The sequence below is a fragment of the Mytilus edulis genome, chromosome 1, assembly GCF_963676685.1.
Source record: "Mytilus edulis chromosome 1, xbMytEdul2.2, whole genome shotgun sequence".
NCBI lineage: Eukaryota > Metazoa > Mollusca > Bivalvia > Mytilida > Mytilidae > Mytilus > Mytilus edulis.
In genome coordinates, this window is record NC_092344.1 from 55,837,454 (window position 1) to 55,968,358 (window position 130,905).

Consider the following 130,905-nt stretch of genomic DNA (forward strand, 5'->3'; position numbering starts at 1 on the left):
TCACTTGCAATAGCATAATCAACTGTACTGAACCCAGTATTACACATATAAGTAAAATATCCCAGGGAATCTCCCAAAAAACGACCATTAAGTATACGAAGCCTTGAGGACGAACATAATTCAAGTAATTTATTCCCCAATGTATTCAAAGTGCTATCTTGGTTTACTCTTCTGATATCAATATCAGTTATATAGCTATCTGGAAGAAGGTCAATACCATCAAAATTATTTATTTCATCTGAGTCATTTTCTATGTAATCTGCTTTCATTGCAGTCCCAGAATTAAAATCCCCTATTAAACATCTTTTCAATGTTTGAAAAAAGAAATGTCAGCCATGTAGTTTAGAGGAATAATAAATAACTGAAGAAGGCCAATGGCCGAAACGTCTGAACAATTGGTTTATTTATACAATTATAATAACAGATTCAACAATTAATTTCAAAACATCTTATCCTTCTTTTTTATGGGTTGTTCATTGCATTTATTCTTGTATTCTGATACATGGATGACTATCTCACGGACATATAACCAATTAATAACATTTCATTTTGTGGTACAAAGGAATTAACAATTTGTAGGTTTAAAAGAAAGAAAAAGGATTCTTTAGGGACACTTAAACTCACAAGTCGAAAACCGAAACTGCAAAAGACATGACAAAAAAGAAAAAAAGAAAATGTCCAAGACAAATAACAGTATACAAAACACAACATAGAAATGCAAAGATTGAGCGACACAAACCAGTATAGCGATTGTCATTGTAAACTTATAGTTGTCAACGGAAATTACCATTGTTAACTTATAGTTTTCAACGGAAATTATCATTGGATACTTATAGTTGTCAAAGGAAATAAGGTAAATTATTTACTAAAATGATAACTATATGAGTATTGAATATTGAACTATGACAAAAAGTATATTTAATCAATATGATAGAAAAAGCTATTTATCACTCGTGATCACTGGCTCGATCTGAGTTTTCGGGAATCTGCAAACTGATACCAAGTTGGGCCAAACGCAACTGTTCTTTGGACTGTTCCAGCTGAAGGTGTTGGCGGTCAACATATAGCTTAATATATTTTTTCTACGTGAAGTCTTTCCTTTTCAATATTCAGCGATCCTTTCTCTATTTGAATCAGCTGCTTAGAATTACTATCTTCCATGGTCGATATTTCTGGTAGGCGTAGTTCTATTACTAACACCGCTGATTGATCGTTCTGAAATAGAAAGTTAAACATTAAGTGAATTCATAATGACACTCTTTTGAGTCGACAAAATGCTAGAAAAGAATAAATTAACGTTAATGTCTGTGTGTTGGTGAGTGCGCGCGCGTGTGTGTAACGTTGTGGTCTATATACACCCACATCTCTTATTTTTCAGTGGGTTATCAAATACATGTAGTTGAATCCAAAACAGATGGTTATTAGATATATTTCAAATATTGAAAAAGACAATGATTCAAAACGGGAAGAATAAATGTATATCAAGCTAAAATTCGATTAATTGATGATCATAATCAGTGGCAAACATTACAAGCATATCACGATTGGAAAAAGTGCAAAGACAGGCATGTCGAACCAATCATGTCGTCACCTCCTCCCCCTTTTTCGCTCGGTTTTATCCAAGAACTATAACTTATAAGCAAATAAACAAATTACCTGATTCATCTGCTGAAGAGTAGGAGCTTCTTCTTGAAGATGAACATGACGGCATCGACAAATCTATCGACGTTTCTGTGAAAGAGGCTGTATCTATTCCATCTATAGGCGTGTCTCCAATAATTCCTACCACCTGATCTTCCATTGAGAAAATGTCTTCTGGGGGAGGACCTCCGCCTGTCTTTCTTGCCTCACGTCTATTGTGTGACACTTTCTTTTTTGCGTTGCTCATGTATGTTGTCCATTTCTTTCGAATTTCTTTAACTGTTCTTTGGTGGTGGGTATTTGAAGAATTCATCTTTGTACAGATACCATCCCATGTCTTCTTCTTAATGTTATTTGTCGCAGCATTTGTCAGCTTGCTGAATAGTATTCCCTTATGATTTTTCAACTTCGGCCAGCATAATTTGAATTTCGATTTCGGAAAAATTTGGAGATCTTGATTCAGTATACGAATTAAAATCGAGTGGACCTAAGTACAAAACTAGTTTAAATAGTTAAATTGCAGCACGAGCCTCTAAAAAGTTTTGAGACAATCAATTTGATCGTTTATTCTCTCATTTTAACAGTTTATATTATGTTTTTATTAGTATATATTAAAACCTTTATTTTGTGTATATTTTTTTTTCACAACAGATGAGACCACCCCACCCCCCCCCCCCCCCCCCCCCCCTCAAACAATATATAAAGAAATGCTTAAAATCTATTTGATTTCATTCACTACATATTGTATTGATTAAATAAATAAGTTAGGAAGGAAGGTCTTAGGACCATCGTAGTTAGGACTATCCTAAGATAGCTTTGTTTTACATCCTAAGACATGTCTCAGACACGTCCTAAGCTAAGACCATCCTAAACAATGTCCTAAGACATATCTCAGGACATATCTTAGGATACTTTCATTGACACGGCCCCAGGATAGTATAAGAAAGTTATCAAAAGTCTTAAAACTTTAACCTCAGCTAGAGTCAATTTATTGTCTGTCAGAAAAACTAAGTCCATTTATAAGTAAAATACGGAAAAATGGAATTTTTTTTTAATTTACTTCTGAATACTTACTTATGATCATAAACAAGCTTCTGTCCAAGTTTGGTACAAATCCAGGATAGTTTAAGAAAGTTATTCAAATTTTAAAAACTTTAACCACAGAGTGAATGTAATGTTTCTTGGCAGAAAAACTAAGTTCATTTATAAGTGAAATGCGGAAAAACGGAATTTCATTTTTAAAAATTTACATCTGGATACTTCATAAACAAGCTTCTGTACAAGTTTGTTACTCCTCCAGGATAGTTTAAGAAAGTTTTTAAAATTTCAAAAACTGAGAGAGAATATTTGTGGACGCCGCCGACGGCAGAATGTAGGATCGCTATGTCTCGCTTTTTCGACGAAAGTCGAAGGCTTGACCAAATAGTGTTCCTTACAAGTGCTGTGCATACAAGGACTTAAGAACATATATACATGAGTCATACATGTACTTTAATCCAAATTAATGGACCCTTACCAACCACAAGGAGCATGAAACAGATCCGAAAAAAAATCTGTCATAAAATGAGTAGCAAGACAAGATCTACAAATTAGTCATTTAGGTTAGATAGCCAACGCTTACATTTTTTCATTTAAAAAAAACTGACCTAAACCAGTTTTGTAATATTGTTTTTTTTTCAAATCATCACAGTGTATATTGTGTAAACGGTTAGGTTTAAAATGATTGATTGTCGGTTGCTAAACGTTCAAACAGTGGCAATTATTTCATGCATGTTAAGGACCAAATTGTGTTTTAAGAGTCAGCGGAGGGTCAATTATAAATTAAATCTTTTTTGATTTGAGGAGTACCAAGATGTTTAACCTTGATTATTTTATCTGCCGAGCTTTCATTCAGCGTACGGGTACGATTTATCTTTTAGCGCACGGATTTAAGACTGGTCTCGATAATGAATCACACGACCTGCTCTTTACTCTTTTTTAATCCGTCGAAATTCTATTCGTTTGTTGTTTATTAAACCAGATAAATATAGACGTGCTTACATGAATAGTCAGATAAATATGGTCTATACGTATATATTTTTTTTAACGTGTTTTCATTGCAAAGTTAAAATGTCATCTGAAACCCATCTACTGTAGACTATATTTTTTATACATGAATAAGGCCGATAGTTTTCTCGTTTGAATTGTTTTACATTGTCATTTCGGGGCCTTTTATAGCTTACTATGCGGTATAGGCTTTGCTCATTGTTGAAGGCCGTACGGTGACCTATAGTTGTTTATTTCTGTATCATTTTGGAATCTTGTGGAGAGTTGTCTCATTGGCAATCATACCACATCTTCTTTTTATAAATATAGCCTCCTCTTTATAATAATCAATAACCACGCTGACAGTGGCCTTTAGTAAAAAGACATAACACCAATAGAAGACTGGGAGAATAGATGGCAAATGAGCTCGAACGCAAATAAACTATGATACATAGTAGTAACAATAATACAGAAGAAACAAAAGAAAAATAGATACGCAGTTACAAACTTAACGGAAATACTGAAAAGACAATATTGATACCAGCAAATACTTAGGCGTAACCATCAGCAACAAACAATTATGGGATAGACACATTGACAACATTGCAAGCAAAAGAAATAAAACATTTGGATTTATTTGTAAATTACATGTTGTTCCTAAAACATCCTTTGTGGTAAACTCTGTCTTATTTTTAAATATTAATGGGAAGACCTCAAAATTACACCATTAGAACAGTTTTTTTACAATTGTTCGCGCTAAATTCAAAACGATTGAAGCCATAATACAAATATGAAAGGCAAATCCAAAAATTCCGATTTCTGACATCTGAAGAGTTTTATTTAATGGATATTGGTAAAGCCTTTGGATTTTAGTATTGAATGGTTCACACTATAAAAGGTTGCTTTGTCTTTGTAATCACTCCCGCATATGTTCTGCAGAGCATGTGTGACAGTAGCAGAGGTTAAACCCGATGATAAAAACACGTGTCGAATAGTTGACCGTGAAAAGAAGCGGTTTGGGTTTTTCTGGATGTAGCGAGATTTAATTCCATCGTTGAAAATCTTACACACTCTAGATATATAGATAATTTTGTATGCTTATTTGCTGTGAATTCATTTATTTTTCGTAAGTATGAATTTTCGTGCATTCAGAAAATCTTGCACTTTCGTGGATATTTGATTTCGTTGTTTTGTAAGTCCGTATTCAACCAAGTTGCAAATTTGGGATTTGCTGAACATTTTAACATCAATTCTCTGTAAAAATCGACCAAATATGAAAAATTTTGGCCAGATTATTTTTTTTCGATTACTTTTTTTTAAGTTGAAATGGTCCAAACTAACAGTCAAATTGAAAAAAAATAAATAAAAAAATCTGTATAGATTGGTTGCCATGGAAACAACGTGACATCATATGCATATATAAGTATAGCAAGGAGAAATGGCTAACATCTCATTTTATGGTAAAAATGAGATAAAGCATAACATTTTTTGTTATTTTCATTGGTATAAGAGACCATTTCAATCATTTAAACTGCTAACTGACACATTTTTCGAATAAAAACAGTTTTTTGATACATAAGGTGGTCCGCTTAACACAAAAATCGGCATGATTTTTGCCGATTTTTGGCATTTTTTACACCTGATTTCTTGTTCACCTGGACAAATGAAAAACCAAAAAAAAAAAGGTATCCAACGAATAATAATGAATTCACAGTATACAGGATGAGAGTTTTTTTTTACCATCACAAGAAAATCTTGTTTTAATCAAAATTGTATCGAATGGCGGCCTAAGAGATTTCAAACTAGCTAGAAACACCGATGAGTAACGACTATAGCAAAACCTCGCCAAGTAAAGAGCGCTTTGTGTTTTAATAAGAATTAAGAGGACAATTTAATATATAACAAGAAACAAATGCATAAGAAAACATTGCTACACGCCTAAACACAACAAGTGTCTCGCCTCTATTAAATAAACAAATGAGATAAGGCTAATCCGATGAAGGTATAGGGACTAAGCTCATTATAATTTCCAAAACAAAATATTTATGGCTTTAAGTTTGAAATATATATAGTTATAACAGGTTGCATACTTTCGTAGCGCAATAATACTTAAAAATCTAGACAACATTTGTTAATCACTTCTCGTTTTACAATCCATACATGCATTTAATATATGATCGAAAAATATTTTAAATCCTTTTAAAAATTGATTTTAAAGCGATTTAAAAGCACACAAATGCATAGATAATTCTGTTGAAATCTTTTGGTTGATAATATCGGTATAAGTAGATTCGGTCGAGAGGTTATGAATGACGAATTAATCCATTTTCTGTCAATATTGATATTTAATTGGGGTCGAGGAGCATCAAGTCATTTATTCTAGCTCACGACTTTGAATAAAGAAAATGGTCATAAGATTTAATATGATACAGTTGTATTTAAAACTTGACGGTGCGTTGTTGGTATATTCACATTAAATCACACATGGTAATATATAAAACCTCCGCCTTACATGTATTAGGTCTACATGTACATGCAAGGCATCATGTCTTAAAATTTCCATATTGTTTAATCCATAAAATAATTACTATTATATACTATTGCTAGGCATCATGTCTTTAAATTTCAATATTGTTTACTCCATAAAATAATAACTTTTGTAGTTACGAACATTCCTTGAAAGACGGATGACCGCTAAGCTTAGTTTCAAATCCCAGAAGGGTCCTTCCGCTGATTTCTGGTAAAGGGTTATTTCCCCGCGATACTCTGGAAGTAGTGTTTCCGTCTCTTGTCCTTACTAACATGTTATATGGAGGTTTCTTAGTAACATCCACAAATGTTGGGTGTTTTTCTGAGACGACCTGTGACCTCACATATGATGTAGGTAACATAACCTCCGTGTTCGACCTCATCGGACCAAGTGTCTCCTTAAGTGAATTAACACTGCGAATAGCGTAACTTCCTCTCTTCGAACTACTAAGCACTTGTATTGCGTGAATATGTTTCATGGCTTTCTTTTCAATCTCCCTTTCTACAAATGATGTCGATTTGTTTTTCTTCATTTTCATATTCCTATATCCAGAAAACGTGTCTGTGTTTTGAGTACGTAGTCCAAAATCATTATAGAAAGATTTTGAGGGTTCAAGAAGCACTATCCTTTCACTGTCAATTGGTGGTAGCATTCCGTTTTCAGATTCGCTCGATTTGTCAATATCAGCTTCAAGTGATTCTGATGGAGGAATGTCAATAGAATCAAATACTTTTCTGCCAGATAGTAGCAATGAAGCTGGCCACTTTTTCATTTGTCTCGGTGATCCGTCATTCAGCCTTGTCCGTTTATATATTTTAGATTCTTTTGCTTGTTCATATCCAATTTTAAGATCTGGTTTCGCGCTTCTGTTTTCGTGTAAAGTGAGCAACAGATTTCCATTAATGACTGTATCCCGAATATTTGGCAGCTTCTCAAAACTTCCGTTTCCTTTTCGTTTAATCATTGTCTGAAGTTAATTACAAAATCCGGTCTTGACCATTTTTTCACATTATAAGAAGTTCGTTTACATGGTGTCGCTCACTGCTTTTAATCGCGTTTCAATGTACGAAATGAATTTCATTTAAATCCGATACAATATTTAATAATCAGTCCTTTTTAAACAGGCTTAAGGTAAATTGTATTTGCATGTAACACTTTTAATGAAAACTAATTCCCATACCTATAAATGGCTACGTATCTCCCGAGATTTATAATATTAACACGTCTGCTTTTGACATCCACTTCTTTGTGAATTGATGGGGTCATTGCGGTTGTTAATTAAAGTTTAAAATATTTATATTCCAATAATGTTTTTAACTCTTCTGAATCTACAAAGTCATTATGACTAGCATGGACCTTGATAGGTAGCTACGCTGGTCCTACCATTGTTTCGCATAACAATACCGTCGGCTTGATATTGTAAGATATGTAGGTCTGATTTTAACAAAACCATCAATTACGCCTATGTATAGTCAATATTTGATATTAAAATCAGAAATCTACAAAAGTGCATTGTTCTATTGTAAATTGGTTTACCGAGCTCAAGACAAAGTGTTTGCTTTATAAAACCATTAACTTTCATAAAATATTTGTCCGAAATTGATTGTAAAATCTATATTGACATATATCATTCAAGTATCTTATTACATATTCAACATTAAAATTTGATGTGAACCTTTAACACGCATTCTAAATTTAATTTATACGTTATTCTTTACAAAGTACACGCATGCAGTTTTATTATCCATTGAAATTGCCAATAATGTTTATTTAATTGTAAAACTTTTTTTATAATATAAAAAATAGAACAATTGACAACCAATACATGCGTGTTATGATCGCTCATTTTATGTGTTCTTACAAAAATCATTACATATGTATAATATATAACCGCAAGAAAAGGTTAAGTGAAGCTTGAGTCCTGAGAACACAAAGGAAAACATAAATAATAGATGATTTTGTTCTTAAAAATAAACGCAGTCGTACGGAATTTCATTAACTTATTCAGTCGTTTCCTCGCCACAGTTCGGCCATTCAGCTGGCACTTCCTGGTAGGCTGGTTTAACCGTTAACTTAACGTTTGTGGGGGATGAGGGGGATTAATTACAGATCTTAGATTTCGTCTCAGTCTAAAATATGGGAACATACTTACTGTGTATTGTTGACATGCTATTAATATGCAGTTATTGTTCAAATTGGTGCCGTTAGTTTTCTCGTTTGAATTGTTCTACATTTGTCGACTCATTTCGGGGCCTTTTATGCCTGACTATGCGGTATGGGCTTTGCTCATTCTTGAAGGCCGTGCAGTGATCTTTAGTTGTTAATTTTTGTGTAATTTTGGTCGACTTTAGTCGAAAAAGCGAGACTAAGCGCTCCTACATTCCGTTGTCGTCGGCGGCGTCCACAAATATTCACTCTGTGGTTAAAGTTTTTGAAATTTTAATAACTTTCTTAAACTACATGTATACTGAATTTCTACCAAACTTGGACAGAAGCTTGTTTATGATCATAAGAAAGTATCCAGAAGTAAATTTTGTAAAAGTAAAATTTCTTTTTTTCCGTATTTTACTTATAAATGGACTTAGTTTTTCTGCGAGGAAACATTATATTCACTCTGTGGTTAAAGTTTTTTAAATTTTAATAACTTTCATAAACTATCCTTGATTCGTTCCAAACTTGGACAGAAGCTTGTTTATGATCATAAGATAGTATCAAGAAGAAAATTTTGTAAAAATGAATTTCCACTTTTCCGTATTTTACTTATAAATGGACTTTTTTTTTTGCCAGAAACAAAACATTCAAGTTTTTAAAATTTTTATAATGTTCTTAAACTATCCTGGATTTCTACCAAACTTAGACAAAAGCTTGTTTCTGATCATAAGATATTATTCAGAAGTAAATTTTGTAAAAAAAAAATCACCTTTTCCGTATTTTACTTATATGGACTTAGTTTTTCTTCCAGTTAACATTACATACAGTCTGCAGTTAAAGTTTATAAAACATTTATTAGATTCATAAACTATCCTGGATTTTTTTTACCAAACTTGGAAGCTTCTTTCAATCAAAAGACAGTATCGAGAGGGAAATTTTTATTGATTTTTTTCCTCATTTTTGTTGAGTCTGCGATTAACAGCAAAAGTAGGCGAGACACTGGGTTCCGTGGAACCCTTACGGATTTTTTTTGTATATATTGTGTTCTTTCTTTTCAGTGAATTTGATTGTGCTGAGTTTGTTACCGTTTAAACACGACTAAAGCACACAGATGAAATAAAACGGCATTTTCATATAAGGTTATGTTATACCTGCCGATAAATTCAAATCAGTACAAAATATACCCCTTTTCAGTAATCAGAATAACAATGATATTTTTTGTGCAATGAATAAATAAAAGGCATTCATTTTCATCTAATGTCTAATTGGTTTCCTTTCGATTCAATTGTGTCGACAAATTATATTGGTATAGGTATTATGATGGAGACACATTGTGCCATTGTGGCATATTTGTTACATTACTGCTATGAATCTTAATACCTAGTCCCATTACTTTTTTAATCCTGTAGAAGACAAATAAGTGCATTTAGCATTCATTTTGGTTATCCATCTATCAATAAAATATTTCTTAAAACATTATCTACCAATCAGAAGAGCATGCAAAGACTTAAGTGCTATACAGAAACCTCTCCCCAGACGGGTGGTTCAATGGAAGTAATATTGAAATACTTCCATGGTGGTACCAAGGGTTTGTATAGTAAGAACAATACAAATCCTTTATGGTTCTAATGACGTATATGTATGTACTGAATTTCCCCTATTACAGCGAACATTAATACAAGTGTTAATACAATACTTCAATTTCTGGAATCTTTGAAATGTAATGATTAGTTAGGATATTTATGGCCTTGTTGTTAAAAACCAACTCTAATGAATTTCTTTAAAAGTGTCAGGAATATTGTCAAACTATCCATCACTAGAGGGGAAAACGCATAGTCTTCAGCAGATCTCCTTCTTCTTACTTCAGATTTTGGTATACTGGAAGATAGATAGTTCAGAAGACTGGTTATAAAACTCACAATATTCTTTCTTATAAAACTGGTAGAATCTTACTGGATCGTTCTTTTACATGATCACAATTTTTAGATTCTCTTGGGGAATGTTTGACTTCTGTACAAGCGAACAAGCAACAATGCTGTAACAGTTGTTGTTTGATGTAAGAACTGAGAAACTTAGTTATCAAAGTATGTTCATGTTGGCTATAGTTACAGCCGATTTCAATGAGTGTAAAGGTAATATATTTTGGTTAGCTTGCTTGATAGCTGAACCGTAAAGTCATTGTTAGGTAACGTATACTACCCTCCTTTTGAAGTAGCCTAGTTCTTCAGACAAATCATAGATTGGTTATCTGTCTGACTGGCCTAGTCTTAAAGGAGGGTATAAAAAAGAAGATGTGGTATGATTGCCAATGAGACAACTTTCCACAAGAGACCAAAATGACACAGACATTAACAACTATAGGTCATCGTACGGCCTTCGACAATGAGCAAAGCCCATACCGCATAGTCAGCTATAAAAGGCCCCGATATGACAATGTAAAACAATTCAAACGAGAAAACTAACGGCCTAATTTCATAAAAAAAAAAAATGAACGAAAAACAAATATGTAACACATAAACAAACGACAACCACTGAATTACAGGCTCCTGGTTTTGAACAGGGACATATATAAATAATGTGGCGGGGTTAAACATGTTTGCGGGATCCCAACCCTCCCCCTAACCTAGGACAGTAGTTTGCCTAACCGAACAATTCACGGTTCAGCTATAAAGCAAGCTAATCAAAGATATTACCTTTGCCAACACTGTAAGATCTTCTAAAAACATATCGTAGATAGAGGAATATGTTTCAAAGTGGTTGGATTCCTTAATTAAACATGTTAAATAAGGAATTTCTTTGTATGTTTGTAATCGGTTGATTTTATACTTCAAATATTTCTGTTCTTTTTATTACTGCTCACATAACGGTCTAGAAAATTGTTGTGTCTTTACTTTGATACATAAGATATTCAAGTATATTTAAACAGAAAGTAATAACTGGTCGATATTCTTTTGGGTTTTCCTTTACATTTCACAATGTCACAGAATAATGCATATTTATAGACAAACTAGGAAGTTTAAACCTCTAATAGAAATGACGGTACAGAATGTAAGTATAAGATATATTTAAATTTTTCTGCGTTGAACTATTGTTTTACATGCAGTTATATGTAAGATAATATAAGATAAGATAAATCTTATTTCCAATAGAGGACTCATTATATAGGCAAAGTCAGTACATTGATTTTTTTTATACCAAACAAAAATATACAACACGTCGAAGCTAAGTTAATGTATGTGAATATCCAATTAGTTTAAGTTCCTACGACAAAAAAAAGTTGTTTCCTGTTCATTTCATCCTTAGAATATTAATTCTGGTGTCCATATAAATCGTATATTTTTTTTTATTGTAATAGACTACCTAATCGAAATGAAGGTTTGAGGTTTTACTGTGCATTGCATGAGTATCGACTGGAATTAAAGTATAGACTTTGTCTTTATTATAATTCCTACTTTTTATTAACTAGAAATGCTTTGATTTTGGACGAGCATATTCAGACTCAGAGTATTCAGAGAACTTGAACCTGAGAAAAAAACTACATTTATTGTTTTAAAATCTATTATTAGAACATCTTACGAGTGTTTTATAAGGAATATGACAGTTGTTATCCATTTTTGTACGGTATTTTTGTTTTACTTTTCACATTTATAAATTTTGTTTCTTTTTCCAGTAATGAAGTTAGCGCAAACATGTAGATTCCAAGTAAATCAGTACAAACAGACAAATCACCAGTTACTGACTGAGGTTAGAGGTTAAAAGAAACTTATAGGAGTCGAAATTGAATAAACTCATACAAAGAAGGAAATATGAGTACACAAAACAGACGAGAGATAGGCAAAATAAAACTCGGACTCAAGAAGGCTTTCCGAAATAAACGTATTGGCGTTGTACGACTAGAAATAAAAGCTTGTCTCATATTAGACGATAGATTAGTGTATATAGAATGGAACAGTAAAGGTTTATTCCAACATAGAGCCGATGGATCATTTATAGACACCATGACCGTTAAAAATGAGCCATTTGATCTTACGCCAATCGATGGAAACAGAGTCGCCGTTACTTATCCATTTACAAATCATTTCCAGATAATTGATATTTCAGTGAAGGAATTCCAAGATATTGAATTTCAAAAGTTTTGTTACGGTATAAAATGGTATAAAGAAAGACTGTACATTTGCGTGGATGGAGGAGGGATATTAGTAGCAACACTTAACGGAGAAATAGAGAACAAGATACCAGTTGATATTCAAATATCTACCCGCCTTGATATTGAGGAGGATAAAATTTATTATGCAAGGACTAACATTAACACAATCTACTGTTGTGACTTTTCTGGAAATGAGTTATGGACATTCAGTGATGAACACTATCGAATGCCTCTTGGCATAAGATTAAACGGCAAGGGTTGCCTCTATATCACGTGGTACGAATCAAACAATGTCATGGTTTTGTCGTGTGACGGGAAAGAGCACAAGGAATTAAAAGGAAAAACAGATGGCATCGAGCATCCGAGGTGTCTTTACTACGATAAACAACGTGATCTATTACTTGTATGCAATGACTTTAGTGATGAATCTCTGTTATTTAACGTCTTATGAACTTATCAAATGTGCTTGAAAATATTTCCTTTGACTTTGTACAAGGATCCCCATAACTTAATAGTTATAGTGCTTTTTTCACGTTTCTCGGTACAATTTCACAATTAGAAAGGCAGCAAAGTATTCGAAACAAAAATGCGTGTGTTTTTTTTTATTTTTGCGTTTTCTTCATTCCCAATTAAACCTTTTTGCCGAATAATGAAAGCTATAGGTTACAGTTAAAAAGTTCAAATACTGACTCGAAGAAAACTGAGAAACAGATCCCTTGTTGTATATTTCTGCATCATTACAAGAAATAAAGAGAAAAGTTATTAGAACTTTATTACTTTCTCCCCACGTAAGCGCATATCTAGGAGTACGCAAAACCGGTGTACGCAAAGTATTGTTTTTGTTTAGCTCGACGCATTTACTGAGCAATCGACTAATCTATAGTGACTCCGGTCTCTCCCGAGATTTAGGTACAGAGTCGGTTAGTTGTGACGAATAAATACTGAGCTGTGTAACAGTAGGGTGACATGTCTGAATTTTTGTGGACTGTCTTCTCGTTACGACCTTGCTCAGTCTTCGTAATGTTATTCAGCTTTGTGATGTCACAAAGCTGAATTACGGAGGTCGTATAGACAGAGAGAAACTACAGCACGTGTTATATGCAAATCAGCAAAAGCCAAATGATCTTTTGATTGTGCATATTCGAAAAGTAAAAAACACATCTTATGAAATAAACAATATCAAAAATGCATATATATTTATTGTTATATCATTTACAATTCTAACTAGGAAATCATTCAGTTCAGTTCAGTTTCTATAACATCTTCTTCGGACATCAACATTAACTCTTCATTTTACTTGCTTACAATGGCCAGACTTCGTATCCACTTCGATGGATAAGGCAGGTCTTGAACTCCAGGAACCCATGATTTTGTGGAAGTATCAAAACATTCGACTGATCTCAAAATTCTGTTAGACTGTGTGGATGCACCTCCAATTATGTATATAAGGTCACCTACAAACATATAATAGGCATGCGTCAATCTTATTCCACAGTTTCGTAAACCAGTGAACTTGCTGGTAAAGAAGAACATTTTACTCTCAACAACAATCCTAAAAACCCTATTTCGCGTATCAAACATAAACTAAAAGAACTAGCCAAGGAATTTGTTTTTGTTCCGGCTGATAAAGCTGCTAATAATATCATTATTGTTTGTCGTAAATTTTATATTGAGGTTCTACAAAAGGGAATCACGAATTCACCAACATTCCAACTGACTTCATTTTCAGAAAACGAAATCTGTAACAAACACAAACTTTTAGCTACTTCTTTACAAGCACAACCAAATACAATGAAAGTCCCAACTATATACTGGCCTCCAAAGCTACACAAAAAACCTAACAAATATAGATTTATTTCATCTTCAAGCCATTGTTACACTACTAAATTGTCTATTGTACTTACTAGTACACTTGGTACAATTAAAAAACCTGATAATAAATTGTTCAAATAAGGCCTTTGAAATAGTGGAATTAATTACTTTTGGAGTGTCAAAAACTCGTTGGAAGTACTTGATAAATTGCATGCATATATTGGTTATTTTGAATCTGTTCAAAGTTTTGATTTTTCTATCCTATATACCACTTTGCCTTTTCTTATTAAGAAAAAATTCACATCCTTTATTAAATGGGCATTTAAAAAGTCAGAATGCGAGTACATATGTTCAAACTCTTTTAGGTCGTTTTTTAGTAGCAATAAACAAAAGAACTATGGACATGCTTTGATACTATATATGCGCTTGAATTTTACTTGATAACATATTTGTTCGCTTTGGAGACTCTGTATATCGTCAAGTTATTGGAATTATATAAATCAAAACATAAAGGTTATTTCTGATTAATCTTTTGAATTATTTTATAATTAAAGGCGTTAAGAAACCTTTGGTGACCCCACACTTTAAATGCCTATCGTAGGTACGTCGTGAACAGTGGTCGCTACAGACAAACGTTCACAAACATTCATGTTAATTGTCCCAGTCAATGGATGAATTTAATGTGTCAATCAATGGCCACAGCCACACTGTTTTGAATTTCATTCTATTGTCATTTTATTTATTTACTTTTGTTACATCTTCTGACATCGGACTCGAACTTCTCTTGAACTGAATTTTAATGTGCGTATTGGTATGCGTTTACTTTTCTACATTGGCTAGAGGTATAGGGGGAGGGTTGAGATCTCATAAACATGTTTAACCCCGCCGCAATTTTGCGCCTGTCCCAAGTCAGGATCCTCTGCATGGCCTTTGTTAGTCTTGTATGATTTTTAATTTTAGTTTCTTGTGTATAATTCCGAGTTTAGTATGACGTCCATTATCACTGTACTAGTATACATTTTTTAAGGGGCCAGCTGAATGACACCTACGGGTGCGGGAGTTTCTCGCTACATTGAAGACCCATTGGTGGCCTTCGGCTGTTGTCTGCTCTATGGTCGGGTTGTTGTCGCTTTGACACATTCCCCATTTCCTTTCTCAATTTTATGGTTTATTAAATCATTACATTTCCCAACATTGGAGAGAAGATTAACGGAACTCAGCTAGTTTATCATGAACTTCTAGTTAAGGTTTTAAACTTATTAGTACATAAAAAGTTAATTAAATAAATTGTAAATAGAAATACAGAACATAATTTTGAACTAAAAACCAAACCGAAAACAAAAAACAAAAACAAAAACAAAAGACCATGCACAAAAAAACAAATACATTCTTTCGAATAAAGCCTCGTCCAATTACCCTTCGTGTAGCATCAAAGTCGACTAGATTTTGAATTAAGCCGCGTATATCACTCTCCATCTACTCCTTTTCTCTGCTGTGGTTGTGGTAAATATACAGACATGCTTAGAAAAATATATATGATATGGCCCAGGACAAAGAGCTTTATTTTTTACAGAAACAAAAGTATGAACAATACGCAACACTTGATTTGTTTATTTTTTTTTTACATGAGAATGCTCCTAAATACTGTATGCTGAATTTCAAAACTCCCGGTATGAAAACTGCTTCTATATACATGAAAACGTTAATATGGGTATACACTTTTTATTTATACTTGAATAGTGATAAATATTGATATGAAATTTTTGTTGTTGTAAAAAGCCGAGAGAAAAAACGACATATTTGCGTACAATGCCCATGCAAGTGATTTAAAGAAATACCCGAGATTCATATAGTTCTACTTTATAAGTACTAATAAATCTTCTAGTTTCACAAATGCATAGTACAATATTAGACATATATATATAGCATGTTTTATAGCATGTAATGGGCGGATACATCAGTTCAAGGTTTAAACAGATCACTATTATATTACCGCTATAGAAATTAATAAACATATAAAGTGACTCCTCCTCTCCTTCAAAATATTCGATCGTAAGACTTTTTGTATACCTTGACGAGTATTTTCAATAACTCAATTAGGCTCATAAAAGTAAAGCTTTTGTCATAATATACTTTCCAGCCATTTAAACAAGAACTGGATATTATTAAAATTTTCAATATTAAATCGACTATGTCAATGATGCGTGACAACAATTACAGAAAATCGAAATATTATGTCGTGCACGGCAACAGTAATGATTTATAGATATAAGTAAAAAATGTCAAATAACAGGACCCTAGCATTAAACAAATACGCTAGAAAATTGAGACGGAAACGAAATGGGATGCTGGTAAGTTGATCATGTTTTTATTTGGCTTGTTTGTTTCAATAGCAATCGATTTCTTATCTTTGTTATTGTCTTTTTAATGATGAACTTAATTGTTTATCATGAACGTCAATAATTCAGTCTATATCATATTGTTAGAAAATGTTTAGTTCACCTGGTTGTTGTTACTGTCTTCCGTAAATTGCATAGGGAATAACTATAATTACATACTAGTATATATGCATCAAAATGTAAAATAACTGGTTCTGTTACACATGTATGGGTTAGAAAGGTAGAGTGGATTAGGGCTGGGAAACCATCTTCACCAAATATATTTTTTTTATGACAAAAAATCGTTGTAGGCACTCGTTTATGCATTCGAAACCATATAATGATGTTTCTAATACTTTCTTTTGTACTACAATGTACTTAACTTTGGACGAAAAAGAGATGGACGGTTGTGTTACCCTTGTAAATTTATGATTATTCAAGAACTAAACTCGCGTGTAAGTAGCCAATTTCATACCTAAAATCAAGATTTATATTGTGAGTGGTATGTTTTTAAATCACTTGCTTACATGTTGAACACACCTGAACTCTAATCCCACATTAGTACACCCAAGTTATATTTCGTAAAACAATAATGCTCTATTTTACTGTTGAGAAATTTTAAGACTTACCAACGGCAGCAACAGCAGCATCATGTCTGGATACTACCATATCAGAGCAAAATTCCCAGACATCATGTTCTTTGTTGTATACATCGATACTAGAGACACTGCTGATCACAGAGTCCATGCTTGTATAAGATCGAGTGGCTCCACCACAAAGATACATTACTCCGTTTATAGTGACAATATTACCATGACAACGGGGAAACCTAAGATTGTTGTGTACGGTCCATCTGAAATCAAAATTGAATGCAATATTGACAGTATGAAAACCTTATAAGACTGAGTTTTGTGAATAAACCATCTGAATTAAAAACAGAATCTCCGCAATCAAACTGAAAAAAAAATAGTACGATTTCAAACATTATTGCAATCTTTTAGTAAACATTCCATAGTATTTTTTCTACTTCTTTCAAATATGATTAAAAAAAGAAGTTCGGTATATTTCAAAAAGACAGCAACCAAACACTAAAAATAAACATAAGAAATCCATTAATTATTTTAACCTACATGTTTTTTCTGGGATCGAAGCTTTCTACTGTATCAAGAACAGGCATTCCAGACTTTCTGCTGATATTTTCTCCATATCCTCCAGTTACAAACATTTGACCACCAAGGTTTCCAACTGCGGCACCCAGCCTAGCTGTTGACATTGACTTGACAAAGAACCAGTTATCGGTCATGGGATTATAACATTCTACTGTATTCAATACACTAAAATAAAAATAAAAATGCAATACAATTTAGTTAGCTCAGCAGTTTATTAAAAGTTCTTTTTATAAATTTATGAACTCAACAGAAATTTTCCGACACTCAAAAGCCTTTCAGTATATTACTGGTGAACTTATGATATGTTGTTAGAGATGTTTTCCCAAAATCTCGTTAATTCCCATTAAAAATGTTTATATGAAAATTAAATACATCTACGGTAGCCCGAACATAGGCACATTACAAAAGCAATTTCTTTGAATAAGATAACCATGTTGCATTCATATCCAGTCCGAGTATAGATTTACTATGAACAGATGTTGCAGACACAATCTGTTAGAAACACAAAATCCCCAAAAGGATAAAACAGAATAACCACATGAACACCCTTCCCCCTTTTAACTCGATCAAAATGTTAAATTAATAGACACATTTTAATACCAGCATTTTTACAACAAAACAAACTCACAAGTAAAGAATAATTGACAACCCCTAATATAAATGTACAGTACCTGTTATCGCCATCCTGTCCACCAATGGCGTACACCATTCCACACAGAGAGCACAATGAGTGGTACATCCTAGCTGTATTCATGGGCATGATTTTAATCCAGGCATTGCATTTGATGTCGTATACAAAAGAATCAGTTGATGGTATTGGGTTTTTTATGTGCATTCTTGGATCAATTCCACCTATCATAAAAAAATAAATGAACGTGTGAATAAAAATTGTCTCCCAAGTAACTCGACCTTTTATATAAAAACTTGCTGTACGGTACGAGTTTTGCTCAATGTTGTGGACCATGTGGTATTCTGTTGATTATAACATCATCGTCCTTGGTTTTCTGTTGGAAAACTTTGTAAATTAGTCGAACCTCTACGTCATATTGGCCTCTGATGGTATGCTGCCTGATGGGGTCTTCTTAATTTTATTTTAAAAATGTTGGGACTTTGTTTGTAAAGTCAAAGGGAATGCATATAGAACATATACGAAGTTATAGTAAAAACAGATTGGTCTGAAATACTTAATTCGTATAAAGAGTAAGGAGACATTCTACAAGTGTAAATAATACAATATTGCAGCAATTACCATGCTTAGCGATGACAAATGAAAAAGAGAGTGGAAATCCATTGCTGTACATTATATTTTTCCGCATAGATTTGGCTTTCATGTTCATTGCAAAACAATGCTAAATGGACTTATTCATTTCCAATTTTATACCATTTAATTCCTGAATTTGTTGAGAAGTATATACGAATTTTCCTGTTGTCTTGGGTAAGATAATTTCTTTTTTCAATTTAAAAAAAAAGGACAGAATAGTCATTTCCAACATCCCTCGCACCCCTTCTTTACATCGAAACTGGTTTTCCGGTTGGTGTCATTTCAATTTTCCTAATAAAGCAAAGAAGATTGGGCACGAAATGTTGAAAATATAATCGGATATTTAGATGGACAAAGGTAAAATTGCTAACAATAGCAATGCTACTACATATTAGTTTATTCTATACTAACCTGTTACGTATATCTTTCCATTCAATATTGTTACAGCATAATGAAGACGAGGCTCTGGTAACTCAGAGTAATGTTTCCATGCATTGTTACTCTTATCGTATCTTTCAATACCCTTAGCTAAAAAATAATAATAATTCAATAGCAACTCTACAGTTGTGTCCCCATCCCAAAAGAAAAAGACGATAGCTTGAAACTCGCTTTTGAGTCCTTCTTAAAAAGAAGATATCAAACTCATTTTTATACAAAATAGTCACTGATTGGCTAGAAACAAAAGATATACGAAAACGTGTACACATGCACAAGATATCATATAAAACTCTGCTGAAAATGAAACCATAGCTTTTTAAGGGAAGTTTTTTTTAAAGGAAATGGCTGAATATCGTTCCATATGCATGTATATAGTATACATTACTGAACAATAACAGTTTTCATATTTTCAAATGAAAATCGATAGCAATTTAATTTTTATGACAAAAGGAACTATAAAACTTACCAGAAGGTATAAAAAATAATGAAAAAATACATGTTTAAAATTTATGTACATTTATATCATTTTTGGTAAAAAAAAATTATAATACCTGAAACGGCTGCTCTGCTTGATGCTGGGTTAAATCCTCCAATCACAATGACATCTTGTAATGGTTGCTGTGTATCGCCTGCCGGCTCAGAACTTTGGTAACGTGGTGTCATAATTGGCGACTGTACCTCTACGTCTACTTTCCGTGAATAGCCAGCACTCTGTTTTTTAGGGGTCTCCATAGGTGCTACTGACTGAAAAATGATGAAATAAATTAAAAATTAAAAATAGACAAGTATGATTAAGGTTGTGATGCTATCTTCAATGGTTTCGTTTCTTGCATAGAATTTTTTCTTCAACAAGGTACAAGGTTGCAACATCGAGCTTCTATTAAAAAATAAGAACAAAACCTGCATTAATCTTCCACACAACATTCACACATCGCCACAAAGTTTTGGGTTGCTTTTACAAATACTTGTTTAGTTCTAACTAAAATAAAAGTTAAGTAAGTTTTAGAACGAGCTACAGAATTTTAAATATACACAATATTCTAGTAAGATTGCAAATTAGCGAAACAAAATTTTCCAGTTGAACTTACCTGATGTATTTCTTGTTTCTGTACAGGCCGACTGATAACTAATGGTTGGTGCATGGTAGCTATACGTTGTTTTGGGACCGCAAAATTGTATGGGTCTTCTTTACATAACATCTTGGCAGTTGCAATCCTGTAAATTAAATTTTATTTATTAATTTCCAGTTATTATGTGATTTGTTCAAAGATTTATATGATAAGGTTGCAACTCATCCAGGCAATGCTGACCTTAGACAGTATGGTCTAAAATAATATGTGGTATTATAATTGTCTATAAGACGAATTTCTGTATTTGATAAGCTTTTGGCCCTTTTTGTGTTTGTGTGTCCATCAGGTTTTAATGTTTGATGTTTGGCTTTCGAAAATTTTGTTCTCGAGCGACCGACCATATTTTTTTCTAAAACCGTTGCGCAAACGGAAATTAATATAAATGCACTAGTGACAGCAATATTTCGAGAGAAAAAAATAGTTTGTTTATATCAAATAATTGTCTTTTGTTTCCATAAATTATCCGATACGAAAAAGTGTCAACGTGAACAAAACTTTAATCGTGATGACACTATTTGTAAACAGAGGTTCATGAAGAATTAAACTATACATACCAAAGGGCTTCCAGTAACATCATCTTGCATTGGTTATCTCCTTTTAATATATCTGTTCTTTCGTTACAGTGGAAGATTTCTATCGGGGTCATAAAAGCAAAGCGCACGCAGTGCATCAGCCTTATAAGGTACTGCTTTCTGTGCATTATATTATGTGCAATCCAGCGTATAGCTGCTCCAAAAACATCTAATTCTGTGGTTATGTTTAGATTATCACTGCTCAGAATAGTGACTAATGTTTCAAAGTCTATTTCCAGAAACACTCCTTCGTGTCTGAATGTATTAAACTGCTCGCAAACAGCGACCATCACCCTTTCATATAATGGTCCGAATATTTTTTCTTTCATCAAGATGGAGAGTGCCTCTGCCAATGGAAGGCATTCTAAATGATCAATGACACGGGTTTTCACCATTGGGATTCGTAGACTTTCTGCCATCGTCATCAAATCACCCACGACATCTGGATAGACATCTAATATTCCGGTGTAAATGTATTTGAGTAAGATTTCGAACGCAATTGGTTTAATGCCTTTTAGTCGGACAGTAAGTGGTACACGCTGTTTCTCGCCTCTGCTGTAAAAAATATCGGCGAAGTAGTCGCTGTAACATGCAAGACATATGCGATGTGCCGCATACTTTACAGTACCGATGTGAACGGTTACATCGCATATTCTTTCATTGGCCTGCAGATGGCGGACGTAATCTCCAAGATGTGCAAAATGCGAAACTTGTTGGGCGGGTATATTCTTTAATCTACCTAATGCTTCTTCCACTTCATTTGGTATAGGAGCCATAACTTCTGGTTTCGATACAGAAATTAAATTCTTAATTTCATTCGTATTCCTTACAGGATGAAGAACATTCCTGCTATCGGTATAGATTAAAGATGTTGCGTGCTGCTCAATACCAAGTTTCATCGGATTTGGACTTGCATATTTTTCTGAAGAGCAATACATTTTACAATTAATTTAACACAACATTAAATAAGAAGAATTTACAAAATGATATGCCGTTTATATATATGTTAGCATAGAAAATATTAATTCAGGCAAATATGACCAGTCATTTTAGTTGACTTCACATGAAATATAAGTCTTATAAACGTAGAAAGATAACCATGCAAGGCTACAAGAGATACACTCGGCAAAATTACTAGTCACTGTATAGTCCTGGACTAGAATTAACAGTCATACCTTTGTATATATGCATTCTTAAGCTTGCTTAAATGATGTGTTTTTGGTGTGCTTTCTACTATAAAGGATATATTTTGTTCATATATCTCTTCAATGCAATTTTTTTAATGTGTCCGATGAAGGTAAATCCGGGAAAGCGTTACGGGTACTTTGAGAGGCAGAGACATTTGATTCATAAACCAAAGATTTTCGGATTGAATGTTGGTCGACATACGTTTTTTTCCACCTGACCACCAAGTATGTTCATGGATTTGGGTCTAGGTTTACGGTGTTCCATGTTGTAAAGTAGAAAGTTATACACGTTATTACGGAAATAGGAACCTTTTAACGCATTATTTCGGACTCTTGCTTAAATTTATTCAGCAATAATCACATTGGATAATTTAGAAATATCCGTGGCCTTCCTATCTGCAACAATATAACTTAATAGGGAAATGCGGTATATCATTGCCAAATTATACAACTATATGCATAGAAGATAAAAGGACAAGGATGGTTTTATGCGCAACATCAAGTCATCTTGATGTCTTCAATGCTGAGCAAAACCAATATCGTATGTTTTTAAGCTTTAACTTTTTCATTCTATATGATGCTGACAAGGCATATTTGCACAGATGACAGAAAGACATGTTCACACATACATTGTAATAAGTTATATCCCAAACCACAATTTTTCAGGGAATAAATGACGAGGATAAGAATATATTGATTATCATCAGTCGACACATATTAATAATAATAATATATAATAATAAATTCTTTATTTAAAGAGGGTAACTCAATTAGAAATAGTCTAATTTTCATTGAGGCCCTCAAACAAAATACATGCATACAGTTAACATTCATACATTCATACATTAAATTACAATATATATTACTAGTATATACACAATTCAATCATTGAAATATACTTTAGGGTAATAAATGACAATATTTGATATAGTTTTGTTAGAGGAAAACAAATTATTTGACTTGCATATAATTTTCAAGAAAATGATTATAACTATGTTTCTTGAATAATTCCACATTAGGACATTTTTTTATTTCGAGTGGTAAATTATTCCATACTTTGGTTGCAGAATAATGAAAAGATTTTTTTATAAAAATTTGTATTTGGTCTTGGAACAAAAAGATCATTATTAGAGACAGATCGTAAGTTGTGGCGTTGCACATCATCAATATTTAGTATTGCTAAGTAATCAGGTGTTAGCCCATTTACAATTTTATACATTAGAATTGATTGTTGGTATTTTATTCTTTTATCAAAGATAGCCATTTTAAAGAAGAAAACATGAAATTAGATGGAATAGAAATATCGCATTCCAGTATAATTCTTGCTACTCTTTTTTGAAGTTTTATGATTCTATCTGAATCTTTTTGTAATAAATTTCCCCAAACTGAACTACAATAGTCTATATATGGTAGAATATATGCATTATAAAATAGTTGCCTTGTGTGTATTGGCAAATATACTTTAATTTTATATAAAAGTGATACTTTAGATGAGATAATTTTACATATACGATCAACATGATCTTCCCAGCTTAAATTTTCATCAATGTCTATTCCAAGTAATTTGAAAGAATGGACATTCTCAATACATATTTCGTTGACGGTAATACATAATTCTGATAGTTGTTTAAGTTTTTGTTTTGAACCCAATTTCATACACTTAGTTTTTTGTGCATTGATTTTCATACTGTTATTGTTACACCAAGATTGTATAGCATTTAAATCATTTTGCAATATGCTGTTTATTTTTTCAATGTTTTTATCATGAAAATGCAATGTTGAATCATCAGCATATAAATCCATATTGGATTGTTTAACATGAAGTGGTTAATCATTTATATATATCAAAAATAACAGCGGACCTAAAATAGAACCTTGAGGCACTCCATACTTTACAAACGATTTATCAGATTTAATGTTAGCGTATTGGACTTCTTGTTGTCTGTCAGACAAATATGATTTTATCCAATCTATTATATGTTTTCCGATATGATAAAATTTTAACTTTTCTAAAAGTATGGCATGGTTAATAAGGTCAAAAGCCTTACTGAAATCTAAAAACACTGTACCAACTATTTCTCCATTATCTAAATATTTTAACCATTCGTCAATTAGTTTAGTTAGCGCTGTTTGGCAGGAATGACCTTGTCTGAAACCTGACTGGGCGATATGTAACAATTTTTTATTGTTAAGGAATTCATATAACTGTGTACATACATGTCTTTCGAAAATTTTAGATATGGTATTCAAAATAGAAATTGGACGATAATTTGAGGGAATATCTCTTGGTCCTCCTTTATGTATAGCAGTTACTCTTGCAAGTTTTAATTTTTTCGGAAAACGATTTGAAGTTATACTTTTGTTTATTAAAAAAGTTAATGATGGGGATATTATTTCTGCACTTAGCTTTAAAAATTTGGGACCTATTCCATCTAAACCTGCGGATTTATTAATATTAAGATGTTTAGTTGAGAACACACCTCTCCAATGGAAATGAGTTTTAAATGAAAATTTTCAGTTTTCTTTAATTTTTCACTAGTAAAATTTTGTAGTATAGAAAAATCCATATCTGAAGTTTTATTTCCAATAAGTTTTTCAGCTACGGATGAAAAATGAACATTAAGAGTATTTACAATATCTTGGTTGTTATAAACCGTTCGATTTTCATACTGCATTTTAGGAGGAAAAATATTATCCTCTTTTGGATTTAACTCTTTAATATGATTCCAAAGTTCTTTACTATTTTTGGAACTAGTTATGGCGTTTTGGTAATATTCCTTTTTTGCATTAAATATTAACGACGTTGTTTTATTACGCCACTTTTTAAAGTTTACCCAATCTTTTTTTGAATGATACATATTCCTATATTGAATGGAGTTTTTAATTTCTTCATTAAACCATTCGGCTTGTTTAAATGTTTTTACTCTTTTAGTTTTCATTGGTGCATGCTTGTTAATAACTTGATTAAAAAGTTCATACCATTTGTCGACAGCAATATCAATATCATCTTCCATTTCAACAATATGAAAAGGGGTTTGATGTAAGTCTGTACAAAAGGCATCTTCATTAAATTTTTTGAAACACATATATACTTTATTTCGATATGATTTTCCTTTTTTATCTTCATATTGATTTTTCTATTTAAGCATACAGGATAGTGGTCACTTAAAGCATATGAAGGTACATGACAATGGACAATATTTTCAGGATTAGTAGTGTAAATATGATCAATTAGAGTTTCAGATTTGTCACAAATACGTGTTGCAGTGCAAATTTGTTGTTGAAGATTAAAATTGTTTATGAAATTGATCCATTTTTTATTCTCAATTTTTATCAAGTCAATATTAAAGTCCCCCATTAAAATTATCTCTTTGTTTTCTGAAAGAGCTGCATTATTAATTTCAAATATTTGAAAGTGAAATACATTGTATTACTACACTGGTTTTGTCTTGTTTTTAAACTTCATTTAAATTATTTGGCAAAATGAACAGATTGAATGATTGAAGGCTGAGTTTATGAAATGAAATTGAAACTTACCACTATTGGTTCTATGAAACATACCACCTTCGGTACTATTAAACATACCACCATCAGTCATTTGTCCAATATGGTTTTCTGGTCCCATCTTGGCATTATGGGAGTGTTTGATATCAAAACTCTCTGTGTTGTCATCTGCCATCTTAAGTGTAAGTGGCGCTGCGATGGCCGCACTAGTTGTCATCTTTTTTGCAGGCCTAGGACTTTCAAGCTTTACTTTTTGTTGATTTGCTGATTGGTTAGTCTCAATGGAATCTTTACTTGTTTGCTCTGTAATTTCCACATCCATGTTTTCTAGATTATTGAATCCTTCTCCTTGTTCTTCAAATGTATCGTTTTGTTCCTCCTCATACTGCTGATATGCTGACATTAGACCGAGATCTTCTAATGTATATTCACCTCCGGTCAAAGCATTGATTTCTGAAACAAGCTGCCTGTCTATGTCAGACGATGTTGTAGATGCAATATTTTCAACAGGTCGCTCCCCATCTGCGATCTCTGTCTTATGCTTATCTTCCCAATCTGCTTGCGGATCTAGATCATGCAATGAACTAAAATCATGCAAAGAGTTCTTGGAAATGTAAGAATCAAAATTGAAGCGCGGCATTTTTGCTCCTGTTTGCTGCTCTCTTCGAACAGAAGCAATAATGTGACGTTGACGTTGTCAATAGAAACCTTCTGTTCTATTGTTCGCTGTAGGTACTGTTCTTGGCAGTGCAGAAACGTTCCGTTTGTTTGCTGATTAAAGATGTCTAAATGTTTGACGATAGATGTGTCCTAAACCTTTGGGGACAATGCACTTCCAAACTTCAATACAAAAACTGGGAGTTACGGCCGGGTTTTGTTTTTCGATAAAAAAAAAAAATACATTGGAAATAACGAATGTATATGCCTTATTTTAAATATGCTACCAGAATTAGGGGAAAGTTTTTAACAATTTTTTTCTTTGTTGAGGAAACATAAAACTTTTATAGAACTGGTTCAAATTTTATCAAAAATACTGAAATATCCTAACTTTAATCTTGAAATATCAGTTTTTTTAAGTTTCTGGTGTATATTACAGGATACTTGGTAAAATATTCTTTAAGGAAAAAAGTAGTTTGCAACCTGCACACGGAAGGGATACTCTTAGAAAAAGATACCCCGTCTACAATAATACTTTCTCTTTTACTTTTTTCTGTTAACCATCCAGTCAAGGCCGTTAAAAAAACAGCAGTTTATGTATGAAAACAAAAATCATAGAACACTTGAATGTTGAATATGTCTTATTTCAATTTTAAGACAGATTAAAAAAAAAGCACAAACAGTCTTTTGGCGAAAGACCCGATGAAACTAAATGGTTTGTTTTATCCGTTCAGTGAGTAATCCGCATATGATAACAGTTTATTCGCGTTATGCTTTGTGCGAAGTGTAAAGGATTGTTAACGGTGTAGCTCCCAAGATATGACACAGGGGCGGATACAGCCAAAAGGGGTCCCCAACCCAGGATAAAGGGGGATACCAACTATATGTTCCCATTATAATGCATTGATCGTTAGAATAGTAGGGTTCCAACCTACGAACCCCCCTTCCCGGAATCGCCACTGTGACATCGAGTTGAATAGTTTTTAATTATATTCTTAAATACTTCGTGCTTGGAAAAAAAGTAGCAGATATCCGTTTTCAAAATTTAGTCAAATGTTCTCAGCAGTGAAACGGTACTAACGACATAATCCTAACCTTTTTAAAGTATTTTCTTCTAAGGTGATTTGCTGCAGTAAACATTACTTTCGAATCTTTATTTCACGTAACAAAGGCTCGTCCTAATGAATGAAATGTTCCGTAGAGCGCAGCTGGAAACGATAGTAGAGGTCGAAGCATGGGCAGTTGATGCAAGTATGGACAATACATTGAAGCTTGAAACAGCTTTGCATTTCGACTTTGACTAAATATTTTACACAGCTTATGAAATATTCCAATGATCGATTTTGCATGTAGAGCAATTAGTACCAACAAGACTTAATTCAACCTTTAAGTGAATTACAAAGACTAAACAATTGCAGATGAAACCAATTCTGAAAAGTCACGACACTACGTTAATATATTTCCATGTTGAAAGTGTTTTTTTTTTCTCTCAATAAAATCTCTATCAATTATGAGTATGTCTCAAGTTAATGTTCCAATGACAGTTCTCTTGTTTCTAATATTGCATATCGTTTAACGTAATCGAGTTATACTTGTCACTGGACTTTGGAGATAATATATGTATCTATTGTTATTACTTAGCAATAAAGTCTAAAGAAAAAAATAAGGGTATTCCAAATTTCCTAAATTATGATAACTGAAAGGTTAATAGATATAACAAGATGTGGTATGACTGAGTGCAAATGATACAACTCTCCATCCAAGTCATAATTTGTAAAAGAAAACCAGCAAGCTTAGTTAAACCAATATTCATGCAGTTAAACCATCACAAAACGATATGATACAATTGAAATAAACATTTTTATTAAACAAAGATATAAAGCAGGATGTAAGCTACTGTGGTTTTTGATAAACGGATATCTTATTTATGTTAAAACCTAGCAATCGCTTTCAAAACAATGATCTCTTTTCTTTGCATCTCCATTTGGTTCCAATTATCAGTGTTTTAGATGAGAAAAGATACAAAAAAGACAAGTAAAAATTTGCACAGTCAATTGTATTTATGCTCGACATTTCATTCAAGAAAACAGCCTTTTTTCAAGTGTTCAAATTCAAATATATTCACGCACCTAGGGACAAATAAACATGTTCATAAATCAGGCTGTTAGTTTTCTTGTTTGAAATGTTTTACATTTGTCATTTTGGGGCCTTTTAAAGCAAACTATAAGGTATGGGTTTTGCTCATTGTTGAAGACCATACAGCGACCTATAACAGTTGTTAATTTCATTGGCAATCATATAGTAACCATATCTTCTTATTTTTATACGGACTATAATTGCCATTGTTTTCACTTGTATAAATGAAGAGCAATTCTTAGTGGGATATCATCCAGAAACCCACTTAAATTAATTTTTTTTTAGCAACATTGACATTGACCTACGGCCTGTTGACCCTAAAAATCATTTGCTTCTTTACCTTCCTTCTGTATAAGTTTAATTTCTATCAAACAAGGTAAATAAAGTAAAAAATAAATAAAAATCTTTCTGTTGCAAGTTACCTCGACTTTGACCCAAAAAATGAATAGGCTTCTTCCCCTTTCCCATACTTTCCAATTGTATAAAGTTCATCACAATCAATCAAGGAGAAACTCAAGTTGAACCATTTCAGTAACAGTGAGACACAAAAATCAATCAGACGTTCCTTCTTTCCAATATCTTCCATCTGTACAAGTTTCAAGCAATAGAAACTTCAGTTGCAATTTGGAGTTCATTTCCCCTTTTTAGCTCACCTGGCCCACAGGGCCAAGTGAGCTTTTCCCATCACTTGGTGTCCGTCGTTGTCCGTCGTTAGTTTTTACAAAAATCTTCTCCTCTGAAACTACTGGGCCAAATTAAACCAAACTTGGCCACAATCATCATTGGGGTATCTAGTATAAAAATGTGTGGTGTGACCCGGCCAACCAACCAAGATGGCTGCCATGGCTAAAAATAGAACATAAGGGGTAAAATGTAGATTTTGGCTTATAGCTCTGAAACCAAAACATTTAGAGCAAATCTGACAGGGGCTAAATTGTTTATCAGGTCAAGATCTATCTGCTCTAAAAATTTTAGACAAACAGACAAACCATTGTTGGGTTGCTGCCCCAGAATTAGTAATTTTAAGGAAATTTTGCAGTTTTTGGTTATTATCTTGAATATTATCCTAGATAAAGATAAACTGTAAACAGCAATAATGTTCAGCAAAGTAAGATCTACAAATAAGTCAAATGACCAAAATTGTCAATTGACCCCTTTAGGAGTTATTGCCCTTTATATTCATTTTCTAACAATTTTCATAAATTTTTGTAAATTTTTAGAAAATATTTTCCACTGTAATTACTTGGCCAAGTTTATTATAGATAGAGATAATTGTAGCAACAAGAATGTTCAGTAAAGTTAAATCTACAAACACATCACAATCACCAAAACACAATTTTGTCATGAATTTATCTGTCTCTAGTATTGTTTAATATGCACATAGACCAAGGTGAGCGACACAGGCTCTTGATAGCCTCTAGTTAAAATTGTTTAGTAACAGTCACCTTGACTTTGACCATAAAAACAGTACACTTCTTCTTGTCTCCATTGTTGAAGATACACAATTCCAAATTTACAGTATTTTGCCAAATAAATTATTGAAGCCAACTAAATATGAAAATAGCATAAAGTAACAGTAAATTCTGAATTCATATTTTATTCTAATTTTGTATACAAAACATTAACAGATACAATATATAAAACAATGAGTATACACTATTCTAACGGATTCTAACCATGCAAACAAAATAATTTTACACTTATTTTACTTATAATAATATACGTGAGAACCTAGTATCGAAGATGACTTGGGGCAAAATATATAATAATTGTTAAGGGTTTCCCTTCTTCCCATTTTTTTACCCCTCAAATTGTCTACCTTTATTTTTTAGGCTTTTTTTCATATTTTGGTAATGAATTGTGAAAAAATTGCCAGTGGTCCCCATATACTCCAGGTAACACATTTGAGCAAAATAAAAAATCCTTACAAGATGTCCCCTTTTTTTTAAAGTAGGAAACTATAAACACGAGCACTTTTGTTTTGGCCTTCTGCACAGATCTATATATAATTACAATGAATACATTTTCACTTGTAGACCAATACAAACATGTAATATGACATAATTAACTCATTCAAATGAGCAAGAAAAATCAAAGATTATCAAAATTAGGGCATAGGTTAAAAATATACATGTAAGCATAACTAAAGCACTTTCATGATATATATGACAAAAAAATGTCATTTGGTGAAATGAAAAAAAAATATGAAGCAAAAAATTGTTGTCATTCACATATATATATAATTATGCCATCTAATTTTCCCAGATTCTTTCATGATATTTTGACAAACAATAAATATTATGTTCATAAGCAATGATAAGTTTTACTGATTAAAACATGTCTGAGTGCTAAAAAAAATAAATAATAAAATTGACATGATTGACAAATATTATTCAACACCAAAAAGCCTTAGTGAGCATGCAATGGCAATGATCCACCTTGTTATGCAATGGTCAGTGGATTTAAGATTTATCAAAATGAAAAGGCCACTTCTGATACTGCACCTCTATGTATTATGTGAAATATAATAACATTTCTCTAACCAAAATAACACAGGTATAGACAGATTACAAAACTTCATAAAGGCAATGCCACATATTATGCAATTACAAAATACATTTAATAAGTTACCTTTGCCAAATTGTAGGTACATTTTTAATTAAAATAATGAATATAAATTCTATACATTATATATATATATATATACATGTGTATATAGATCTCAAAATATATTAAAAATATGATTACATTTACAAATGAATTAATGCATTTTTTGTAAACATAGACCACAAAAATTCTGATGGATTTTTAAAGTGGATTGTTAAAAAAAATCTTAAGTTCACCTGAACTGTAGAGTCCACAAAAATCTAATTTAAATGAAACCATCCAAATTGGTCGCTATATTGAGCAGTCATCTACAACAAATCATAAATAAGTCCACATGTTGAGAAAAAAAGAAACAAATGACAAAGTTTTGATTATTTATATCAATTTATATTAAATTATATGCATATATATTTCCAAATGCAGTAAACCTCAGGGGCGGATCCAGCCGTTTTAAAAAGGGGGGGTTCCTAACCCAGGACAAAGGGGGGTTCCAACTATATGTCCCCATTCAAATGCATTGATCGTCCAAAAAAAAGGGGGGTTCCAACCGCCGGAACCCCCCCTCTGGATCCACGCCTGAACCTGATCAAGCTTTATGACAATCCAGAGAATTTGAGATTTCCCCACAGGGTGTAATTTTTGCAAAAGTTAAGTTTGGCCTAAATGTTTACCTATCAAAAAGTGTTCACACAGCATGTAGTTGGTAATAGGTATACTGATCATGATTGGACCATGTCAGAAATTGTTAGATGCTCCTTCTAAGGCAAAAAACAATCTGAGAGAAAAAATCCATGTAGTAACATGTACATGGTATGACCAGATATTATATATTTGTCCTTATGACAGATCTTATAAATGAAACTCATAAGGTAGACCAAGGTGTAATTTTATGATAAATTTGAACTTTTATTCTGTGAATACCAAACAAGACTAAATGAACAATTGGCACAGCAATTACTGCTACACCAACGACCACACCAGTTGTAATTGCCGGCTGTCTCCAATCCAATACATGTGGGTATATAGGACTGCGATTACCGGCAGCAAAAAATATGCCAGTAAATGTGATATAAATCAGGCCATAAATTATCGCATATACTGCATGTAATAATCTAACTGGTACTGCACTGATAAGAAGATCTACAACAACTATAACAGAATTTATGCCATGTAGCTGTAAGTTGATAATGTCAATACCTTTACTATGATCAAATTGCGGCCATAAAAATGCAAAAAACATAAATGTCACCATGACAGAAGCTGTGGTAGCAATGGTATAAAAAATCCATGTCAGTTTAAAGTACCATGGTAAGGAATACAATTTAACAATAGCATCTTCCGTCTCTTCTGAATCACGATCTTCATCCCAAAAAGTTGGGGTCAAGGTCAATTCATTGAACAAGGCACGATGTCCTTCAGCATGGGGTCTAGAGAGCATGTTTGAAGTCCTAAACTTGATACAGTAATGAAGCAGAGCAAACAAAAAATGCAGAGTTAAATATAAACAAAGCATTAGGTAGGTCCAGTTTGTCAGATAGACTGGAAAGGAATATTCAATTAACATGCGACTGCTGCTATTTGTCAATGTTGAAGTATTTTGCCATCTCATAGACTCCATCATTGTACCAGTTTCAATTATCCAGTAATCTGCATAAGCTGCAAGTGCTAGTCGATACAAGAGGTAAACCAAGGGAGGCAATCGCCACTGAAATAGTAAATAAACATTAAGTTACAAAAATGTACATTAAAGCAGAGTTTCCATATACACGTGCATTTTAAATATGCATGTCTTGCATAATTTATAAATACAATATTACTTTACCTGTTTAACAGGAAAGATGGCATACATTTGTAGATATTTGAATTAGAAGAATGTGGTTTCAAATAAATAGGGTCGCTGACAACAATGAACTTCTTTTCATATAAATGTACATGAAATGAAATGTATGAGCTTTCTATTCTGTGGATTTTTTATGTACATAGGTACAAACTTTCTTGGTTTAATGGCAATTTGTATTGTGATACAATATTGTGAATATTTGTCGACTTCATGGTTCAGGGTACAAACTTTCTTGATTTAATGGCAATTTGTATTGTAATACAATATTGTGAATATTTGTCGACTTCATGGTTCAGGGTACAAACTTTCTTGGTTTAATGGCAATTTGTATTGTGATACAATATTGTGAATATTTGACTTTATGGTTCAGGGTACAAACTTTCTTGGTTTAATGGCAATTTGTATTGTGATACAATATTGTGAATATTGTGAATATTTGACTTCATGGTTCAGGGTACAAACTTTCTTGGTTTAATGGCAATTTGTATTGTGATACAATATTGTGAATATTGTGAATATTTGACTTCATGGTTCAGGGTACAACCTTTCTTGGTTTAATGGCAATTTGTATTGTGATACAATATTACGAATATTTGACTTCATGGTTTAGGGTACAAACTTTCTTGGTTTGATTGCAATTTGTATTGTGATACAATATTGTGAATATTGTGAATATTTGACTTCATGGTTCAGGGTACAAACTATCTTGGTTTAATGGCAATTTGTATTGTGATACAATATTACGAATATTTGACTTCATGGTTCAGGGTACAAACTATCTTGGTTTAATGGCAATTTGTATTGTGATACAATATTACGAATATTTGACTTCATGGTTTAGGGTACAAACTTTCTTGGTTTGATTGCAATTTGTATTGTGATACAATATTGTGAATATTGTGAATATTTGACTTCATGGTTCAGGGTACAAACTATCTTGGTTTAATGGCAATTTGTATTGTGATACAATATTACGAATATTTGACTTCATGGTTCAGGGTACAAACTATCTTGGTTTAATGGCAATTTGTATTGTGATACAATATTGTGAATATTTGACTTCATGGTTTAGGGTACAAACTATCTTGGTTTAATGGCAATTTGTATTGTGATACAATATTGTGAATATTTGACTTCATGGTTTAGGGTACAAACTATCTTGGTTTAATGGCAATTTGTATTGTGATACAATATTACGAATATTTGACTTTATGGTTCAGGGTACAAACTTTCTTGGTTTAATGGCAATTTGTATTGTGATACAATATTGTGAACATTGTGAATATTTGACTTCATGGTTCAGGGTACAAACTTTCTTGGTTTAATGGCAATTTGTATTGTGATACAATATTGTGAATATTGTGAATATTTGACTTCATGGTTCAGGGTACAAACTTTCTTGGTTTAATGGCAATTTGTATTGTGATACAATATTGTGAATATTGTGAATATTTGACTTCATGGTTCAGGGTACAAACTATCTTGGTTTAATGGCAATTTGTATTGTGATACAATATTACGAATATTTGACTTCATGGTTCAGGGTACAAACTATCTTGGTTTAATGGCAATTTGTATTGTGATACAATATTGTGAACATTGTGAATATTTGACTTCATGGTTCAGGGTACAAACTTTCTTGGTTTGATGGTTATTTGTATTGTGATACAATATTGTGAATATTTGACTTCATGGTTCAGGGTACAAACTTTCTTGGTTTAATGGCAATTTGTATTGTGATACAATATTGTGAATATTGTGAATATTTGACTTCATGGTTCAGGGTACAAACTTTCTTGGTTTGATGGCAATTTGTATTGTGATACAATATTGTGAATATTTGACTTCATGCTTTTGCAGACAAACCTATAAAAACATGAAAACAGTTACTTTGACACTCAATTTTATCCAATGATAATGAAGTCTCAGTAGAACAAAAATGTTCTTGTTTATAAATACATGTACTTGGTAGTTACATTAACTTGAAGTTTTCATGTTGTGGCCAAACCAGATTTTGGGGTGAACAGTAAATTTTCCAAAAAATATGGAGGCCTGTGAGATGACTAAATCAGTTTGAAATTGGTATGAATGAATACTGTTACATGTAATGCAGTACAAGCAGGGAAAATATAATTAATCAATCAAAAATAATTTTGACAGATGCTGAAAGACATCGTGCCTTGTTCAATGAATTGACCTAGCCGGCCTCTACCCCAACTTTTTGGGATGAAGATCCTGATTCAGAAGAGACGGAAGATGCTATTGTTAAATTGTATTCCTTTAAAATTGAAATTGTATGATAAGATCTATATCTGTCAAAATTATTTTTGATTGATTAATTATATTTTCCCTGCTTGTACTGCATTACATGTAATAGTATTCATTCATACCAATTTTACACTGATTAAGTCATCTCACAGGCCTCCATATTTTTTGGAAATAATTTTAATGCTCACCCCAAAAACCGGTTTGGCCACAACATTTAAATTTCAAGTTTATTTACAATTTTCACAGTGTGTATATGTATTATATGTTAAGTAATGTTCAAATGAACATACATGTATGTTTCCATAGTTTAGGACTTTATTCATTTTAGGTTGAACAAAGTACACAGATGCCCCACTCGCACTATCAATTTCCATGTTCAGTTAACCATGAAATTGGGGTAAAAAATCGTATTTGGCATTAAAATTAGAAAGATCTTATCATAGGGAATATAAAAAAAAAAATTCAAGTTGATTGGACTTCAACTTCATCAAATACTACCTTGACCAAAAACTTTAACCTGAAACTCTCACTATCATTTTCTTTTTCTAAGGTCAGTGGACCGTGAAATAGGGGTAAACAAACTTATTTGACATAAAATTAGAATGATGATATCATAGGAAAAATGTGTACTAAGTTTCAAATTGATTGGACTTTAATGATCAATTTCATCAAAAACTACCTTGACCAAAACCTTGAAGTGGGACAGACATGACAGACGGAAGAATGGACAAACGGACCAGAAAACAATAATTTAACATAATGCCCCTCTACTATCGTAGGACATAAAGGTGGCGCAGAAAAATACAGGCAAAGTTAAGATGTTTCTGTAGTGTCCTATATTTTGACTTAAGTGGAACCTTAACTGAAACTGAAAGACGAAAACTGTAATAAACTAATGAATAAGAAAACAGAGTTTATCTTGAAATTCAAATTCATTAAGATTTTACCCTTTATCATAAGCATAAGTGAGTGGAGTTGGTATACACGAGTATTCAAGTTGACAGAAAGTAGGGCGATGTGGTGGAATATTGGGGCGAAATTGAAGTGGGTCGAGATGTCTTGCTTCCCTGGCTATAACATAAAGTGATTTAGATAATGTCATCTTATGAAATGCATTCAAATTTACGGAAATAGTTGTATAAATCAACGTGCATATAATTTACCTGAGAATATACAAATCTACCAGGATGAACATCCCCAAACCCTAATTTCTTAAAACAAAATTCTGCTTTCAAGATTTTTAGAACCATTTTTACTATTTATTATCTCCCCTGATACTTCTACTCTCTACTTTCATGTTTGAGATTTATATTTATATAGAGCTTCAAGTATTTGATTTTTTTTTCGATATTAATTAAAATAAATATTTTAAAATCGAAATATTAAGAACAAAGGAAAATATTTGTGTTTAGAGACTATGTTCTCCAACAAAAACAAAGATGGCGACCCCATAGTTACGGAAGTTGTGTAGAAAATTGGGTTCAGCTGCAACTAATAATTTGGCCTATTCTCTTAGAAATGTTTATCGATTGCAACGACATCATGTGCAGATGGGGAAACATAAAAAGATAAAACATGAACAGAACCATTTTTTCCCGAAGATAAGCAACGCAAGCAGAAAACTAGCTGCGAGAAGATTGGAAAGCTTAGATACGGGAGGGGTGCCACATTTTATGTTACACACAAAAACAAGTGGTAGAGAACCGCTTGCCCCAATCCCTACAAATCAATCATTAAGCATTAATGACAGCAGAGGAGAATCTGTGACTGCTAATGATTCAGTGATCAAGCGTCCAATCGTGCAACAATCATCAAATCAAAGAGATAAAATATTCAAGGACAAAACTGATTCAATTTCAAATCCTGATTCTAACACTATGTCTGGGAAAGCAGATGTTAATTTAGATGATAATGTGTTCACCTTTAAGCCGAAAGTCAGCATTGCTAGTGCCAAAATTGTAGAAAATCTTGGCACAGATTTCATGGCTAGACAGCAGCAACACTTAGAAAGACAGAGACGTAATGTGAGTTTCTCTTTTTTGGACATTTATTACTTGAAAATGTCTTGTGATGTGTTACTTATTACAAGATAAGAGAGTGGGTTGTACAGGTGCTATATGTAATCCTCTCTATGGCCATTTATGCTTGCTAGACACGACAACCACATTTAAAATACATTTACGTTCATATGATGGACGGCCATACTGCAATATGGTCTATGCCACGCAAAGACGTAATGTCCATACTCATACCATTAAGTGTAACTATGCTCTATATAGAGCATGATTTATCAGACTCAAACGATTGACCCGTTTGCCACGAGGCAGTGTCCCAACCAACTGAACTAAGGTCAGTCACCAAAAGTGCTTGAGTCTGGTAGCAAAGAATGTGACTGTCATGAAAATTATGCTCTCTGGTTGCAATGTGCTCAACTAAATACTAGCTTGGGTATGCAAATATGAGAGTAATAATGATATAATGACTCCTTATAATGCCTGAGGTTGGGGAAGCACATACCTGTCAACTGACCCGTATTCTGCGGGTGTGACCCGAGATTTTCACAATTCTGAGGGATCTTGAAATAACCCGGGAATTCCGAAAATGACCCGATTTCACCCGTATTTCTTAGCCTTGAGATTGATTTCATAAGTAATATTCCTTTGAAATACCGGCAAATTCGTAATTCTTCCATGAACAGGAAGTTCATCTAGCTATGTAAACTGTCAAATAAAGTGACCCATTAAGTGCATGGCTTCACTTGACAGCTTTGGTGTCAAACACACTATTCATTAACACCAATTACCTTAGATTTAGGTCGTAAATAATTGTTTGTTTGGTTTACAAACATATTTCAACTAGAGAGTTACTTCCCCTTATTTGTCACCATTCAAAATTATTCCTTATATTTACGTTTAATGTGTGAAAAAGATTAAATCATGAAAATATAAAATTCAAATACATATTTAGAAATAACTCTCCATTATTTTTATACCTTTATACAATTTTTTTTTTAAAATTGAAAATTATTTTTTACAATTCAATTCAATTCAATTCAATTCAATTCAATTTCAATTCAATATTTTATTGGAAAGAGCACAATAGAGGCGTGATCCAAATACAGACAATTATAATATTAAAACAACATATAAATGAAATAAAGATTCATGTAACAAGTCATGAGCCAATTCTATGTATACAAATACATTATAGACTGTCTGATATTGATACCATAGACTTATATTTCAGTATTATTATAGATTTTCGTATATTTACTTAAAACACACAATACAAGATATTTATATATATATATGTATATGCACAAACTACTGTAAAAGATTATTATCTGATGAAACGGTATGGTGGTCTCTCAAATCTTACATTTATACTTTCTCTAACTGTATTACTATATTTTATCATAGTCTAATTTCCTTTTCAACTGGTTGACGGTATATTTTAAGACTACATAGCCAGTTGTCTCAAACATTTTAAAATTTTATTTGAAAAATAAATTGTAGTATTTGATGATGACAAAAAGTAAAGAACATAAGACTGTGTTACACAAATTCATAAAAATCTTTAAAAGTGCAATGAAATAATTATTAATAGGATTTAAATGACTTAACCAAGTGAACATGCATTGATGTTTTGGTATCTTTGATATACATTATAAGAAAATGTACCATAAATACTGAAATTCAGCTCGAAAAAGTTCGTACGCGTTATGACCTGAGATTTGATTCTTCAATGCAGGTCATGACCTGCATTTTCATCGTCACAGGTTGACAGGTATGGAAGCATGACAGGACATCTGACATTAAGTACATGTGGTAGATGTCAATCGTAAATGAAGCACATTTATTTAATATGATATATACATGTATATTAAATGTAAAATTGAGAACGGAAATAGGGTGTATTCCAAGTGAACATAATAAATACTAAATGTAAAACATCATGATACATTTACCATGTTTACTAGCTCACAATATTAATTTATAAAAAGTAAAATAACAAAAAGATGGAACTCAGAGGAAAACTTTAAACAGAAAGTCTCTTACATAAGTAAATGGTGAAATCAAAAGCTCAAACACATCAAACTAATTGATAATAACTGTCATATTCCTGACTTGGTACAACATTTTCTAGTTTAAAAAATTGTAGCTACATTGTAGCTAAACCTCTCAATCATATGACAGTCAAATAAAATCCCATTATATTGAAAATCTATTTGTGAAAAAAAACTATGAAAATATAAATAATTGACAAAGTACAAAAAAATGTAGTTATATTATTCTTCTTCAGTATGCATGTCATTTTGGTATAACTTTTGTAAAACTGTAATTTCTTTATTAGAATGTATCTTCATCATTGATAGCATTTACGTAATTATAGTTATAATTTTAATATGATCAAACTATTTTTGCAGTTGGAACAAGCAAACTCTATACCAACTTCACATTCAACTGGTCGTCTTTCTCCAGTAAACAAATCGATAAGGAAGCTAAAGAAGAATAAAGAGGTAAAAATTATTGTTTAAAATGAGAAAAGAAAGGGATTCTTGATGCATAAGAAATAATGAGGTTTATCTGGCTTACAAATTCACCAGGAATGGATAAATGTTATGTTAACATGTTACCAATAGAAATCACAATTTTTATACCTTCTGATTAAAAGCTATTCCACATACTACTCCTCTGAAACTACTGGTATTTATAATTTCAACTAACTTAGACTTATGACCTGTAGAACATCTTGTTTAAGTTCTTCTTGAAACTCACTTTTGGAAGCCTGAATATGATTTTAAAATTTCAACTGAATATGAGTTATTTCTCTCGCTGGGAAGTATTTTGTTATAAAAACTGATTTGCTGCAGATAACATGGCAAAGGAGCAATGATGAGAGGTAAATTATCTCGGATTCCTATGTATTAAATTTTTTAATTGTATTTTAACTTTGCAGCAGAAATATATACATGTATAGAAAATAAATGTAATTGTGAACTTTTCCAGAATGAAGAAAATGAAGTTTTAAACTCAACCTCAGAAACAAGTATAGAAAATGAAAACACAGAAAAAGTAAAAGAGGAAGAATCTGAAGGTGACAACAACATGCCTTTCATGTTGAATCGTACTAAAACCACTGTTTCTCCTAACCTTCAACGTTTACTAAATGGTGAGTTGTCTCCCATTACTAACTAAAACTGCTAACTTGAAACATGCATGTCATTTCTTGCTGAAAAAAAATTGCAATTTTTAAAAAGTATTCATAACTTAATGTGATGTGAAAAATTAATACATTTTGTACATATTACATTTATATCAAATATTTTTTTGTCCTAACTGTTACAAAAAGGTGTACTCTTTATGTAATTGATTGCTATGTTAAAGGCTAACAACCTGAAACTCACAATATGGTACTTGCCTAATTACATTGTACATAAATCTTAGTTGTTAACAAATCTGATTAATGAGAAAGTTATAATACCAATTTTCCAGCTGATCATAAGAGTTCATCTTTTGGCCTGGTTGATGGTAAAATACCAATCTAAATGTTGAATAAGCAAGCTACACGAAACGTGCCTCTGGCACCTAAATTATAATCCTGGTACCTTTGATAACTATTGTATTCCTTTAAGTGTAAAATTAATCTTGAGTCATGTTACTGGTACATAGAGCATATTTATAAATGCACAAGATATAGGTATGAATATTTTATAGCTCCACCTAAAAAGTCCTTTAGCAAGTCAAGGTCTAGGAGTAAGTACAAATTGCACAACAAATTAAATTACTGCCGATATGACAAATTTGTAATCAATTGTACTGTTAAATAATAGTCCAGTCCTAACTGGTAAATTAACCATATTGTTAGTTATTCTTTTTATAAAATATTATAGCTTTTTAGATAGGTGCTTTTTGTATTAAACAATTACATGTAAATAGAATTTAAATGATATTTCTTGCAGGCAGAAAGAGAAATTTGCACTTTAATAGGGTACTGTGGATTGATTTATTTTCATTGGTACACATTTTTGTTAATTGAGAATAATTGTATTTTCATGTCCTGATCATGACGGATGAATATAAGATTTCATGGTTTTACAGCTTTTGTACACAGACTTTTTGGATAAGTCTGTGTACATATATATACGTAGAAGCCTCAAGAAAATATGTTCATCCTTGAACATTTGTGGTTGCTCTATACCCACAAAATTTGGTATGCAATGAATAGTAATGAATCCACAGTATAAACCATTATTAGTTATCATCAAATTTGTATAATTTTTAGAATAGAAAGTCCCCTTTGTTATTTGAACCAATGATGAAGAAAAACAAACAAACAAACGAACAGATCAACAGTTTAACCTCTAGCCAAATAGGCTTATGATGCATTATCATATTTTAACTTTACAGTCCATGCATTTTCAAAATCATTATGAAATCAGGTATAAGTATATAGATTTAATAAAAACATGTTACTACAATGTAGTTCCAAATAATCTTTATCTAACAGTAGTTGGTGAAAGACTGTATCAAATTTAATTTTAACTTACCGGTATATATGAAAAAATCTTTGGTTTAATCAACCCTCTTTACATGTAGAACTAGCTATAATAAAATAATTGATAATAGATACTGGGTATTGGGTAATATACTTGTATTACTATGACATTTGAAAATGACATGAAATTTACATGAGCGGCTTGCTGAATTTTTTTAATGCAAACTGCAATTTATCAATGAGTTCATTTTTCCTAAACAATTTCTAAAAAAAGGACAAGGTGTAATAATTACATTAGATGTATGTTTCATTACAATACGTTATTCTGATTGGCTAACTGCACATCATGTGTTATTCCTTAAGCAGTTGTTTCACTCAATAAAACTTCTCATTCATGATGACACGAGGTCCCACAATAAAGTGCACAGGTAAATAAAATAAAAACTTGATAAAAGGCGTGTTTTCATGATCCTATAGGTAAAAATGTAATTATAAGTATTGAATGCTTTTTTTTGTAACTTTATAGGGTTGTAAAAGCGTTGACCGTGCGCACATTTTAAGTATGAAGCGCTTCCGCAAAATGTACTTCGGTCAACGCTTTTACACCCCAATAAATTTACAAAAAAGAGCATTCAATTCTTAAATAAAGGGGTTTTTTTTTGTTAAAATTTTCACTTAAATTTGTTCATGTTATTTATTAGTTCAATTTATATTAAATGAAAGGAGATGGAAGGTGTATTCATTGAGACACCAAACCAACTTGTACAACTCAAAATAAACAACGCAGAAAAGAAAATTATATATACATGTATTATATACCTTCTTTGGAGTTTAAATAGAAAGTCCATAAACCATAAAATCACATTGATTGTAGTAATACTGTGATAATAAGTTCAATTAAAGTTTTTTTGCAAGTAAGGCATAAATGTTTACTGAATTTTTTGGAACATGTACACATATTTTTCTTGAATATTTGTAATTCTTTACATTTTTTAAAATAAAATTAGAAAATTATATTTTGATTTTTAACAATAAAATGTTTGACTTTGATTTTTAGCAAGTTGTATAAATATTGGTAAGAATGCCTCTTTTAACATTATACAACACTTTCTTTATGACAGGCATCATTATACATTCCTTATATTATATATGAGTCATTTTCATGGGGATTCTGGTAAATCAGTACATTTAATATATCAAGCACTTTGAAATGGATAACAACGTAACAATTTTATTTTAGTTATTTTATGAAAATTCAAGATCAACACACACTTTTATATCTTTTATGGGAATGGATTTCCGCATTTACTACTGATAACTTTTATTCTGACTTGATTTATAAGTTCAAATATGCAACAAGAATCAGTGTCTGGAAACTACTCTTACAAAGATTGTTTGATCATATACATGTATGATTTTTATGACATTTCACGTTTCATTTACAATGTCAATTATTTTTTACAGCATTAATAAGAAAAAAAGAAGAACTATGCTCTTTTACATTTGATATAGAGTATAGAAAACGTACCTCAAATTAATGATAAAGATAAGAGGATGTGGTATGATTGCCATTGAAACAACTCGTCACAAAGACCAAACGATGTAGAAATTAACAACTTCGTCTATAATCTGACAACTCTTGAAATCAATTGTTGAAATTTTGAGCTTATTTTTTTCACTCAGACAAATATGTTTATTTTCTTAAAAATTTCTACATACTACTGTAAGAGTTTGCATTGGTACAATTAAACAAATTGTATGTACCATTGATTCATGTTTATATAAAGTAGAATTGATAACTAACCTTTGGAGTGTATCATGCATACAGTAACTTTCACTTTACATATATGAATAATTTCATAGTGCACAATTTTACATTTTTTGTTATGTACATTGGACAGGCTTATACTTCAGTGTGTTACAAAGTGTGTCACTAAGTCAGCCTGAGGTAAAGTCAGATGCAAATGCTTACCTCTTACATTTAGGTACACAAGGACAACAACAATAACTGACCACAACACAGGGTCCACATTTAGCAAATCTGTAATTGATTGACTGCTAAGTCACTGCTTCATATATTTCATGCATGTTCAGGACAAAGCAAACCTCAATCCACACAAGGAATGCACCAGACAACAAAATATGAAGCCATTCTATAGAAAAAAAACCAAACACAGTCTAATTTACTATGAACTATTTATGATTGTAAATTCTGTTTTTTTCTATTGGTTATACAAGGTTGTACTGACCTTTACTATCATGGTGAATGTACATGCTATATTGAATTTTATTGAAATGCTTTTAAATACATACATTATATCATGCTATTGTCTGTAGCCAAAACTGTTTTGACAATATTAATTATTACAGAATGTTAAAAACATATGAACAGCACACAATAATTTTATACTTTTCCAGGAAAGATCTGGTTATTGTTGTTGAATTTAAAAATAAATTAAATTTGTTCAGCTTTAATGAAATATTTAAGGCAAAATGTTAGATCACATTTGATCAGAAAATTGGTAAAGTTACAGAATTTATTCAGGTTTGTCTGGCATAGTCCTTAGTTATTTTAATTATAATCTATTTGCTATAATCAACATTTTATGATTTGACATTATTAGGTCCCTATGCCGCTGGTAACCCAGATATGGTCCTGAAAAGACAACATATAAAATTAAAAAATCATCAGCTGAAGTCAAAGTCTGGTGGGGACAGTGTGGATGTTGATTCTGCAGGTAATTTTCATGTTTGAATGTAGATGTTTGCTATGTTGACCATTATCTATTGTGCTGAACATAAGTTATGGTTACAGGGGAGAGAGGCGATGTTTGCTTCTGTGGGTAAATATTTTAAGGTGATGAAGAAATTTAATTCCACTTGGAGATAGCAGTGTTGATGTTTTCTCTACTGATACTCAGAACTGCAAAGTACTCATGAAGCAAATGTGTGAGATTTAGCCAAAATAGTAAAGATGAAAGAAAAATACTGTCATTTAAGCATGAAAATTGCTTAATAAAATACATTTTAAATTTCAAACTGTACAACTTTTGTTTGCAAAAATACAAGAAAGTTTTCCAGGTATTTGGATTACTAGAAAGTTGTCATTGAATATTTTTAGAAACGGAAATATGAATAGAACTGGAATGATATAACATAAAAGTCACATTTTAAATTCTTATTACATTCATGCAATTGCATTTACTTTTATTTTTCACAGAGAGAATGACAGCTAAAATAAAATATTTGAGTAAGATTATTTTGCTTATAAATATGGTATACCAGCCACCAATATAACACATTTAAATATAGATAGGACACACTATATTTTGCATGTTGTGTATGTTTGTATATTGGGTATTGTATAAGTATAATACCTTAGGGCGCACTACGTTTGCGCGCATTTGGGGATTAAAATATTTTACGTTTGCGCGCAACTTTTGATTACATTTGCGCGCATTCATTTTACCGGTAATCTCAGGTAAAAATAATAATTCATATATATTAACACAATGATTAAATTATAAATGACTATACTTTATTGGTATTTTAATAATAAATGTGACTATCAATTATTCATTTTGAAAATAGTTTGTTAATTCAAATTATATAATTGTTCATATTGAATTCTAAAATCAATTTAAAACCCCGTTATATATATCTAAAGTTCAAGTTATGATAAATGGGCTATGTCACAGATTTCTTAAACTTTTGTCTACACCTTTGACTTGTTGAATTGTATATGAAATTCGAAAAAAAAATATGCGGCTTTATCTCCTTTTGCCCTGCCTAAGAAGAGACTTAGACTAACTGAAGGGGTACTGATAATTGTAAATAATTGAACAAATTGATATATAATAAGTATTATGACCTGTATTTTCCCTAAAATATTATTAATTGAATTCTTTCAAAATAGGTGCCTTGGGAGACTTGATGTTTGTTGCCCATTTCATTATTAGGTTTTAAATAAACATTGTTTATTGAAAGAGTTTTTTTATATGGAAATGTTAAATTTAAAGTTGTCAGAGGGATAGATAGTATAGTAATTTTGATGAGGCAGAAATTTTTTACATACATTTCTTTTATTTGGACATGGATCAACCAAAGCATCAATATTTAGATACAAGTTATTTCTCTCACTTGAGAGATTGTAAATTTAATTTCATGGTACACTGACATGAACATTAGAAAATGATAGTGTGAATGGGGCATCTGTGTACTTTGGACATATTCTTGTTAATGCTTGAATTCCATTTAAACATGTAAAGCAAGCAATAAGCTAGGACATTTCATAAAGATGACCAAACAATGTGTATAAAGAATATATGTGTTTTTCTTTCTACTCCATCACTTGTTGTGTATGTAATTAAATGGGGAAACAGTTTAGCAACTGTTGTGTATGTGTTTGAATGGGCAAACAATTGCAACCATAGTATGTGTCTCTGGTGTTTCTATGCTAATAATTCACATTTTTACATTTGACTGTCCTCAGCTTTTCAAGAAAATTACTTGTGACTTGTTTTGATTCTAGAGTGCACAATCCTTATAGTTTCATTAAATGAATATTTCTAAGAAATAGAACATGGGCATGGTCTTGTCTCAAGCATTGTCTAAAAATATCATTATAAATGAAAGACATTGTCCTAGTTTTGAGCTCTGGTATCACAACTCAGCATTTTTCATTGGAATTTCTGAGTTGCATTTGTGTATGAAAAAATCAAAAGTGGTGTAGTCCTAATAACTTAGACCTTTTGAAAGGCTATTTTAAAAGTTTTTGAAGGAGCCACAACAAAACTTGAGAATAGCTTTTCAAGACGTTATAATTATTTGGACTACGATATTAGCATAGAAAAAGTATTTGTGGTTGTTATGATTGTTGGCATTGTACTTGTCGTCTTTCCTTCATTTATTTATTTTATTTTTTCATTTACAGTAAAACCTGACTTTAACTCAGATTAGAAAAAAAATCTTTCTGTTTTTTTTAATCTCTAAATCATATTCATTGTATGTCTTCGTACATTATTTCAGTTAAGACAGGGATTCACTGTACCAGTATTTATAAAAGAGTGATATATATCTCTCAAGTACTATATAAACACTTATTAAGTATTATTAGCTCATTTTAAATGCAATAAATTTTATTTTTAACATATTTATTTGTTCTTCAAGAATTTGATTAATGTGTTTTATTATTTTTTGACATTTCAAGATTGTTGTCTAAGATATTTAGAATTGATTTTAAAATCTGTATTTGTTTTTAAACTATGTTAGATGGTAAAATTCTATGTCATTATTAATTTTAGATCTTGATGCAGATGTACAGGGTTCTTTGTCAAGAAGTAAGACCATGCCATCACTAAGTCGGCCAAAACTCTCTAAAAAACTGTCCCATTCACATGTGGATGGTAATGCAGAACGCCTTCGCCATGCCAAAGAAGTAGCCGAAAGGGCAATAAAGGTCAGTAGCTTAAAAATTTAATATCACAAATTTATACTATCATATTTAGAGACATATATAAATGAATGAAGATGAATTCAGAAGGATTATATCACAAAAATTGTAAGATTTCCATAAATAAAGTGAAGAGCAATAGTAAAATCATCAGTATTTTTTGTTGAGTCTATTATACGCTACAAAGAAATGGTCAAAATGAAATGAAGAAAGCTTAGGTTAAATCATCAGTATTTTTTGTTGAGTTTATTATACGCTACAAAGAAATGGTCAAAATAAAATGAAGAGCTGTATCATAGCTTAGGTAAAATCATCAGTATCTTTTGTTGAGTCTATTATACGTTACAAAGAAATGGTCAAAATGAAATGAAGTAAGCTTAGGTTAAATCATCAGTATTTTTTGTTGAGTCTATTATACGTTACAAAGAAATGGTCAAAATGAAATGAAGTAAGCTTAGGTTAAATCATCAGTATTTTTTGTTGAGTCTATTATACGCTACAAAGAAATGGTCAAAATAAAATGAAGAGCTGTATCATAGCTTAGGTAAAATCATCAGTATTTTTTGTTGAGTCTATTATACGCTACAAAGAAATGGTCAAAATAAAATGAAGAGCTGTATCATAGCTTAGGTTAAATCATCAGTATTTTTTGTTGAGTCTATTATACGTTACAAAGAAATGGTCAAAATGAAATGAAGAAAGCTTAGGTTAAATCATCAGTATTTTTTGTTGAGTCTATTATACGTTACAAAAATATGGTCAAAATGAAATGAAGAAAGCTTAGGTTAAATCATCAGTATTTTTTGTTGAGTCTATTATACGTTACAAAGAAATGGTAAAAATGAAATGAAGAAAGCTTAGGTTAAATCATCAGTATTTTTTGTTGAGTCTATATGTTACAAAAATATGGTCAAAATGAAATGAAGAAAGCTTAGGTTAAATCATCAGTATTTTTTGTTGAGTCTATTATACATGTTATACGTTACAAAGAAATGGTCAAAATGAAATAAAGAAAGCTTAGGTTAAATCATCAGTATTTTTTGTTGAGTCTATACGTTACAAAGAAATGGTCAAAATGAAATGAAGAGCTTTATCATAGCTAAGGTTAGATCATCAGTATTTTTGGTTGAGTTGATTATATCAAAAAAATGGTCAGAGTCCATAAAAATAGTTAAGAGTTTTTTCATTAATGGCTGCTTCATCAGTAGAATAATTTTGCTTGTGTTTTCAGAATCGTAAAGTATTTACCATACAAGGAGGTTATTCTACTGTTAGACATAGTCTGAGAAAGAGAGGATGGGTAGAAAAGTTTTATAAACTACCAGGCCCACCTAAAAAGACTCCTCGGAAGAAACGGAAAAAAGGGGGAGACGATGATGATGACGACGATGATGATGATGACGATGATGATGATGATGACGACGATGATGATGATGACAGTGATAGTAAGAATTTATTTTTAATAGAGTCCTGACTGTTTCCAAGAATTACAATTTAGTAATCAATTAATCTGTGGTGGAATGCCTGTGTCATTGGTGACATTTTTTAATCATCTGTTTTTTAGCTCACCTGACCTGAAAGGTCCGGCGTCCATAAACTTTTACAAAAATCTTCTCCTCTAAAAACTACTTTGCCAAATTTGACCAAACTTAGCCTCAATCATCATTATCATTAGGGTATCTAGTTTAAAAAATGTGTCCGGTGACCTGGCCAACTAACCAAGATGGCCACCATGGCTAAAAATAGAACATAGGGGTAAAATGTAGATTTTGGCATGTATCTCTGAAACCAAAGCATTTAGAGCAAATCAGACATGAGATAAAAATGTTCATCAGATTAAGATCTATCTGCCCACAAATTTTCAGACAAATTTGACAACCCATTGTAGGGCTTCTGTCCCTGAATTGGTTATTTTAAGGAAATTTTGCAGTTTTTAACCGGATTTTTGTGACAAAAATGTCGGTTATTGATTTGGGGATGTACGGCGGGCGGGCAGTCGGGCGGGCGGGCGGGCGGCAATCAAATGTTGTCAGTGCATTAACTCATGAACCGTTCAACCAAAGCTTTTAAAATTTTAATATGTTATTACTGACAACTATTCGAAGGTCAAGTTCAATAATGGCGATTTTGACTTTTACCGTTCAGGAGTTATGGTTCTTGAAAGATTGAAAAATGGAGTTGTCCGTGCATTTACGCATGAACTGTTCTACCAAAGCTTCCCAAATTTTAATATGTTGTTACTTATGAAAGAATGGAGGTCAAGTTCAATAATGACGAATTTGACTTTTACCGTTCAGGAGTTATGGTTCTTGAAAGATTGAAAAATGGAGTTTCCAGTCGTGTCCGTGCATTTATGCATGAACTGTTCTACCAAAGCTTCCGAAATTTTAATATGCTGTTACTGATGACAAAATGGAGGTCAAGTTCAATAATGACGATTTTGACTTTTACCGTTCAGGAGTTATGGTTCTTGAAAGATTGAAAAATGGTGTTTCCCGTCGTGTCCGTGCATTTTCTCATGAACCATTCAACCAAAGCTTTTGAAATTTTAATATGTTGTTACGGATGACAAATAGAGGTCAACTTCAATAATGACGATTTTGACTTTTACCGTTCAGGAGTTATGGTTCTTGAAAGATCGTAAAATGGCGTTTCCATTCAGGTTGTTGCATTTACTCATGAACCATTCAATATAAGCTTTTCAAATTTTAATTTGTTGATACTGATGACAAAATGGAGGTCAAATTTGATATTGACGATTTTCACTTTCACCATTCATCAGTAATGGTTCTTGTGATATTGCCAGGACACAAATAAATGTTAATAAATCCGGTTTGCTGTCGTTGTGACAGCCTCTTGTTGGTTATTATCTTAGATATCATTATAGTATCTGATAATATCTATTATCTAATACTATTAATTTTGTTTTAACCTTATTTCACATAATTTACAAAGCATCGGTAAATAAAGGTGAGCGACACAGGCTTTTGATAGCCTCTAGTTTAATGTTTTTCAACCTGTGAAAGTTTCCATTAGGCTACTATATAATTTTAAACTATTTCAGAATGACCTGTAATTTTGTGTATTGGTATTTTTTTTGTAAATTAATTAGAAGATATATTATATAAAGTCATTAGCAGAAACGTAATTTATCCATTTTGATATTGTTATGTTGTGTAATTATTTTTTACAGATGATCAACCAAAAATCCCACCATGGGAAGAAGATGATGGTATCTATGGTATAATGGTATGTTTTACATATTACATATTTAACTAATTGTCAAATAGCTTTCTTCTCTGTGCTGCAAGGAAGACTTGTAGGTGTACATTGTACACATCCCAGAGAATGCTTCATTTTCTTTCTACACGCTAACAGCCCATGGTGTCCATTGTTGAATGGCTTCAAATGAGTGAAATTGTCTGGTTAATTTCGATTTATTTCACATGTGAAATGATAAGTTTTTATTTTGATACTGGGAAATCACAGAATTTCACAGATGTTATAAATATGTTTCTAATATTAATCTGAATTTATTACTGTTTTGTTTCTTTTTTAGTCTCGTATTGTACGGAATGTAAACCCTACCTTTATATGGGTGTTAAAGAGAGATATAATTGACTACAGATTTCTGACAAAGTAGAGAACTTGAATTTATTACTGTTTTGTTTCTTTTTTAGTCTCGTATTGTACGGAATGTAAACCCTACCTTTATATGGGTGTTAAAGAGAGATATAATTGACTACAGATTTCTGACAAAGTAGAGAACTTGAATTTATTACTGTTTTGTTTCTTTTTTAGTCTCGTATTGTACGGAATGTAAACCCTACCTTTATATGGGTGTTAAAGAGAGATATAATTGACTACAGATTTCTGACAAAGTAGAGAACTTGAATTTATTACTGTTTTGTTTCTTTTTTAGTCTCGTATTGTACGGAATGTAAACCCTACCTTTATATGGGTGTTAAAGAGAGATATAATTGACTACAGATTTCTGACAAAGTAGAGAACTTGAATTTATTACTGTTTTGTTTCTTTTTTAGTCTCGTATTGTACGGAATGTAAACCCTACCTTTATATGGGTGTTAAAGAGAGATATAATTGACTACAGATTTCTGACAAAGTAGAGAACTTGAATTTATTACTGTTTTGTTTCTTTTTTAGTCTCGTATTGTACGGAATGTAAACCCTACCTTTATATGGGTGTTAAAGAGAGATATAATTGACTACAGATTTCTGACAAAGTAGAGAACTTGAATTTATTACTGTTTTGTTTCTTTTTTAGTCTCGTATTGTACGGAATGTAAACCCTACCTTTATATGGGTGTTAAAGAGAGATATAATTGACTACAGATTTCTGACAAAAGAACAGATGGTGAATCATTATTGCAAAGCTGGCTCATTCACTACTAAGGTAAGTATTAAACAGATTTATATTAGACTTACCAGTAAAAAACACATTCAGCATCTAATTTTCTTAATTTTTTCTTTTCATTCCCGGTCCCACTCAGAATTAGTTTATGAAGATTGTGCCAAAGATGTTAGGAATAACAGTACTACAGATTAAGAGTTGCCACTGTCAACTGATAAATTGAATAACATTTTCAGATAGGCATAGTCCTTGAAATATATTAAATCATCAGTGTTATTGCTGAGGAATATTCATCAATGTTATGTTTAAGAAATAATTCCGTCATGCCATGCTCTATGCTCATTTTAACATTGGTAGGCACTAACTATATTTGTTAATATCTTAATACCGAGCGTTATTTAGGTATTAAATGTTTACAAATATAATGCCTACCCATGTTAAAATGAGCATAGAGCGTGGCATGATAGAATTATTTCGATTCTAATAGGAATATTTTGAACTTTTGTACTTCGAAGCGGACCAATAGTAGACGCTCGAAATGTCGCCATTTTGATTTGATGAACAAAAACCCTATAGAAAAATTAACAGTTTATCAATAAAAAAGAACAAAAACATTTAAACTTACTTTTAGAATGTTTTTATTTCATTTCCTAGCGAGCAACACCAACACAAATGTCCATTTTGATCTCTGGCATTGTTCAAAATTCATTTGACGTTGCCATTTCAATTGTGACGTCGATCACGTGCAGCCCATGTTCTATTCGAATTAGAACATGGCTTTGTACCCAAAGCTTAAGAAGAACGTCATATTAGAATAATAAATAGTACATGTATTCTGTTTACCATGATAGGTTGGTTTATGTGTAAACATGAGAAATGTTCCATGGTTTGAAGATGCAAATCCAGATCATTTTTATCCACGATGTTATAGACTTAGTCATGAAGAAGAAAAAAATGCATTTATAGGTAAGGTATTGATTTTGCTGATGAGAATATATATTGATTAATAGCTTAGTTGAGGCATTCATGAATTACATATACCAGTACTTGTTTGTTTTTTGCAACTTTCAGATTCCATGGATTGAGGTGTCTTTATGTGGAAATTTATGTCAGTTTGACAGGTTCTGCATATAAGCCTATATTGGATTTTTTATGTTGAACACTTAAATTTCGGGATTCACTAATACCCATAGAATTCACAAAAGTTAATTTAATATCCTATAAATATACAGTTATTCCACAATGATTGTACCATGTCCTGTGTAGCATCCCTAGTTGAGTGATATGACCATGGCTGTTTAATGGATAAAATATTGCAAAATATAGACTAGTAAGATACAATAGGTATGAATAAGAGACTAAATGTATGTGCCTGTCCCAAGCCAAGAGCTTCTAATTCAGTGGTTGTTGTTTGTTTAATGAATTAAAAATTACTTAAATTATTAAGAATAGGGCAAAATGAGGTTTTATAAAACACTGTACTCTAGTTCCAGTATCTGTCAATTTTGATTTATAAAGTACCTTTATAAATATGAAGTGTTTTAAGATGCCACAGAAACTTAGGTCTTATTGTTAAAAGATGAATTTAACTTATTTTTTGTGTTCATTTTTGCCTCTTACCAAAAATCATATTAGATGAATGATGAAATATAATTTGTCATGTCAGAGCATTTTCTGTTATTCTAAAAAAAAAAAAATCTAATTTTAGAATCTTCTATGTTTGAACATGTTGAACTTTTAATTCTTTCAGTTTGCCAGTTGAATTTAAACTACATATGAAAAGGAAGTTAAAAGTAAAAAAATGGATATGATTTTCTTATTTATGATATTGCATGAAAAATACAAAATTATCTCCCTTTAAATCCTTGATTATTTTTATATTTTTATTTATATCTTTTACGTCATAATTTATTTATATTTTATAAATACATCAAAGCAAAAAACAATTTTCATTGTCAAAATTAGATTTTCAATTAAGTTATGACAGCTGTGATTATAATAAATGCATAATGAATTAAAATTTGGTACCTTTCCAAAAAACCATTGAAGTATAAAACTACATGAATAGCTTATTTGATCACTGTAACATTTACAAACTTTAACATTTACCATATTTTTAATGAGTATATTCTGTTTCGCAGAATACTTGCAGATAAACTTTTAAAGGGAAACTTCGCAAAAAAATCAAAAATTGATATTATGTTCATTCTGTATAAAAATGTTCAAATTCATAGATATTAAAGTTTTATTCCGCTAGATAAGCGATCACCATCGATTTTAAATTTAGAGTATCAATTCTCCGAGATCCGCCATCTTGTCTTCTTTCCCGATGAATAAAAACGATATGTCTATAAACCACAAAGAAACAAAACTACAGTAACCGATGTAGTCGTAATTGCGTGTCGATATCTTGTCAATCGTACGGTTGTTTAATACGACTAACTAACTTGATACGGAAAATATTCTTACTTTTTTTAAATTACCATGGTCTGTTGTTTTTAAACTGTTGATATTGGAATTAGGTGAAAAGTCAAAGTTGAAATCATAAATAAGTGTTCCGTGAAAATTGTTTTCGAAAATCTAATTTGTTCATAATTCTTTAAAGTAATAAACTTTTTTCAAATATATTTTGATCTTCCCTTATCTGATCACCAGCATGGCTAAAGGTATTACTTCCAAAGGTATTGTGAGGGGTGTGAGGTGACACGTCCAGGTATTCAAGCGATTTCCTGTCGGGCTTGCAAGTTCATGCATCGTTTCACTTCTGCAGGTATTGATCAGTGTACACGGCTGATAACTTATAACTTATAACTTTCCATTTTGAACTATCAGATGTATAATATACAACTCTGTCTTACTTGTCATTACTAAACTCATACGCTTGTTTATAAATAACATTTCTGGTGTAAAGAATATAATTCATAATATATAAATAATACCCAAAAAATAAGATTTGATGAAATTAAAATCTATTTAAATATTTTTTCCAAGGGTGAATTTGGGAAAATGTAATATATATTCATTGTCAATAGTGAAGGACAGATTGGAACAGACCAGAAATATTGATTTAAAAAAATGTACGCACTTGCCGACGATTCGTTTATACGACTGGATATAAAGTTACGGAACTGTAGCGCAATTTAAAATATATACGTGTATACATTGAACATAAGAAAAAAACATATATTTTGAATAAATAGGGGTAAAAGTGTTGTAAATAGACTAGCCAACGTATGCCAACAGTATGTAATCATCGAATGTCGATAGACTACAGTTGTATACCAAAAGAAGAAGAGAACCAATTTGATTTAAATACAGGTCGATGTATAACTTTTGCTTTGGTTCATTGAAGCTGTGGACCTAGGAAAATCACAGATTTATATTTCAATAAGATTGTTCTCAAACAAAGGAAGGAATTCGTCATCACAATTGTTATATATGCCACTGGACGAACACTAATTATCCCCAGGGGATGTGAATATTTTGCTGGGAAACTTTTGAGTATCAAAGTTTCAAATTAATTTCGGGATTTATTTTCTTTCTTGGTATTCAATAACCGAAAAAAGAATAAATTACTTGTTCGCTAAATAGGGATATTCTTGTCAGATAAAAGAATTTTAGTTATATTTAAAAAATAGGGAAATATGACATTAAATTGGTTCTGTCTTTTTTTAAACATCGTTAAAACGATGTGTGTCTAAGGTGAACGCCACAAGAACCCTGTAATACTAGTACGAGAGTATAGCATGTAAACATTCCTTCTCAATAATATGGTTGTTTTGGAAAACTTTTCATACAGATTGACAACTCATTGTCCGATATGCATGTAATATTTGCCACATGACGCCCATAGTTCTTTCTACCATCATCACCTTATTCCTTGATATTGCTGTAAACATCGATGGTTCACACCCAAACAAAATGGGAGTAATGAACCTTCAGAGCTTCTCCGTGTTATACACTTGTGAAATATATAGACGAAATTTCTGTATTGAAATGAATCTACATCTCACAAACAGGATTTTCAAATAACGATTTTGAGTAATCACCTTACAAACCAATATAAACGTATGGCAAGATATAACCATGAAGGAATTTAGTTTTTGTCAGAACTCATCACTATATATCATAAACGTATACGTATATATATGCATACAGTTTCAAATATCAAGAACAAGCGTTCGATGTCGATAGTCTGTTCTCTAACTGTTCAGAGTTAGACATGTCACTTGTTCATTCTTGGAAGCCTTCATATTCCCCGTCTAACGATGGGAACTCTTTCTGATTGTGTTGACTATAAATGCTTGTATGGTAATTCTGTCGTTTATCTGTACAAGCGGTTGCATTTCCTCTCCTTTCCCAACAAACAAACGAACGAAACGCAACTAGTCTGATTTCTCTGGAGCTCATCCTCAATGGCTCTTATACGTCAGGAAACTTACATGTATACTAATAATGATTGTTTCATGAACAACGATGTATGAACGAACTATTATAAATTCGTCAATATCTGTAATGCATGACTAAAGTATAACTTTTATTACAACTACTGTATTACTTATTTGGATTAATGACGGCTATCATGTTCAACATTGCACAACTATTATCATAGAATTTAAAAAAAAATCCTCAAAAATCCTCAAAAGATATAATGCCTTAGCTTAGATAATTAGTATTCTTTTCACAAAAAGTTCGTGTTAATGATTGTCAAATGAATTTAATTATGTAAGAATGAAATGTTAAAAAGAAACTAAAAAAAAATTATGCATGTTGTATGTTGTATTTTTTTGTCAATTAAAAACTTTAAAATTGCAATAGTTTTATTAGCAATTAAACACAGCCAGATTTGAATACAAGTTAAGAAATTCCGGTAAAGTCAATGATATCAAACAGATGTACAATGGTATATCAAATTGGGTAATATTGCATTTAGTTTTTATTAAAGATTAAAACTACTATTTTTTGCTTCATATTTGAATCTTTACGCCAATTGCCGCTAAGAAAGTAATCAAAAATTGTTTCCTTTTATTTTTATACACTTTCGGAATTACGAATCCGAATTTTATTTTCAATTAATTTACACAATTTAATTATTGTATCTTTATTCTCATCGTGTATTTAATCTTAGTGTATTAACATCATGACAGCATATACTCTAATCCTTTCTATTTATCCTTTCCAAATAACAACATTTATACCTGTGTACGCTTGAACTCACACCTGCGGCTAAATAGCTACAAGGTAAACGAATTGACCTCAAGCCGAGAAATATACAGTGACCTTTACAAAATAATATACACACTCTGCTCACACATTAGTTGCATTGAAATGATTATCAAAACAATAACGGTAAATAGAACTGAAATATTTTCAGTTCAATATCAGTAAAAATGTTCAATAAATATTTTATGAAAAAAATCTCAACAATAATTAATTAAATTTATTCAAAAACATTTACTAGAGATAATTTTATAGGAGTTTAATTCAATCAATACAAACGGTATATATATGCATATTCACTTTCGTTCATTCTTATATTGTGGTTTATAACTTCGACCATTCGTCAGCTGTGCGCTTTTAATTACGTATAATGTCGATAAGCTATAAGAGTTAAACAGATTTTATTTTTTCCCAGAATTCAATAAATCGGGCTAATACGTCACGACCCACTCGAGAATTCAACCAAAAAAGTTACAAATACTTGATTTTCTCCGTTATTAGAAGGAATATAAATTTAAAACTTTGCAAATGTGTTTTTTATGTTAAGATGAACATAATTAGATGATAAGTAAAAAATCGCGGAATTTCCCTTTAAGTGTCAATAATGTGTTAAAATCCAATAGTGTACTATTGTACACAGTAACAGTGTAGTACTTAGATAATGATTTACCTGTGAATCATATACTTATCACAGTGTGTAAAATAGATATATATTAAAACATACCTCACATATTTTAAACTGATAGTAAAAATAATTTGTTTATACATGTACTACATGTATTAGTTTTATCTTGCATAGTACATTATCACTTCACTAATCAACTTGACATGTATATATTTCATAATCTTTTGAAATTTCATAAACACAAAGCCGGAATATTTAGTTTGCGTGATTAGAATCGTCCAAATTATGCTTCCTTGTATGATAAATATATTTTATAATGGGAAACAATCAGCATTTATTTCCTCATTGTTTATTTTTTCAAATGAAGATCAGCTGTATATTGCACCTATTTATCTAATTAGAATAATAAGCATTTATTAAACAACAAAAGGTTCTGTAGAGTTTGAGAAAAAATACTAGTATAAAGAAGTAATTTACAAAAGACTTACTCAGATGTATTCAAGTGCCAAATTTTAATTATTATTGTGAAATTGATCATTTCCTTCATAATGGATTTTAACAATTAAGTTTATATTTTTATATATAAATGTGCAATGGTATATGTACCAATTCCACTAAACAGGTATATTGAATTTTGCAAGAAATTGCTCTTAAGTTTTCTAAACTCTGACTCTCGTAAATGTTACAGTACGTGTTCTGTTGACGAAGATAGTACATGCATTGTACACTAATGATCCCCTTCGTGTGTCAAAGGTCTTGGCAGACAAGACTTCTGGCAATGTTACCTTGTTATAACCAATTCGCAATGCATTCAGTATTTCTTATCCTTTTTTTTTTTAAATACAAACTCCCTGGAGAGATTTCATGTTTTATTGATTATGACCTTGTTTTGAAAAGTTCTATTTTAATTCATAATCATGTGTGAAAAAAAAGGCTGTTATTGCTTTATAAGTTGGGAAATATTAGGGTAATATTTCATAATTTATTTTTTCTTTCAGATGACTTCAGAGAAACTGCCTGTGTAAATATACTTAAGATAATATCTAGTCAAAATAGTTTGAATTCTGTAGAAGAAGTTAATAATAATGAACAAAATCCTTCTGAAGAAAAGGACCCCCCACAAACCCCAAAGTCTACTGATCCTGTCACAGAGACAAAGGAACCAGCTAGCACAGTCTGTAGTAATCCAGAATGTACCAGATCTCGACCTGGTACCACTTCAGAGAATGTCTGTGTACATGTACAACCTCAAACTCCTGTAGATAAACCTAAAACTCCTGCAGGTAAGTAGTCATGGCTACCAGTCATTTATAAGTTTAGTATGTATACAGTCACAAATACCAGTTAGTGTAAAGTTTTAGAATGTATGTTGTCTTGGAATCCACTCATTTCACAGATTAATAATAGTTTGTATGTTTGAGTTTATGACTATGCTCTTTACATTTGAACAATTCTAATCCTTGGTCATTACATATTAGTAGTTATTGTGTATTAAATAAATAGTATTTCTATCTTGAAAACAATACTAAAGACATACACATTGTAACTTAATTTGAAATACTCCAGTTTCCTTGCAATAAGAAACTTTGTTTTTAAGAAGTGGGCTTAACAATGTAAATTTGTCAAAAAAAAAAATCTTTGAGATTTTTGTTTTACAGCCAATCATATTTTTTTTCTATTTTAGTGCCAAGAATGCCTCCACAACCACCATTACCTAAAATACAGAATAAAAATAATAATAAGAAAAAGAAGATTTCAGTGCCAATTCAATGTCTAGAACGTGCCATGGTTCAATGTGAGTGGTTGTTGATAGAACGAGAGCATGACGATATCGATCTCTCAGGAACTTTTGTAAGTAATATATTATGTGTTGCCCAAGCTATGGTTAAACACATTTATTTAGTTTTTCAACTGTTGTGGTGTAATAAACCTACCAGTTTAGAGAAATAGACACTATAGCCTCTTTATAAACACTATACCCATTGTTTACATGAATTTAAGGATGTCAATCAAAAACAAAATACAAAATTAAATAATGCACTTTTAAGAAATGCTGTTATGCAAATAATGCACTACAGATTCAGCTCCCCCATAATGTTTTTTGCATAAAAAAGGTAACAGAAATCTATATTATAAAGGTCAGGCTTTGCATTGGAAATTTTAAATTATTTTTTATTTTAAATTGCATAATTATTATATTTCAGAAATATGAATTAACCCAGCAGCAGTGGGATGAACTCCTGAAGTGGTACTATCAACTTGTGTGAGTAACAAATATTATTAATTATTTATCACAAGAAAATGTGTGAAATGCCACTGGACAAAAAAATGAGTTGATATTAGTTATTAACATGATAAATAAATTTTTTTGTCAACTTTAACAAATAGATAGAATTGAAACAATTCCAGAATTTTTAAGTTTGGTTACTCTTGGTTATATCATAATGACTGTTTGAAGAGCTTACGAAATGTCCATGGTGGATGATTTGACTTATGGATTAAGAATTTTTGGCGATTGTTGATAATTAAAACATCTGAAATTAGGCTTATTTCTAAGAAACAGTCATTCTTGCAAAGAAAAGCCTTATTCAAATAAATATGTACTTAGTAGATTTTTAGTAATAACAATTTATTTATATTTCAGAGATGAGGCAGTTATTCCCAACATCCCACAGAGTATGCTCAATGAAGTGGATCAAATGTTGAACCAAATCAAAACTAAAAAACCACAGTTTGAACTGGATGGAATTAAGAATGTATGGATTGTAAAACCTGGTGCTAAATCAAGAGGCAGAGGTATGAATTACAGATGTTAATAAAATTTGCATATGATGATAGATTAGGTTTGCAGATAATAAAGTTACATATGATAATAGATTTGAATATAAATACTAGATCGATAAATGTATGTGCAAATCTAGCTGCATTCTTTGTACTTCGGAAAAGGTCTGTAATTCTTCTTAAAAATTCTAAGTGAAAGAGAGGCAAAAGATACCAGAGGTACATTCAAAATCATAAGTCGAAAATAAACTGACAACACGTATATAATGGCTGAGAAAGAAAAGACAAACAAAAAATAGTACACAAAACACAACACAGAAAACTAGAGCAACAACAACCATACCAAAAACTTGGAGTGATCTAAAGAGCTCTGGAAGGGTAAGGAAATTCTGATCTCTTGCATTTGATAAAAAGCACAAATAAAAAAAGGCAAGTCTCTTGTGATTGATGTGCGAGTTTTAAACTATGTGAGTTTTGTTGTCAGAATAGAAATATGTTGCTTTCAAAACTAAAAGATAACCACATGAATGTATTTTCTAGGTATTGTTTGTTACAACAAATTAGAAGAAATGACAAAGTTGGTCAGTAGTCAAGTTGTGAGAAAAGACAATAAATATGTAGTGCAGAAATATATGGGTAAGTTATACTGGACATTAAACCTAGATAACCAAATGTTAATAAAAAAAAATCAAGTTTTAATTTTCCTAGATTTCATGGGTGTAGTGAACTATGAAAATAAGTGTTACTCCTTAAATGCAGCTTGCTTAGTAGAGAAATAAGAAAAATAATTTTCAAGTCTGTGGAGCCTTCTAGGGATAGCTCTGAAACCTCCTTCCCTCAGCACTTGAGGCTAGTATACTACCTTTAGACAAAAGAGGAAGTTCTTATTCAAAAGAAAAAATTCAGCTGCCTGAAGTATTTACTATTAGCAAAAAAGCAGGTGGAAAAAGTAACAACAACAAAAAATATTTAAAAAAAACTAAAAACACCAAAGCATTGATAACAAAGTAAAAAAAAATGATGGAAAGACAAACAAAAGTCCTCAAAATGCTATTGTTTCACCATTACTAAATCAATATATAGCATATTCCACAATGTATTTTTATTTTGCTGTTAGTTTTTACACACACATGACAATATTATGATACTTAGTATAAGTGCCAAAATTAGAAAAGAAAAAAATAATGAAGAAAGTTTATTGTTAATCCATTGGACATATATTTTATTTTTATTTTCAGAGCGACCATTATTGATATACAATACAAAATTTGACATTCGTCAGTGGTTTTTAGTGACAGACTGGAATCCATTAACAATCTGGTTTTATCAGGATAGTTATTTACGATTCTGTTCACAACAATACACATTAGACACTTTTGATGAAGCTATACATTTATCTAATAATGCAATACAAAAAAATTATAAAAATGGACCAAGAAGTAGTAAACTGCCGAATGATAATATGTGGACACATGACCAGTTTAAAGATTATATAAAGTAAGTTGATTAGTTTACACCTTAGCGCTATTTTAAAATCTAAATTGAACTAATGACATCATACAACATTTAATTTTCCATTGTGGCGTCAGATATTTTTTATTATGACGTCAACATTTTACGGGAACCTTTGTGATGTCAAGTAATGGAGGACAAATAGTAAAAAGGTGTATTCAAACTGTTTCATTGTTCATAAGGTGATGAAAGGCTATTCAATTAAAGAATGTGTGGTACCCAAAAAAAGGTACTCAAAATGAGGAGACAATATCAAGCTATAAACTTGGAAACACTTTTGAATACAAGAATTGTTTCATATTGTTAAAATTTCTTTTGTTTTACTATTCCTGATATTTATATAATTTTGATGACAGTAACAAGGAGATTTAGCAATAGAAAATTGAATGCAATTGGTAATTTTCTTAACAAGTCAAGACTGCAATCTATGATTTTGATTTGTTTATGTGTAAAAATAAAAAGAATATGTTGGAGGTATACCAATCACACAAGCAGAAAAGACATGTCAAGGTCAACATACAGTCTTCAACAAATGTCAATACAATTTTTAATGATATGAATGAACTACACTTGCATAATTTTATATGGTGATTTGGAGATCTATCCTTCACTACTGTCTATATGACTGAGTATTTTTAAAACAGACCGTAAAAAGATAATATTATGATTGGTTTACTTCAATTTTATCATCTTATTGTCATTACATTGGTTTTTTTTTTATTTTTAGGTCAAGAAAATTGGGCAATCTATGGGATGATGTGATATATCCAGGAATGAAGAATGCTATTGTTTGTGCTCTGTTGTGTACTCAAGATATTATAGAATATAGAAAGGTAAATTCATAAAGGGATCAATAAGTGTTTTCAGAAGGCTTATCATTATTAATAAAATGTTTCATAGGATTCACGAAAACATGATAATTTTCATTTCAAAATCATCTTTCAATGATCCTTTCATCTAAAAAACAAAACATTGTTTTATATTCTCCAATTTTTTTTTTTTTTTATATATAAATGGTTTTTTATACAGCGGATTTTTTTTTTTAATGAACAATCAAATTTCAAAAAAAAGTTACAAGAAAGAAATTTTCTGTAGTCACCTTGTACATAACTTAAACTTGAAACTGAAATAAAAATGTGTTTGAAATATTCACTTGAATGCATTTCATTGTTTATATGCACATTCACACATTAGACTGTATATCTAATGATAACTTTTGTTTGTAATGTAGATGCAATACTGTTTTTTCAGTCCTCATTTGAATTGTATGGTGCTGATTTTATGCTGACAGAAGATTACAAGCCCTGGTTGATAGAGATAAATTCTAGTCCAAGTATGGAAAGCAGTACAGCCATTACATCAAGACTCTGTGCTGGTGTAATGGAGGACACGATGAAAGGTGCAGTATTTTTCTGTTGTTTCGAATCAAGCAGTATCAGTGGATTTTTGCCTTGTGTTAATCATTAAATTGTTGTCAAAAATATATAACGTTTTGCCTGATGCTACCAAAAAAAGATTCCATTTGTCATTAGAAACACATAGATCAAGCTGTTTTGATCTGAACTAATTAGAAATATCTGAACATTTATGAATTTACAGAAAGGATTCTGTCTAGAAAATAGTTCATAAATTTTATTCTGATAAGTTCTAAAAATCTATTTCAATATTACATAAGGCTATGGTCCACAGTTAATGCTGCAATATTCATATTTTATTTTGATAGATATAATTGCTAATTGTTATTGTTTTGTTTGGCTAGATGTTAAAGTTGTTCTTCTAAATAGTCTAAACTCCTTTTGAATCAGTGTTAAGAATTATTTTTAGTCGTATTATCATTGTGAGATTTTACCAATAGCATTAAAAGCTTGTATTAAATAGCAATTGATTTTGACAGGGGAGATAATTCAGCAATTTTTTTTTTATCACTAAATAAGAAATAAACTCTGAAGATATTTTATTTTAACAATATTAACAATACTTCAATGAAAATTCAAGTTTTCACATGTATTCAATTTGTAAGATTTAGATTTTCCGCTCTTGTTTTTATAATATATTTATTTAGTTATTAAGGTTTTTTAATTTGTTTTTTTTTGTGCAAGGGAGACAATTTTACATTAAATGTTTTGTGTTGTGTAATTAATGAGATATTTATCAGATGTACAGTAAGTAACACTATGGCATGATGGGTAATCGTAGATATATGCTTCATATAACTTGTTTCTTGTCACATATATTATCATCCTTTTGTAGTATTTATTGTCTAGACATTGATTTACACAACAATTTAAAATACATCTACATCTCCTGGTCTTCCAATGATGAATCAAAAACCAAAAAGTTCAAAAAAAAAATATTTTAAGTCTTTCTGTTGTTTTACAACTCAATATTAAGCAATTAGTAATTAGTTTTAAATACAAATATATAGTTATTTCATAGTTCACCTTGCAAACAAGCAAACTTATCACTGAATTGTTCTTTATACATACTCAGAAAGGTATGATGAAGGAATTTTACATGGTTCACTTCATTTCATATAAAACAAAAATATGCTTTAGCTTTGCATGTTACATGCATGTTATGTACAATAATTGTCATTTTTAATAGCACATCATTGAAATATATGCATCAGTTTGAACACTTATTGATTTATTACAAATCAATGAGAAATAACGGAAATACGATTTTATATAAGCTTTTTATAGAAAAGAAAAGCATGCTTCAGGTGAAATTAAAACTAGACACTTTTTGTTATTTTTGTGGTCAGATTGCTGTCTTATTAAAGTTCACCTTCACATCTTCTTTAATAAATATTTGTATTTATTCAGAATATTTAAATCAAACAGATTTTATATTGATTTGCCCATATTTTGTATGTCTCTTTACTTTTATATATAATACATGTATATGGAAATAGTTTTCTTATCCCAATTATTTAGTGTTATCCCTTTTCATTACTCTAAATAATAATCACTTAAAAGATCAAGAAAACTGGTATGTTAATTTGCATGCTTCAATAGTGATTCTTCTTTTATTTTGTGAAGAAATGTTGTGAGTTATAATATCTGTATTGATATTTAAATTAGATAAAAAATCTTTTTGTAAATATTTATTACACCTTGGTGGAAGAAGCATTTTGGTTTGTCATTTTATGGAGGCATTTAGGACATATTTATTTTATGTTTCACATGGTATTTGTAGCATCTTTTTTTTTACTATAAATTTCTAAAGAATTTTTATTTATTGTCCTAATGCAGTACAATTTATAAAACCGTATATAATTGGATAATGTCTGGTGTCAATTTTCCATGATTTAAAGTAAGATCAAGTCATTTGGCAACAATATTGCTTAATTGTAGGAATCATTTTTCTGAACATTTCAGACATCTATTTTGAACATATTACTAATATTGTATTACAGTAGGAATAACATTACTGTGATGGATGAGTAGCCACACTCAATTTCAGATATGACAGTGGTATCTTTTCAATCACGGTCATGTTTATAATATAATTAAATTTTATAATTCTCTTTAGAAGAGTTCAGTTTAGATGTGTTATTAGGTACATACCAATGGTTTACAGCTTTCACTGTACTTGTATTAGATAACATTATGAAATATGGGAAGTCAAATACCTCTTTAGATGCCCTTGAAATTTTCTACTTGTATGCCTTTCCCCAATGCAAGTTTCAAGGAAATTCAAATTTTACCCAAGATATTATGACAATTTTATACTTAATTCAGTATGTTCCACAATCATATATTAAATTTTAAATGAGAAATATTAATAGACAAGAAGGCATTTTGTACTCATGTTTATAATTGATATTTTTATCTTTACAGTTGTGATTGATAGAAAGTTTGACAGGAATTGTGATATTGGGAGATTTGAGCTGGCTTATAAACAGCCCCTGGTAACAGTGCCCCCATACATAGGGATGAGCCTGGCAGCAGAGGGACAAGCCATAAAGAAACCAAGCTTTATACGGCGAAGTATACAGGACAGTAACCATGGTAATAATGACTCTTCGTCCAGCAATGCCAACTGTACTCCACGTAGACAGCCATCCAATGCTGTGACATTTAGTAGACGTCCCCAGAGTGAGATTTTGGACCAGAGCAGTAACAAGCATGGGTCCAACTCTGCTCCTGTCAAACTTGGTAAGTCAGCAACTGATAGTCGTGTCAGTCAGTCTAAACAATCATCACAACAACAGTCAAAAACTATAATCAACAACACAGAAAAACCTTCCAGACCAGAGAAGTCATCCAGTTACACGATTCGTTCCAGTAGCCACTCAGATGTTGTCAGTGTCAAGGCCAAAGAACAAAATATACCTCCATCCCCACCTGTGCCAAAACTGGAGAAGTCTGCTGCTATTCCAACTGCTAGTATTATGCATTATACTCCAACCAGAATGGTTTCGAATACATCTTGTTCAACAAATTACTCCATTCCAAACTTAGGTGACAATAGACCAAACCTTACTGTAAACAACGTCGAGTCAACAGATTTAAAGACAATCAAACCAGCATTATCATCTAGTACCGTCGCATCTAAAGGTAACGCAGAAATAGATATGGTTTACAAACTGGCTGCTTTTCCTCCAAATAAGCCGCCAAGAACCAGAAAAAGGATACATCAACATCGTCCTTTGGGACATCAGATACGTAAACCAAAAGAAATATTTAAGAGGCCAGAGGTTATGATCACTTTTCCCAAGGTTCCATATGCTAGTGTTAATGTCAGTATCAAGGGTTTGACTTCTCCTAGATTGAAGTATTTCAATTTGAGAAGAGAAAGTGAAGATATATATAGATCTGACTTAACACCAGTATCAATACCCTAATTTATTTTCAGAGTGAAAACTGTTTGATTCATAATGCTTTTGATTCAGGGAGCCATTTTGTTTGGATTCAGTTTTAGGCAAAAATCATTCAATGTAATATATTTCATTTTGGTGAAAAGGATAAGTGTTTGTATATACAGAAATTTTTCATTTGTATGATAAATGCTTAAACTTTTGTTGTGTAAATTTAACATTTAAATGATTTATTCTTATATTGATACAATTCAGTGAATTATTTGTGTATTCAATCAGCAGTTACTGAAAAAAGAATTGATACTTGACTGAATTTAAATACTTTATATATTTTCTTATAAATTTTACCTATATTATCTCAGATTTTTTTCTGTAGATTTTTAATGTTAATACATGTATACAAAGCTTCAGACTATATAACAGTAGGATAAATTAATTTATAGTTTGGCTTTTCTACCATTTATAACAGGTTATTTAACCCTACAGTGCTAGAGTAGAATTCACTCCCCGATTAGAGTTCACTCCCCTATTAGAGTTCACTCCCCTGTTTAGAGTTCACTCCCTTCATTATCTATTTTTCTTAACTATTCTTTTTACATAACATCATCTACGAAATTATATCACCACTTTTGCTAGAAAACACTTTGGTGTCATATTACTGTTTGGAGTGCACTGACTTTGGTGTGGGAATGACACAAAATCCTTCCATCCCTAAGTTAACTTGATGAATAGGTTAAATAAAAAAGTATAAAGATCATATTTGATAATGTAAATCAGAAATAAATCTTGAAATCAAAAGTTTACTTGAGATTTCAGTAATAGATAAAGGTTAAAAAATCATTGTTACACATTTTGCAGCTAAAATACTTGAGTGTGTATTTAGTGCATACAAATTATTTTGCTTGCTTGTTATATGTAAATGTAGAAACTAATTTAATTGATGCCACACTTTAAATACTTATCTTATATCAGAAAATATGCAAGATATATACTCAAATATTTCATTAAATATTTCAAATTAATCAAGGTTTTATAAAAAGAGGCTACCTGCACCTGTATATTTTTTTCCTTAAGACCCTTTCAATCAATCAATTTAAACATACATTTCTTGCAATATTTTAGGTCTTGTCTAACATTCTTCTAATATTTGTTTTAAAAAATGAAAAAAGAGGGAAAGGTCTATAAAAAAATACTAAACATAAATATTTGATCGATCACAAAAATTACAACAAAAATAATATCCGTCACTAATGAAACCAAACAGAAAACATATTTTCAATTCTAAATAATACTATTTGAATTTCTGTTCATCTCAGTAAATGTTTATGTTAAAACCAATTCCATCTAGCATTGTAGGGTTTTAATAAAAATTATTTAACAACTTAGGACTTTAATAACTAAGAAAAAATATTTTTGACATTACAAAATATAATGAAGGAAAACAGAACTGGAGAAAAATGGAAGAAACAAGTGTGTTCATTGAAACACAATGTGATGAAAAGCCAAACAGGAAACAGAAGTTTGTATAATACATTTAAGTAAGACATGTATGTACTGACTTTCATGTCAAGAATTATTTATTTGAAGGCAAACGTCGACGTAAGAAAGGACAGTCATCGGGAAGCAGTTACTATACATTTCAGCAGTTTCCACGTCATCCAATCAAATTACATCTAACGAAAGCTTATATCCCAAAACTTCCAGTCATTAAGGTCCATATTGTTAACCACGGTAGTCCAAGTGTTGAGTTTTAATGGTGAAGGTATAAATATTAACCTCTGGTATGCTGATTTTCGGCTTTATGACCACATTTACGCACCCAAGTGGCACTTTATATAGTCAACATAAATATATCGCATGTGGTGAAGGTTTATGGCACATTCTTGGCATGTTATCATCACAACATCTCTCAGCTAATATTAATATTGTGAAATTGCATGGTTGTATACTTGAAGAGGTCGGTGCATGCTTTCATTCTACATTAGGGTGATGGTGCTTGCTAGTTAGAAATCAATTATTGTTGTTTCATTCTTGGTTTCTTCTGTTGTTTTTTCTTTCTTTTCTTTTATTTCATGTCTTTTTCTCATCATATACATGTGTGTTTGCTTCTGTCATTTTCATGAACATAAAAGCTGAGAACATAGCTAGAGGTCATTTTGTATTACCTAAGGTCATTTTTTATCTCTTATCCTCATTTTATGCTTGGAAATTGTGTTACCAAAAGACAAAAGCTGCAAATATATACCATATTTTAGCTTAATTCATGTAATAGTAATACCTCACAAGAACATCGACTGCTATTCAAGCTAATTATTCAGTTAATTTAACAGTTTCCCTAAATTAGAAATTCATACATCTTTTGGTAATTTGACAAAGGAGTCTTAGGACCATTAGTTAGTTTTGAACAGTTGTCACCTTATTTTCTGTCCTTATTTGTAGACCCTAAAGGACTATCAGTAATTTCAATATTCAGGCTCCTCAAATGATGACAAAGTTTCACCATTGGTTGAATATATATTGTTTTGTATATTATTAACCAATCAAACGTTTTACCAGTAGACCTTTTTTTAAATATAACCTTTAGTGCTCTACATAGTGGAATATTGACCTGGTAAGATGGTTTTATGTGGTACAGTTTTATGTCTAGTTCTTTAGTGTTGTCTGTCATTTCTGTATCAGTTGTATTATTGCATGACAAGTTTTTGATTTGTACATATAGGAATATTGGATGCATTAAGTTTCTAAGTGCTTTTTTTTTTTTATATTTATTGGTTTATGGTCTGCATATCAAAATCCTTTTACTTCTGACTATTGGTCTGTTTTGTATGTAAACTTTTCTCTTTATAAAGCTTAAGGAAATAAGAATATCTGACTTAGGCCTCGGTGAATATCAGTTTTCATGCTGCTTTCGAACAAACATTTTATCTTCATCTTGGGAACATATTTGTTTATATGCATATCTATATATTTTCATTTTCTTTGCTACATTTTTTTGCCTAGTGATTTATAAGCTAGTAGATGTTAGCAAAGTTATGAATGACCTTGGTGAAGGGTATTTAGAATCTGAAGGGAAAAATACCTGTATCAAAAACTCTACCTTTAATAGCTTGATGTAACCTTTGACCTTTTAAACTTTATCTTTAACCATTGTAACATTCTTGTCTTATTAACCAGAGGAGAAGCTGCCAGTTTTGTTGTTTTATGCTTCAGACTAGTTTTTTACTGCAAAACAAAAAAATCAAAGTTTCAAAATTGATTTTTTATTTGAATTTTAAATGATTGAATTTTTGGGAAAATTTCCAAGTTGTTTTTATTCCAAACCTCGAATTTTATCACACTTTTCATATTGAAAGATTAATTATGAAGTTATGCAGTTATATAACAACTCTGAAGCAGATCTAAATATTGCTTTCACCTTTTAGCTTGAAAAGAACAACAATATTTGAATGCATGGCTGCTTAAGAAAATGGGTTAACACGTGTATGGTGTATGCAGTACTGTGGATTCATTATTATTATTATTCATAAGATTCTAATTTTTGTGGGTTTTGTGGGTACAGGTGAACCACGAATTCAAATGTTCAACGAATGACAAAACTTTATAAGTCTTGTTTCAGAAATGGACAAAAACTGCAATTTTGACCTGAAATGAGAGCCAAAATTACATCTATCGACAAATATTGTTGTTCATTTTATTAACATCTATATAATTATGCATTATTTGTATTAACCTTTAAACCAACATTTACATTTTCAGTGTTTCTAACCATATACTGTTTGTTGTTGTCTACCTATATTCACTCTATGTCAATGAAACTACATGTAGTACTTTAAAAATATTTGGTATTCAAGTGATAAGTATAATTACAGATAAACAGGAATTGAAAACAAATATCAAGTAACATTTAAGTTCAGCAGCCTTCTGAAAGGTCAAGGTCAATTTTGTATTTTTTCTTTAAAAAAATAGTGCTTACCAAAATGGTACCTATATTCAGAAAGACTCCAAATACATAGGATATTGTTAAAGGGACAGCTGCCGCCCGCCTTTAAATGCAGGAATTTCTTGTTGCATTGATGACCCATTGTTGTTGGCCTGTGGCAGTTTTCAGCTCTTTGGTCGGATTGTTGTCTCTTTGACACATTCCCTGTTTCCCTGTTTCCATTGTCAATTCTGATATTTTTTTACTTTCATCTCAACACCAAAAACTTTTTTTTTAACTTAAGTTTTGTAATTTATCAGAAACATTGCATTTATTTCTCATAAAAAAAATTACATAGATAACACAGGTACATGCACCTTTTACTTCAGATTCATTAAAGTATTCGTATCTAATTTCCCTGATTTTGTGGGTGTAGGGTAACCACGAATTCGAATGTTTAATGAAACACCAATTTTCTAAAGGAATGTTACAGACAATGCTTACCTTGACCTATAATGGTTTACTTTTATAAATTGTGACCTGGATGGAGAGTTGTCTCATTGGCACTCATACCACATCTTCCTATACCTAAACCACGAATTTAAATATTCATAAGCATTTGAGTTTTGTTTAGTTTACATGAAAACTGGTACCCACCAAGATAAATGAATCCACAGAAGTCTAATTTTTTAAGGGATACAAATTATATTGTTGATTGTCTCCCCTTTTAATTCTTGTGTTATTTTGATATGCATGACATTTTGATGGCATGGGTAAAAATTGAAGAAGAGATAAGGATGGTAGAGGAAGTTCCAAGTCTTTGAGTATTAACATATTTTATTTCCACTCATCACTTATTTTTTCAAAGATTTTGACAAAATATTTTACTGTTACTTATTATTCTGCTGTGGCACCATTATTACTAACTTTGGATACTTTGTCAACATCAAATTTAACTTTAATCCTTACTGATTATACTCCAATGAAAGAGGGGGAAAATATAAATTGAGAATAACTTACTATTTTAAAAGAGAAAAACAGAACATTTATTGTTTCTAGGTAAACCTTGATTTTAAAAGTCTCAATAATTTGGATAAATATTTTTTGAAATCACCCCTACCTCACTCCTGGCCACCTGTTTTTTTTCACCAGATTTTTGTTCAATTCAAGCTTTTATTAACCAGTTAATGCATGCTTAAACTGAAAAAATCATTTCAATAATTCATTTGAGAATTTTCTCAATTTTAACATTTTAACTAAGGTATCTGGACAAATATAATAACGAAGGCCTTAATTCTCATCCTCAACCATTTTCTTTAGAAAAAAAAAAAATAAACACTTTCAATTTTCTTTTACTTTTCACAAACAGGGCAATTGTGCAAAAAATGTGTATAAAATTCACCGATTTTTTTTTTATAAAAGCTTAAAGGATTGAGTTATCTTTAAAACATGTATGCAATTAAGATTCAGATACCTTAGTGTTTGGTTGATATGTTCATTCCTTTAACTATCGTGTCATACATTTTGTTTCTTTGGTGATTTGAAAGCAAAAAAAGCTCTAGGGAAGACTTTCTTTCTATTACTATTAGTGTCTTTTTCCTTCATTTGTTTAGTCTTCTCAAACTTGATTTGATCCCAAAGTTGGAAAAAAAATAACAACCCAGGTACAAGTACAAAATTGTAAGTACTATAGCTTTAAGAAATGTTTTCACACATGCTTGACTAAATATTGATTTCAGTTATACTTTTATTATTATTATAAGAACTATAAATATGAACTAGTGTTACTTGATATTTGTTTAACTTAAAAATTAGGAAGTGAAAAATTACATATTGTTAAGAAAAATGATTAAAATGCATGTAGTATTATTTTATTTACAATCTTTGAATAATAAGAATTTTGAAAAATTTCTTATCACATACCTGCAGAAAAAAAAGAAAATTATACTTTTTTTTTTACATGAAAAAAAAGAAATGCTTACATGTATTTAACAACTAAGGATACAGGCAAGCTTACACTAAACTGGGCAAGGCTGTAGGTTGATTACCAGTATGCTATATTTGGTCATTTTTGATTGACTTATGTTTGGTATATATAGCCTTTTTAACCAAATTTGAAAGTCATGTTTCAAGGAATGATCTAAGGGAGGTAATTTATAATCTCTTTTAGCAAACCAGGGATGTTTACTCCAAATTTCTTTTCACAACGTTTTGTCAAAACTTTTTCAGTGTGTTGTCTACCAACTAATTTAATAAATTACAAGATTCTGTTAGTAGTGGTCACATTTGTAAAATTAAACTGTCATTCAATCCCTGTACCTAAGTGGACTGTTTTAAATGGGTTATTTTTCCTGAAAAATTAAAATACATTTTTTTCATGGATTCCTCTGTACTCATTTTTGAAAATCCTGAAATCCCCAATTGTATACTTGAAGGAGTTCTGTTTTCTGTTAATAGTTTTCAAATGACTTGCCATTATATAACCCTCCTTTGATTTCTTGTTTAGATTCTTAAACTTTAGTCTGACTTTTTTTTTCTTTCTTTTTTAACCAATTAAAATTTAATAAAGGTGTAAGTTTCAAAACTAGATTCAACTCATCAACTTGTTATACAAATGCAAAGATTAAAATTGGACCAAGAATTTATTTTAATCATTACATCTGATTTGCAGTAAAATATAAATAATTGGAGACAAATTTTCACCAGTTTTTACCCATGAAATGATATTTCCACATTAACTGATATTTAGGTGTTCAAGGTGTTATGGCACTAACTTGATTTGATATCCCCTTATTTAATGTTCAAGGTGTAATGACATGAACTCAGGATTGGATATCCCCTTCATCTTGAAAAATGAATCAATTTTAACTGCACAAGATAGAATAAAGTGTGTTGATATCTTTTCCTGTTGAAATATATTTCTAGCAGTGTCAGGGTTGGAAAACCTGTGGTTTGAAGTTTGAAATGTCATGTTCAAAACACCAAATGAAGAAGGACAACAAGCCAATATTCATTTTATGATATTTTGGAAGTAATAGATATTTAAAGAAACTGAACTCTTAGAACCTTTATCTTTTTTAAAGTTTATAAAACTTCTATTTATGAAAAGAAATATTTGGTAAGGCTTGGTTCCTTTGGCATATTGTATATTTGACATTAAAGAATTGCTGTAAGTATATATTAACCTAGATGTCCATCTCATTTTGGTGTTTTATTTATAATACTTCAAATCATAAGATTGCCGACAGTGAGTGTATAGCTTAGCCTGTATATTTATACACAAAATAAAGTGTGTTTAACAAGTTCAGTAATGTATTTTTTTTTTATTTTAACACAGTAACAGATATCTCAGCTCTATATATTATAATAAAATTTTAAAACTGTCAATACATTTTTGCAATAAGATAAAAAAAAATAAAAAAAATTATATTTATTTAACAAACTTTTTGATAATGAAAAAAAATAGAATCGGTTTCAGGCAAAACTGAGAATGCATGGACAAATATTTTATGTGTTTTGAACTTTAAAAAAACAAATCTTTTTCATGTTGACAGTTTTAGAATTGATATATGATTGTTTAACCATTGATTGATTTAACCTTTGTGTCAGCAATAACTAACAGCATCGTTTTCTCAACAGGTTTAAATCCCTTCATCGATGGTAGCTGGGCTAGGACATGTTCTCAATGTGGAGGTGGAATGAATTTACGTCTAGAAAACTATGATCCTAATTGTAAATGTCGGCAAGACAGCGTGTATTTTCCGTCTTCAAAATCTTCTACTGGTAGTGTAAGAGGCTTTCATCCAAAGAGACCAAAAAGTAGCTACACTTCACGTCCAGCTAGTGTTTTATCAGTTAGCGGGCACGGGTCTGCTTCTAATCTTGCTATTACCTCTGCTCGTAATGATAAGACCTTATTGCGCTATACAGATGGAGGAATTCAGAGACCTAATTCACCACAGTTATATGTTGGTGGTCCACTTCCAAAAATTGTACGACGGTATATTGGTCGTCGAGCTATGCCTTGTCATGAACTATCTTCTGGGTACCCTTCAACTTCATCTATATACATTGACACATCTCAGATTCGTAATCCATTATCCATTATATCACACGGTATAGGTTACAGATGATATAGGAAACCAGTATGAATGGTCTCCCTTTCCATGAACTGAAGGTTCACCTGTGAACCAATAATAAGTATGAACTGCACTTGTTTTGAAATGAAGGTTCACAAGTTAATTGTGGTTTTTTTTTCTTTCTTATGTGATGATAAGTCATTGCTAGTCACAGATTTTTTTCTCATAAAAGTTTTTTATAAAATGTAATAAGAACAGTAAAACAAAGGTTTGTGTATACTATTTAAGCAATTTCATTTTTTAAAAAGTGCTTTTTTTGCCTTCTTTTATAAAGGAAAGATTTGTACTGGTCTAATAAACTTTTAGAACTGTTTTAACAAGTTTTGGTTCTTCCGTAGGAATAACACTTTAGGTCAGAGGTATATACATTTTAAAACTGCTTGATCCCAACAATCATGTTTCTTTAATATAAGATCAGTGTTTGAAACATAAGAGAGGGATTTTTGTATTCAATTTTGTAATATCTTTGTATGGCATTGAAGATTTAAAATATAATTTTGTAATGGTATACATAGATTTCCAGTGAAGAGATGAATTTTTCTATTTTTGTCATTTGATATCTGTGATTTAAGTTACCTCAGGCTAAGATGATCTCAGAAAACTGTATTGTGCCAAGTAATGAAATTGAGATCCATTTTGCTTTCCATTCATTCTGAATGAATATCCCCCTTTTAATGTTTTCGATGCTTAAGAAGAAATGAATTAAGGGTGTTTGAAATATTAGCAAAAAACAGGCAATTGTAAATTTATAAAAAAAAATTAGATATAAAGAAAAAAAATATTCTGTTCTTCATATTCTCATCGAATATTTTTGTGCCTCTCTAATTCAAATTTGTAGAATGAATATTATTTTCAATGTGCCCCCCTCAGAATCGTAGATCTGTCCTTTCAAAACCTTTGAAGAAAGTATAATGTCTATTACAAGTGTTGTTCTGTTTAGACCAATTAAAAAGTGCTTTATTAAATTTCATATTTCAGATGTATTGGAATATATTGAAAGGATAAAACGTGTATTATTTTTCATTTCTGATTCTTGGCCATATCTGCATTTAATATTATAAGGGCCAATTTTTGACAGAAGAAATATGTAAAGAACATTTTATGACTTGTATATCAATATGTTAGTGCCAAACATTTTTTCCTGCTCATTGTTTTATTTATTATAGAGGTTCCTTTTGATATGTAAATCTATACACTGTAACTAATACATATGTCTTTTGCTGTTGAAAACCTTAGCCTTATCTCTAGATGTCTCTTTATTTACTGTGTATGTGGGCTGCTGGCTCTATGACATAATTCAAAAGCAGAAATTTTCGTGAAGGATTTAATTTCGTTTATTTTGTAAAAAGAATATATCCATAAAATTGAATCCCCCACGAAAATTTAACCAACATATAATATCACTTCCATTTACTGGAAACCACAAAATTAAATCCCCATGAAATCTTATATAGAGACAAAACCATGAAATTTTAACCCCACGAAAATTAATGTTTCTACAGTATTCAATGTTAGATATATCTCAACATGCTAAATAATTATGTAGGAATTTATCAGGATGCATGCAGTTTTTATACAAATTTGGTCACTGCACCAAATAAAGACCAACTGCTCAAGAAGGGAAGTTCCTTCCTAAATATACTTATTCTCAAAAAATTCATTTGCTAGTACATGTAGTATAATGAAACTAAAAAAAATTAAATTCAGTGACAGTACCCAAAAATTGAAATTGTATTACAAAATTTTCAATAGAGCCCAGTATCACTTTAAGACTAATTTCATTTGTCAAAAATGTCATTGTGTCAGGATATTTTAGAGGTAGGTTTTCATTGGGCCCTCACAAATAAAGCTTGACTGGTATAGTTTACAAAGATCAGATATATGTTAAATCCTCAAAACTTTTTAGTTAGGAAAATAAATTTCACCTCAGCTGTTTAGTGAAATTTTTTGTATCTGTACCTGCATCCAGAAATGTGTATGGCATTTACTCTGGATTTTAAACATAACACATATTCTGTCAGTCTTGAAGAAGGTGCCTGATTCATGTGTCTTTATTTTATTTAACAAGTATTATTTTTGAACTCCAAGCTACCTGCTGTTATAAAGCATATAGCCATTTAATGTAATGTTTTATGTTACATTGATAAAGTATATGCCAATGTTTGATATGAAAATTAATCAAACTTGGTATTTGGTGTAGGATCATGTTTACTAAATTGATCACTGCGACCTATATTTCATACATCACTGACTTTTAAAAACTATTTTTTTGTTGGGATATGACAATGGTTTTCTTGTTATTGTGGCATTGGAATTTTATTTATCGCTTATTTGTTATCTGCCTTGTTCAGTTTTATAATCACTGTGTGATTTTGTTATATGTTTTTTGCTGTCTGCAAACTACTTTTTATAAGATGAGAGTTACTTCCCATTTGTGGTTAAAAGAATCAAGAAGATACCAACAAAGCAGGGTATTCACTGTACATAGTTTCTATGGAGAAAATAGTTTTTTAAGTATTTGAATAACAATTTTTCCTCAAAATCCATGTAAGTTTGTGAATAAATTTTTTAAAGAAGTTAAAATATAGCAGAAAATGTCTGCTAACATGGGAAATAACTCTCTTAAATCTGTCTATATGAATTGTGAAGACAGAACACATTTGTTCCAAGAAAAAGATAGGGTAATAAAGTTTTGAGCCAATTGGGTGAAACTTAAATTTTTTTCTTGTAGGCAAATGGCTCTGTTATAAAAATAAAAAAAATTCCAGTACTATTTTTTAAGCTCTTTTGTGATTTTTGCCATTAAAACTGACGAAATATAAAAAAACAAAAACACTAATAAGTTTTTCTAATTTCTGGTCAGTTTTAATCAAACACTGAAGGTTTTTTTTTAACTTAAGCAGACATTTTTTCATTATAAAACACATATTTTTAATTGCATTTCGAATTATTTTGTGATAATTTGAGTGGTGCTATGTTTTTCTGCTGAATAGTTATAGAATTTTGTTGACTGTAATATATTTAAAGCCACTGTACAAATTCCAGCACACTTTTGACTACTAGTATTATTTTATATTTTTAACTTTATTGCTATTATAAATAATTTATTTTTATATTCCACGCTCAAAATTGGCACAGCCTCAATAGCTATTTGTTATAGAATACTTTTATCTCCAGTTTTAAATTTCTATTTAGTTTTTACTCACATTCAAAAATTAATAATTTGCAAACCCTTTACATTTATTTTATCTGTATACTGGACTGTAAAAATATGTGCTACAATTTACTTTTCTTGTTAAACTGCATAACTTTATTTCTAGTGAAACAAAATTCATTGAAATTACTCCAACAGAGTAAATTATTGTGTTTCAACACAGGACCAACAAATGAGTCAGAGACGAGAGTCAACTGTACTGGCAATCATAACTAATCTATGTGAAGGAATTTTCTGTATCCAAACCAATAATTTAACTCAAATCAGATTTGCAAAAAAAACTATAAGCTATCATTAACCAAATCTCTTAAAATTTTGCATTTTAATTGTTTTAGTACATTGAAAGGACTAAAATTTGGGTTTTCATATTGTCTTTTTCATAAAAGAATTTTAATTGTGTTTAATGTTTATAATTTACAGTATTATTTTAAGAATTGCACACAGGTTTGATTTAATACAAAAATGGTACCGCTTACATTTTTATCATTTTGTCATCAATGAAGACAATCTGTGACCCAAAAGGGATGATTGTTATTCTTGAATTACTGCAGTTCTATGCACTGGAGGGTACACATCTTCATGTACACAGCACTGAAAAATACCATCGCAAGTTCATTATATCATTTCCAAGTTTGGGATTGTACTTTAGTGCTTAAATGTTATGGCTTCGGGAGTAAAGCTGACAGAAAACCGTTTTCAGTTTGTTTCTTTTTAAATCATTAGTTGTGGCATGTTGTTTTTATCTTTGTTGCAAGATTTCAGTATTGAATATTGAAATTAAAGTTGCATAAATACATTTTATAAATACATTTGTATTTATAAGTTTAAAGTTTTTCACTGTTGTGAAGGGTATGTTTGAAATCAATTGAAAAAATACTTTCATTTAACATTAGTAAGGCCAGAACCAAATTATTTCTTGAATCAAATGTTTCTGATTTTTTAATTTTAATTTCCTTTTTATTAAAAGGTTTTTAAAAGGTTTGCTTTAAATTAATTTTAGTTTGCACTTGTGTCAGTGGAAAATTAAAAATAGAGTTGACCATTGTGTCAGTAAAGGATAAAATGTACTAGCTAAAAAAATGAGGGAAAATGCAAAAAGTGTTATAATTTAATTCTGGCCTAGAGGTGTCAGTAATAGTTTTTTTTAACAATTTAATAAAAACTATTTAATTGTTGAGTTTATGATACTTTGTTTTAATTTTTTTTAAAGCACATGTGATAAAATCATATGTATTGTCATCAAATTGTTTAGAGAAGTTTTATTTATACATGTATATTATTTAATAAATTGTTATGAGTTTGTAAATTTTGTTTTCTTGTTAAATACTTCATAGTTGTTTAATCAACTTACTATATAAAAATAAGAAGATGTATAAAGAGACCGAAAGACAGAAAGTTAATAACTAAAAGTCTCTGTACAACCTTCAACAATGAGTAAAACCCATATGTCAATTTTGTAATAACATTGTAATACCCCTTGGCAGAGAACTGTCTTTACCACATACAGTTTCAAAACAAGTGCACCCTTGCTGTGTGGTACACAAAGCTGTGTTCATAATCACCTGAATTACTAGTAGCCTTCGGTGTTCTATTCAAGACATTCAACTACATAAGCAAGTTAGCAACCTAGGTCCCTTTCTCATTTTATCAAACGATTAATTGTGAAGAAACACCATATGAATAAAAGAAGAAGTAAGTATACATTGATGAGACAGCAACCCAATGACAAATTAGCTGAAAGACATCAAAAGGTCAACATGCAATCTTCAATTGACAAAGTTCTGTATGATTTGTCTAGCAGTCATGAATAATCTTATTTGTAAACCAATGAGTAAAATAATCAAATAGGACAGAGCAAATATTCATCTGTACTATTACTGGTGTAAAGTTTTGAATTAAACTCTTTATTTATACTCCTGCTCCGAAAAAGACCCTGTTGCACTTTTGGGATATAATATTTGTCTTGTCTTGAAGTAGTAGTGTCACGGAATAGAAGTTCCTTCATAACATTAGTTCCAAATGGAAACAATATTCTGGAATAGTATTTCCACTGGAATAAATATTACAGTAAATGTTCCTAACGGAATAAATGGTATAGAATATTTGTTCCAACAGGAACAGGTATTATGACATTGTTTATAATAAAGTTTCCATTGGAACTTCTGTTAGGTGGAACAAATATACGTTGACAGTAGAAAGGCAAGACTTAGTTATGCTGTTTTCAACAGTTTGTTCAAGTCAAGGTCAGTTTAAAGAGAACCACTAATGATTATCAATGATATCAGGTCTGCATTTGTATAAGCATTGGCTAATCTCATTTCCATGAAGATTACTTTGCTCTGCTACCTCAGTCATGGTCAATTGACTTTGAAACTTTTGCTTAAATTACATGTCAAAGTTTATGATCAGGTTTAGTTTAAGAGGAACCACTTATGATAAGACTGATATTTGATATGCAGTTGTAAAAGCATTGGTATATCTCATTTTCATTCATATTATTATGCCGTGCACCTTCAGTTATGGCTTATTTACTATGAATATTTTGCATACTTCACATGTCTTTTTGCATTTTTATGCCCTCCTACAATTGTAGAGGGGGGTTATGTTTTCTGATATGTGCGTCCGATAGTTTGTTGGTCAGTCCATCTGTCCCGCTTCAGGTTAAAGTTTTTGATGAAGTTGAAGGCCAATCAACTTGAAACTTAGTACACATGTTCTCTATGATATGATCTTTCTAATCTTATTACCAAATTTTAGAGTTTTGACCCGAATATCACGGTCCACTGAACATAAAAAATGATAGTGCAAGTGGGGCATCCGTGTACTATGGACACATTCTTGTTCCATCAAAATTACATACAGGCAAAACATATCTTTGAGTCAACAACTTTTTTTGGGAAACTATGTCATATGTTAATTCATAAATTTTGGTAAGAAATCATTGCAACAGGAATATCAATGAGCTCTTAATTGTTTATCGGGATATTTTTGTCGACAACTGGATTTTTATAAACCCATTCATTGACTTTGTAAAATATCTCCAGCTGACTTGTGCTGATGCTAATTCAGACACTGTAAAATATCTCCTCCTGACTAGTGCTGATGCTAATTCAGACATTGTTAAATATCTCCTCCTGACTAGTGCTGATGCTAATTCAGACATTGTAAAATATCTCCAGCTGACTAGTGCTGATGCTAATTCAGACATTGTAAAATATCTCCAGCTGACTAGTGCTGATGCTAATTCAGACATTGTAAAATATCTCCTCCTGACTAGTGCTGATGCTAATTCAGACATTGTTAAATATCTCCAGCTGACTAGTGCTGTTGCTAATTCAGACATTGTAAAATATCTCCAGCTGACTTGTGCTGATGCTAATTCAGACACTGTAAAATATCTCCAGCTGACTAGTGCTGATGCTAATTCAGACACTGTAACATATCTCCAGCTGACTAGTGCTGATGCTAATTCAGACACTTGTTGTACATTCTGTTTGCTTGATGTGGCTATTAAAGAACTTGTAACTGAATTGGTAAGTCATCAATTGAAAATTTGTAATATAACACAGTGGAATTATATATTCAAATCAGTTGCAATAAAAGTAAGAATATGCCAAGTTTGAATATGAAAGAGCGTAACTTAGTGACTGTCTGTTTAGTTAAGAAATTTCAAAGCTGTCTTCTTGCACTTTGTATTGACTTTCTATTGAGTTGAGAGTTAGACAAGCTGTCTTCTTACTTTTCGCATTGGCTGTCTACTAAGTTCAGAGTTTTGTCAGAGCTATCTTTTTACACTTCGTATCGGTTGTCTATTAAGTTTACAGTTTTTCATAACTGTCTTCTTTCAATTCGTATATTAGTTTTCTATTAAGTTCCAAGCCAAGTTTGTCAAAACAGTCTTCTGACACTTTGTATTGGCTGTCTGTTAAGTGTCAAAACGGTTTCTTTATCTTCGTATTGGTTGTCTATTATGTTGAGAGTTTTGTCAACGCAGTCTTCTCCCATTCGTTTTGGCTAGTGTATTTAGTTACGAGGTTTGTCAAAGCTGTCTTATTAAACTTTGTTATGGGCCAATGTCTATTGAGGTACAAGTTTTTCAAAACTGTCTTCTTACACTTCGATTTGGTTGTATATATAGCTGTCTTCTCACATAGATAGTCAGTGGCGAAAACCAATGTATAATTGTGTAACGTAATAAGTTTACTGAGTTTAATCCATTGATAGGATCAGTCATACGTTATTGTAACATCGACAGACTAAACTTATCCATGGTAATCTATCATACAAATATAAAGGTCATACAAAGTAAACATTAGATATAGTCGAAGTTAAAGAGTGATATTGTTTTGTCTCAAAATTTAGATAATCGTAAGTATTAAACTGTTATAATGACAATCAAGAGTATATGAAAATAATGATATTAGACACATTATTCTATAAAATGTGAATCGCTGTTGTCGAAGACGACTTTGTTGAAGATTTTGAAAACATCTGATTTCAAGAATGTCAGTTTTTAGAAAACAAATGGTAATTTTTAGGTCATTTTTTTAGTAACAACAAACAAAAGAACTATGTCAATTGGACCTGCTTTGATACTATAACTAACCTTGAATGTTTACTAAATAACATTTTTGTTCGCTATGGCGACTGCATGGACGTATATCGTCAAGTTATCGGAATTCAAATGGGGCCTAACTGTGCACCACTTAATGCGGACCTATTTCTGTATTGTTACAATTTACTCAAAGATTTATTGCACCAGGGGTTTCGATATCACAAACTAGTCAAAACATTTACTAAATTTTATCAACGGCACAAGAAAATCATTCGTAAATATAAATAACAAAGACTCATCAGTGAAACTCGTATTAAAAAAAAAGTTAAAAAGGCCAAATAAAGTACGAAGTTGAAGAAGCGGAACATTGAGAACCAAAAATCCTAAAAGTTTTGCCAAATACAGCTAAGGTTATCTATTCCTGAGGTAGAAAAAGCTTATAGTATTTCACAAATTCAAAGAGTTTTGTTAACATTTATAAATATGACCATATCAATGACAATTCATTTCATGACTACTAGTACTAGCTGGGCTGGTGGTACCCTCGGGGGATAAAAAATCCACCAGCAGTGGCATCGACCTAGTGGTATAGTATAAAATAAACTCATCATATATATACTAGGATTTAGATATTGTATTTACGCCAGATGTGAAGGGAACCTAAACCCATTTGACAGAGAATCATATCAGAAATACCACTAAAAAATGGTCATCAAAGAAAGCTGCAATATGCTCGAGTACATCAGTGCACACTACCGATTCTGTTTTGATATGCATGATATTGTGTATGAATATTCGGTAAAAATTAGACATGAATATTCAATTTTGTCCATTCATTATGTTTTTGTTTTTCATTTTGTCCTTCGTATTTTCGCATTATTCTGTAAACCTTATATATAGTTCGAAAAGAGTTTCAAGAGTTCTGTCAAGATCTGTCAAGATCACTATGTTGCGGAGATCGTTCTTTCAAGGTTTACATTTGTTCCGCCTAACAGAAGTTCCTCCCGAGAAGCTTTGTTATACACAATTCCGTAATATATGTTCCTATCGAAACACATATTCTATACCCTTTATTACGTTTGGAACAAATTCTCAGATAAATATATTAAGCTAGCTATATAACCAGGTTTAATCCACCGGCCATTTTCTACATTAGAAAATTCCTGTAGGCTACCAACTTGAAGTCAGGAATATTTCAATTGTTATCCGTTCGTTTGTCTGTGTGTGTTCGCGCTCTTGATTTTGCCATTTGATTAGGAACTTTCCGTTTTGAATTTACCTCGGAGTTCAGTTTTTTTGTGATTTTTCATTTTATCACATGTAAATTGTATGATATGTCTCTGACTGAAATTCTGAAATATTTATTCCAGATATATATGAGGGGGGTTAGGAGGGGTCCTGATCCCGAAATCCCGGGCTTAAAAACACGATATCCCGAAATCCCGGGCTAAAAAACACGAAATCCCGAGGTCCCGAAATTCGAAAAATAGAATTCCCGGATCCCGAAAGGATCAATCCCGAAATCCCGAGCTTAAAAACACCCGATCCCGGAGTCCCGATAAAGGTCCTATCCCCCCTCATATATACATCTATGTAAAATGGAACTGTTTTTTTTTATGAAAAAACTTCTGTTCCTAGACACTCTCACCAGGAGCAACGTCCTATTCCGTCTACTAGACATGACTGTATTATTAAAGATCATTAAAACATGGATAAAGGACAGAAAGAGAAAAATTGAATCGTAAAGTAGGGATAGAAGACGGAAAATCATCTTGTCCCGTACTTTTTCATTTATTATAATTTGTTCAGGTATGCAACACACCTGACATCTGCATTTTTCAGTTACAGCAAGTTTTTGAAGATTTAGACCTGAATCAAAATACACATATATCTTCCTAAGAAAAGAACACACTATCAGCTCAATTATAATCATAATTAACAGGTAAAAATAGTGTCAAATTTAAAAAAAAACATGTAACTTTTCTAGATTGGGATTTCCGGTATGAGTAACACATGTAAACAAACCACAGTCATATCCAAATCTAAAAAAGTTCCAAGACATCATTAATAACAAAAAAGGTAAACAAAATAATTGTTTATTTTGAGTCAGTAAAGAATCACCGATTATAGTGACAAAAAGTATGAAAATATGTCAAACGTTTAAAATTCCTTTTCAAAGTGAAAGTACATGTACACATGCAGAATAACATTTTTTTTCTGTTGGTCTGAAGGGAGAAGAATGGTCTTTACTAGTGTATAAGAGTTTGCCAGTTGTTATTAAAAAAATTCTTTACAGTAACATGTTTTGATCATAATACCTGATAGAGAAAATGCTGGTTTCAGTTAAACACATACCTGCCAAGTTTTCAAAATGCCCATGGGGGTTTTGTGTGCAAGATGGCTGCAGTACTCCTAAAAAACCTTCAAGGGGGCCTTCAAATGCAGTGTAATGTTGTTGTTTGGCTTTTTCATACTTTTATAAGCCTCAATTCATTGTAAAATTGATTGTTTTGTTAAAATTGTGGACATAATTGCTCTTCAAAAATTTCAATTTGGGAGCCTCCATGGGGGAAATCCCCCACAAATAGTGACAGTTGGCAGGTATGGTTAAACATGGTTAAATGAAATTATTAAATGAAATTTTGATTCCTCAGGAAATCTTTTGTCGCAGTAAATATGTCTTATTCAAGATAAAACCTCAATTAATTTGTTTCAAAAAATTGTACTATATTATGTTATTTGAACAATAAATTCACTTTTGATCCATTGTGAATGGTTTGAAGAAAGGATAATCTTAGTGTGTGTTTATAAACCCTTTGTGGAGAGAAGGGGAAACATTTCATACTCTTATTGGCAAATATTATTGAATTGGCAAGGTAGAAAGGGAAAATACATGATCGTCTAAAAAAACAAGTGAATTTGGTAATTCATGTATCAGGATTGTTAATGTGTCGTTTGTTGATGTGGTTCATACATGTAAGTGTTTCTTGTTTGTCGTTTTTTTTATATAGATTTGACTTATTTTCCTATTTGAATGGATTTACACTAGTAATTTTTTGAGGCCCTTTATAGCTTGCTGTTCGATGTGAGCCAAGGCTCTGTGTTGAAAGCCATACTTTGACCTACATGTATAATGGTTTACTTTTATAAATTGTGACTTGGATGGGAAGTTCATAAGGTTGTGAGTACATTTTTGTACTTAGTTTATATACATGTTTATGTCTGCATACAATAAAGAATTAATCCAAATGATTGAATGATCTTAAAAGATTATAAAAGGAAAAGGAAATGTCTATAATTTAAATACCCTGATTACATGAAAGCTTTAAGAGGTCAAAATTAGAGATTATGTTGAAAGTTGACAAAATTTTCTGGTTTTCAACCATATGTCGTACAGTGTTTGGGGGACATTAACCAATAATAACATCTGCACTTAATGTTTTTTTTATCCTTAAAACCTCTACATCATTTGGTCTAAGACTCTGTAGCTGTAGGATAGTTTTTGTTCAATGGAAATCATAAAACATCTTATTTTTGGGCACAGGACGTTTGCGCTTTTTTTACCTGTAAAACGATAGGACATTTGCGCTTTTAATTTTGATTCACCTGAATTAATTTGACCGGACATTTGCGCTTTTTACCTACAGTAGGTCTACCTGTATTTTTTATGAGAAGTAATCATTACGTTAATAAATTTAATTTATATTTGTCATAAGTACGACAAGTGGTCCGGATCCTTCCATGCCCACTATAATGAACAGTTGTACTCGACTCTTCCTACTATATTTTTTTTTTATGTTTTTGAAAAGTATCATTTAACAACAGTCGGCGAATTACATTAAGATTTGTTACATTGATGAACAGACATCCCTGTCTGGATTGAGAAAAAAAAACTTGATAATTATTTATTTGAAATGAGGGCGAAATACCAGTCAGAACATATAACAAGAGCTAAATTTGTTCACTCCTTAGGCTTCCGTTTTCAAGCTAAACTGACCTGTGATGACTACACATGTTTTTATGTCTTTATAATGTTAACTTTAAGCTGTATATAAACTTTAATTAGGTCGTTAGTTTTCTCCTTTGAATTGTTTTACATCGTAATTTCGAGGCCTTTTATAGCTGACTATGCGGTATGGGCTTTGCACATTGTGGAAGGCCGTCTGGTGACCTATAATGGTTAATTTCTGTGTTATTTTGGTCTCTTGTGGAGAGTTGTCTCATTGACCATCATACCACATCTTCTTTTTTATATTTAAAACATATATCCAGTGTGCTATGAAATATGCTATGAAACGATTTTTAAACTTTTAATCATAAAGAAAAATATGATTTTAACTCTTTAAGGACAAACCTGGCGGTCCCAAGCCCAGATAAAAGGGGAGGATAATCATAAAAAACAAATATTGCAAAAGCGCAAATGTCCTATATAAAAAGCGCAAATGTCCTATGATTTGAAACGCAAGTGTCCATAATAAAAAGCTCAAATGTCCTATAAAAAGCGCAAACGTCCCGCGCCGTTATTTTTAGAGTGTTGATAAAATGTGGTAGAAAAATAAAATTGAAACTAATTTTAACATGAATCTAAAAGATGTTGATACCAGTATGTAACTTTTTGTTAATTTAAAAATATGTTTTTGCTACATGTATCTAGTTATTGTATAATAACTCGTAACTATGATAAAAAAAATTGTGCATTGTGAAAATTCTCAATTTTTATGTGAATGGAAAATCACTATATATCATCGCAAGTTAATTCTATGATTTAAATTTTCAATGAAATTTAAAATTTCCGTTAGAAGTAGGGCAATTATTTTATCTTCTCTTATAAAAACACTTATATTATTTGTGGTTGTAGGTCAGTACATCACTGCCAGTGTGTTGTAGTACATATTTGTACTTGTGATATATGAAACATGTAAACAAAACTTTTTGAAAATGGTTCAGTCCCATGTAATGACAGTTGTTATATGAAATAACATTGTTTGGATTATCATAATTACACAATGATAATGTAATAATGATGTAATTATTTTATACAAACATAGTTCATTTTTAAAACAAAATCAATATACCAGTGGGACAAATGGCTATAAAATTCTCCACAAGTATGGGCTTAGCATAAAAAATCATGTACAAAAATTATGTAACATTGTTTTATTCTAACATTTGGATTTTAATTTAGATATAAGCTTAGCCATGACAATATATTCCAAGTCTTTTTTCCCTTCCTTTTTTATATCCAAAGTCCTTTTCTTTTTTAGTTTCACATTTTTTTTCTTTTCAAAGCACCCCACTTGAATAAAAAAAAAAATTCCTATGCATAAAACATTCAACAGTGAAGTAAAAGTTCATCCTGTTCCAATTTTAAAAAGAAAGAGATCTAGATAATTAATAATCTATGAGCATTTTTAATTGGTGTAAACTTTATCTTCTTTTTTTGTAATTTTGAATATGGGCTCTATATACATGTACATGATATATATGCTAAATTCCAAAACTTAGTGGTAGTCAGAAAACTTTTTCATGAATTAAGCCATTTAGACCAAACTGTATCATCAGTGAGACTTTTTGTATCAAAACCATCTACTAGTAAAATTTGCAACATCACATCTATCCCAGTGAGCATTACATTTGTACCTTGCTAAATAAAGAGTAAGGCTATTGAAAAATTCTGTCTACTGGTAATTGCACACCATATCTATGCCACTGTGAGTCACCTTGCAAAATAGAGTGAGGCTATGGGTTAGTGCGCATTACATTCAAAACCATTGAGCATTTAAGAGGCTGTTTAAAAAAGTTCATACTATTTAGTGGATATTTGTCAATTGTGATAGTAACCGTTAATTATAGCTGTTGAGCTGTTGAGGATTATTACAGAAGATTTCCTGTGTGCGTTGAAACAAGACTGAATCACTCGTTCATATCTAATGGACTATAATCACACTTAAATATCATCAAATTTGTTTTATTTTATTGGAGAAAATAATTCATAACTGTATTTGACTTAAATGGACTATAATCACTTTTTAATTGAGGTAAATCTCTTGTTTTATTTTAGCTTTGAAAAGTGTGCAGATCTGTTTATTACTCTTATGGACTATAATTACAGTTCAAAATGGTAAATAACTGGTTTCATTTTTGTTAAAATTATGTGTGCCAGCAATATGCAGTGTAGCAACTTTCAATGTTTGTTTTTTTTATAAATTTTTTCATTAGAATTAAAAGTTAAGCAGGCTGATTTGATTTTAAAAATAATGCATGGTTAGAAATCATTCTAATAATTGACATAGATGAATAGTAAGCAGACAAAATATCTGAGGTAGAAGACCTACATGAATTAAGTATTTCTTTTAAAGAGGCTGTCCAGGTAAATATCAGGCAATTCCTATGATATGTGTGGCACAACATAATTTTTTCCCACTGATTTTTTGGTTCTAATGCAATGTTTATATCATACAAAGGATATACATGTCAAAGATATTTTTGAATCAACAGTGGATGGCTCAGAAAATGACTTTAAAGTTCACTAACAATGCAACAAAATTGTGTACAAAATGAACAGTTATCTCCCCTTTTCAATGAATTTTCAGTGCTTTCTATTTATTTTGTTTTTCTTTATTTGTTGCAGTTATTATAAAAATACAATTTAACTTTGAGAAAGAATGAATTTGTGATATGAAATAGATGAAAAAATTTTGAAAACATAATATGTCATGTGCCATCCACTGCCTGGTTTTTCCATGGACACCCTCTTAACAAGTCTTAAAAGTATCTTAATTTGCTTTGTAGGAATATAAAGCTGCAATGATATTGACATTAGTTCATTTAAATTTATTGTATTTGACTCTTTTCTTTGTGGATTTTTTTTATGAAGATGGTAACTTTGAATTTATTTTGGAAAAGTTTAAAATAGAAGATTTTGGAATGCTACTTGCATATTGCCTGCTGAAGTAATTTTAAGCTGGGATCACACATTCACGATTTTTACTGCCGTCCTTGATAGGACCATTCCCGATTAAAATTTGTCAAAAGTCTGATCAAGATCCTGTGAATCGTGGATGAAAATTCAATCTTTAATTAAAATTTGTAAAAAAAAAATTTAATCACGACAACAATCAGACATTGTTCAGGAAGCGTCGATATTCAACCGTTTCCAAGCGAATTTGTCCCGATAATCCCGTTCTCAATCCGATTCTAATCCGATTTGTATCTTTCGCATGGTAAAACTCGACCGAGTCTGTCACGACTGCGTCCCAATTCTATGGAATGTAATCCTACAGAGATCAGACAGTGACCAGACAGTGAACCGACGCTGACGGGAGTTATCCGTTTGAAAACTGTAGGCATATTCGGAATGATCAGGTACTGTCGGAACGCAATCCTATCACAGTCCGCTCTATCGCATTGCAAAAGGCTTTGTCTGGTCTCAGTCGTATTGTTTTCTGTAATAGTCGGGACTCTGACGTGGGTATCATTGCAGAATTTCGTATTAATAACGGATTCGGCAAACACTGTTCGCAATCGACAAGATCTGAATGCAATCTGGACTCAATCGGCAGAAAAACAACAATGAAAAATTTCTCCAGATCATTCCCGTTCCACAGGACACCGTCCAGAATATACAGAACATGGTTAGGATTTTGATCCGATACAGCAGAATCTGTCACGACATAGTCACGCTTGTAATCCGACTAGACACAATCGGCTCAGATTCCCTGAATGTTACGGGATGCACCTAATGGTCGGGGTGCTTTGCCGAACTATCCGGACCATTCCCGACCCATAGGAATCTGTTAAGAACTGACACGACTGCATTCAGACAATGATAGGACATTCCAGATAATTGAGGATAGTAATCCGACTTTTTCACCTTTCGTGTCTTATCGCTGTCTGATCTCAAACGGGAGCAATAATCGGGAATGTGTGAACCCCGCATTAACCATTCAATAGTAATATATACCCTTTTATGTAAAAAATTAGGAATCAAAAGGAAACGATTATTTTTGCCTTGATATATATATATATAAGTATGTAAATAAAGGTTTTTTAACACCTTAATATTATAATGCATACTCAAATTTAATAATGAAAGTGCACACAAATCTTTTATCAGGGTCAAATCAGGTCCTTGCCATACATTTTGTACATGCCATATACATGTTTATTGCATTTTTTTTATATACATAATGTAAACTTAATATAAAATCTCCTCAATATTGTGTTTCTGCTAAGTATTACCTGAATTTGTTTGAATTGAGACATAAGATTAGGGATTTTGTAAGTTTAATTCTTCTAAACTTTTAAAACTTCAATGACAGATATGTTTTTCACCTCAAAATATGCCATGTAGTATTTTTATGTGATCTTACCATATGTGCTGCCCTCAGGTCAGGATCCTCATCTGTTGTTATCTTTGATGAAATCTAATGTTCTTGTCATTAAGGGGATTTGGGGTTGATGTCAAACCTTTAATAGCCCCTGTTTTATTTATTCACAATTTTTCTACCTTCCAGGTGATTTTAAACCTTGGCATACATATACTGTTGATTCACTTGTCTTTTTGTATTGTTCCATTGCTGTATCATTAAAGTATTAGTTGATCACAGATTTTTTTCGTTTTTATGCCCCAACCGTAGTTTTACCCTTGTTTACTTGTGTTTCTCAATTTATTCATATTCATTTTGACTTATTACATGTATTTTTATGTTTTCTTGAAGAACTTAAATATACTTCAATGATTATTAAAAAGGGGAAATACTTAAATTTCAAAATCTATTCTTTATTTGATGTTCTTATAAAAAATAGGGAGGAAAAAAATGGGGAGTAATGTAAATGTTTAAAAAAACCATGTTAAATGATTCAAAGAATCTTAAAGGCATATATTAAGAATAATTAAATTAACTTTTAAAATTTTAGTGTATGCAGATACTTTAGAAAATGTATCAGTCAATCTTCTTATGGTTTTGTCACTCTTAAAAGCATATATTTGACTGTGGTGAATCATACACTTGTATGTAGATAAAATCAGGAAATAGTCACTTTTCATTCTTATAGGTACAACACTTAAGTTTATCATTGAAAATGCTGATGACAAGAGATTATGAAATCTTACATTCAAGATTCAAGATTTTATTCATAATCTCAAACACATACAGGGGTACAAGAGGTCAATATTATATATATTACAAACAAAATAATGCATAGCACGAATCTTTAACCATCATTAATACACATGCAAGTTTTATAAGTACAATGATTGATTGATTTATGACTGTTTAACATCTGGTCAGCGCAAAAAAGGCAATATTGTGACAAGTAAAGTGCTATATATCCTGGGGATTAGAACATGTCTGACATATTTGATTTTCAAAATGATCTTCAATTTTAATCATGAAATGTTATGCTGGTACATGCAAACATCACTTATCAACATCAGCTTTAAATTTTGACATAAAATATTGCAAGTATTATTACCTTCCAAAGAAACATTACAGTTAAAAAAAGTCAACTGCAAATTGGCCAAAATGTTTGTTTAATTCTTAAATGATAACAATCATTTATCAGAAATTGAAGATGTTTATGTGTAACGATTACCTGCTCAGGTAAAAATGCTTATTTAATGAACGTGATTGACCATGTAATCGTTTTATATATACCTGAAGGCGTTGTTTTATGAGGCATAGATTGACATGTCTAAAATATGGAGAAAATTTAAAAATTAATCATTTACTCGTAGTTGAAATGGACTGAAATGCATGTTAACCGTCATAGGATAGTTGACCAAAAAAAGGCTTGATTGAAAAATATGAGGGATCCATTTAATTTATCATTATATATTTCATAGTGTGAATTAACAATTTAATAATGGCTTGGACAGACAACAGGTAGATTTTTTTCATCTTGTATATACTGATATATGTGTACATATGTAGAATACTTTTTAGATTGACTTTAATGTGAATCTTGACTTGTATATTCATTAATTAGCTTTGATGTTTACTGCATCTACAGTAACTTTATTTTGAAAGAGAATGTGTGGCAATGGAGGACTTTTTTTTTGCTTTAAGTTAAGATTTTGCAATTTATCAAAGGAAAGTAGATGACTGTTTCAAAACAATTTAGAGTTTAATAGTATTAGATATACTGTAGCAACTTATTTAAAAAAACATGTGATTCATTATAAGCCTCATATAAAAATGAACAGTTCAGGCTTGGATCCAGCCATTTTGAAAGGGATGAGGTTGTTCCAACTCCTAGAACACATAAAATTTTGTAGGGGGAGGGGGGAGGGTCACTATCCATAGAACACCAACTCTGGATCTGCCATTATGCAATTGAAAATTTATAAGTTTGTAGTAGCATATCAGTATTTACCAATTGGTATTAGATGGGGCAACATTCTGGTCATGACATACTGATACATGTATGTCTTATATTTGTTATTTATAACAAGCAATGTCCGGTGTGAACATCATCTGGACATAAGAGTTTGGTCATAAGAAATTTGTTAACATGGTTGATAAAAATTATGAATTGACACTTTACATCCAGTAATTTATAGTAATGACTACATAATCCACTGTAACATTTCATATTATACATTGTACATGTAATATAATTTGATAATTGTTTTTTTTATGGAATAATCTTATTTATCTGTTTATTGATTTACCCACAAGCAAAAATGACAAAACTAAATCCGCATGAATATATAACTACTGTAAATTCACAATTTTTTGTATAAGAAATATATATTGTTGCAATTGCTTAACAGTGGAAATGAAATTTATTGCTTTAATAACAGTGGAAGTGAAATTAATTATTGCAATTTAAGGAAATGCTGCATACAAAAAACCTGCTGCATTTTCTGTACCCTGGCAATCATAAAAACGTTATGGCAAATTTTTTTCTGAATTTCTTCAGTATTGATTTTAATTTAAAACATTCAGATTTTAATTATTTTATTTTAACAGGATATTTCTCCTCCTCACAATCATTTTCAGTACACAATCAAGAAATAACAAGAGATAATTCAAGTTAAAACACAATCAATTCACCATGCATGCACCACTTTAAAAAATAATGTTTGCATATTAGCTGTAAATATGAGACTATACACTCACTTTTTGTTTTCATCACAAATACATGTTAATTTTCCATAGTGCATGTAGTAATGAGAAGCTTATTGATTTTAAATGATTTGAATTATTAATTAGTTCAACTTGAATATATATCTATCCTAATAAATAAGATTTTTTTTACAACAAGAACCCTTATCTCAGATAAAGTTTTACTCCAATTTCTTTCAAGTTGCTTCAGTCTTCTTAAAAGCTTGAAAATAAGTACTAAACAAAGGAAACAAGCAATCATACATACAAGATATACTATTAAAAACTGTACAAAAGTAAATAAAAGGATAATTGTTAAGCTTCCGATTCAGTGTGACGAGACACTTGAACCCCTTGACATGTACGTAAAGGAATGTCTTATGATAAACTGTGACATAATCATAATTACAAGAGCTTAAGAGTAAAGAAAATAAAAAAAAAAAAAAATCCCATTTGTAAGTAAATTTTAAATTATTTAGATTTTTTTGAAATTTCAACTTATTTATTACAATTGACCTTATATAAACTTTAAATTTGATTATAGTTTGAAAGAGAAATGTACTAAATTTAGGCGGTAATCTTATTTGTCTACTCTTTTGGTAATATCTGCAGAAAGGGGGATATGCATATGAATATTAAAGGGACATAATCAGGTGAGTTACCAGTAGTAGATCTAACTGGAAATGCATTGGATTTTTATTAAAACAATTTTTTTTAATTTAATTAATTAAATGATGTAAATTGGTATGAAATTTACATCTGTTTACATTATTTTTTCAAAGAGTAATTTACAGTTAGTTTTAATTGGCTGTGCTTCCATTTAAAAACAGGAGTTGACGAACCAATTCTATCATTTTTAAAATATTATGGAGTCTTAAATACAACTGTCTTGAAAATGTCAAAAAACCATTACAGCATGTTTTCAAAATCAAGGTTTTGTTGGAGTATGTTATATAATCTTGACTGCTTTAATAACAGTACATGTATGTAAAATACAATTCAGTTAGGATGACTCTGAGAGCTTAATATAAATTTCCTTAACAATAGAATGTGATTTAAACATTCTGCTAATATTTACTAAGTCATCTCCCTTGTAGTGTTATGTACCACATTAACTTGAAGAAATTATAGAGCTTAAGGAGGCTCGAGGGTACAAAAAATTCTGCAAAAATTTAAACATTTTTTTTCTTTACAAATTTTATTTATTTCACTATTAGTTGTTACTTTATGATATGGTACAAAAATCAACAAAAAAATCAATTCATTTTGGCCCGGCTCAAATGAATGGTGACCCCATATTTTTATTTTTATTTTCTATTAAGTATAACAGGATAAAGTTTATTTATAGAAAAAAATAGCAAAATCCTATATTTAAAAAAAAAAAAATATATACCAGCGAGCCCCCTTAACCTACACAATGCATCAGACCTTATCACACTATTCCAACCAAAACTTGGAGGTGTAATACGCATACCAAACTTTGGATTCATGTGACAGTTTGTGTTTCACTGACATTTTTTTATTTATCCAATAGATTTATAAATGACAGGGTTATAAACCGATGTTGTTATTATGTAATCTAAAAATCTTAGCAACACCAGGTTGCTATAGTGATTTTCAACTGAATCGTATGATGTGTTTGAGCTTTTCATTTTGCCTTTTGGTGGGGACTTTCCCTTTTAAATTTTCCCTCAGAGTTTGGTATTTTGTTATTTTACTTTTTACATACTTTTATGTACTGTAGCTTACATGTAGATAATACATCGTTATTTTAATTACAGGTATCACACGTAACCATCATGTAGCAACATACTGCTGTCTCTGATGTCAAGACCTTATAGTTCCAGCCATGTTGGAAAATCTGATTACAGTAGTTTTACAACTTTTTTGCTCATTTCAAATTGTTACGGGTATATTCCAAACATACAATGTCGATCAGGAAAATGGACCTCTTGGGAAAATTACAATCGATAAAAGATCAGGATATTTGTATGTTGGTGGAAACAATATTCTTCTTCAACTTTATAGTAATTTATCCGTGATTAGTGAAGTGTCAGTAGGACCAATTTTGGACAATTCAAAGTGTTACCCACTGCCTGTGCCATGTGCCTATCAAAGGGAGTTAACTGATAATAAAATACATGTTCTGGCTATCAATGAACCAAAGGAATACATTTTAGCTTGTGGTACGGCAAACCATGGCTTATGTACGGCATACTCATTAAGTGACATTGGGGCAATGAACAAAACATTGAACCCTATGAAAGCAACAAATAATATTGGCGGAAGTGTCAGTGGTAGTTCTTACTCAAATTCTTATGCCTTTTTTGGGTTAACTCATAGTAAGCTACGAAAAATTAATCCTGACAATCGTTTACTCTATGTTGCCATGGGGACAGCCAATCAGTCTTCACAGTTTACACCAGCAATGATTTCAAGTCGAGAGGTAAAATATTCCTCGAACCCATGGGACATGGATTATTTTCTTAATTCGACTACGTCCTCTTCATTTATGAATGTTGAACCATCATTACAGTATAGATTTCGTTCTTACTATATCTATGGATTTGAACATAGTAACTACACATATTTCATCTCAATTCAGATGAACGATCCAACAGCATTTGAAGCTGAAAACAATAGATTTGTAACAAAAATTATAAGAATTTGCCAAGATGACGAAAAATATTCTTCCTATACAGAACTCCCAATTGAGTGTTCCCATGGAGACAAAAAATATCACATAGCAACCAGTGCAATACTTTCAGATCATGGATATTTGCCATTTGAAAAGTATTTATATATCACTTTTGGAAAACAGGATGAACTTAATCCTTCTCCTGATAGGAGCCAAGGTTCAGTTATGTGTACTTTTGACTTTAACAAAATTACAGAGCTATTTGAAAAGTTACTATCTGACTGTTTCACTGGTGGAGATGGGAATGAGGTTGCTTGGTTTGTTGGTAAAAGTCTGAAAGAAGCAAGAGCATGTACAAGAGATGTAAGTATGGATAGCTAAAATCTACAACTGCTTTCTTTACTTCAAAATTACAACTTTTTCATAAAAGCATGCAAAGCGAACCTTTGATCAACTTGCTTGCTAGTTGCTATTATTGTTTGGATGTTTAGTTCTTATGTGATACAGCATTTTACGTTCTTGATACATATTTGGACAAACCAAATTTGAAAATGACAAATCCGGATCCACAACTCATTGACTTGTCTAAGCAAAAGCCCTATACTATGCATGTAGAACAAACATGTATTAAGCATTGCCAAACATACAATGATGAAAAGATGAACATGTACAAACCGATACACAGTAAACTTAGGATTGAACAACAGTTACCACACTTAAACTAGGGGAGGGTGGGCGAGCTAGATGACATTTATTAGATTGTAGGCTGGTCCTGTTCCAATAGTTACATTGTTGTGTTCCTCAAGACATGTAAATGTCAATGATTAATTCACTTACATGTACATGTAGTTATGATGCCATTATTGAGGGTAGGAGGGTAGGAATGCGGCAACCACAATTATGACATAGTAGTGGTCATCTGTGGTAACAAAATGGTCAACAAATCATAATGGTGTCTTTAAAAATTTCATTAGAAAGACTTCATCTTTTTCAAGTTACTATAATGAATCCTTGTTAAATAACTTCCATGAAGGTGCAAACCTCTGTTCAGGAAATCATTATAGAAAATGTAACATTTTATCAACTTGGAGATATTACTCCATATTTTAGTAGGATACATGTAGATGATTTTAACAAGATCACTAAAACTCTTTACTATTTAGTAAGAGAAAGTCATCTATATAGTGGAAGTTAAATGAAAAATACTAGCTACTTTTCATTTTCTCGAGAATTTCCTACAAGAAGTCTAACTTTTATGAATAAAGTCACAAATCAGCAAGGAGAGAACAGTTATTGCCCAAAGGAATTTGATAACTATATATAGTACACTATTTCACAAAATTAAGAAAGTGAGGTCTAAAAAAGAATTATGTTTTACTACAATTTGTTTTTTAATTGACTAACTAAAATGACTAAGTAACTTAATTGTAATTATATTATCAATTCTTGATTGATTTAGTCTACACAAAATCTGAAAAACTTTTGTGGTGGAAAAAAGAATGTGTATGGTATTCAGGAAAGTACCAATTTAAACAAAAGACGCAATCAAATCCTGAAATATTCAGCCATTTACCATGAAGAAAAATCTATCCTGTCTTCTGTAAATGTAATAAACCAGAATAAAAAGAATGTAGCAGTACTAGGTACAGATGAAGGTTATCTCATGAAGGTATTTATCTCAAAACATCATTTTTTTAATGTAGAGATAGAATTCATTGTATGAGTCAGTATGACAAATAGTATTCAGTGGCAGATCCAGGGGAGGATGATGGAAGTCGAAGTGGACGAACGAACGCCCCCTTTGATTGTCAAAAAACAGAAATTATATGAATATTTTAATAAAATTATTCACAAATAAATTAGACCCCTTTGGTCTGCATTTGATTTATAAAATTACCCATTTTGCAATTAGAAAACAAGATTTTATATTAAAAGGCAGAAAAAAGAGAAAGTTTAAATATGAATGTAAACTGCAAAACCTCCTATATTAGTAGGATACTTTTAGTTGTATTTGTTGAGTGAACTCTTTGATTTTTAAAATGGTTTATTATTTTTAAGGAAAAGCATGTAGGCACATGTGATGTGTTTCATTTAAGTTTCTACATTCAATTTTGGGATTTAGCAATTGCAATCCCAGTTGCAGTTTAACTCGTGACACAGAGCTCAGCCAGTAAAACACATATTTGAAACGGTCAGACCACAAACTGTCAATATCAATACGCTTTGTCATTGTCAATATATATCAACATCATTTTGTCTTCCTAAAACTTTTTTTCAGATTGAGTTAAAGAAATGAACTTATCCAATGGAAGAAACTGTAATGGTTTGATTATTTTATGAAATATTTTATGAAATATTTGATGTTCATAGTTTATCATTACCTAGGTTTTAGTGAAGAAACCAGCAGCAAGCCTTCCATCTCCATACATGACATACGATATCACAAAGGACAGAAAAGTTAAGATTGAGCCTGGAGCACAGACTGATTTTTCTGAGACCAGTGTTTATTTATTGTCAAATACTCAGGTAATTGCTGGAGTCTTTAAAAGCTTAATTTAGACTAATGATCAAGAGTGCATTCGAGAAAAAAGGGTCATATAAGAGCACTGTTTTATACTAATAGTAACCGTATAATGGGTTATTTTTATGGGTGTAAAATTTGATGATTTTCATTGAAAAAGGTAAACGAAATATTTTGGTGGTTATTATTTTGGTGGATTCAAAACTTTTATCAATATCAATGCATGAACACTTTTTAAATAGGCGGAATTTATTTTGAAGATTTTGTTCTATGCGCAAAAATAAGCGAAAATTTACACCACACGAAAATATTCTGCTATACAGTATTTGAAATTTTCAACTGTTCTTAGGCTTAGTCTTACAACTTTTAATGAAACTCAGGCCTTTGCTTAGCAATCCCATGTCAGGGTTTAGTAAGGTATCATGTTAAAAAAATACATTATTTTTACTAAAGCAGGAACCCATCATTATCTCAATGGTGTCTCAGGAACAAAGTCATGAAAATGTGTTTAAGGTTTGGTACAGATGCAAATAATGAGTGGAAAAATTGCCACAAATCCATAATTATAATTCATCTATTGAATGCCAAGTAGTATATCAAATTGACTGTTATGATAATTGCAGGTGACAAAGTTCCCATTAGATGCATGTGAAGTACATACAACATGTGAACAGTGTGTTGGTGTTGATCCTCTAGGTTGTGGCTGGTGTGGAAACAAATGTACTTCACAACAAACTTGTAGTTCTGGATGGTCAGGACAGAGTTGTCCTCCCATTATAACTAAAGTAAGTAAATATGACCTCTTACAGTGGTTTTTTTACCCTGATTAGCTGTGGTTGATTAGTAATAAAAAATCTAATTTCTTCTCATTACACTTAGGAATCAAATAAGAATCCTTAAATTTTAAGCACTGTAATGGTGTATGGTGTGTACCATCAAGGTTATGACTGTTGTGGCAACAAGTGTGCCAAACAGCAAAATTAAGTTAAGATATAGTTGTATGTCCATTGAATGTGAAAAATTATGAACAAAAAGATGTGTAGAGTATATATATGCCAAAAAGTGAAACATGAAGAGACAAACAGGGCCTCAGGGAAGATTAGTAATTGTAACTAACTGTGTTTACCCTCTTTAAATAAAGAATTTATTATTATTATTATAAACCAAAAATGACTAATGGATAGGAATATAAAATGGATACACTGTATAAAATTTTGATGGTAGCGCTCTAACTTTTACCTTTCCTGAAGCTCCTGATAGTTGTCTGTCTTTCCATAATTTTTCAAAGTACAAATGCCAAAGGAACAAGGTAAGACTGGAAATATAAAGGTAAATATATATTGTATTTTTGACTACAAATAAACTGTTACAAATATGTGCTGCATTATAATCTATTCACTTTGAGTCTATATATTTTTCCTGTGTATGTATGGCATATAAATATATCTATACTTTTTTTTCTCAGATTTCCCCCATGTCTGGACCTATTAATGGTGGAACTCTGCTGACTTTGGAAGGACAAAATTTTGGTACAATGTCTCCTGAATTTAGGGAAATAACTATTGGAAAAAATATCTGTGATACCAGTGATACAGCAACAGTAATAACATCAACAAAGTAAGTTTCAAGACATTGACAAAAACTAGAGGGAAGTAAAGCTTTTTAGCATAAAACAAACAAAAAAACAAACACATACTTTATTAGAGTCTCACCTCTATATATAGCTACTATAGTTACATTTGATTTTATGATGGTCAATTCAGTTTTAAAGTCGTGATTAAAGCAAAAAAGTGTATGAAATTCTTATATTCTATTCCATTGAAATTAATATAATTAATTTTTATACGCTCGTTTACGGGATGTATTATGGTAAACCGTTGTCCATCTGTCCGTCCGTCGTCAACATGTCAGATATTAACTCAAAAACACTTTAACCAATTTGCATAAAACTTTGGAGAATTGTTTATATCTATTGATGTGAGCTCCCTTTTAAATATAGACACTTTGTGGTTTAGTTTAACATAGACTCAAAAGATCTTTTACAGTATTCATTTTAGAACATAAATTATTATTTTTCTAACAATTTTCAGTATGTGGTAATAAAATAGGATGTAAGTTAACCACATTTGTTATGTTGTCTTGTTTGTAGAACTTTCAGCAGCGTGTGAGCTTAGTCAAGCATATCAAAATGATTAAGAAATATGTTTTGGCTTCATTCTCTCATCAGCTAATACTAATCACTAAATTGCCACTTATAATTAATTTAGTTTTTTTTAAGAATGTAGCCCTGTTTTTTTTCTATTTGTTCACTGTAAATAGTACTTTGTGAATTCAGAATTACATGTATAACTGAGAAGATGACTGTTGAAGGTGAAGGACAGATCAAGGTTATAGTGAATGATAGCAATAACACACCTTATCAGATAAATGGAGAATACACATCCCCTGATTTGATATTCTCTTATAAGGTAATATATCTGGCATTAAAGTTGTTATCTTACATCTATTTTTTTTTTACATAATTATATTATATATGATTTTAACATTTTAAATCATTTGTTTAAGTCACTGTTGCTGAGTAAAGGTTATTAGAATAATAGTACAGCAGAAATCCACTGACTTTCTGCATACATTTAATTGGGAATAAACCTTATGCATGTGATCAGTTCACTGCCTGCTTGCATTTGATTTGGTATGAACCTTATGCCATTGATCAGTTGACTCCCTGCTTTCATATGATTGTGTATCAACCTTATATGTCAGTGATCATTTGACTGCCTGCTTACGTTTGATTGGATATTAACCTTATGCCATTGATCAGTTGACGGCCTTCTTATATTTGATAGGGTATAAACCTTATGCAAGTGATCAGTTCACTGCCTGCTTGCATTTAATTTGGTATAAGCCTCATGCCAGCGATCAGTTGACTCCCTGCTTTCATTTAATTTGGCATGAACCATTTGCCAGTGATCAGTTGACTCCCTGCTTACATTTGATTGGGTATACACCTTATGCCAGTGATCAGTTGAGTGCTTGCTTAGATTTGATTGGGTATTAACCTTATGCAAGTGATCAGTTGACTGCCTGCTTTCATTTGTTTTTTTCTAGTAAAATAAAACATGCACACACAAATTGATGTGCAGATATAAACAAAACAGATATAGATAAAATAGATAAATATAAATTGAACAATCTTTGAATTTGATCTTTACTTTTAATTATGTGTAATTATTTAGAAATATAATTAAATAAGATACTAACAAAATTTTGTCATTTTCTATGCTTCAAAATATGTATTTTCATATCTATATCTATATCATTTGAACTGGTGGATAAAAATATATTTCTGGTTTGAATTTCAAATAAGAATTTTTTTACCATTATAATTAAGTATATTAAGTATATGACAATGATTAGATATGAAATAGATCCTTTAAATAAAAATGAGGTTCTCCTCCAATTTCAATAAAAAAATCCATGTCAATTTCAATTGGATTTTGGCAACCAGAAACCTACAGCATATATGTCAATAAAAAAGATCCTTTGACAATTAATTTTGCAGTCTCCAGAAGTCCTTGATTTTACACCAAAGTATGGGCCTTTATCTGGAGGGACCAAGTTAGTGATAACTGGAAAGAATCTGAATGTTGGAGCAAAACATTCTGTTCTTGTGGCAGGACAAAAATGTGTCATTGAACCTAGGTTTGTACAGTATTAATTTTGTGACTGAGGAGTATTTATTAGACTGGTTTGCCTATTTTCCTGTAAGGAATGGCCAAGACAAATATGCCACATGTTAATATGAAAACAAGATGTGGTATGATTTTTGATAAAACAAATAACTAAAAGAGACAAAAAAACAAGAATATGAATCAACTAACTGTATGGCTTTCAACACTGAGCAAAACTAGTACCTTATGATAAGCTTAAAAACTATATAATAAACTTATATATCTACAAATAAGTTAATATGACCAAAATTGTCAATTGACCCCTTAAGGGGTTATTGTCCTTTAATGACAATTTTTCACAATTTGCTCATCATATTTGCTAACTTTAAAAAATCTTCTCCTCTAAAACTACTCAACCAAATTCAACCAAACTTTATTTGAATGATCAGTAGGGTGTATAAAATAAAGTTTGTGTTTTATTTTCTATTTTGTCAAAAAACATGGCCAAAGGCATTGTTTACCAGGTGAGCGATTCAGGCTCTTGAGATCCTCTTGTTTGTAATGTCTTTAAAACCCCTCTCAGGTTTATATTTTATACTTCCAGTGGAGGAATACAGGATACCAGTTTAACATGTCTGACTCCTAAGTTACTGTACAGCAAACGTAAGAGGAAGAGAGATACCAGTCCAAGTCCAGTGTATGATGTGTCAATTAGATTGGACATAGATGGATTTACTTACCAATTTAATAAAAGTTTCCAATTCATGGAAGACTCAACTGTCACTTCTATTGGACCACATAAATCTATACAGGCGTAAGTCATATCTGGTTTATTTCCTCTGAGTTCACTTTTTGTTCAGCGCTTCTAGATTTAAATATTTTCCGAAACCTTCATATTTCAAAGTCAACATGTAATGTTCCATAAAGAGAACAATCGAATATGCTGATTTAAAAATGCTTTAATTATCATTTTATTTGTGAGTAAAATTCACTTTATTTAATAAATCACATATACGACACAATAAATAAACATTTTAATAAATTAGTCAAAATTTCATTTCAAACCTCTAAAATCTGTAACACCTTGAAAGGTCATACTTTCTCAATTTACAGGAAAAGTATCTTTACAACCGCATTATATTAATAACCTAGACCGTATGCATATGGTAAGACCATATAGTATACATGGTCATAAAACCATACATGTATGGTCTAAAAATCAATTTACAAACAGATCGTTGTTCATTTTTAGTGGAGGTACAACTGTGACAGTAACTGGAACTAATCTTCACATTATATCAGAACCAATGATCATAGCTTCACTAGTATATAATGGTAACAACAAACAAACTGTTCCAGTGGTAAATATATTATACAATTATCAGCTAAAAATATTATATTATCATTAAAAGCTGATTTTTAAACAGTTTTCCATAGGAAAAATTCTGTTTTAAAAAGGGAAGTATGGTGGGTAGGGTCAGAGTGGTGGTAGAGTGCCAATATTTCTAATCAGTAGCAAAGTTCAAGCTTGAACATCAAGGCAGCATGGTGAAATTGACTGACAATTCACTTTGTCGCAATCAACCAGATAAGTATGGCATTGTTGGCTAGTGTAAATGACCTGAAATATGACCTTACTACAGAAATTGTACCTATATGATTTAATAATTTCAGCCCAATAATGTAAAATTTGTCAAAAATGCTGCAACTTGATACATTAATTTATGTAGTTTTGAATGGAACAGGAATAGATATTTTCATCTTGTATTAAATATCTATTATCATTGATAACCTAATAAGTAAAAGAAATTGTCAACAGAGGTGAAAAACTGGTAAATTCTATCCTTTTACAATTCAAATATTTTTCAGGCTTGTTACAACTCTTCTCGAGATGGGACAACTTTGTTATGTCCTGCACCAAGTATTACAACTACCATGGATAACAATCCTCTGCCATGTTGTGGATACAAGTCAGTCTATTTAAGTTTCATTATGGATGGCATTCAGTCTGTCAAACAACTACCTCAGTCCATGTCATACATGCATTACTTCCTTAATCCTGTGTTTCTTCCCTTTGCTGAAGATGAACATATCAGATACTTTTTGATTACAGAGGAGAGGCTTGAAATAAAGGTATATAAGTCTTTAAATACAGGTTAATTATGAGTTATAATTAGAATATATTTAGTTCTTAATATAAATAGTCAAATTCAACAGTTAACAGGTATACGGCACCTGTTATCACTATTTAAATTCTGTTCGGCTTGACCCTAGAACCTGTTCCACTTGCACTTTTGATGTCATGCAATAATCACTTTTCCATTGTGGTGTCAGATATTTTCTATTCTGAAGACATGATACCTGCACATTTTTCATTATCAAAGTTGTATGAATTTCATAGATTTTTACCTGGTCTTTCAAAAAATTCATGTTTCAGGGTACGTTCGCCTGCTCCGAAAAGAGCTACAGTGGCTGCAAATAAGTTTTGAATTTTCACTGCCAAAAAAACAGACTGTTTACAGTGTTGTCTCCCCTCAAAACATGAATATTTAATCTAATTTTTTAAATTATTTTAATCATCTAACCTGTTTTAATTGAAGTTAATTAACACATCTTTACAACCAAATACAAAAAACATGATACTTTTTCACCAATTATGTTGATATAAAGGGACTTCCCTCCATGTCTATTTTTAGTTGGGGAATAACCCCTAGTTTTTTATACGAAACTGTTTATAGCACCCTAATGTCCAGTAATAGCAGACATATAGTGATAAGGTGTGAAAAACTATATAAAACAATCAAAATAGTTTTTATTATGATATGCAAAAGCTTGGTTGTTTGTTGTGTATGAAATAAATGTCAATGTTGAATTACAGGGTGAGCACTTACATTATGGTGTGACAACAAAAGATGTGAATGTAACCATTGGTAACAGTATATGTGTAGTCACTGTTATGAGGGCAACTGTGTTGTACTGTACACCCACAGATAAACCATCATCAGTTGGTGATAATGATCCCAAAAGAACAGTAAAGGTATGTAGTCTGTGGTTAATAGTAGATGATAGTGTTGTTCCAATGATGGGAATAAGTCGGAAATCAGTTGGTTGGGCCTGGCGATGTCGATAATCGATTGGGATTTTGTTTAATCGATTGTCGTTTAAGTTTCCGGAATTTAAGCTTATCAACTTCCGGACCGCTTGCGGTTTGCATTTTATATGCGCAGTCAAACAAATAATAACAACAAAAATCAGGATCGATGACAATAACAATGTCAAACATCCTATAATTAAAGATATAACCAATTTCCTTCTTTATAAACGTGACAATTGCCTTGACTATAAATATTTGCAGATTGATGGAATGTTATCTAAAATTAATAACTTTGTATGAAATACTTTCTTCCAATACCGGTAGATTCTACTTGTTACTTGAGAGCGTACATACAATCATTCTGATTTTAGACAAAATAATTTCTTAGCTTCATTAGAACGTGTTGCAAATTGCCTTTTATTAGTGTTTTATCCATTTGTAGCACCAAAAACGTCATATTCCTTTCCAAACTGCTTGCCAAACATCGTTTATTTTGGCCAATTTTCCAAAATTTGTCCGCCATATTGAAAAATGTAAAAATCACGAATTGGATACGGTTCAACTATGTAATAATTCTGCATTCTTATAAGTTCAGACGCACGAATGACACAATTGACAGAAAAATAATGATCACAAATGTGAAAAAAGCATTCTACACGAATTAACAGACATTGGCTTTGTTTACTGTCTATATTATAATGCAAATGCATTGTTTTATTTTTTTCTGTTAATCTTAAATTTTATAAAGTTGAAAACTTTATATATCTTTTCTTAATTAGAAGCACTCAAATGTTTTTACCAGGGCTTCCAAAAAATATTTGAGCCAGCCAGACATTTCATATCTGATCCTGATTTTAATCCCTTAAGACTTGGTCACAAAAGGCAATTATGGTAATCAGATGGCCATTTCAATGATTGACATTACATAAAAAAAAAAAACGATTTTAAACTTTACTTTGATATGATATGAATTTGGTTTTCGGATGTAACTGTTAAATTGGCAGTGCATCATTCAAAGTGTGCACATCAGCGTGCTCATATCTGCCGTAGACTTTTTATTTGTGCAAAATGACAATGTCAAAAACTTAACTTTCGTTTTCAACTAGATGTTGACTTGACAATGGTAAAACATGGACCATAAACGGATACGTAAAATCTGTGTACGTGTACAAAGCACGACTGAGAGAAGAAGCTCTTTCCACGTTATTTCTTCAACAAAATACTTGAATTGAACGTTAGATATAGGTATCAATGATAATTTTAGCATTTTTGAAGAAATGTGGGGTGCATTATTAAATTTCCCACCTGTGCACATTCGCACACGTGTTGTAGTTCATACGACGTAGTTCTGACAATTTTTTATTTAAAACCTTTTAAAATTTTTCATCAAATCATGTTGATAAACTAATTTCTAATAATTTTAATCTTTTGGACTAAATCAATTAGATACAAACCGCTGAAATGTAAGAAAATAATTGTGAATAAACCAATCAATTTATACGATGTCCGGTACTGAACATAGTTCACCTGTCACCTGAACAGGTAAATTTCAGCTGTCCAACTACTAATTAGCCTTGATTAAAATTAGAAAGTATTGAAGTAGGTGTTGTTTTGATAGTAATTAATCATCATGTCACATTTATGACGGGAAATGTGTTGATGTTAAAGGCAAAAGGTTGGGTCAAAAAGATCGTGAATTATGTAAAAATGATCGAAAAAGCCTTGAAAACTAAAAAGTATATGACTGTTTCATGCTTTGCCCAGCCGGACTTTTACCGGACATTATACAAATTATACAAATGACCGGAATATATGACCGTTTTGGAAGCCCTGGTTTATACAGCTATGTTATATTGAAATTGTATTGTGAGTTACACTATTGAAATTTAGAAATGTTAGTGTCACTGTTGGTAATTAATGTTGTAATAATGAGATAAAATATGTTCAATATGAATCTTGATTCTTATTAATTCATTGTTTTAACTGCTAAATAAATAGTTATCAAAGGTACCAGGATTATAATTAAGTACGCCAGAAAGGAAAGGAAACAAAAGATCAAATATGAATATATAAACTCTACAATGATATGGAATATACACATTAGACATGTACAATGAGACTAAATGCATGATTTCATTTTAAAAAAAGGGCATGGTATTATGATGCGATTATAACCGATAGTCGGTTGGTTGCTGTCAACCGATTGTAATAGATAATCGGTTGGTAATTTCAACCGATTATTCAACAGGAGTAGATGACCCATTGTCAATTCATGTAAAGGATAGTAGGATAGGGTTGATTCTACTGTGTAACCAAATATTAAAACATTTATTATGAAAGCAGTAGCACTCAGGTTGGGAATATTTAACTATTGTAGTTCATCATGTACAGTATAAATTTATGAATGGGTCGGGGAATGTGTCGAAGAGACAACAACCTGACAAAAGAGCCATTTCAGTTTGTGTAGAGGTATGAAGACTGAGGTTTCAGTGTTAGAGTTCAGGGGACATTACTTTATTTGATATTATGACCAAGGTCACACCGGTGATGCAAAATCGTCACATATCATTTTCAAATTATTTTGTATAAGATAATGAAATGGTGATTAGATTTATACTTTATTTCATATGAGAAAACATTGATTTTTCTTTAAAAAAAACCCGAACAATTACTTATGTTTAGGTTCTCAAGACAATATGGATATATAAGTGGTATGACAAATTTTAAAATCCTGCAAAATACTATAAAATATTTTTTTTTGCCATGTTACTCTGAATAAGAAGTACATATGACATATATTTGTTTTTGTCATCAGGTGAAAGTTGGATACATGACTTATGACATTGGACAATTAGTTTACACACAGGAAATAGCCTCAGCCATGTCACCAGGAATCCTCGCCATGGCTGTCATTTTAGCTTTAGTTGTTCTCTGCATTATAGTACTTGTGTATATAATGAAACGCCAAGAAATTGGACCTTTTAAAAGGTCTCCGGATAAACATGGCGCTCAATATGCTGCAGGACGAGAAGTGGCATTTACTGGACTGGACTCTGCAGGACAAAGAGTGTTTGATATGGAAAATGCACAAAATGGTTAGTTTTTAATGTATGTTACAAAAATATTATGTCTATGTTGAAAAAATAAAAGGAGCAAATTGCAGTTTTATGTTAATAAACTTTCATGATTCATTTTTATCAGATTTTCATTCCAAAAAGTTCCATTGAAATTTATTCTTTAATTCCAGCAAAAATTACAATTGGTTCATTTATTTGAAAAAGTATTTTAAAGCACATTGAACATTATTAAATTTGGATTTTTTTTGAATTTTTGACGAAAAAAATTGAAGGGTTCTAAAATTATGTCATGTCACTGCTCAATTTCACATAAAAAATCTCCTTCAAAATTAAGATACTGTAGATTCTTTGAATTTCGTGGCATTTATTATAAATTCCTTATTTGCCCAAGCTTGCATACAATCCTTTACAAAATATTACTATGTCGAAGTGAAATCTTATCTACAAAAATTAGTATCCCATGAATAATTATGAATCCACAGTAGTGTATGAATCTTGATAAATGACTGAAAAAAAAGATAAACTTTTTTAAAAATCTAAATCATGATGTTTTCAGAAGCCACTAAGATAAAAGTATCGGAAAAAATATCTGAAGTTAAAATTATAGTAACTGATACAGACAGTTTGTCTGAAAAGAAAGGTACAGTTATCTCCCTTCCTAATATCAAATTCTTGTCTTTCCTTCTTTGAATTAATCTACAAATGCATGCAATATTTTCTAGGTTACTGGCCTTTATATTTTATTTTGAATATCACATGGATTTAAACTAATGAGAATTACTAATTCATTGGAAAAAATTTGAAAAAGATACTAATACATTTACAGGAAATGCAGGGATGTATATTTATTCTTCTTCTCGTCTATTAAATGATTGAGTTTAAAATTTGTAATATATGATTAAACGAGCTACTGTGGATTCATTATTATTTGTTTCATACCAATTTTCATGCATTTTGTGGGTATAGATTAACCACGAAATTAAATATTCAAGAATTGCAATTTTTCTATAGGGATGTAGATTTGACAAAACCCGTAAAATAAATATCAATGATAATGTTGGTTTTCTTCAATTCATGAAAATTGGTACCCAAGAAAACAAATGAATCAACGGCAATTAAAAAGAATATTGATAATTTCCATATTTTTTCTATTATATTGAATATTTGTATGGGTTTGCTTTTCTTCATTAGGAATGTTCATGACGTATTAAAATACAATAATAGAAAAATTTATATTTGAACATTTGATATTTATTGTAAGGGTAAGGAGATGTGGCAGGATCGCATTTGTGCTAATTTTTAGACAGTTTTTGTCTAACATGTGTTCAGTCTTAATATTTAGATACATGTAGTATTTGATGATACAGTGTAGTACATAACATATGTAAAGATTGAGACTGAACCCTTATGCTTCCACTTACATTTTAGACAAAAACCATCTGAAAAGTGAAGTTTTATGGCACTTTGATAGAATTATCATATTTAAGCTTGAATTTAAGCGTCTTGAATGCCCAAATCAGTTCATATCTTTAACATAAATTAATCGAAACTACTGAAGTAGACACTTAAGTGTTTAAAAAATGTCTAAAATCTGTCATCAGATGTACTTCAAATTTTAAACATTCTCCTTTGTGCAACAGATTTACCCAAAAATAGTCTTTTTGAAGACATCCCCATTTTGATAGGAACCAATTATGCTATAGGGTGAGGCAGCACTGAGGCTGTTGTTCATTTAAGTGTTAATAATGATATCTCAAAATATTGCTATTTTTTTTCAGTTTTCACAGTGTACATTTGTAGGTGTAAAGCAAACATGTATTACTTAAAATTCAAAAATATAAAAGGCTGATAATTGACAGACTGATATCTTATTAGCTCTTGAGCGTATGTTTTATTGATAATTTGATGTACATAAATATATTTGCAACTTAATTTACTTGTTTGTAACATCAGCTTATGCGGAACAGAGAATGTCAGGGGAACTCCCTCATGGTGCTGAGAGTAGATCTCCCATTTTGTTGGATGATGACACACTGCTTGTATTAAAGGATAAAAATCTTCTCATAGAGAGAGAATGGTTGACACTTGGTGAAATCATTGGGAAAGGTAAATACTTTCATGTATCAGTATAGTCTGGCTTTCATTTGGAGTTAATGACAGATAAAGTTCATACAATTAACCTTTGTTACTTAAGAATTACTAAAAATGTGCGCACGGTCAACGCTTTTACAACCCTATGAAGTTACAAAAAGAAGCATTCAATACTTATAATTACATTTTTTTAGCAATGATCATGAAAACACGAATTTTATTATTGTTTTATTTAATTCACCTGTGCACTTTATTGTGGGACCACGTGTTATTATGAATGAAAAGTTTTATTGAGCAATGCAATTGCTTATGGAATAACACGTGATGTGCAGTTAGCCAATCAGAATAAAGTATCATAATGAAACATACATCTAATGTAATTATTTATGATTACAATTAGACACTTCAAATTGTATCAAGATAAAAATGTCATTAGATATAAGAAGATGTTGTATGAGTGCCAATGAAACAAATCTCCATCTAAGTCACAATTTGTAAAAGAAAAACCATTATAAGTCAAAGTACCGTCTTCAACACAGAGCCTTGGCTCACATGGAACAGTAAGCTAGAAGTATAAACGAAATAAGACTAAAAAATACAACATTATAATCACACAGCAACACAGAAAGATAGAGAGGTTTTGGAAACATAAACATAGAATGTTGTAGTAAACTTACAAAATATGCACTATTTTAATACATGAGTTTTGACAAGTATAAAGCATAGATTGTCTCCTGTTCTCTAAGAAAACTATATGTGATTGTTAGTTTTGTCTTCTTTTACCTTTTCTTTTTAAAGCAATTAAAGCAATTTTATAACTTAAAAAAACCCCAGTTATTACAAGTTATATTTTATGCTAGAAACATTGATATTATGTTTATTTATTTATTCATTTTTTAGGACATTTTGGTTGTGTATATAGAGGCTACTTAGAAGTACCTAATGTCAAAGGATCACAGCTTGTAGCAGTGAAAACACTTCATCGTAAGATTTTCATTTACTCATAGCAGATTGAAAAGTATTCAACTTAATATTGAATTTGTTTCTGTATTTTTGCCTTAATTTCCATTTTGAGAGTTCATTCACTATTTTCAATTTTCCAACAAAAGAGATTATTTTATTAGAAAATTAAGACCTCTTCGAATGTCTCTTTATTATTTGTACTTAGTTACAATTTTATTTTTATGAAAGAAAATAGAATATTCGCCAGGAAATTTGGATGAGTATTATTGGTTTAGATGATGCATATTTATTGCTAAAAACTAGTTCTGTACATATTTGTACGATATTATGGAGATTTTGTGAAAATATTTTTGAAATGACTTATGAACCTGTTTTAGATTTAACTTTAGTGGACAAATATTTCACTTTTTATTTTATAATCTTCTACAGAGGATGATCCAAGACAGTTAGATGTTGATAGCTTTATAGAGGAGGCATTAAGAATGAAAGATTTCCACAATCCCAATGTGCTGACTTTGACAGGGATATGTTTTGGCATGGATGACATGCCCCTGGTTATTTTACCATTTATGACACATGGAGATTTGTTATCATACATCAGAAAGGAAGAGAATGTAAGCAGAAGGCTCAAGGAAATTGTACTATAACTGACCACATAATTGCTAATAAATACTTGGAAATATCATTTTAATGGACCTAATGCACACTTATTGAGTACATTAAACCTAAATACTGGGAACATTTGTACAGATAAAAATATAAACCTAAATTATTTTATACTATTTTAAAATTTAAATGAGTTCTATAAATCTTAAATTTGCAGTATTTTTTGCCCATTGTTGTTATTTATGTCTCCTCTTTTATAGAACCCAACTATAAAAGATCTGATCCTGTTTGGAATAGATATAGCTAGAGGTATGGAGTACCTCTCTGGGTGTAAGTTTGTACACAGAGATCTGGCTGCCAGAAATTGTATGTAAGTAGACAAATATATATCGTTTTTTTTAATTGTTTTTCTTATTGTATGCTAGATGTCCAGTGGGAAATATTTCATGAATACTTATTTGAAAACAAACTGAACAATTACAAGCATGCAGGTAGGTTCAGCATTGTAGGTTGAGCTTATTGAAGGGAAGAAAATTTGGACAGCCATTTAAAAAAAAAATATATTTAGTAGGGGCAGAAAGTTTGGTTTACAGATCTCTAAAGACGTTTTTCAACGGTTCTTCTTGCAGAGAGTGTGCCCTATGTCATTTGTATCATTTGGAATAATGTGGATTTATTATCATTTGGAATAATGTGGATTTATTATCATTGTTGGAATATTAATTTTGGTAGATTTTGTAGGTAGATTTGAAAAACAAATTTAAACATGCAATGAAATACAAATTAAAACATTCAATGAAATACAAATTAAAACATTCAATGAAATACAAATTAAAACATTCAATGAAATACAAATTAAAACATTCAATGAAATACAAATAAAACATTCAATGAAATACAAATTAAAACATTCAATGAAATACAAATTAAAACATTCAATGAAATACAAATTAAAACATTCAATGAAATACAAATTAAAACATTCAATGAAATATAAATTAAAACATTCAATGAAATATAAATTAAAACATTCAATGAAATACAAATTTTCCGTAGGCATGTATGCAGACTTTTGTAAAATCACAAATTCAAATATCCCTGAAAATACAATTTTCTTAATCAATGAAAATAGGTATTCAATAAAATCCAAAGTATGTCAATACTAAAGCATTTGGTATTAGATGATGGGACCCTCCTTGACTAATATACAGTTAATCAATAAGTTGTATCAAGTTATTAAATGTATTTAAAAAAAGTTATCAATTGTTATGCGCATGATTTAGATTTTCAGTTTGAAATGAGACAGCAAACAAACAACAAATTGTATAAACAGCTACCAAAACATCAGTGGGAATTTATGCATGAGAACTGCAAGCTTGACATTTCAATTTACATACCCAACTTGTAATTATTGTTTTTAATGAAATAATATTTGACATTGTAGGCTGGATGAAAATTTCCGTGCTGTGGTAGGAGATTTTGGTTTGTCTCGTGATATCTATGCTAAGGATTATTATGCTAGTGAGAACAAGAAAACTAAATTGCCTGTAAAATGGATGGCTCCAGAATGTTTGGAGAAAGGACATTATAGTGTTCAGTCTGATGTGGTGAGTTTTCAGAAAAGAAAATTTTAATTGCTTTTAACAGTCGTGATTCATCAGTATTATATAGTCTGTCTGACCTTTTGAAAATTAAAATTTATTGTAAATGCTACGTTGTTTTATATCCTATCTTTTTCTTAGTTATTTTTGCAAGGTTTTTTTTATTTTTTTTATTTAAAGTTTTCAAATGAATCTCAATAGTAAAAACTATTTTTTTACAATCCATCCTTTAACACCATTGGAATACAAATAAAATGCACTAGAATTGATTGAACTCCATAGATCTTTATCATATTGTAAAGAACTGTGAACAGATCACATGACTAAGTCACATGACTGTTTGTGTGTGATATATTGTGTAGATGGCAGTAAATAAGACCTCTTCTATTTCAGTGGTCATTTGGTGTTGTACTGTGGGAGTTAATGACAAGGGGAGTTAACCCATACCCAGAGGTAGATAACTGGGATGTTCTACGATATATAAAGAAGGGTAGAAGAATGCCACAACCACCGTTTTGTCCTGATATCTTGTAAGTATTACCTTTTATGTGCTTTTATTTGGAATAAATTGATCATTCTTTTTTAAAAAATTAAAAAATATTGTTTATGCAACCATGATTCTTCATGATTCATCACAAGTCCTACCTACAAGCAAGGCTAGTAAAAATGTTGCTGCTTGGGGCATAAACAATATCGAAAAAGAAGCCTCACAAGCAAAATATATAAAAAGAAATTTGATGACCAAATAAAAAAGATGCGCTATATAAAATTCATCACTTAAAAGAGAAACCAACAGCATGAAGGGAAAAAAGAAAAAACACACCCAAAAATGACAAACCGGTCTACAAAACACTTTAATTACAAGCAAATCTTTAAAAAGTGGAGAGGGATGTGTGCTAGCAACTTTGTTTATAAAGAAAAATATTTTTTTTGTTGCATGAAACGAAACAAACCAGCATTTTAGATTGAAATTGCATATAATAGGTAGATATAGGAAGATGTGGTATGAGTGCTGATGAGACAACTCTCCAACTGGCGAACATTACACAGAAATAACATTTTTTTCAAATTATACAAATTACCCAAAAAATATTGAAAAGTCTGTGGCTATGAAGGGGGTCTCATTGGGGGGTTCCGATCCCGGATCCCGCTTACTGTTTTGTCAGATTCCCGTATCCCGCTTACACTATATACGTAAGCAATTCTCATTTTTTTGTCATTTCCCGGGTCCCGCAAGACCTCATTTCCTGTTTTCACGACACAATGACTTTCACGTGTCACGCTTACAAAAAATCGGCAATCCCGCGTCACGCTTAGACCCCAATGAGACCCACTATGAAATGATACTTATAGAGGCTGAATAGTCAAAGGACTATTGTTACTTTTTCACTGCTTTTCCTATTAGTTTATACAAGTATACAACAATATCATTGACTGTTTTGTGGCATCAGTTCAAAATGGTTTATGAACTTCAAGAAGAGTATGTATTTATGTGGTAATCATCAACCAATTATTTTTTGCAGATATAAAATGATGTCAAAGTGTTGGTCATTTAACCCAAATGAGCGTCCCAAATTTTCAGAACTTGTCCATGAAATAAATGAAATGATTAATGTATTGGAACAACAAATGAAGCAGGGACAGCATACAACAGACATTCAAAGTACATATGTAAACACTGACACATGTACAGACTATCATTACCATGACAACAAACATCCAGCAGAAGAAACAGAGGCTATTACGGAAGCGGAGAATTTATGTTAATTTGATTGGTGCAAAATTTTATTTATGTCTACAGCAAAACATTTTTCACTCTACACAGTACATGTTGATCTCAGAATTACTTTTAGAAATATAGTATCTTAGTTTGGTACTTTGAATCTTCAAAATGTGTTCAATATACTTATAGAATTGTTAGTTCACAATATATGAGGGTTGTAATTGGGGTACCTTCATGATTGGTAACGGTAAAAAAATCTTGCCAAATGATGTTAATGGTAATTTTTGGTGCATGACCATAAAAATAATGGTAATAATAAGAATTTAAGACCTCTGACGAAACATGATCAATATATTTTGATGATTCACAGTAACATTTAAACCAATTTGACACTAACCTGAAATGACTGTTTGATACCTGATAGTTAAGGGCATTCCTACCCTCATATATATGCAGGATGAAAATAGAAAATAATATGCAAAATGTATTAAGAATACAAATTATGAAACACTACATTAAGGATACAAATTATGAAACACTACATTGAGGATACAAATTATGAAACATGCTATATTGAGATTACAAATTATGAAACACTCTAATTAAAAATACAATTTATGCAACAAACAACATTGTTTCACTGTAAATACAGTGACTATTACAAAAAGAATTGATTTGTTCTACCCTTTAGAATAACATGTTTAGTTGTCTAGCAAGGACACTGATGGTAGTGTGCATTATGACATTGACATAGGAAATAATCATGTTAACCTTAATTCATTTAAGTACTGTACATTCAGTTTGATTGTCATTTAATATTGTGAACCCTTGCAAAATCTAGGTATTGTGATTGCAAAACATATTTGATGGAAAATTATGACTGAAAATATGAAAGCAAGTTTTTTATCCTTGCATGTTGATACTGTTGCATTTTTTTCATGAATACAAGCATTGTAATAATTTCTGAACTTACAGTTGTCAGATTTAACTTTTGTTAGAGGAAGACATTTCAGACAGTCTAAAACTATGGTCAGATTGTGATTTCTGACAATATCATTTGGAATTAAGTTGTATAAAAAACATAACCCTCCCAAACAAACAAAAACAATACCGGTAACAAGAAAACAATATGCACCAAAAAAAACCACACAACCATTCCTTAAACAACAACACATCCCTGTATATTTGAAAGTATTAAACTGTAATGAGAAACAATTAATTTATATTACTTAAATTAAGTTAATTTATAAAATTATTGATATATGAGTGACTTTTAAAGAACTGCCTATGAAGGTTGTTCAATTTAGGGCATAAGCATATGCATATGCAATATTATATGTTATCGTAGGTCAACCATTTTTTAATGTTTCCCCCTCCATTGCCTTTATTGGTATTTTATAGTTAACTCTACATAAGAGATTTTTATTGATATATGTGCGTGTCAATTGACCTACTCATTATATTTACAAAATGTATAAAGCTTAAAAAGGAAAGTAGATAGAAATTTTTTTTACCAATTGGACTGCTGGTTTTAGTAAGCTTTAGGGAAAAGTCAGTTTTCATTCATTAAATATCTTATTAATTTTTTAATGTGTGAAAGATTAAGAAGTAAAACACTTTCTTGTCATTCACCATTTTTTTTTTTTTTTTACATAAAATTTTGTAATAATAAAGGGATGAAAAGGGACAATGTCCTATGATTCCCATCTCCAATTATTCAGTCAATGAATTTTCTGAAAGCAAGGTAAAAATGAAGGGTAAATTGCTAATCTTCTCACAGTCAAAATATTGCATATCCAGTTTTAGCTCATAATTTTTTTTAGTCAAATTTTCAGGTTTCATGTATATTCATAAATTAACATTGTGATTACAATTTTATTTGAATTGATAACGATAACAATGACCATTGAGGCCAGTGTTAATTTTTATTTTTTTGGCAGCGATGATTTGCGGAGCAGGCTTGGATTTCTTGAAAAAATCTATTTGTGATGTTCAATTTTTTTCTTTTTTGAACAAAAAATCTTTTGATACAAGAAATTCAAGCTATGTACAATATTTTTATTTGGGTCTGTATTGGGTCCACCCATTAGAGAATAATTAGAAAAAACAAAGAATAGAGAGAAAAACGGACAATGATTAGAGAATAATTGGAGGATAAAATATAAAGTATCGAGAATAAAAGACAAATAAAGATAAGAATAGAAAATAAGAAACAAAAAAGATAAAGAATGGAAAAAATATCCAAATAGTCAAAGAGCACAAAAATGAAGATTCCCAATTCAGACCCTCCCTTATGCCATGACACAGTACATTGTTGTAGCTTTACTAAATGCTTTAATTTTACATTCCATTAGATTGATGTTCATCACTCTAGCTCAGAATCATTCCATTTCTTTTTTTAGTCAATTTGGATAAGTTTTTGTTATATAATTTACTATTTTAGTTGTAATTTTTATAATTTTCAAATTAATTTCTCAAAGTTGGTTGTGAAATTTCATAGAGATGAAAATGTTTGTTTTATTATTCATTGAACACATTCACAAACTGGTTACATGTTACACTTATTTAAACATCACCAAAATTGTGTCCAGCAGAAGAAATTTAAAACGATTTTTAATATTTATTTAAATGTTAAATGGACTAAATCCAATGCAAGAATAGATTAACTCTATGTAAATAAAAATTATCAGGATTTAATGGCAGTAGATAGTCCCAGAATAGTATATTTACTAAAGTTTTATGTTTTATTTTTTGGATTAAGTTATGATAATAGTGCAATTTTAATATTATATTTTTATGTTATCAAGTTTTTAAGAATTTAATCTGAGTCATTTATTATTGTACACAAGAAATTGTTTATGCATGCTTATTTTGCATATTATTATTATTTAATTATTTCCTTTTGATTGTTAATCTTGATGTCTTTTAAAACTGAACATGTGACTTTAATCTGGCATCGATTCAGTTAAGTTTTTAACTCCACATATTCTTAGAGCTTTCCAATGGTGACAGGAAATATTTTTAAATGCCTAATATTTATTATGGCACTTAACATTTTAAAACTTTGCTCTGCTGCTAGACTTAAACTTTTTATTGATAGAAGCATATTATTATATTTACTATAGATATATTTGATAGAAGATTTTTACCTGTATAAGGATGTGCCTTTACAAACATAACATTCCAAAATATCTTTATTTTTAATGTTTTAGATTATTTTCTGTGACATATTTTTTCATATTAGAAAAATAAATTGTGCATTGATTCTTTTTCTGAATTTAAATTTTTTTAACTTTTAATTAGAATATAATAGAATTCTACAAGGAATAACCATATTTTTGTTGAGTGAACTTCAGCTGAGGGAGTTGAAATTTTAGATTTCATAATTTATTAACAAAAAATTTAAAATGTTATATCAGTCAATAGTTATCAAAGGTACCAGGATTATAATTTAGTACGCCAGATTGGAGCTAAATAAAACCAGCAACAATGGAAAGAACACAATGAATGACTATTGTGTTTAGAAATTACCAAAGAAAGTTTTGTGCAATCATAATGAGTTATACATTTATGACTTGATGAAAATGTGTATACAAATATATTGAGTTTTACAAATTTTGAAGTGTCACCTCCAAACTCATTTTCATATTTCAAAGAAAATATATTGATCTACAAAAATTGCTGGGCTTTTCTTCTGACTATTATTGAAACATTTATACAATTTACGAAGATCACAACTTAGTCATGCTATGGGAAATGGGAACAAGATGCATGGTATAGCAAGACAGATTTTAATTTTGTGTACTTATATGAATTTTTATAAAAAGGATTATATAAATATACATACTACAAACTTAGTGTATGTGCCATTTGTTATACTATTATCAAAGTTTATTATCAACATTCTTGTTTTAGTTCATGATTTATATCCACAATTGTTTAAATGTAATGATTTTATAAAAAAATATATTATAATTTCTTTTTTATTTATTGTGTAAAAAGAAAACAAGACAAAAAGATGCAGTAAAAACTGTTTACAGAAATGAACAGAAATAGGATATGAGTTGTGCTATGACTTTGCTCTGGTGTGTGTGTGTTGCTGTCTGTTTATCTATTTGATTGGCAGTCAATTATCTGGTTACGGTTGAGGTTTTATACAGGCTATAGATTGCTATATGGCCTTTAACAAATATCAAATACATACCATGAAGTACGCTACATAAGCCCTACCTGACAAAATGTAAAAGCAATTCAAACACGAAAAAAACAACAACCTACTTAATGAACAAAAAAGGAACACAAAAATTAATATGACCAACAGAAACCGATGACAAACACCATTACAGGCTCTATCTGTAAGTTCTTTTGAAAAAGATTCAACTCATCAAGTTGACACAAAGTAATAAAAAACCCAACAAATAAAAGGACAATGACAAAATGATCTGATCTGGGAGTACTTGTAGTCACTGGAAAAAGAAAATCACAAAAATACTGAACTCCAAGGAAAATTGAAAAAGGAAAGTCCCTTATCAAATGGCAAAATCAAAAGCACAAACACATCAAACATCAAACGAATGGATGACAACTATCATATTCCTATATTGGTACAGGCATTTTCTTATCTAGAAAATGGTTGATTAAACCTGGTTTTAAAGCTAGCTGAACCTCTCACTTGTATGGCAGTCACATCAATTTCATTAATCTGACACCAATGTGTGAACAAAACAGACAGACATAATAGGTAAAAATATAAAAAAAATAGGGGTACAGCAGTCAACATTGTGTTATAATCTTAATCACTATAAAAACAAACAAATATGTAACAAAGAAGCACAAAATTGCATATAGACCAAGCACTTTTTATTGAGTAAACATTTATATCTTATAAAATTATAAACTTTGATATTATTTTAAGTAGTACAACACCATTTTTTTTGGACAAATCAATTTGTCCTTTGGATATTAATTAGTTCTTGTAATCCTCGGGAAATCGTGGTTCCGCCGTTTGTTTGGATTTGAATTTTATCATAGGCAACACAATAATTGGATCAAAAACTCTATTTTGGTGTTCCAGAACATCTTAACGGCATCCTTAATAATGTCTGTCATGGATATAATACAAAGATTAAGATTGTTGATTGACAAAAAGATTACTCTCCACTAGATACCAGACAATAATAGATGTATTCAGTTACCGATATTAAGACATCTCCATTCACATCCAAACTTCCAGACTTAATTTTAGCATGCATCCTATAGTTAACGCTCGTCTGGCGTACTAAATTATAATCCTGGTACCTTTGATAACTATATCTGTGTATTATTTTGATAAAATGCTAGTTACTAGTATTTGAAAATCATAGAACAAGTTTGTTGGGTAAAAAATTCACCAAATGATAGAATCTTCCACATTTTATTTCCAGAAAGATAATCAGACAAAACAGAACACAGAAGTGCAACAAAAAACAAACAACAAAACAACATACATAGGACCGAACTATTAAATAACAACTGCCATATTCCTAACTTGATACAGGACATTTTAAGGAAAAAATGGCGGGTTTAACCTGGTTTTGTGGCTAGCCAAACCTCTGCGCTTTATGGCAATGTTAAATATACTGCTAAAATGACCACATTACATGACGAGAATACAGTAAAAATGCATGCAAGAACACCGAAGGCAGATTAATACGTAAACAAATAATATAATAGTACATTTCGACATTTTAACCACAGAATAACAACGAATAACTAAAATTAATTAGGACAGTACACAAAACAGCTTAACTGAATTACACTGAACATGCACAAGAATAACGTATCAACTGAGATATGTAAACACCATACGAGGGGCAGAGGGTATGTACAAATCTTGTTGTTGGGTGTGTTAATTTCAAATTTTGTACTTTTCCTGTCAAGATTTACAAATTTATTATATAATAATCTGCTAGTATTTTTATAAGTTAAAAAGTTAAAGTTTGATATTGAATTGATAGTTGCTAAATAGTAACGCCAATTGCAATTAGACATTACATTGTTCTTTCTATATTTCTTTCTTTTAAATTATAGAACTAAAATAAGTAATTAAGATTATAAAACAATTCCGGGATACAAACAAAAACCGAGGAAAACACGTATATCACATATGAGAGGAAAACAACGGATCAATAGAAACACAGATGTGCAACAAAAAACAAACGCCAAACCAGGTTTAATCCACAAAATTGTTTACATAAGAAAGTAATTAGTAATTAGTAATATGACAGTTGTTATCCATTCGTTTGATGTGTTTGAGCTTTTGATTTGGCCATTAGCTTTAGTACTTTTCTGTATAGAACTTTTCTCGGAGTATGGTATTTTTCTTATATCACTTTATACTGCTGTTCATTTGATAGAAACAAGAGTGGCTTTGTTTTTCATATTTTTGAACGGTCTAAATATAAACAGTTATGTGAAGAATGTTTGCCTGTCGTCAAGTTCACATACTGTTATGATTTACTTCATAAATCTATATAGAAGTCATAGTTGTGCTCTTTTTTTTTATCAAATAGAATCAATTAAACTTGCACCTTTTTTGCCGAATAGCGATTTTGACTTCAATGATGTTTCATTTTAATCGGTTTAATATATATTAGATATCATAGATTCAATTTAACAATCTAAAGCCTAGATAAAACTATAACCGTAGATTAAGAACAATAAATTTGTATGATAACCAAATAAAAATTGAGATTGTTAGATCACCATTGATTTGTGTAAGACATTTATACGTTATTTTTGTTATTTATTTGGTGTTTTCTTTAATTTTTTTCATGTCATTCTTGCTGGATTTTTAGGGTTTTTTCATTTTGTTTTTGTGAAAAAAATTGTAGCCTGCAATATTTTATTACCTAACTATTTTAAGTTGACCTTCAACTAAGAACACTGAAAAATACAAATGATGCCATATGAAGATAGTGATGTTTATTGTATATTGAGAAACCGAGACACTGATATGATTAACCATTCGTGATGGCTTATTACCTTATTTCCTAACCCCTACTAATCAACACATCGTGTAAAATAAAACACTAATGTAAATTATAATCGGTCGGTGCATTCAACATGTTTCAAATCTATTCAAGAAATTTATTTGATATTTTTAGATATGTTGAATAATTACAATTGTTTTTATTATCTTCATTTTAATCAGAATACTGTAACATATCTTTAAGTCAGATTGTTTTATGTACATGCAATGCTTCGTTTCATCAAGTTTCAAAAGGAGCGTTCATAGCTAAACAAAGATATTGTCAATTAATCTGTGCATACTGAACACGCCATTGTACATATATTATAAAGTTAAATTTAAAAATGAAAAAAAAATAATAATACAATCCCTTGACTGATATTGTCAATAATTTTCACGGTTTCAAAAGTAAAATAAAGCAGTTTTGCATCAGTAAATCATATTTTTCATATCGTACATTCTCCTGGTCTGTTGAAGCAAGCACAACTTAAATGTATTGACCTTGACAAAGAGGTATTCACTTATATTCCTATTGCAGCTCTTATTTTTGAAATACTATTACACATGAGTATTACATAAAAAGGAGGAACAAATATTAGAAAACGTCGTCAGCAGCAAGACCGAACCAATAATGTTGACCCGTTATACCAAATATACTTCCTATAACAGACTGAATTTCAAGGGGTTATTGTATAAGAAATCATCACATGAGAGTAAGTTTTATGTTGGAGGACCGATACTATCCAAAAATAATTCAATTTTTGATGTAATGCGACTTCTAATTGGGTGAAAGTGTTTTGTCTATGAGTTCATACACATAATTTTGTCAAATGACTGTGACGTCATAAACCTTGTCTTTATGATTTACTCATTAAAGAATGGATTAAAATTAAATTTTAAGGAATGACTGTAACATTTTTTCTATCTATTCGAAGTAAAATGCAAAATGTGATGCACACTTATAAAAAAAAACCGATACACGTGTTATTTAGTGTGTACCACACGTTTATATATCTTCATAGACAAGAAACATATTACATTATGTCAAAGCAGGATGGGCGATATCACAAACTGGGGATCTTAACTTATCCACAAGGACAATTGTTAACTGAAATATAAATCAGATCTTTGCATATTCTAACATTTCTTCTCTTATTAACAACACATTTCCTGTACAAAATATTGGTCACCTGCAATGTGTAAATTGCTAGGAATAGGGCACATTCAATTGCAAGTAAAACCAACAATATACCGAACAGCGAGGAAAATTCAAAGAGGAAAGCCCCTTATCAAATGGCAAAATCAAAAGTTCAAACACATCAAACTAATGGATAACAACTGTCATATTCGTGACTTGGCACAGGCATTTTCTAATTCAGAAAATGGTGGATTTAACCTGGCTTCCACAAGTCCTCCTGAAAAAGTGCCTACGGCAGACGAAATTGCTTAAGCATTACTTAACCGTATGCGGTCAAATGAAACAACATCTTAAGAACCAACATACATCTCAACATCAGCCGTCTCTAGCTGAGTTAGTTAATCCAGCAGCACAGCAAACTCAAGCAAGTACCTCTACAATGAGAAACCCAAGCTTAGTTATTCCACCAATGCCTTGTTATTCATCAACCGTAATGAACACTGTTGTACATCCATTTAACACCAGCTTGCTTCAAGACAATACTTCGATGCCTGTACCATTGAACTATAATATAGCCTCACAGAGGGAGGGTACTACTCCTATAACATTTAGCTCTGTAAATTTAATCAAGAACTCATTGCCTTTAGCATATCATGTAAATGAAAAAAACTTCAAATTCAAACCCAAAAGCAATTTCAAGCATGCACCAATGGAATAACGCCTTTGATATATTTTTATCAATTTATCTTACTAAGTATCCGCACATGATGTTAGATCTGATCAAATATGGAAATAATATGAGAAAACTTGGTTACGAGAGTGGCTTTCAGGCAGTAAAACTTTTTTTTTTGGGGGGGGGGGGGTTTACTCTTAATGTAAAAGTGTATTTGTGGCAGATTTTTCTCCCCACCTTTGCTATTATTTGTCATTTATTCAATTGATATGATTTTAGTTGATGTAATTTCGTATTAATTATGTATTATAATAATTGCATATTAATTATGAACTTTTATGTCAAATGTTTTATTTGCAAATTGTAATTTTTTGCATTTTATGATTTTTAATAAATGACCTTTTTTCGTCAATCTTGTTTTTATAGATATAGCAAAACAAGCTCAAACTCTGGCTGACATATTTATATGTCAATAAGTTTCTGGTATCTGTCTGTCTGTCTTAAAAACAGTAACACCACGAGTTAATGATCTTTCCGAATAGATAAGTCTCATTAATCTTTCGTAAATAGCATAATTGTTATATATCTTTTAAAATCGTAGAAGAAATTAAACCGTTTTCTCTCTTAAACATGGTTTGCCACAAAAATTGCACAATTATTACCCTACATCTTGTTTTCTTCTATATTTGATCCTTAATAAAGATACCTTCTCTACTGTTATAAAATTATCATTAAAATAAACATAAAGTTTAAAAAGTAATTCATATGTCAAGAATCACAAAACAGTCGCAGCACAAGGAAAACAAATAATTCTTCCGCTATCAGACTTTGATGATTGTATATTACTGATATTGGTTACATATATACGTACTAATCCTCAACTGCAGTATTCAGCATGTCAATGAATACATGTATATCCATATCAATATAATCTGTATAATCGATGTAGGTTTGGTTAGTTATTAATTCTATTATTTGAATTGGCAAGTCTTTTTTGGAAATATTTTCCATTAGAACTATAATAATCATATTTTCGCCACCACGAGACCACATTCCTTCAACTCGAGCAATATTTAACTCATAGTTGCACCATTCAGATTCAAGAAATTTCTTTGTGATGAGACAAACGATTTTTTCGCTCTCGTGAATTGCATTTGTTATGTTGTCAGAAATATCACACCCTGGGATAAAATTGCGGTGATGAATACAAAGCTTCTTTCCTTTGTCATTTTCGAGACCCTCAATTAAATCATTGAAAACGAACAGACGATCATCCTCTGCATAAGAAACAAAAGCGTCGAATGTGTATTGAGGTTTGTCATGTAGTCGTACATATCCTCTAAAATATCGCCGTTTGGTTGAATAATACCAATATCTTATATACCAACGATATCTATATATTACACCTCCAAGAATTAATCCTATCGACAAAATTATGCACGCACCAACTATAACAATCAAGCCTATTTTCGAACTACATGATTTTTCTAATTGTATTATTGCATCTTTGAGGTTAATCATATCACCGGTTATGTTCTTACAAGTATAATTATTGTAGGACACAAATATGTCTTTGTTTTTATTCATCCATGAGAAGAATGGAAGAGATTCACAATTACATTGAAATCTATTATTCAATACGTTAACTTTTACGCTCTTAGATTGCTCTAGCTTTCGCATGCCATTCTTTGAAAAAAATGTAATTTGATTAAATGATAAGTCAATCAATTTAATTTTCAGTAAATGTACAGTGGTAAGGTTCCAATCCGTTAGCAGATTATGACTTAAATCTAAGACTTGAAGATTAATGGTGTGTTGAAGAAGCTTTTCTGGTAGCTCAAATAGCCTGTTTGAGGATATATTCAAAAGCTTTAACTTTGACTGACTAGAAAATAACTCACCATTGTCAAATTTCATCACAACTTTGCTTAGAATATTGTCTTGTATATACAGTTTTTCAAGACCGATGAATCCAATGAAGAAATAAGAAGATATGTTTACAAACGAATTCCCAGATAGATCAAGGACCTTGACCTTTGATACATTACAAACCGGCCCTAAAAGGTATTGATAAATGTTTCCACTTACAATAATTTCTTCTAATGTATCATTGCTTACAAATTGTGGAACAACAGTATCACCTAAACCAGAGTGTTGAAATTCGACCCTCTTCAAATTAGGAGGGATAATTGATATGTAGAATAAGTCATCACCAAAGGTACAATTTTCTGGTCGAGGAAAAGGATACGGCCAGTACTTAATGTTTCCGTGATTTTTGGAAAACGATAATGACCATTTATGATGATTTTGTAAGTAGTCTTGGGACTTGAATTCTATAGTTTTGTTTTTGATCTGCGAAAAGTTCATTACAGTGCCAAAACTATTAATGAGTGTATTTACACGAGAAGATGAATGCATTGCCTTGAAATTAGAATTTTCACATTTAGCATGGTTAGATTGTTCTATATCTGAATCAAAGTTCCGTTCTACGTTTATTCGATTTGATAAACATTCAAGAGTTTCTTCAAAGTCATCACACACAAACCAGTGAGAAAAATCGTCCATTGTTATTTGGTCTTGATAATTCAGAATTAAAGAATGGATCCCAGTTAAATTGAAAATTCCATGTGTTTTATATTTCCCTAGCCTCAGTCTGTTATAGGTGAGACTAAGCAATCTTAAAGATGTTGGCAAATAAGACGCTGCAAAATCCTCCAGCATTTCAAGTCTGTTTTGATCCATGTAAATTTCACGAATTCTAGTTTTGTTCAACGGTTTGATATCTTTAGCAAATAACACTGTACTGTACCCATATGGACATGTAATTTTTCTTGCTTTAAGTACCTTGATTTGTGTTTTTGTAAGATCATGCGTAATATTTTTAAGTCCACAAAATCCTAGCTTTAGGTTGTGCGATATATCTAAATACTTTAGTTTTTGTAGTTTAGCTATCGCACCTTTTTCAATACGTCTTAGATAACAACCTTGTTCATTACTGGGTGTTACGGGTGTTAAGGAACATGACAAATCAAGTGATGTAATCTGTGAAACATTTTCAAAGTAATCTGAAGAATATCCTGCTAGACCCATATTGTAAATTCTTAATAATCTCAATTTTGTCAGATTTCTAAATCCTTTTCCAAATGAAGCACCAGGAATGCTGTCGATTTTCAAAGTTTGTAGAGACTTTAAATGACAAAATATTTCATCCGGATATATAGGTTCTTTCGTTCCAATACTATTTTTGCCAATATCTAAATATTTCAATCTTCGCAGATTTTCAAATAATCCGTTGTAAAATATTCTTCTATTGTATTCAAAATGATTGTTATATAAATCCAATGATTGAAGATATTGAATATTTTCAAAGGGATATTTCCCAAATGTATGAATTAAATTAGAAGAAACGTTTAAATGTGACAGCGAACTAGGCAATTGAAATCCTTGAGGTATAGAGTGTAAACCATTACAGCTTAAATTCAAATATTTCAGCCTCTTCATATCTGATAATGATCCATTTCCAAAATCATGAATTTGATTGAAAGATAAATCCAAAAGATAAATATTGCTTGGGAGATTCTTGGTGTCTGGAATGTAGGTAATTTGGTTGAAGCTGAAGTCTATGTAACGGACAGATTCAAAATAACTAAAATTTGGGATCCAAGATATATTTTTATGCGAACAGTCTATCTTAGTCCTATAACAACGACATGGGTTGCATGATTTGGCTTCACTATACGCGAAAATCATTAAAACAATGACTAAATATTGCATATTTTCAATATTTGAAAACATAACTCTTTGTTGGAGAACATTCGCTGCATGTTAGTTGTCAGTCCAAATTATGATTGCATGTATCCTAAGTGTTGTTAGTTTCTTCATAAAAATGTTAACTACTATAATTAAAACACCAAGGGTCTTTCATCTAAAATCATTTTTTAATTCCTAATGAACAACTTAAAGTTATTAATAGGCGCACATTAAAGTAATATGAATACAATACCTATAACATAAAGTTATCAAGGTCAGATCCAATATTTTTATTAACACCAAATATAGTCTATTTCCAAAATCAGTGTCTGAAAAAAAAAATACCAAACATCATTCATTATATTGAAACTTATGATTTATCAGAATACAACATCAACAAACAGCAATATGTAATGCCTATTTAGTGAAATTAAATTTTTCACCACAGCTTTGCTCTTTTCCTTATTACAATATATATATGACCAGTTACAAATGAGATAATTATAAGCTAACTCATTTCTAAGCGAGTTATATGCAAACGAACGTATGCTTACACTTTAAGCCTTGCAGTGATAAGATTTCAAAACGGCAATTTAAAGTCATTAAAGTTACATTCAGCAGATAGATTAAATTCATATGAATAGTTATCAAAGGTACCAGGATTATAATTTAATACGCTAGACACGTATTTCGTCTACATACGACTCATCAGTTACGGTCGGATAAAAAAAGTTATTAAGCCAAACAAGTACAAAGTTGAAGAGCATTGAGGACCCAAAATTCTAAAAAGTTACGGCTAAGGTAAACTATTCCTGGGATAAGAAAATCCTTAGTTGATACTTCAAATAAAAAAAAGAGTATGCATATATTTTTTTATAACTAAATATCTTGTTTTCTATATAAAACTGATGTACATATACCTTTTTTCTGAAGAAAATTTCGTTAATTTGTCCAAATTTGTCTGAATTGTCTGAATTTTTGTAAAACTCCGGTGATTGGAATTACGCATGTGAATTGTCAGAGAGAGTCAACATACGTAAACATCGTTCCGTCATCGAAACAATATATATCTTATAGTACATGTTATTCGCGTGCTTACCTGAACATCCATTCTTCTTTGTTGACTGTTTACAAAGGTGACAATCGGTTTTAAAACCCTGCCATTAATTGGCTGCCATATATTTTTACTACAACAATAACCGAGTGAAATATTTGTTGGACAATTATACGAAATAGGTGCGTAAAAAAGGATATAATAGTGCATAACAGACTAATTTTATGATATATGCATTCATGCATTGGTTCAAAAATGAGATTAACTTTTATTTTTCAACAGTCACGCGTTTTATTTTAAGTATCACAAAACAAAAGAAAGTTACAAAGTGCAAAGAAATAACTAATGCTTTACCCATTATCAAAGTAATGATATGAATTCAGTTCTGGTTTCACGGGCTATTAAACTGAAGTAGCCGATATTTGTGGTAGTAGTATCAATAGTTTGTCCGTTCATTGAAATAGAATGGTATCTCTTTAGAAATATTCATTAGTTGCAACCGGTTTACAATCATCTACGTTTATTTTTAATTGATTTGACCTTTGTATTTTTTGTGAATTTTTTTTGGTGTAAATGCAGATTGTAGAATTTATGGTTAACTCTTGGAGTTCAGCTATAATTTTGGAGTTTTCACTCATACAAATTAAGTATTGTATTTCCGTTGAGAATATCTGTTGGTTAATTATTTAGTTAGGGCAAGTAAGTTTCGGAAATCAAATCAGGTAAGATTGATTGATTGATCGTTACTGTTCGACGCAGCTTTCAGTTGTGGACAGTTTCTATAGGTATAGGATACCTGAGTGCCCTAAGAAAACAACAAAGTAAGACCTAAAGGATATAAGTTGTCAAATTCACTTTCACTGAAAAGCCTCAAATTCTGATATGTTCATTTTTAACATAAATACATTGTATTTTCAAGAAATACTTTGAAAATAATAAACAATTCATGAAATCGTAATAACGGATATCAGCATTCATTGCGTAGCCTAGCACAAGATAATATCTTACTAATTATCAAGATGACGACTGTTGGTCGTCACCTGACTAATAAAAATATAAATATACCAAAGAGACAAGCATACGCAACAGAAAAATGACAATTTTTCTAGGTATTTGATTTCATGTTACATGTACTGATAAAAAAATGTGTATATTTTCATTTAGGATCATTTAGCCTCTAAAACGATGTTTTATGGGCACAATTGTCAACGAAAAGTACCTCACATTTTGATAAATATACATGCTGAGCAGAAACAGAAACAATATCTGAGGTGGACAGTCTTATTACAAGATTATGATATTGTAGTAGTACCAACGATGTGTGATTTTTAGTAAACTAAATCGAACTGGTTGCTTATTGCAAAACATTTTTTAAGAATTGTTCCGCTTTATTTACGTTGAAACCAAAACCAAACCATTTTTAACTATTTGTCTTAATCGAAGACAAGACCCATTTTTATCTGATAGTCAACAAAATGTTAATTTCTACATCAATTTGACCGAAAAATAAATAAATGAATTATTAAATACCCCTGCTTTTTATATGACAGTCACACACATAACTTCGTTGTTGTTTGGCTTTATTCCTATTTGGATTTGAGCGTCACTGATGAGTTTTATGTA

General features: G+C 30.9%; 6 protein-coding genes across 29 annotated transcripts; 2 read left to right on the plus strand and 4 right to left on the minus strand.

Moving 5' to 3' along the window:
* Positions 1–1,083: 1,083 nt before the first annotated feature.
* LOC139485080 (uncharacterized) lies at positions 1,084–2,049 on the minus strand. Its single transcript, XM_071269202.1, has 2 exons — positions 1,657–2,049; positions 1,084–1,215 (listed from the first exon to the last, which is right to left on the minus strand). Exons 1-2 carry the CDS (start codon positions 1,952–1,954, stop codon positions 1,151–1,153), a joined length of 363 nt encoding a protein of 120 aa, XP_071125303.1. The 5' UTR covers positions 1,955–2,049; the 3' UTR covers positions 1,084–1,150.
* Positions 2,050–13,675: 11,626 nt separating this feature from the next.
* On the minus strand, positions 13,676–26,642 carry LOC139485155 (kelch-like protein 28). Its single transcript, XM_071269379.1, has 9 exons — positions 25,979–26,642; positions 21,237–22,176; positions 20,641–20,767; positions 20,104–20,296; positions 19,526–19,642; positions 18,525–18,705; positions 17,815–18,018; positions 17,314–17,537; positions 13,676–13,948 (listed from the first exon to the last, which is right to left on the minus strand). Exons 1-9 carry the CDS (start codon positions 26,583–26,585, stop codon positions 13,788–13,790), a joined length of 2,754 nt encoding a protein of 917 aa, XP_071125480.1. The 5' UTR covers positions 26,586–26,642; the 3' UTR covers positions 13,676–13,787.
* On the plus strand, positions 16,499–79,313 carry LOC139485091 (tubulin tyrosine ligase 3-like). Of its 18 annotated transcripts, none has more exons than XM_071269244.1 (21): positions 36,874–37,477; positions 39,880–39,972; positions 40,463–40,625; positions 41,171–41,209; positions 44,576–44,689; positions 47,255–47,409; positions 48,635–48,848; positions 50,597–50,652; positions 51,689–51,817; positions 52,627–52,741; positions 58,619–58,903; positions 59,305–59,471; positions 59,825–59,883; positions 60,265–60,416; positions 60,942–61,037; positions 61,640–61,898; positions 62,641–62,746; positions 63,165–63,312; positions 65,756–66,475; positions 68,323–68,497; positions 74,294–79,313. In XM_071269244.1, the coding sequence occupies exons 1-20, from the start codon at positions 37,004–37,006 to the stop codon at positions 68,487–68,489; spliced, it is 3,711 nt and encodes a 1,236-aa protein (XP_071125345.1). In that variant the 5' UTR covers positions 36,874–37,003; the 3' UTR covers positions 68,490–68,497; positions 74,294–79,313. The 18 variants fall into 18 exon arrangements, with proteins under 18 accessions (XP_071125421.1, XP_071125461.1, XP_071125470.1 ...); XM_071269261.1 differs by having other exon boundaries at positions 68,323–68,447; XM_071269343.1 differs by having other exon boundaries at positions 65,756–66,073; positions 68,323–68,516.
* On the minus strand, positions 30,320–36,753 carry LOC139485162 (protein rolling stone-like). The gene is made up of 3 exons (XM_071269391.1): positions 36,617–36,753; positions 31,928–33,050; positions 30,320–31,773 (listed from the first exon to the last, which is right to left on the minus strand). Exons 1-2 carry the CDS (start codon positions 36,701–36,703, stop codon positions 32,208–32,210), a joined length of 930 nt encoding a protein of 309 aa, XP_071125492.1. The 5' UTR covers positions 36,704–36,753; the 3' UTR covers positions 30,320–31,773; positions 31,928–32,207.
* Positions 79,314–84,341: 5,028 nt separating the features above from the next.
* Positions 84,342–119,633, plus strand: LOC139485168 (hepatocyte growth factor receptor-like). 6 transcript variants are annotated; one of them, XR_011655272.1, is made up of 21 exons: positions 84,342–84,504; positions 95,455–96,674; positions 97,771–97,980; positions 98,697–98,837; positions 99,456–99,617; positions 100,298–100,449; positions 101,168–101,300; positions 102,395–102,534; positions 103,108–103,317; positions 103,756–103,864; positions 104,373–104,636; positions 105,382–105,540; positions 108,413–108,692; positions 110,628–110,780; positions 111,666–111,749; positions 112,158–112,342; positions 112,595–112,704; positions 113,779–113,941; positions 114,329–114,465; positions 115,459–116,478; positions 116,693–119,633. XR_011655272.1 is itself a non-coding variant. In XM_071269403.1 (20 exons), the coding sequence occupies exons 2-20, from the start codon at positions 95,523–95,525 to the stop codon at positions 115,700–115,702; spliced, it is 4,188 nt and encodes a 1,395-aa protein (XP_071125504.1). In that variant the 5' UTR covers positions 84,342–84,504; positions 95,455–95,522; the 3' UTR covers positions 115,703–119,633. The 6 variants fall into 6 exon arrangements, 3 of the variants coding, with proteins under 3 accessions (XP_071125504.1, XP_071125513.1, XP_071125520.1); XR_011655270.1 differs by lacking the exon at positions 84,342–84,504 and adding an exon at positions 88,281–88,600; XR_011655273.1 differs by lacking the exon at positions 84,342–84,504 and adding an exon at positions 94,004–94,128.
* A 2,800-nt stretch (positions 119,634–122,433) lies between these two features.
* On the minus strand, positions 122,434–129,479 carry LOC139485191 (toll-like receptor 4). Of its 2 annotated transcripts, none has more exons than XR_011655277.1 (2): positions 129,328–129,479; positions 122,434–128,557 (listed from the first exon to the last, which is right to left on the minus strand). XR_011655277.1 is itself a non-coding variant. In XM_071269443.1 (2 exons), exon 2 carries the CDS (start codon positions 128,271–128,273, stop codon positions 125,349–125,351), a length of 2,925 nt encoding a protein of 974 aa, XP_071125544.1. In that variant the 5' UTR covers positions 128,274–128,557; positions 129,149–129,342; the 3' UTR covers positions 122,459–125,348. The 2 variants fall into 2 exon arrangements, 1 of the variants encoding a protein (XP_071125544.1); XM_071269443.1 differs by having other exon boundaries at positions 122,459–128,557; positions 129,149–129,342.
* Between the last annotated feature and the right edge of the window lie 1,426 nt (positions 129,480–130,905).

Coding starts and splice junctions, on each gene's coding strand:
- LOC139485080 (XM_071269202.1), bottom strand. CDS start 1,954: ATGAATTCTTCAAATACCCACCACCAAAGAACAGTTAAAGAAATTCGA. Junction 1,216..1,656: donor CTCTTCAGCAGATGAATCAG/GTAATTTGTTTA, acceptor TTTCTATTTCAG/AACGATCAATCAGCGGTGTT.
- LOC139485155 (XM_071269379.1), bottom strand. CDS start 26,585: ATGCCGCGCTTCAATTTTGATTCTTACATTTCCAAGAACTCTTTGCAT. Junction 22,177..25,978: donor GTTTCATAGAACCAATAGTG/GTAAGTTTCAAT, acceptor ATTGCTCTTCAG/AAAAATATGCAAGTCCAAAT. Junction 20,768..21,236: donor ATGTTACTGGAAGCCCTTTG/GTATGTATAGTT, acceptor TTTAATTTACAG/GATTGCAACTGCCAAGATGT.
- LOC139485162 (XM_071269391.1), bottom strand. CDS start 36,703: ATGGTTCTAAAAATCTTGAAAGCAGAATTTTGTTTTAAGAAATTAGGG. Junction 33,051..36,616: donor GTAGATTTGTATATTCTCAG/GTAAATTATATG, acceptor TTACTATTTCAG/TGGCGATTGCCTCCCTTGGT.
- LOC139485091 (XM_071269212.1), top strand. CDS start 37,004: ATGGGGAAACATAAAAAGATAAAACATGAACAGAACCATTTTTTCCCG. Junction 48,849..50,596: donor TGATGATGATGACAGTGATA/GTAAGAATTTAT, acceptor TATTTTTTACAG/ATGATCAACCAAAAATCCCA. Junction 60,417..60,941: donor TGCTAAATCAAGAGGCAGAG/GTATGAATTACA, acceptor TGTATTTTCTAG/GTATTGTTTGTTACAACAAA.
- LOC139485168 (XM_071269403.1), top strand. CDS start 95,523: ATGTTGGAAAATCTGATTACAGTAGTTTTACAACTTTTTTGCTCATTT. Junction 112,705..113,778: donor CTGGCTGCCAGAAATTGTAT/GTAAGTAGACAA, acceptor TTGACATTGTAG/GCTGGATGAAAATTTCCGTG. Junction 114,466..115,458: donor CCGTTTTGTCCTGATATCTT/GTAAGTATTACC, acceptor TATTTTTTGCAG/ATATAAAATGATGTCAAAGT.
- LOC139485191 (XM_071269443.1), bottom strand. CDS start 128,273: ATGTTTTCAAATATTGAAAATATGCAATATTTAGTCATTGTTTTAATG.